The sequence below is a fragment of the Zalophus californianus genome, chromosome 11 (assembly GCF_009762305.2).
Source record: "Zalophus californianus isolate mZalCal1 chromosome 11, mZalCal1.pri.v2, whole genome shotgun sequence".
NCBI classification, from domain to species: Eukaryota; Metazoa; Chordata; class Mammalia; order Carnivora; family Otariidae; genus Zalophus; species Zalophus californianus.
The window spans coordinates 14,543,954-14,660,248 of record NC_045605.1 but is presented as its reverse complement, the minus strand read 5'-3'; the positions used below and the strand labels follow the sequence as shown (position 1 = coordinate 14,660,248).

The 116,295-nt window shown below is 50.5% G+C and overlaps 3 protein-coding genes across 4 annotated transcripts; 1 reads left to right on the top strand and 2 right to left on the bottom strand.

Moving 5' to 3' along the window:
- Nucleotides 1–794: 794 nt before the first annotated feature.
- On the bottom strand, nucleotides 795–34,802 carry TMPRSS4 (transmembrane serine protease 4). The gene is made up of 13 exons (XM_027580223.2): nucleotides 34,527–34,802; nucleotides 18,805–18,838; nucleotides 15,279–15,392; nucleotides 12,418–12,570; nucleotides 11,244–11,373; nucleotides 9,128–9,229; nucleotides 8,131–8,171; nucleotides 5,770–5,929; nucleotides 4,495–4,661; nucleotides 3,596–3,694; nucleotides 3,266–3,408; nucleotides 1,839–1,988; nucleotides 795–1,431 (listed from the first exon to the last, which is right to left on the bottom strand). The coding sequence occupies exons 1-13, from the start codon at nucleotides 34,527–34,529 to the stop codon at nucleotides 1,420–1,422; spliced, it is 1,308 nt and encodes a 435-aa protein (XP_027436024.1). The 5' UTR covers nucleotides 34,530–34,802; the 3' UTR covers nucleotides 795–1,419.
- A 19,539-nt stretch (nucleotides 34,803–54,341) lies between these two features.
- Nucleotides 54,342–101,876, top strand: SMIM35 (small integral membrane protein 35). Its single transcript, XM_027579074.2, has 7 exons — nucleotides 54,342–54,398; nucleotides 54,639–54,739; nucleotides 85,218–85,334; nucleotides 86,302–86,335; nucleotides 86,998–87,130; nucleotides 87,788–87,903; nucleotides 101,791–101,876. The coding sequence occupies exons 2-5, from the start codon at nucleotides 54,646–54,648 to the stop codon at nucleotides 87,095–87,097; spliced, it is 345 nt and encodes a 114-aa protein (XP_027434875.1). The 5' UTR covers nucleotides 54,342–54,398; nucleotides 54,639–54,645; the 3' UTR covers nucleotides 87,098–87,130; nucleotides 87,788–87,903; nucleotides 101,791–101,876.
- On the bottom strand, nucleotides 91,982–111,915 carry IL10RA (interleukin 10 receptor subunit alpha). 2 transcript variants are annotated; one of them, XM_027579069.2, is made up of 7 exons: nucleotides 111,760–111,915; nucleotides 109,598–109,718; nucleotides 108,820–109,004; nucleotides 107,751–107,920; nucleotides 106,754–106,904; nucleotides 105,274–105,395; nucleotides 91,982–101,961 (listed from the first exon to the last, which is right to left on the bottom strand). In XM_027579069.2, the coding sequence occupies exons 1-7, from the start codon at nucleotides 111,824–111,826 to the stop codon at nucleotides 101,044–101,046; spliced, it is 1,734 nt and encodes a 577-aa protein (XP_027434870.2). In that variant the 5' UTR covers nucleotides 111,827–111,915; the 3' UTR covers nucleotides 91,982–101,043. The 2 variants fall into 2 exon arrangements, with proteins under 2 accessions (XP_027434870.2, XP_027434871.2); XM_027579070.2 differs by having other exon boundaries at nucleotides 109,598–109,712.
- Nucleotides 111,916–116,295: the final 4,380 nt, after the last annotated feature.

Sequence of the window (116,295 nt, the reverse complement as noted above, 5' to 3'; positions counted from 1 at the left end):
GGACTTATGCTTATGTCTCCAGAACCCCATTTAGGGACCAACTCAGACTTTGCAGGTGATAAATGTCTTTTTGTTTGTTTGTTTTTTAAAGAATGAAAGCAACTGAATCGGGCTCTCTAGGTAGAAGTAAGGACTCAGAGGTGCAGTATCTCTTTCCAGCCACCGGGGGAGCCATGATTTACTGTCAGCCTTGAGTATCTAAATCCTCTCCCTCCCCAGTCATAGGTGTTGTCTTTGGGTCTCCTTTTCCCTTGTTTGAGAATCAGTGGTCTCCCCAAGACCTTTTCATACCCAGGCTCAAGAATGATGCGGTAGAGCAATGTCCACAATAGCCAAACTATGGAAAGAGCCTAGATGTCCATCAACAGACGAATGGATAAAGAAGATGTGGAATATATATACAATGGAATATTATACAGCCATCAAAAAATGAAATCTTGCCATTTGTAATGACGTGGATGGAACTAGAGGGTATTATGCTAAGCGGAATAAGTCAGTCAGAGAAAGACAATTATCATATGATCTCACTGGTATGTGGAATTTGAGAAACAAGACAGAGGATCATAGGGGAAGGGAGGGAAAAGTGAAACAAGACAAAACCAGAGAGGGAGGCAAACCATAAGAGACTCTTAATCTCAGGAAACAAAGTGAGGGTTGCAGGAGTGGAGGGGGGGTGCTGGGTGATGGACATTGTGGAGGGTATGTGCTATGGTGAGCGCTGTGAATTGTGCTGTGAATTGTGCAAGACTGATGAATCACAGACCTGTACCCCTGAAACAAATAATACATTATATGTTAATAAAAAGTGCAAAAACAATATGATGCAACAGTCCTAGCTCAGCCCATAGTGCGCAGCCCAGCCCGCCCGGGTTGAAGGCTTCGTGCACCTGTTTAATAGTGGCGGCCATAGAGCTAATGGTCATGACAGTGAGTAATAGTAGTTGTGCCAATAGCAGGACAGTGCATTTTACGTTACGATTAGCTTCTTGCTCCGGTGGGCTTGGGGATGGGTGGAGGAGAGGGCTGGCTCAGACCCCTTCCTCCCTCCACTCCAGCCCTTGGTGATTTGGGTTCTCACCGGAGAGTCTGCTTCCATTCTGCAGAGTAGGAAAGTTCCTTCTTGGCTTGGCAATGCCTTCTGAGACCTTGGCTGGAAGGCTGGCCTGTTCAGTGGACTGTGTCTTTCTCCGTGGGATGCCGGGAGCCCTAGGGGTCGTGGAGCTGGGGCTGCTTGACGTCCTTCTGGGTGCCTGTGGACTCTGAGGTCTTTTACAGGAATGGAGACCCTTTGCTGCGCCAAGAAATGCTGAGGCTGTGGGCAGAAAGGTGTGTCCAGGGGGGATCTTGCTGCGACTTCTGGGATCCCCAGGTGGGCAGGACAGCGGGAGGTGGTTTCAGCAGTATGGAAGGGCGGCAGCATCATGGCTCCGACTATGAGAAGAGACCAACAAAGAGATGATTCGAAACTGGACAAGGTGGTGATGTGTGCAAAATTAGCCTGCCTTTTCTGAAGCTCTTTGCTCCTCCCTCTTTTCTAGGGAAGTATCTTGAGCGTTCCTACCCTCCTCCTCAACAGAGTCTGTTCTCTGGAAACTCTATGCCAGAGAATAGAGAATGATAAAGCTAGGTGTGTTCTATACCCTAAGATATTTGCATTTATTTGGAATCACAGATCTAAGGAATTTCAGCTCTTCCTGCTGGAATCGCAGGTTGTTACTGGTGGGGAAAATTCTTTAGCATGTAAGGGGTCATCATAGAGCCATTTAAGTCAAAGCTAAGGATGGTTTGGTACCTTTAGGGTAGAGGAAGGGAGGGAGGGCACAACAAGTGGGGCTCACCTTCCGGACACTATAGATCCAGTTGAGATAGGCTGTGACCTTGGTGTATACTCCTGGGGTACTGGGGCCCCCACAGCCATGGCCCCAGCTCACGATGCCCACCACTTGCCACTGGTCAGAGTGATACATCAGGGGCCCACCGCTGTCGCCCTGTGAGACACCAGAACAGGGGTTGCTGGGGAGGGCAGGCAGTGGTGGGGTGGAGGAGTGGGCTTCTTTTTCTTCCCCTCCTCGAGTTGGCCCATCCGTTCCTCCGTGCTCCCCATTCCTCCCCACTGCTCTGTGCTGTTCTGCCCTCCCCTCCTCTGCTCATGCTGTTCCTGCAGCCTGGAAGGCCCTTCCATTTGGGGCAAAGGGGTTCTGTTTGTGGTCAAGTAAGTTGTTGGTGTGCTTTCTCTCAGATTCACAGAGCACACTAGCAAACTGAAGGCTCTAAGGGGTTCTGCAGTGAGAAGCCCGATTATCTTTGTTTAACCCGGTATTTCCCAAATTTATTTAGCTGCTCATGGAATGCCTGTTGTATGCCAGGTACCATTCTAGACAACTGGGATTGGGTCGATGAAAAGAACAAAGATCCTTGCCTTTGGGGAGCTTAGAGTTACACGGAGAAGAGAGAGACAATAAGCAAACAACACAATAGACCAGAATGTGTCAGATAGTGAGAAGTGGACCACAGGGCTGAGGGAGCAGCAAAAACCCATTGTGAGAAGTACACTTATTTGGGTGTCTGTCCCAGCTCCTGTAGCCCCTGAGACTTTGTCCCTCAGAACCCAGTAACACCATAGCCTAACTGCCCCCTTGCCCACCACTGTGAGCTCCCCAAGGGAAGAAGACACTGTCCCCCAAACCCAGTATTTACCTGGCATTCAAGAGATGGCCAAGAGCCACCTATTGAGTGGAGGGATTTAATGACTAAGAATGGGGGCAGGAATAAGGTTAGGGCCTTTAGTGAAAATGGCTCGGAAGATCCTCTGGGGGTGGAGGGAGTGAAAATGTGTTCAGGGACTGACTGGTCGGTGGGGTTGCGTGGGGGGAGGCATTGCACCAGGGTTCATCCTGCAGGAGATGGGTTTTCTCTAGTCTAGTTCAGCATCTTGGCAGTTCTAGAGAAAACAGACCTGGCGTTCCTGCCCTCTCGTGACTCCTACTCCTATGCGTGACGGGAAGTAAGAGCAGGCGGGGTGGGTAGCACCATTTTTATAGGTGAAATACACGTTTGAAATCTTTCCGCTTGTCTCTGTCCATCCATTCATCCTTCTATCCTTATCCGACTGTAATCCTTCTTTCCCTCCCTCTCTGCCGCCTTCTCTTCATCACATGTTGAATGCCCACCATATGTAAGACTTCATATGGGGTCATTGGCCTCTGGACTTAACTGTCTCTCCCGGACTAATATCTCTATCCAAGGAACTCGCTCATGATCCCACCTGGCAGGTGTCCACGCCGCCCTCCAGGATGCCTGCGCACAGCATCTGCTCGGTGACGTCCCCCTGGTAGGCATCCTCCGCATTGCACTGAGTGTGGTCAATGACCTGGACTGACGCCTGCAGCAGTGTGTCGGACATCTTTCCTGGGAAGTTGTAACCATACTCATATTCCTGTTCTTGCCTCCTACCCCCAGCGCAGGATAATTCTGCAGGTTACCTGACACCTTGGTGCTTGGACTTCCAGGACGGGTTTTTCTCAAGGATGGTCCTCATTCCCATCACCTCCAAGAGCTGCTCCCTCAGCCCTGTGGTCCTGAGCCCAGGACTTACCTCCATCCTGCTTTGTAAAGCCCCATCCAATAACCCAGAGTGGGGTAGCTGGAGTGAGCTCCTCATCAGAAAAGGGCAGGCAGATGGGCCTGACTGTGTCTGCCAGGAGCAGAGAGAAAGAGGGGAGAGTCCGGTGGCTAAGCACTCTGGAAAGGTTGACACCAGGGTTTCTATGACCTATGTTCCAGGGGATGTTAACAAAAGTGGCATAAGAAAATTCTGTGGTCAAATAAGTTGAAGGGATATAGTTTAAACATCATAAAAACAAATTAAAAATGAAAAGCCTTGTCATATCTTTATATACTAATGTGCCCCAAGAAGAGAGCTCTACTATAAAAATGTTTCCCAAACTTACTTGAGTATAGAACCCCCCCTTTTTTTTTCTCCAAAGGACCAGTGTTTTGTGGAACTGACAGTTGGAAATGCTGATGTAAATACTATCCAAGCATGAGTCCTCTAACAGAGCCGTTCCAAGATTCCATGGGCTGCCTTAAAGGTGATGAGCTCTCTGCCCCTGGAGGAGACCAGGTGGGCACAGTAACCCCTTAGTGAGATATTGTGCAGGCTCTTGGCATTGGTTGAGGGTGGAAGATGGACTAGAGGATCTTTTAGTTCCCTTACAACCCCAAGATTGGATGAGTCTATGATTCTCACTTGAGGTGCTCCACATGGAGAAAATAGACCTCACAAGAATCCAGCAGGGGGTGGGGCGGGCTGTGAGCTGGCAGCTCAAAGGGGCCTCATGGCCCCTCACTGATGTTAGGCTGGTATATTGACAGGAAACGCACAGCTGGGGGCTTGAGAGGAGCAGTGATGTGCCCAGGGCCACTTAGTGAGCTAGTGGCAGAAGGGCAGTAGAACCTGACCTAAGGGGTCTGTTCCCAGATGCCACCTCTCACCGGAGAATGTGAGTGGGAACTGCAACTTCACGAGGGCAATGTCCTTCTCTTTGGGGTATGTGGTGTTGAACTCAATGACGAAGATACTGGCCACAGGCAGGGATGGGAAGTTGCCCAGTTTGTTTGAGCCAGCCCTCACCTTCCAGGTGGAGACATCGTGATGCTTCCTGGGGGGGGGGCAGAGACAGCGGGGTTCAGGCCTGAGCCAAGCATGTGTGGTCTTTGCCAAAAACTGGGTCCCCAGGGCCCTGGGGATTGGGGTGCTGAATGTCCCTGCTGTAGGAGGTAATGGTGGTGAGGCCAGGGGTGGTAGAGAAGGAGCAGGTCTGAGGAGTCCCCTATGAAAGGCCAAATTCTAAAAGGGGATTTGATCCTTTCCCCCAGTGAAACCTGCCCAAGAAAACTTCTAACTAGAGGGCTGGGGAAGGGGCTGTTCCCAGTGCCTGAGCTCTGGGGTCCTGGCGCTCTCTCCCCCCAGCACTTTTTACTGTCTGTGTTACTCATGTGGTACTCATATTGTCAGTTACGTTATGTACTTGTCTGTCTGTCTCCTCCAGACGCTCCTGCCTGCTTAGTGTGCACGGGTGGTTTCCCAGGAAAGGACTTAGAGCTTTGTCAGATCTCAAAAAAGGTTAAGAATCCCTGGCCTACACTGTGAGTTCCTCTAAGGCACTGACAGATCTAATGCATATGGGTACATAATATAGTACTCATTAGATGTTGAACGAACAAACGAATGAATGAATGAATAAAAGAAGGAAAGCGAAGAGGGCCTGGGAGTAGTCCTTCCCCAGAGGTATGGGCAGGCCTCTCTCTGCTGGCCTGTAAGGGAATCTATGCTTTATGCTTTTTTAAGTTTTTTTGCTATAATGGGGGAGTGGCAGTGACTCTCGACCCTGGAATCACTCCGGAGAAGACTGGCAGAGGGAGAGCATTCTCAGGACTCCAGGGAGATGGATGGGAAGAGCTTCTGTGGAGTGGATGCTAAGGGGCCAGACTGAAGACACTGGGTATCTGATTGCTTCCTGACTAGAAGAGGTCAATCTTGGTGATCAAACTTGGTGACCATTGCCCTCTGCTCAGACCCTGGGTGACTCTCATAGGACATCGCGTCCCGTGTCTCACTGGGGCAGCCACGCCCAAGGACGTGGCCTGTGGAGGGAGGGCAAAGAGGGATGAGGGCATTGGAACATAAGCTGGGAGACAGGGGACCCAGACACTCAGGCCCCTCTAAGGCTTTGAGCCCCCAAGGCTTCCTCGTGGTGCAGGCCTTACCTGAAGCAGTGGGCTGCCGTGAGGATCCAGTGGGGGTCCAGAATGCTCCCTCCACAGATGTGTTGTTTGTTGTACTGGATGCTGACCTGCCAAGGCCAAGAATCCACAGAGGCCGTCTCCCCGCCCACCACCCGAGGGGCTTTCAGGCTCTCCCCACAGGCTGGAGTCAGTAGGAAGGAGGGAGAAATCAGGAGTCAGGCTCTTGAGGGATGGTACTGCCTCCCTTTGGAGCCCCGTGTCTGTCCCCTTAGAACAGAGCCCTTATGACTGGAACCTGGAGGGGTGGGGAGGACCAGGCCCGTTTTGAGTTATTCCTAGGGAGCTGGTGTCCCAGACCGTAGGGTTTCCCCCAATCTCCCCCTCCTTTGTTGGGCTTTGGAAGTGTTTATATTGTGAACATGGGCGTGTCCATTGTGCTGGGAATTCATGGCCTTCAAACCAAACAGGTGATGCAGAATTACAAAAGTCCTGCCCAGGTGGCGTGTCCCAGCCACTCCTGTGGCGTATCAGCAAACAGATGCCCACAAACTGCTCTGGGAGCTGGAAGTGGGAAGAAGATTCCAGAAACTGGATCTTCCTGTCCTAAACTCACCTTTCTCCAAGTCCCTTCCCCCGTGATGAGTGAATCTCCCAGTTTGACACCCTATGCTCTCTTTCATACGCCATTGTCCTTGGCTTTTCCATCATGACTCTCAAGCTCTGGTGAAAGCCTCCATTCCCATCTCCCTGCCCTGCCCTCAGCCTCTCCAGTCCTGGCGGTCATGGCCACAGTGGTGGTTCTCCCAGGAAAAGGCTGCCATCCTTTCTGGGCCTCTGCCAGCCGGGGGCTTTTCAGACACCTCTTATTCCAAACTCTGCTTTCTCTGTCCACTGTCGTTCCCCCCCCCCCCCCCCCCCCCCCCCCCCCCCCGCCACCGCTCCCTCGCAGCCCCAGGGCATCTCTCTTTCTAGGGTAGAGTTTAAAGTCCTCCTGGCAGCTACCCACTGTCCTTAGCTAAAGTTTCCGTCTAGCTGAATTGATCTGCTTGTAGCTCCCTAAAAAGTCGTTCTGCTTATGCTGGTGGAAACTCCCATCCCTGAGATGCTATCCTCTTGCTATTTATCTAAACCATTGATCCATTCAGCAAATTTGTACTAAGTGCCTACTGTGTTTAGGGATGCTGGGAAGAGAGCGGAGGACAAGACAGACGGACAGATGTGGTCTCTCCCTTCTGGGAGCCTACAGCTCAGCGTTTAGCCTGGGCACCACCCCCTGGGGGCCACGCAATCCCTGGGGACCTCCCCGTTTTGGAATTTCCATAGCCTGTCCCCTGGTGTAGGCTTGCCTTTCATTTCCTTTGTGCTTTGGTCTTCCCAGTAAGACTGACAGATCCTCAAGGGAAGGTCTGTGACTTCAATCTCTCTGTGATGTCAGTGCCATTTAGTGCAGAGGGCAGATGATGTGACTAACGGTCATTCACTGGCTGGCCACCGTGTGTCTGTCCGCATGCATGAGGGATTGTGGGCGTCACGTGATAATGACAAGAAGTCTTAACATCCGACAGGGAAGCCTATATACTGCCCAACGGCAAAGGCAGTGATGATGGCCTTGTTCCACTCAGCCCATCCAGTGTCTGGCCAGTGTGGCAGGCTCTGGTCAGTTCTTCCACAAGGCTGGGAGGAAAAGCTGGGTCACAGAGCTTGTTTTCTCTTCTGATCTCCTCTGTAAGAGCTACATCCTCTGGGGCAGTTGGACAAAAGGGCTTCTTGGGAAGAGGAATCTCAGAAAGGTCAGGTGAATTGCTCAAGGTCATGCTGGAAGCCAGTGGGACTGGTGCCTGGTCTGTCTGCGGCAGGTCAGCTGTGGGCGCTACTCAGTCCGGCACCTCCCACCTGCGACCTTGCGCCTCTCTCTCGCTGCTCTCTCTCTCTCATGAGCTCCCGAGGAGAGCGGCCAATTCTTCGACTTGTCTGGTGTTTTCTACTTCCCACTAGTGTGCCTGACGGTGCTAGACACAGTCTGTTTTTTTGCTAAACTGAATGCTCTGGTCTTGGATAAATGAGCGCACTTTGACAGAGGAGGCCTTGCGGGCCTGACCGGGGTGGGAGGGCGTGGAGGCCCGGTTCTATGCTTCCCAGTTTTCTGTTCCCTGCCGGCCCTCCGCTTCGGTTGTGGGGCTGTGTGTGGATGGTACTAAAGAGTTCTTAATGTCCCCCACTTGGAGGAGCACTGCCCTACAAACCCAAGGCCCAGGGAGGTTTAGTTTGGGACAAAACAGAGGGAAACTTAGAGGCTGAGAGATTTAAGAATGAGGTTGAAGGTCTTTCTCCCTGCTCATTGCTGGCCTGGGGCCCAAACCCTCAGAGATGGGACATACTCACCAAGGCAGTGCAGGGAGACCAGGGAGCCCGAGAGACAGGGTCTGGAAGGGAGGCACAGGGCCTTGTGGTTTCTGTGGGAGGCAAGGACTCTGGTCCCCTGGCCCTGTTGACCCCAGCCCCCCTCCCAACACCTGGGAAATCTGGAACCCACGTCCTGGGGGACTGAATAGAAACGGTACGACCACTTAGTTCAGTGTGATTCGATTGGTTTGGGTTCAACACCCCTGCTGTTAAGCACCCACTATGTGCTGGGCCCTGCCTGCGTCGGAGCCCAACCCAAGACCTTGGCATCCGGGAGTGGAAGAGAGCTGAGCCTGGAACAGTGTCAGTTACACCGTGGGCTTTCCAGATGGACAAAAAGTGGGATTTCCGTGGAATTACAGGCACACGATCCTTCTGCTACCATCTTGGTCCTTTTTAAGATTTACTCTTTGGTGAATAAGCAGCCCTCAGCAGCATCCCCAAATGCTAGGGAGCCAGAATCTTCTTCGGGGCTCTCTGCTGCAATGTGACCGTTTTTATCTAGCTGCTGAGCTCTCATGCACAGTGGGGAGGCAGAAGAACAGACCGCTGCCAAAGGCCACGCGGCCTTTTCTCTGGAGAGCTGGGAACGTGGAGAGGTCTTACTCTGGCCTGGGTGAGTGGCTGGGAAGGACAAAGCGGCCTTTGGAATCTTGCCTTACTGGGTTTAATTGGGAGCATAAAGCGGTAGGAAAATTTTTGGTTTTACTCTTGGATGAAAAGGCCACCAACAACATGTGGACAGCACACTTTGTCCAGCTGTCTGTTTTATGTAAAAAAGGGAGTCAATCCAGAAAACCTCTCAGAAATCTGATTCTCTAGTTCTTGGTATCTGACAGTCTGCATGGCCTGGAGTTCTTCCTGTGGTCTGGCTTACATTGCCCGTGCTGCACCTGCTCAGGGTAGCTGCCTCCAGCCCTGATGGCAGCCTCCATATGTGAGCCTCTTGTGGGCGAGGAGGCATCCTCTCACTTACCCACTTAGGTTTTGCACCTGAAGCTCCTGGCCGTTCTCTGTGATTCCAACAACATCCAGATCTTGGTCTGGGCCAATCTCCACAGCTCTGAAGGTGGGTTTGCTGCTCACGTTGGGGGAGAGAGATTGAGAGAGATTGAGAGAGAGAGAGAGAGATGTGAGGTAGGGCAGGAGGTTAGAAGAAGATGGGGGGAGTAGTCCCCACTCCCAGGAGCTGCAGTGGGAAAGAACGTGTCCTAGGACTTGGCTCTGGGCACGATGCTGATGTGGTCTTGCTTTCCCAGAGCTCTGGACAAATTTTAGGGACACGTTTTCTTAACTCCCAGTTGTAGCCCTATTTCAAATGTCCCAGCATTCTGGGCCAGGAATCCAGCACACCGGCTGGGCCTAGGTACACCTGGAAGGGCGTGAGTGTGGCTGTGCTGGGTTTCAGAGCCCTGGAGATGGAGGCGCTTGTCCTGACTCTGACACTAGCTTGACGTGTAACCTTGACAGGTCATGCCCTTCTCCGGGTCTCCTTAAGCCTTAGTTTCTCCCTCTGTAAAATGAGAGGTGGATCGGATGATCTCCAGAGCCCCTCCCACCTTGAACCATCTCGGGTTTTATGGTCCTGGGACAAGAAGGGCTTCTTATCTAGGTGGAGGAAGGAAAGTAGAGAAATCTGAGACCCGGAAGGAGGGAGTGGTGGAAACAGACAGTCCCCGGAAAGATAAGCTCTGTTCACCCATCACATCCTAATAATTCTGACTGGCTTTGATTCTGTAGAACTCAAGAAGCCAGCTGGTTTGGTGCATTAGTGCACTCCGGAAGGACAGAAACTCCAGGATCCTATTACCTTAAGAAGCCCCAGAGGCACCTTGGTTATGTAAGGCAGCCGCAGCCCTCGGAGCTGGGAGCTGGGCACCCCTGACGCTGCAGTGGCTGGACTGCAGTGGGGGGGAGGGGCTGGCTGCAGGGGAGGCTGGGCCGGGCTAGGCGGCTGCTGGGGGTGGGGGTGGGGGGAGGAAGAGCAGGGCCAGGGTGTGCCTTACCAGCTCTCCTCAAAAATGAAGGAGGCAGAGATGGCCTGTCCAGGGTTGTGTCCCATGGCAGGTATTGAGCAGCAAAAACCTGATAACCAGAGAGCAGAGGGGGCCAAAAGGTCTGATGGATCAGTAATGCTGCTGGGAGCATTTATTGAAAAAGGACCTGGAGGCTGCTTTTTAGGGGTGGATGGGAGAAAGTTCTGTGATTGATTGACAGCATCTGCCTGTCCAGTTTCTTAGAGTCCTTGGGGGCTTGCCAGGGAGAGTCCTTGGGAACCTACCCCACTCTGCAGCTGAATAAATGGGTTATTTTCCCTCCTCTCTGGTTAGGCTCTCTGAGTGATCGGTGGCCTTACCGCTCCTCCCTTTATAGGGAAAGCCTTGGGGGAGGAGAGAATTACCCAAGCTAGAAACAGAGACGTTGCTAGAACTCCTGATGCCCAGGAATTAAGGGGTCTTGGGCACAGACCCCAAGCCTCTTCCTCCCAGCTCCTACCCAAGCAAATTACTTATCTTCCCTGAACCTATTTCTAAAATAGATACAGTAATAACTACCTTTGTGGTTTTTGCCAAGATCAAATGAATATAAACACAGCATGCAAATCACCCTTATGATAACATAACTCTTGATCCACTGAAGATTTGCAGCTGCTTTAGAAATTTGCTGAGAGAGCTGGGATTGCGGATGGGGCCCCAATGTAAGCAGGTTTGTTTAAGCTGAATTTTAACCAATGGGACATTGAAGAAGTAAACATACTCTGGGACAGGGTGTCTTCTTGCAGAGCCGTGAAAGAGCGAGGGTCTCGAGGAGCCAGCGCTGTGTGTTGGGGGTGTGTGGTGAGGCTTACAGTCTCTCACTGCACCTGATAACTATCCTATGACATTGCCAGTACTTGCCCCAATTAACCCTAGAGGAAACTGGGGCTTAGGAGATTGAACTTCACGTTGCTTGTATGTGAAAGTGCTCAGGTTCAAGGGCAGTTCTGTCTGACTCCAGTATCTATATTTTTAGGAAGGGAGGAAGGAAAAGGGGGAAGAAAGGAGGAGGTCATAGGGGCGAGGGGACAGCCTCTGGAGGCTGGGGCCAGGTACCTGTCATAGCCCATCTGCCTACAGGCTATCTTGGCCAGAGCTTCTGTGAAGTTGTCGAAGCAGGCAGAGGCCCAGCTCTGTGTGGCCGAGTCCAGCACCTGCAGGGTGGATCGGTCCCTGGAGAGGCGGACTGAGACAGGGAGAACCTGGGTCAGTTGCAGGGCAGGGGCCTGTCTGGCCCATCTCCCTTAGAATTCATCACGGGTCCAGCACAACCTCCCTACACCCAGACCCTAGAGCATCACAGAACACCAACCCTTTCAACCTCGGGATAAGTTCTTCCATTTGGCTTTGCCTGACTGAGCTTCATTTTTAGGGTAGCCAGGGTGACCAGATGTCCTGGAAACAACCTCCTTGTGGACCTGTTGTCCTGGCACAATTACCAGCAGCTCTCCATTTTATTCTTAGGGATATCAGTTTTGGTGATCTATGGTGACTCTACGCATGGTCCACACAGCTTGCCTGGCCTGGGGGACTTTTCAGTGAGGAACCTAGCTCCTTTTCCATGTGAGGTCAGAGGGAGGAGGCTGAGAGGAAGGTACTTTTGGCAGTAGGAGGGCAGGTGCCCATAGGCATTTGACTTCTGATTAAAAAAACAACGATATATGCAAGAAGTCACTTAGTCCTGCCCCTCAAAACCCCCCAACACCCATCTCCTGGGCTGTCCTTTCTCTCCAGAGCCCAAGTACTAGGTGGGTGAAACTGGGCCAGCCCCATCCAAGAAAGAACATGAGTTCTTGTTGGAAACATCTCCTATTCCTTTGAAGGACCTAGCTCAGTCTTGTTACATAGCAGGCTACAATAAACACCTAATGAATAGAAAGGTCAATAGCTGGTTAATGGCCTGACACTCACTTTTCTAGTCCCTTGAAAGAACAGATTTCATAGAACGGAGGGAACTCCCCAGGGTCATCCAGTCCCACCCTGGTGTAGCAGAACGGGGCAGGCTATGTTACAATTTCCTGTCCCTTCTGGTCTGCATTTGTTCATCATATTCACTGACTATTTGCTACATGGTAAGTACTGGGGCCCCAGTCCTGTTGTTCTTAAGAACCTTACAATAGGGATGGAAACTGACAAGTCAGTTGGCAGATGCTGTGCAGTGGATCAAGGGGGACCTGAGCTGGTTTCCTGCTGTGCCAACTCCCCCAGTTCCTCCAGCCCCTAGACTCACCTGCCACTGGGGACCCATCAGGGAAGGTCTTGACACAGACCTGCTCATCCTCCCCGGAGGCACAGTCCTGCTGGCCGTCACACACCTGCCTCCTTGGGATGACGTGGAGAGGCTGCCCGCAGAGGAAGTAGTATTTGTCCAGAATCACCTTGACTGGAAGGCAGGGGCAGGGAGGGGGCAGAGAGGGCTGACAGTCAAGCAGGCAGCCCTGGGGGCATGGGAGAGGCTGTGTTTCCCTGAAAACATGCTGGGCCTCAAGACAGGCAGATGAGGGCTCCAGATGCAGTGACACCACTTGGTAGCCTGGGTACTTGGTCCTGAGCCTCAGTTTCCTGATCTGTAAAGTAACACCTGTCCCATACCTACAAGATGGCTGAGGCGTCAAGCGGGAGAATGTGCAGGAGAAATTTAGAAACAGCCCCCACTGGCATCATCCTTCCAGTGCTGACACAGTGCCTCTGGTAATGAATAGACGACACGGGGCCTGGAGCCCAAAGATGAGAGCGCTGGCCCTGTCGCCTCCCAAGTGACTTTAGACCCATCACGTCCCCTCCCAGGGCCTCAGTTTTCTCATCTGTACAGTGGGGTGATGTGGTTTCGAACATTTGGTGAGCTGGTGGCCGTGAGTGTCTTGTAACCACCGAGTGCTGTTCTGGGGCTGAGAGATCCCTGAAGGGCTTGGCGTCGTGTTGTGTTTTGTCTTCGGCCCGCTGCTTTCAAATCCTGTTGCTCCTTTGCTGCCTTGGCCTGACGGGACTGAGTCTAGAGTTTGTGACTCCTCAGCGAATGAATACTTCACATTCCTAAAGGCTCCTGGTGGGAAGAGACCCCCCTGCCTAACTGAATCCTCCCCGGCCTGAAGCCCCCTCCTGCTGTCCAGTGTCGCTCCTGGCTAGCCCTACAAGTGATGGTGGTAAGTCTGACGGTGGCCTTGCTGATCACTGCTGAGAGCTTCCCATGCACTGCCTTGTGTAATCCTGACAACAACCTGAGGAGGCAGGGGTCATGATGAACTCACATTATAAGTGGGGGACACTGAGGTTTACAGAGTTGGGGTTTATTTCCCAAGGCCACACAACACTTATTTGTAGAGCCAGGATTCCAGTGTGGGTCTGTCTAACTCCAAAGCTCTTTGCTGCCTCTCCATGCCTTCCCTGAGGGGCTTCAAGATGGGGTCTGCTGGCCCGGATGCCCCTGGTGTGAGGGAGCACAGGAGAAGGAGCAGGCGGAATCTTCCCTAGACCTTCAGAGTTTGGTTCATGGTCAGGAGCTAGGGTAAGGCAGGGTCACTCTAGCCTCTTGGGACAAAGCAAGGACATAGTATCACCAGTTGAGACCCCAGAAGCCAAAAAGTTGAGGGAGCTTTGCCTGGGGTGGAGGCTCAAATGACCTCCTCTAGTTGCAGAACCTGGAGGCCCATGGCATGGAAGCCACACAGGACCTTGTGGGATGGGGAGACCCCACTTCTAAATCCTGTACCACTGCCTGCCCGGGCATGCCCTGGATGAATCTGGCCCCTTCTCCTCTCTCCAGTATGGCAGGGCATATGCTCAGAGAAAGCAAGCTCTCCTTCATATTAGCCTAAATAGAACAGGCTTGGGACGGCAGCTCTGCTTATGCTGCTGCAAACCCAGGGCCGAGGGCCAGCCAAGGTCAGGAAGAAATCCGCATCTCACAGCTCAGCAGGGCTCTCCAGGATCTGGGTGGTGGTTGTGTTGTGGATCTGCATTTCCATTGCCACAGATGGAAAGGGACTCCTTCAGTCTGGGTCCCAGGGCCCCGTCCCAGCTGTCTCTAACTGCCAGTCCTCTCTGAGCCTAGGTGCTCAAGTGGAAGAGGACGGTTTGGGTCCAGTGATCTGGGAGTGGCAGTGGCTGTTGCTGGGGAAATGCCACCATAGTTCCAAGTGCAGGCTCGTCAAGGGCCCGTGCTACCCCGTTAGCAGGCACATGCTTTTGTGTATGGCCTTGGTCACATCTCTGCCCCCGTCCGGTGACCCACACTTGGGCACGACCTAATTTTCATCCAGGTGTTTTACAGTGTCTCCGATATCCCTCTGGGAGAGACAGGATGTTTTACAGAGGAGGAGACTGAAGTTGAGAGAGGTCAAAGGACTTAAGGTCACACAGCAGCAAGGGGCTGTGCCGGGATCCTCACCCAGCTGTCCTGCCTGCCAGCCTGGTCTGCTGGGCCCTGCTCCCCACCCTGAGGGTGCCGTCAGTAGCCTGCTGTGGCTGTCGGGGAGGGGAAGGCAAGGAGAGTCACAGGAGTGGGAGTGGAGACTGGGACGGTGGGCACGGCAGGTCATTCAGGTCACTCTGTCGCTGAGCGGCCCGCTCACTGGGTCTCAGGCACTGGCGGGGAGGAAGACAGAGCTACAGGCAGTGTGTGCGTGTGCGTGCGTGTGCGTGCGTGTGCGCCTGGGTGGCTTCCCGCATGCCCCCTGTCTGTCCCTGCCTCCCAGGTGGAAAGGCTCCCTGCTCTTGTAGCCGGTAGGGCTGCTCAGGTGTCTGCAGGCACCTGACTAAGGAGGCAGGGGCGCGGCCGCCCTGGTCGGTTGCCTGTGTAGCTTTGTACCGTGCGCAGCTGTGCTTTCCCTGTGGTAGAGATCATCTGGGGTAGGTGGGGGCTGCCTTCACCTCCCCCTTTCACTCTTGGAGGAAGGCTTCCTTCAGAGCACGGGGTAGACGCGTGTCACACGTAGCTTTCTGCAGCTCCCCTGCCTATGGCTGCTGGGTGGAAGGGTGGAGGGTAAGGTTATGCTTGGAGGGGCGGTGGGAGCTGCTGTTTCCTGTGGGGGGTGAGGGGGAGGTGGGGGCAGTAATGAGGGGGTGAGGGTAGGGGTGGGGGCTGCCACTTACTGAGGACAGCCATGATGATGATGGTCGCCAGGCTCAGCAGTGCTGCGATGATGGGGATGCCCACCTTTTTGAAGGTTTCCAGGGGAGTGCGAGGTTTGCGCAGGGGGGTGACGTCTGTGAGGCGGAGGGAGAGAGCCTGCAGTCAGCACTTGGAGCCCACCCCTGCCAAGGCCCACAGCCTCCCTGCCCTCTGGCCCTCGTGCTGAGCCGTAGAATGCTTTGGGTAAAGTTTTGCTTAGCACTGGAGTTTTATTCCTGCAGACTGGGCTTAGCTTCAACAGCGCATGGTCACCCCACCTCCTTCGCTTACCCAGGCTTATCCATCTTTCAGCTGTGCCCCTCAAAGGAGACTCCGGACCATGGTGTCTTCTCCTTGTCTTGACTTAGCCTATTCTGCCATGTTTCCCCCTGTCAGGTCTGCCCTGCATCTGCCCTGGGAGAGGCAAGTACTCGTTTACTTTACTATCGTTTATCCTCTTTGCTGACTTATCTTTTGGTTAAACTGTAAGCTTGAGGGCAGGGACCTCCAACGCATTCCATGCTTAGTAGAGCCCTGATACATGCTTGTGAATGAACACCTCCTAAGGGCCTCCATCTCCAACTCAACAGATGGTGAGTCCCTAGAATGGTCCTCATCTTTAAGGAGATGCCAGTTTGGGGGAAGAAGCACACAAGGACAGAGTTGCCAGGACCACCAGACACCATCAGAACACTTAAATGGGCCTCTGTAGGTGGCGATGGGGTGGGATGGGGGCTGGACCAGCTGGGCAGAGGCCTGGGGGTGTTGACTGTGAGCTCCTCGTGTGTCTGAGATGTAACATGAGCAAGTGCGTATTGTGGAGGCAGGACTGGCAGTGTCAGTCTGTGGAGAGTCTTGAACACCATGCCGGGAATTTGGATTTTATCGGGAAGGCGGCGTGGAGCCATGGGAAGCTTTGAGCAGTAGAGAGACATGATAACCTTCATATTTAGAAAGGTGAATCTTTCATAAGGAAGGAGGTGGATGGGAACAAGAGTTTGGGGGTAGGGAGACCAGGTAGGAGCCTAGAGGTGCCTAAAACAGAGGTAATAATAACTATATTGTCTCTTTCATATGGTTATCCAAGGAGATGGTACCGGGACCAGGATTTGAAAAGTTAAATTCTCAGGAAGTATCCGAGATAGGTCCTCTTGCATCCCCCTTCCTTGCAGGCAATAAGCTGGGGCAGGTGCAAGGAACTTCTCCAGGGCGAGCTAGGGCAGGGAGTCTGGCAGCCTTGAGTCCCTGGAAGGCGATAGGTCAGCTTTCTTCCCCTCACCTCCCCATGGCTTGGTCTGTCACCTTCCTTGTGAGGCCTTCTTGACCTCCCTTTTTAAAAGATAATCTTCCGATATTTCCTGTCCTCCTTCCCCATTTTTAAAAATATCAGCTCTTAGCATACTCTATATTTTATATATTATATGTATTTTCCATCTCCTCCTATCCCTGCCTGAAATGAAGACTCTATGAAGATAAGGAATTTTTCTCTTCTTCTTCTTCTTCCTTTTTTTTTTTTTTTTTTTTGGTCACTGCTGAGTCCCAGGTGCTTCAGCAGGTATTTGTTGAGTGAATACATGCATTGCTCTTTGCTTCATCTCTTAAGCACATCCTTTCCGTCTTTGTTACAGGTCTTGTTTCCTGGCTTGAATGAGGGCTGGTTATATTCTGTCTCGATCGCTTTCCTCAGCTCTTCAAAAGCAGAGAATGGCATCCAGCCATAGACTGGTGCTCAGGAAGTGCTGGTATCATTGTTGAAAGGGAAAGCGTAGGAAATGTTGCGTCTCCTCAAAAGGAGAGTTTAAGCCTCAGACACATAGCACAGGCCCGTGGGGTGTGGGCTGGTGTTGCCCATCAGGGGCAGGAGCAGGCACCAGGGAACTTCTCAGTCTTACCAGGTACGGTTTGAAGGTTCCAGCAGTCAGTGTACAGAGCTGTCCTCTGTCCCGTGGCCATGGACATGGCGACATTTTGTTCATTCCTCCTTCATGCATGATTTATTTATTGAGCAGCTTCTGCTGGGGGCGTGAGGTGGGCTGGTTTTCTCAGAGGTGCATCATTTCTTGGGAGCCCCTCAAGGGGTTCCCCTGTCCAAGTCCCCATGTCTCTGCCTCCCTGATGTTCTCAGGGAGGACAGCATCAGGAAGGGTAGGTTTTTCTTGGTTTATGTTTCATACGTAAAGTTGACGAAGCCACCATGAGCTATGTGAAGAGCCTCCCTGCCTGCCCCTGTTCCTTCCTCCAGCCGGTCCTGCCCACCGCTGCGGGACAGAGCCTCCCAGCGTATTGTTGTCATCCTGTCACATCCCTGCCCGAGAACCCTCCGTGACTTCGGATCTAGACCACACTCTTCTCCAGACTTGCAAAGCCCCTGGGATTTGGGGCCACGTGGACTTCCCACTGCTAATCCTCGCCGGTCCTCAGTGCCACATGGGCAGTTCCTGCCCTGGTCCTTGTGCACCTGCCTTCATTCCTGTCTTTGAACTTTTGCTCCTCCTCGCCCCTTCACCACTGAAACCCTCATCACTTCCTTCTGTTCCGTGATAGTTTACTCCTGTGGGGACTTTGTCAAAGCTTGCCTGACCCCATGACGCTGTTATCTCTGATCGCTTGGCACTGATCGCTCCTCGAGCTCCCTTCATGTTGGCATTGGTAGCAAATCTAACTTGTTTTCTGGTTTGGTGGTTCTCAGGCTTACTCGGGTGGTGGAGCTCTTGGATGTCTGGTGTTCTCTGGGGACACGGGGGTCTACCGGTCTATTGAATTCCAGAGCATAAACTAGGCACCATCTTACTTGCAGAAGATTACATTGTTTGTGATCATTATTAACGTGGGGCCCTGAAATTGTTGAAGTAAGTGGGATTGGTTATTTCCTTGTGGATCTGTCATATTAGTTTGTGCTTTGCTGATCCAGCAGGTTAGCATCAGGAATAGCTCTCAATGGTTTAACAAAATAGAATGGGAGGGGAAAAAACCAAAACCTTAAATTTGGAAACACTTTATCTCTTAAATTATTCTTCTCCCGTAAATGAGGGAAACACTATCATTTTCTAGTCTACCAGGGAAAATACCTTTGTCCAGCATGTTCCATGGAAGTGGGTCAGACTGGCAACTCCATGAGGGCAGGGACTCTGGCTTTCTTACTTCCTGTTTTAGTCCAGTGTCTAACCTGGAACCTGGCACGTGTCAGGCACTCACAGAGTTGTTGAATGAATAAGAAAGTGAGTAACTGAATGAATGATTTGGAGAATCATTGCTCTTGGGGTTTTAGGTTTGTTGGTCCTATTTCCCTGGAGACCATGCTTCCTACTTCTAGAATTATCCTGGACCTTACAGTTGCTTAATACATTTTTATTGAATGATGAATGGGTGGGTGGATGGAGATCTTCCATAGCATTTAGCCCTTAGTGGTGGTGGTAAGGGCCATGCAACAGGGGTATAGTATCTGTTTGGTAACTGGTTGAAACTTGGAGGCTGAGGTGGACAAGGCAAAGCTGGACCTGAGCTTACCAAGGCTGTTCAGGGGTTGATTGCTGTCAGGATCCTGTAATTGAAGGAAAAACAGTCAGTGAGTAGAGTGAGGGAACCTCTCAGGCTGGGGCTAAGGACCCAGGGGAAGCTCTTGGTTCTTATTTGCATCCCCTTCTCTCTGCTGAATCTAAGCTGGGCTCAGTGATATCTCACTGGCTCAAAATATAAAATTCAGGGGCTCCTGGGTGGCTCAGTCATTAAGCGTCTGCCTTTGGCTCAGGTCATGATCCCAGGGTCCTGGGATCGAGCCCTGCATCGGGTTCTCTGCTCAGCAGGAAGCCTGCTTCTCCCTCTCCCACTCCCCCTGCTTGTGTTCCCTCTCTCACTGTCTCTCTCTCTCTGTCAAATAATAAAATACACACACACACACACACACACACACACACACACATATAAAATTCAGTTATGCATCAATATTACCTGGTATTACTAGCTTACTAATTGTAACAACTAGTTAGCAATTGTGGAAATGTTAGGCTGCTGGGTTGTTGTATTGCTGAGTTTCTTAGAATGATTCTGCTCAGCTGTCTGTTTTGGTCAACGATTTGTCTACTTTGATGTCTTAGTTCTGTAAAAACTTAGACACTTTACAAAAGGGGATACTTCAGTGGCCAGTCAGTGCCAAAAGATGCTCAGTGTCATTGCTCATCAGGCAAATGCAAATTGACGACCACAATGAGATATCTCTGCGTAGACACCTGAATGGCTAAAATTTAAAAAACTGACATTACTAAGTGTTGATGAGGATGTGGAATATTGGAACTCTTATACACTGTTGTCAGGAGTATAAATTAGTACAGATATTTTGGGAAACGGCCTGGCTGAATCTGCTAAATCTAACTATGTGGCTATTCTAGGATTCTGTGACCCAGGAATTAGCCAGGAGAAATGAGTGCATGTGTCTAGTGAAATATCTGTACACAAATATCTGTAGTAACTGCATTCATAATAGCTAAAAATTGGAAAAACCCAAATGTCCATCACTGGTGGAGTAGATAAATTGTGGTATATTCATATGATGGAATATATTTTAACAATAGACAAATATAACCTAGTGCTAAAGTGCAATGACCTATGGGGATGACTCTCATAGACATAATAATGAAGGAAAGAAAGTAGACACAAAAGAGTAAACTCTGTCTGATTTCATATATATAGATTTTAAAAGGTAATGTTAATCTATGGCGATACAAGTCAGAATAGTGATTACCACTGGGGAGGTGGGGCAGTTATTGGAAGCAGCACAATGGAAACTTCTGGAATGTTGGAAAACTTATAGGTCTTGATCTAAGTGTTGGTTACATGGGAGTACATATGTTTAATATTCACTGGGGGGTACACTTTAGATTCGAGTACTTTATTGAATGTATGTTATCCTTAACAGAGCAAACAGAGACAAAACACTACCAGAGCACTATGGTACTTCTGCAGGTGTACTCTTAGGTCACCATGGACACACATACACAAACACAAGCCTCTGTTCTTCCAGTGACACCACTGCATGTATGCACTCAGCACACACACAGCCACATAGGGTCACAAACAGGAGCCGTGCACACAAGGCTTACCTACGAAGTCCATTCGCCCCCTTGCCTGCAAAGCAAAGGGTAAGGGGAGGGGACTGCCAAGGCTCATGCCTCACTCTCATGCCTCCCAGAAAGCTCTCTTCTCTTTGCTGCCTTTCCAGCTGCTACAGGAGCTGGAGTCCTGGGGCTGGGTGAACAGCAGGCCTGCCTGGGATCTGGGTCTCCATCCTGGGACTTGGCTGCCTGTGGTGCTGAGGTCACGATGGTGCCACTGGAAGGTGGAGGAGCTGCAGGACTCTGAACGTTTCCGCCTGGGAAGTTTTTGGGTCCCATTTGGGGGTGACAGGGCTTCTTCTAACCCCTGGGTGGGTGTCCCAGATTAGGTCTGGTTGGTGGCAGCGGGGAGGGGGGTATCCCGGGGTGTTTGCTTCCATGGCTGAATGTGGCAGACATAGTCATTGGGAGAAGGAGCTCCTTCCTTTCCTCCCAAACTCTGTAATCCACTGGAGGGACGTGCCTGGCATTGGCCTTCAGTGTCATGAGGCCTTGGGCGGCTTGGGGATGTTCCAGAGACAGCGGGCCCTGGAGTCTCTGGGGGCTGAGTTGGAATATAGGTTCTGTGTCTTATTAACTGTGAGTCTTGGGTGTGAGAGAGTTAACCTGTCTGAGCTTCATGTTCTCCCTCTGTAAAGTGGTACTTACTTCACAGTGCTACTGTGAGGTTTAAGTGAGCTATGTAGCAGGAGGGCCTGGCTCACACAGGCGAGCTCCCTTCCCTCCTGGGCCCCCTAGCATTTGCTGCAGAACTTGCTACTGGGCAGTTGTCCTTGTTTCTTGTGGCCTTTGAGCCCTCAGAGTTTTGCACTGGGCTGGGAAAGACCAGATAGATGCTATTAAACGGAATGGGACTCTGGGCTCTGCCCTGTGGATCATTCCTAGCCACCTGTCCTTTGCCGTCTCCAGGGCCTGGAGGGGGGACTGTTTCCAGGGTAAAGATGAGAACAAGTCCTACAACACTGCGTTGCAATGGCTGCCGAGTTAAGTAATAATAGTATCAACAGTATTTAATCTACACACAGTCATCGTGTAAGAGTTTACAAAATTCTTTTGTCTGACTCCGTCAGATTCAAGGCTGAAAAGGATCCCAATTGTCTGATACCCAGTATGGTTAGCACCACGTAATTAAGTATTCAATGAACTATTTGACAAGGCCCTGCTCTAGGAGCTGTGGATTCAAAGACAAATAAGAAGTAAGTGCAGTAGGATGGGAGAAGTGCGCAGCCAGGCCAGGTCAGGCCCTGCCCTCACCTCTGATGGGTGGGGAGCGGGGGGAGGAGGGGAGGACAGGTGTGAGCAGATAAAGCTGGAGCGATGAGTGCCATGCAGAGTGAAGTGGGTGATGGGAGCCAGTGCCTGGTGGATACTTAGAGCCAGAGGCCTAGGGAAGGGGTTAGGGTGGTTAGGGACAGCTCCTGGGCTGAGATCTGAATGCCAGGGGGGGAAGGAGCAAGCTTGGTGTTGGAGAGAGAATAAAGATCGGCAAGGAGAAGGGGGCTGGTGGTGGGAAAAGATAACCGTGCTTGGAAGGTCAAAGCAGCAGGCCTCATAAGCTGATTGGATGCTCTTAGGTCTTCAGGGAGCGGGTAGGAGGGTATTTGCCAAGATGTGAAGGCTGCAGGAGGGGCAGGTTGGAGGGGTGTCAGGAGCATCCACTGAGTGGCCCCTCCCCATCAATTCATTCTTTCTCACTGAGTCTGCCTGTGGTCACGTGCCTGCATTAGTTGAGGTAGGTAGGGCAAGTCTCTTGTTTATTATTAATTCAGCAAATATTGACTGTATGCCTTTGATGGGCCTGGCATTATGCTGGAGGCCGAGACACAAGAGGGAACAAAAGAGGCTTACAGTCTGCACTTTCTTGATTCCTCATCTGTAAACAGAAGTGACCTCAGTACCCCTTTAGCTAGTATGTTTTCGATTGCGACCCACTGAATAGTGCTTATACAGAAAACATCCCACACCTGAAAACAGAGAAAATAAATCAAAACTATAAGCTAGAATGTCATAGACTGTGACTAATTGGTAATTAGGGCATCCCTCGTGTCTCCTATAGTACCTGGCATAGACCGGGTATTTATTTATTTTAAAAAAGATTTATTTGAAAGAGAGCGTGAGAGAGCATGAGCATGAGTGGGGGGAGGGGCAAAGGGAAAAGGAGAAGCAGATTCCCCACTGAGCATGGAGCCTGACACAGGGCTCGATCCCAGGACCCTGAGATCATGACCTGAGCTGAAGTCAGACGCTTAACTAACTGAGCCACCCAGGGGCCCCTAGAGTGGGTATTTAATATTTGTTTTTCTTTTTAAGATTTTATTTATTTATTCATGAGAGAGAGAGAGGCAGAGGGAGAAGCAGGCTCCCCACTGAGCAGGGAGCCTGATGTGGGACTCGATCCCAGGACCCTGGGATCATGACCTGAGCCGAAGGCAGACGCTTAACCATCTGAGCCACCCAGGCGCCCTTAATATTTGTTGAGTGAAAGAATTAAGGAAAATATCTTGGTTGGTCAGCCTTGAAGAAGCTGACTCTGGTACATTCACACATTGGAATATTATGCTGCAATCAAAACAAATGAACTATGGCACCGTAAAATCACATGGATGGGGCATTAGTAATTTAACATTAAGGTAAAAAGTAAATCCCCAAAAGATTACATGTAACACAGAATCTTTTTCATAAGGAAGCAAGGATATGATAAACATGGGGTTTGGGTTGAGGTTTACTTTCCAGGGGGCTTCTAGCACATTTCTTGGCCTGGCAAAGACGTAGAATCGATATTTGTTGAATTCTTAAACATAAGAGACTTGCCCAGCTACCTCAGCAGGGGGAGGGAATATAGGTGTGAGGGCAGGGGATCTCCTGGTTAGATGCAGCGTTTGTTTGGGGTGGTGAATTATGGGGGCTAGCTGACTCCAGCTAGTCAGCCATCTAACTAGCTGGAGTTACAAGGGGGCCCCGTGTCGGCCAACGGTGGAAAATGTCATGGATCCAGGATTATGATTCATCCGGTGGTGTGCACCTGAGGTTCAGTCTCCCGGCTGTGCTGAGGGGTCCAAGGAGTCAAGCTCCTACCCTCCCATCCTCCTGTGCTCTACTCTTTCACGCTGACAGAGTTTTTCCATTCAGTGGCCTGCTCCTTGGCTTTCTTGAAGCCTTTCTGACAAATATCTCCAACACAGCGAGATCAGAGATGATGGGTTGCCAAACTTCTGGGAAGGGGAGCTGCAGAAGGTCACAAGCCTTCAGGGTAATGGGCAGGGAGGTGGGCACACTGAGGTTTATGAGCAGCGACTGGGGAACATCAATGTCAATTACCTTCCTGAGCAGGGTGGAGAAGGAAATGCATAGCAGCTGTGTTGCCTTTCGGCCCAGAATCCATCCTGAGTCGGGGGTGGGAAGGGGGGGAGAGATGGGGCTGAGAGATGAGGTAAGAATCTTACCAGGTAAGATTCAGGAACCTGGCCATCCCCTATCCCTGGGTGAGTCTATGCCATGATCACAGGATGCAAAGCCGAAATGGTCTCTGGGGACCATTCGAGGCAACTCCCTAGTTTCCTAGACCAGGGAAATGTCTAGCCCTGGAGTTGGTGGAGGGAAGGTGCTTGAGAGGCCATGAAACACTTACTGTGCTGCCTTCTGCTTTGTTGGAGGTGTCTCAGTTTATCCCCAACTTGAACTCAGCCCTTGGCCACGGTTGCCACAGCCCAGGCCCAGCCCAGGCCCAGCAAAGGCACCAGCCTTTCCTGTGTTATTGGTTTGCTGACTGGGTCAGGCCTGTCTGCTGTGTTGATTCAGTCTGCTCTGGGGCTCTGACTCATGGGCCCAGCCCAACCAGTGTCTGACCTAGGGGTTCATCTGGGAAGGAAGCTCCTGGATTACAATGGGAGGGCAGGAATGCCTGGGCCCCCAGAGCCCAGAAGGGCCCAGCTAGAGGAGGTGGGGGTGGGGTGTGGGAGAGGAAGTTAGAAGGTGGGTGTTAGAAGGCTGAAAATCACCTATTGATTGCGTGGTTCGCTCAGAGAATCGTCTTTCCCTGCTTTTCAGTCAAAGTTGCTGGTCACAGAAAGACGTTAATCCAAGACCATGTGTAGAGGCAGAACAAGTAACTACTGCATTTGGGGATTAGTACAGGGCTTACAATATCTTGCATAAATGCTGTCCCATTTAATCTTCAGAACCACCCTGAGAAATTATCCCCATTTTCCAGAAGAGAAGACCAAGCCTCCTGTAGATTAAGTGGCCTCAGAGCAAGTCAGGAGCAGATCCAGCTCTTGGGGGGCCAGGGTTTTGGACTCCGTGGACTATTGTTTTCATCCCCTCCTCGCCTCCTCCCCATTGATATGCAGGGATTATCCCCAGCCCTCCCCAGCTCCCCAGGCAAACCCATCTCTACTTGGTTCCTGACTCTGCCAAGTCTTCCATCAGCAAGGGTAAGTACTCCTCCCTCCCAGAGACTGTCTGGGAGAGGGCCTACAGCAGTGCTGGGCCTAGCAGGGGCTTCATTGTTATTAGCATCCCTTCTTCCTCCCTCTTCAATTAGGTCTGCACGTTTCTCATTTCTTCCTCCTCCTCCATTTACCCTCAGTCTCTGGTGTTTCAGATTTTGGAGAATCCCAGTTGGGTTTAGCACAGCTTCTAGCTCAGAGGTGATGAACCCAGGCACCAGGCAGCTCTTATTTTTAAATGAGGATGAAGATTAAGTGTGCTGCAGAGAAGACACAAAGAATCATCCTGGGGAGTGTAAGTTCTCATATTACCTTGTCTTTTGACTTGCGGGGTGCCTTTGGGCACACGCCTCAACCTCTCTGAACTTCAAGGTCCCTAGGGTAATTAGAAACTCTCAGAGATGGTAAAGCAGATAAGAGAGTTAATAACCCCACACTGAAACAGGCAGGTGCTCCACCAGGCTAGTAATGAGGCAAAGAAGAGGTGGCCTCTCACAGAGGCCAACGGAACAGAAAGCCTGGCCAGCTCTTTTGTCTGCTTTCCTTGCCACGCAGCCTGCCCCTGGGCCTTGTTTTTCTCTTCCTCTCTGCATTGCTGACTCTGAGCTTCCTTGTTCTGGAAAGAAGTCAGTAGAGGCAGAGCTCGGATGATTGGGGTGCAGAGGAAGCGAGAAAAGCAGGGGCTCACAGTAAGGGGACTTTCTGGCTCTGCTCTGGTGTGCGGCAGTTTCAGGCTCCTCTGGGGGCTTCTCGTGGTCCCTCAGGGAAAACCTAGAGGCAGAGATGCTACTGTTGCTAGGTGATGGGATAAACTGGTCCTTTGTGGCTCTGGCAGGTGGCAGCTAGGTTGCCTAGGCCAGGGACACAGCCAGGGGGAAACCCAGGGGAGTGGGTGGGGAAAGTTCTCTGGTGAGCCAGGAGCAAGGCTCGGCCACTGGCTGGCTCAGGTGCTCAGGGGCTGCTCTGAGGGTGCCTCCCACTGCTCTCTGACCCTGAACCTGCATTCCACTCCCCGACCCAACAGCAGGCGGCTGTGAGCTCTCCACCTGCAGCGGGGGATAGGGCAGTCTGATGCCTTTATCAGGCTGGGGCAAGTACCCTCTGTCTTGGGTGCTTCAGCCATGACAGGTAAGGTGAGGAGAGGGGCATGAGGGCTGGGTGGTTGTGAGTCAGCAGAGGGGAAGGTACAAGTTCCCCCAAGATGGGCCTGGCTGTGATGCAGTAGCTCTGAGTGCATGGAAAGTTCTCGGAGATGGCAAATCATGCTGGCTCTCAAGGACGCTCTTGAATGATTAGCCTGTCTCCAGACAGGTCCAGGCCACTCACAGGTGGGTGCCCCAGCTCTCACATGCTGGGGTCTCAGTGAACGTTCTCCCTGCTCCGCCTTGCGTGAGGCGGCCGTACAGCAGCACATTTTCCTTCAGGACTGACCTCCTCCTGGACTGCTGCATTAGAAACCACTGGGCCTTGTTCTGAGCCACGTAGGTGCTGACCTGTTGGCAATTTGAGCTGAGCACCTTGACCCCCATCGCAGCACACAGTGGCTCCAGGGCAGAGCCTGGGGCAGCCGGGAGGTGTCAAGTGGCCTGCCATTGTCCCGCTGCCAGCCTGCTGTTCGGCTGCCCTGCCCTCTGTTAAGGATCAGCCTTTGTGTCTAGGCCCACCTCTCCACTCCAGGCAGGGCCACGGGAGAGGGCGCTGGTGTAACTGTTCCTCTTTCGCAAATGGGGAAACTGAGGCACAGAGTCGCCATGCCCTCTGGCCCCAGGTCACATGGCGAGACCACGTGAAGGGCAGGCGTGAGGTATTAGTACATGGCCGGGGGGTTGAGTTGAACTTGCCTCCGGGTGGCATTGCGGTTAACTGTAGCTCATACAGATCCCGCAGACGTCCTTCTCTCTGTGCTCGGAGGAACCTGCCGGTTTTCTGCAGCCTGAGCTCTCCGCAGTTCTACTTCACTCAGCTTTCTTTCTGCCCTAGGGTGGTGAGACGATGCAACCCCCTCCCTCCTAGGAGGGTCTGTTGGAAAGAAAGATGCTCCGACCTTTGTGCGGCTGAGGGTGGTATGTGGGCAGTGGCTGAAGGGGACACGAGAGAGCCATCGGGAGTCTGGCCACTCGGACCGACGGCGACCTGTAGGGGTTTGCCTGACAGGGACTCTGGGGGGTTTGCCTTTAGGAGGGGCTGATGGATCTTACAGCTTGGGGGTGGGGAGGCGATCTCTAAACACTGCAGTTTACTTGATTGAGCTAAAGAGCTGCCATCCAAGGCGTGGTCTGGTGTTTATAAAAGAATCCCACAGAGTTTGTCCTGCCTCATGCTCTCTTTTGCTTGCTCTGAATTGTCCTTTAAACTTTGAGGAGGGAGGTGGTGCGGAAGGAAGAGGGGCTCTGGTGTTCTGAAGTTGAACTCTACAATTTACCTGCTGAGCAACCATGAGCAAATCACTTAACATCTCTGGGACCCAGTTTCTGCCTTTGGAAGCGGGTGTGACAAGTCCAGGATAAAACCAGAGAGTGCGAAAGGTTCTGGGAGGGGCTCCAGCTGCCAGTGACAACGCACATTTTCAAGGCCACAGGAACCCTGTCTGGTCCTCTCCTGATTTTACAGGCTTGTTCATGGTCCCCTTGGTTGGTCTTTGCCGTTCGAGGGGTCTCAGCTGCTTTGGTCTGATGAGGGTTGCCCTGTCCCTGTTTGTGCTGAGCTCTGTGTCAGGAGCTCTGGCCTGAATCCAGCTCTGCTCCTTACGAGCCGTGTGTTTCTGGTGGCAAGTGACTTAGTTTCCTCATCTGTAAAACGGGTTGAGTGTGATCTGCCTCCTGGGGTTGTGGGTGTGGATGATCTAGATGACGCAGGCGGCGCACCTGACTGGTGCTTGGCATATAGAGGAGTTGAATACTTGAACATTCACGCCTTCAGCTCCAGTTACCCTGCAGGCTTGGGGAGCAGAGCTGCACACGGCGTTCGAGGAGGGTGTGCGTGGCAGTGCCGCTCAAGGGCAGGACTGACTGTTCTCACTTGTTCCGGATGCTCCTGGGGAAGCAGCCTCTGGGGGGCTGGCTTGGCTGCCGCAGCAAAGATCCGCCATCTCCTGGCAAGCATCTGCAGTGACTTCCGGGTCTCCTGTGAACTCCAAACTCGGGGTTCCCGTAGGAGTGCTGCTGCCATGCCCAGTGGCTCTAGCGCTTGCTGGGCACATCACTGAAGCTCCCTTTGCCCGCTTTCCTGCCCACTCAGGAACTCCATGGGGGCTGTGCCAGTTCTTCCCCTCCGGGCTGTGGTTGGCTGGGGGAGGCTGTGGACAGAGCGCAGGCCTCAGACCAGGTGTTCAACCACCGGGAGCCTTGAGTTCCTGTGTGTGTGTGTGTGTGTGTGTGTGTGTGTGTGTGTGTGTGTGTGTGTGTGTGTGTGTGTGTGTGTGTGTGTGTGTGTGTGTGTGTGACAGACAGATTGATTCTGAGGCTTCTTAATGAGACCAGAATATGCATAGCCTCTAGCACATTGCCTGGTATACAGTAAGAATGCACTAAATGCCAATGATAAAAATCACAACAACAACAATAATAAGACTATTGTATCCATTTGGTGAAGCCTGTTCTGGGGGCTGGTTATATAGCCAGTGAATGAAAAAGGCAAAGTCCTTGTGCCCATGAAGCATATATGCTATTATTTTTTAGTAGTAATTAGTAACTATGACTATAGAATCTAGTAAGTGCTTGGCTTAGCACACATTCAAGAATCCTCTGTTATCCGTGGGAAGAGCCTGGCAGAGGTCCTCGCACACCCCCACCAGGCATGCACAAATGGCCATTGCTGTGATTTCCCGGGGCCTGCGGGCCTGCCCACAGGAGGGAATTGGGCCCTGGAGTGCACTGGGCAGAGAGGGGTTCTGAGATGATATCACGTGACCTCTGCAACCTCTCTACGAACACGGAGAAGGCTGCAGGCCAGAGAAGCAAAGACCTTTGGTAGCACAAATGTGGTCCTTTAAAATGGGTAGGGCCGTCTCAAGGAAGCGGCAAAGGGGATGTTCAGGATCAGTGGGGGACATTACAGAAAGACCTCTCTCTCTCTCTCTCAGCGAAGTGAAAAGGTCATCTAAGCAACAGAAGGTGTGTGAGTAGAAGCTGGATGGTGTAGATGTCCACAGTAGACCAGGGCAAGGCCATAGAAGGACTCTCTGGCACGCTGGGGGACTCTGTGGAGACCCTTGAGGTTGTTGCAAGAGCAGGGAGGCAGGGCAGGAGTGGGTAGGGGGTCCCAGGATGTTTTCCACGTGAGGGTTCTATGTTAGATTTTGGTGGGCATTGGGCTCTGAGGCTAAAACAGATTTGGGGAAAACACTGACCTCTACTTTGAGGAGACCTCTAAGGTCCTTTCCTGAGGGCCTGTGACTTGGAAGAGCTTGTTAGCCTGGAGCTTCTGTTGCCCCCTCCCACAGAGGTCTTAGTCTTCTTGAGAAAAGTCTAAGTTAATTCTGCCCACTAGTTTCCCTTGTCTGTGTGTTCACTTCCTCCTCGTGACCTTTGGTAGAGTAGTGAGGGATGAAGTCTCCTGGCAGAAAGGACATCATCTTTCCTCCACTTGGGCCATGTCAGCTGATACATTCTTCACTCAACACACACTTTATATTATAAAGTAGACCAGCTTCTAGGTAGGGAGGTGATTCTGCAGTTACTAGTGCAAGTTCAAGTTCAGGGTCTAGTCTCCAGTCCAGGTCTATGGAGTCACGTCTTGGAGGAGGAGGAGGGCATAGTGGAAACTCTGGGCACTTGATATTGAAGTCCCAGAGCTTAGAGATCCTGCCGTGACTCTTCTTGGCAGAGTGACCCTTTCAAGTCCTCAACTACTTGAGCCTTGGGATTTCTTCGTCTGTAGAGTGAGATCACGATGTCTCCGAGAGTTGATGTAAGATTCAGGGAGATTCGTGCTTCTCAGGCTGCAAAATGCTGCACTTGCTGCTTTCAGGTAGGGACGAGATGCTTCTGTTGTCCTTCTCTTTAGACCACCAGGGAGTCCTACTCACCAAGAGAGGTGCTCCCGACAGTCTGGCTGTGCCCTCCTCCCTGGCGATCAGAGATGTGATAATGAACGAAGCCCCCAGTGTCAGGGTGGGAATGGGACAGAAGTGAGGAGGGGTGACCTCAGCTGCATTACCCTCTTCATGTCGACATCCGTGGGTGATCACGTGGCCTGCTCTGGCCAGGGCGGGGGAAGCACTTTACCCTGCCTCTCTTCCGTCTGTGGAGTATACGGAACTGAGACCTTTGATTGTGCGTATTCTTCTCTGAATCTTAAGGCGTCTTGCCAATGCCTGGCATGTAGTTTATGCTTAGGGAACACATGCTGAACGAATGAGTGAATGCCTATTATAAAAAAGAAATTGAGACCACAGGAAATGCCCGAAGCTATGGTGGGCTCGGTCAGACCCATGTGCAGGACATGTCATGATAGGAGACTGCTGCCACACCGGACAGGTGCCTCCTGTCTCTCACCCTCTCCCTCAAGCATTCCATTCGCCTGCTACCCTATGAGAGTTTCTGCTTGCATGTGGATTATGCCGGGGAACTGGAAGCTGCTTTGGGAGGGAGTGGTAGGGGAAGGGTGTTGTGGTTTTGAGCCTTGTTTACAAATTTCTTTGCTGCAGTTGTGATAGAGCTGCAGGCTGGGAGGTGGAGGGAAGCACGTCGCAGGGGGATTGCCACATTGGTTCTGCTCAGACTTTCTCTCTCTCCACTCCCTGGGGTTTCCAGGCAGGCTGGGGCCTGTCCCTCCCTCACCCCACCTTGGTAACACCTCTGCTAGAATCTGGCATCTTTAGCAGTCAGACTTAGCTAACTTTTTTATCAGTGTCCGATAAATCGGCTGGTTATGGGAATTCAGTCTTTCGTCATTTAGTTGTCATTCACTCACAAACATTTATCCTCTGCTTGCTGTGTGCCAGGCCCTGTGTTAGGTTTGGGGCCAACAGGTGGAAAAGACCCGGCCCTCAAGGAGCTCACCATCTGTCGGCAACAGGTTTGAACAGATGAACGCATTTTAGGTTGTTGGGGGGTTCACTGTCCTGGGAAATCACTGCATGGGAATTTGAGGGGCTTTACTGAGTAGATGTTTTCATCTGAGCAAGAGGGAAGGCTGGCAGAAGCTGCTGGGAACTCTGAAATGCAGATTCTCAGGCCTGAGAGTGTCTGTCTCCTGCCTCCCCAGGTTCGAAAGTTTGTTCAGAGTTCCTGAGTCCTATTTTTCGTCTCTTTCCCCGTCTTCCCCCTTCCTACAGCCCTTCCCCTCCCACCCCCCTTGGAATCAGCTCCTCTTAGGCTGTGTCAAAGAACCAGGCTAGGGAGTGCAGGGTGGTCGTTGCCCGTGACTGCTGGCCTTCGCAGCCACGCACAAGGAAGGCTGGAGGGAGAGAGGCCGGGGGCGTGGAGGAGACCTGAGTTCTAGACACTTCCCCCTGTCAGGAGCCAGGCCAGAACTCTACCCAAAGGCTGCGGGCGAAGAGCCCTGGGAGGTGGAAGGGGGCTGGGAGATGTGTTTCCACATTTGCGCCTGCTGTTGGCTCTGCCTCAACGGCCCCTTCTCCCCACCCGCCAAGCTCCTGTGCGGCCCAGGCTCCCCTGCCCCTGACCCACGTCCCTGCCCGAGCTCTTTCAGCTCCCAGCGCATCAGCACACCACGTGTGTCTGTCGTTAGCTAACTGTGAGTTTGTGTGACTGTTCCTTCCCTCCCTCCACCCCCGCTGCACTCTTGAGCTCTGGGACGGCAGGACCCACGTCTGCTTTCTCTTTCCAGCAAGGCTAGAGCCAGCACAGAGGAGGCCCGCCGCCCATTTTGTGGAATGAATGAATGCAGCTGGATGCCTGCTGTCCTGTCTGGTGGGGAAGGGTGGCCTGTACAACTTTCGGATGTGGCTTGGCTGGGAGTGTGAGCCTCCCCGGCAGCCGCTGGGGCACCTTCCCTGTCCCGGCCCCCTGAGCTCCATGGCTCAGCCGGGACCCTGAACCCAAGCTCCATGTCGGGGCCTGGATGACTGCCCTGGGGGATCCAGCCCTCAGCTGTGTTCTCCTCTGCCACCTGTGCCTGTTGCTCCAGCCACAGCGCCTCCTGCCCCCCTCCCCCCCCCCCCCCCCCCGCCCCGTGTCACTCTTACTGTTCACATGCTGGTCCCTCTGCCTGGAATACCCTTCCCGCCGTCTCTGTCCAGAGAGCGCCTGCTCATCCTTCAAGGTCCAGTGCAAATACTCTTCTGAAACAGCTTCCTGACTACTCTCGAGAGAATTCCCTGCCTTCTCTGCTCTAGGGGTACCTTGTAGTCACCCTGGTATTGGACTTAACACATTCTCTCACTCTCCTACATTGTACCCTTTAGCCCCCCTTCCTGCCATCTGGAGGCTGGCCAATTATAGGGGCTGATTCAGTGGTTAGGTGGATGGGGCCACTTTGCGGGTCACAGCATCAGGCCCCTCACCCAGGTAGTGAGGGGACTGTGGGAGCAGGCAGGGGCCTAGCCCTTCCTTGCCCATCTTGCCCTCTAGGGTCTTTCCAGAGCCCAGTGGGCTGCCGACTCAGCCTCTCTGAGGTGGGCCTGTCTGTGCTCCCAGACCCAGGCGGGCCTGCTGACCTGCCACGTTCCTGAGCCCCAGCCAAGCCTAGCAAACCCTGTGGGCTGAAGCAGTTGGCAAGGAGAGGCGGAGAGGGTAAGGAGGGCCTGCTTCCTCTGGAGCAGCTGGGTCGGAACCGACCTCAGGTGTTTAACACGCTGCTCTGGTGGCTGGGGCTGCTGGGTCGGAACCGACCTCAGGTGTTTAACACGCTGCTCTGGTATGTTTGGGGCCTCGTGCACAGTAAGGAGTCAAGACCAGGATGGGGAGGCTTCCCTCCAGGGCTCAGCTGCAGCTGAGATAACCAGGGACACATTCCCCTTGGGGACAGAGCTCGGGCTCAGACCCCTGCCCAGGGCCTTCCTCAGCTCCTGCTCTCATTGGGCCCACCCAGTCCTGCCCAGTTCTCAAGGGAGAACCACTGCTGTGAGGTAGCAACCCCGCAGAACCGGAATCTGTCCAGGGTGGGGGCTGGCAGGGGTGAGAGGAGGCAGGGAGGGGCAGGGGAAGGGAGGGCCGGGCCTGGGCCTGAGTTGTTTCACTGCTCCCCAGGGCTGGGAGCTGTGGTTGTCCCAGCCTCATTAGAGGAAATGACTGGGTTATTAGGCACAGGTGGTTTAATGGCTAGCTCAGGGGCCAGAAGCTCCCTGGTCCTACCCAGGATCCTGGCCATGCTGCTGCCTTGCCTTTGGGGCCTCAGGCCTGGCCCCCCAGCACAGTGTGCCCACCTGCCCTGCCTCCTTCCCTGGCTGGTGAAGCTCCGTGTTGGCCTTGCCACCCACATGTTATTTCCTGGACTGGATTCCTCTTGAGTCCCATGTCTTTAATTCTGTATGGGGCTTCACTGTTCACACAGCTATTCATGTTCTTAGTCCATTCTTTCTGCCAACTGTGTGCGTGCACAGGGGTGCAAAGTCCCGGGAATAATAAGCTCCTGAGGGAGCTGGCCATTTGATTTTCTGATTCTATAGTTTGTGCTCCCGTTAACTGCCTTAGAAACTACCTCGTCCTACATCACCCCCTCAAGAGACACCCAGGCCTCCTCAGTGCCACTAACAAGCAGCTCACAGCGGGGCAGGCAGGCACTGCTTTCTCTTCTCTCGTGAGAGTGCAGCAGGATGGAGCTTCTCTGCACACGGGCTCAGCTTCTAGGTGCTTCCTTGGATGGGGCTGGGGGAAGCTGGCGCTTTGGTCCTGGCTGAATTATAGAGTAGAGCAGGCAAGCCCTTCCCCTTCCTGACCCTCAGCTGCCCCAGCACTGGGGCTAGAGTTTTGCCATACTTTTCAGAGGAGCGTCATGGGAAGAGCTCGGGCTGGGAGTCAGGAGACTGCCACGTGTGGGGCCTCAGCCCGTCACCTCTGTTCCCCTTGGATGGAAGCTTCCCCTACCTTCCCCTTCCCTCCCCTTCATTGTTGTGTTGGGTTTCTGGCAGCTGCAGCACCTTCACCAGGAATCAGAAAAGGAGGATTCCCCGAGTTCCACCTCAGACCCCGCTCTTATTTCTTCCCCTCCCTGGCCTCAGTTGTCCTCGAAAGATGGGATTGAGTCTCTTTGTCCCAAGACAGTGAAGAAGCTCTAGGTGTTCAGAGGAGGAGGAGAGAGGGCAGGGCCCAGAAAGAGACCAGCCGGTCCCCACAGACACCTTGGATTGTTTTGAGGCAGCTGTCCATTGTTTGCTTTAAGAAGAAAAGGAGTCGGTTTCCCAGGGAGGTGGCAGAGGGCCGTCATAACAGCCCCTCGCCCTTGGCAAAATAGTGCCAGCCTCCAGCCGGCAGACTAGGAGACTGTGGACAAAAGAACAGGCAAGATTTAGGAGGGGGATAGTCAGAGAGGGGAGGCCTGGCCTCTGTGTCCCCAGCTTCCTTGGCACTGGTGCAGGGGCTGTTGGCCAAGGGGGGTAGAGGAGGGCAGGGGAGTACTGAGACTTGTAAGAGCCGGAATGTGAGGGTGATGCATTGTGACCTCTTCTTTAATTGGGAAGGTGTCACAAAATTCTCAGGCTATTGGAAGGGCCCTTTATGGGGAGACCTGCCATCCCCCAGAATTCAGAGCAGAAGGCGCCCACACTCACCATGCTGGATCTGTGATCTTCCAGATTTTTCTACGGGCTGGAGCTGAGGGCGGCGGCCCGTCAGAAGGTGGGCCTCCTTGGATCAGGCCCTGGCTGGCCAGCAGGTCAGAGGCCCCTGGGCAACACGGACCGGCAGAGACCTAAGTGCAGGGCAGGCCTTGGTCCTGCATGTCCGGCATCCCTCTCTCCTTAGCACCCTGGTCGCCTCCACTGCTGTTTTCCAGGAGTGATTTGGGGACTGTGGGGCCAGTTGATTAAAACAACCGCACGAGTGAAGTTGCCAAACTGGAATGATTATGTGTCTTGTAATCTGACACCTGTCCGAGGGGCTGGCACACAACCTGGAGTCATTCATGGCCCTTTGGCCTCAGAACAGGGGACACGCCTAAGGTGTTGCAAAAGCGGCCTTCCCACCTGAATGACTTCTACCCAGCCAGAGATGTCAGGAGGCTCTCTCTTTCTCTCCTTGCTGCGGGACTTTGCAGTGTGTGGGTGCTTCTGATTGGGGTTGTGGGAAGGTGCTCCGTAGAACCGGTTTGTTGCTATGTGGGGGGCCACAGGATGGGAAAGCTCACAGAGCGGTTTCTGCCCTTGAGAAAATGAGCTACATGCCCTTACCTGGCCCCCAGGTGTAGAGCTGGCCTGTGAGGGGCTCATGCACAGCGCACCTGCCAGCATCCCTTCCGAGTGTTTCTTGCCTGTCCTTCTTGGTGCTTACAGATTTGAATACCTTGGCCTGAGTTGCCCCCTGGTCAGGGGATGGACAGGGTGACATCTTGAACCACAGAACCGGAGAGCTGGAAGGAACCCGTGTAGCTGTCTTCTCCCATTCCTTCATGTTGTGGGCGAGGAAACGAAATTTCAGGGAGGCAAAGTCACGTACCCAAGATCACACAGTACGTTCGTGTCAGATTCCGAACAAATCCAGATCTTCAGTTCCTTGGCTTTGAAGCCCTTCTGGAGACCAGCCTGGGGTAGACGTGTGCCTTGGCCCCTTTGTGCCTGCCATCTCTTTAATTCCCGCGCAACTGTGTGAGGAAACATTTTGTTCCCATTGGACAGTTGAGGAAATCAGAGCTCATGGACATGAAGTGACCGGCCCCTAAATCTTTAATACCGAGTTTTTGGCAGAGTTGGGACTTGACTCTGGTTCTCCATGTGCACGGGTGAATGCAGTACAGGTGTCTAAAGCCCCAGGTCTATGGTCTGGGGAAACATGGCCCATGGAAGACTGTAGTGGTGTCTGAGCAGAAGGGGTACAGATTTAACTGATGGTTGCCCCTGTCTCAGCTACTCAGTATAGTGTGGTCTTGGACTTGTCTCTGAGCAGCAGAGACCCGAGGTGGGTCTGGAGGCTCTCTTGAGCCAACATGGCAGTGGTTTTTAGAACTGGAAGTCTGGGACAGAGCAGGTGAGTTCGGGGGACAGGCTGCAAAGACCTGGGCAGGTGCCTCCCTTTTAAGGAGGACTCTCCCAGTCAGACAGTGAGAGGCCAGTGGGCCACCCTGCACCGGCCTTTCCCTAGCCTGGGTTCCTCTCTGTGCCCCAGGTTTGAATTTCCTTGCTGGGCGCTCAGGCGATGAACCAGGAAAGAGAGGTAGCTGTGTCCACAAGAGCGCTGCTGGGCGTGCCATGTTGGAGGGGTGATTCCTCGACCCTTCTGGCTCCGCTCTGGACCCCGCTCCTAGGTGGGTCTGGGAGCTCGGGGAGAGGCAGGGGTTGCTGCGGTGCCTGTGGCAGAGGCTGCAGAATCTACAGGTGGAGGCACAGAGGACCCACACCCCCCAGGGGCCGGGTGCAAACTACTGCTGGGCCCCCCCATTCACCCAGAGGCAGCCTTAGCTCCCCACCCCACCTCCTCCTGTCCCCCCTCTGGCCACTCTCGCTCTCTTCCACCCATCTCTTTAGAGTCCCATCCTGGTTCCCCTGCCCACTTCCTTTTGCTTTCCTCTGATCTCTTCCTCTCTCTTTCTCTTCCTTTCCCTCTCATTTCCAGCATATGGGTCAAGGCCAGAGGCGGTTTTGCCATGAAGCTAATGCAGCCTGAGCTGTAGACGTCCCCCCGGCACCCCCAGCTGCCGTCTCCCTTGCATAGCCTGTCCAAGGCCAGGAAGGGTCCTAGCGATTTGTCCGCGTGGACTTATGTTATTGGAAATTGTGCAGCAGTTTTTTGGTATGCTTTTTCTGAAAAGAGGCCCATCAAAAAGCATCAGGCCTCACAAAAACTGGCTCTCCCTCGGTCAAGAGCACAGGCTCCAGGAGCCTGGATTCCTGTGTCCTCATCCCAACCACTGATTGGGTGACTGGCCATTTTAGTCAATCCTCCTGAGCTTTGTGTTCCTCCTCTGTGAAATGCAGATGATGATAGTACTGACCTCACAAGGTTGTTATGAGGTTTGAATGAGATAATCTCCATCTGGCACCTAAAAAAACACAAAAGCTTCGCGAATGGAGCCGTTATCCTTATTTGTTTCACAGAATATGTATTTGTGGAGCTCCTGCGAGAGCCGGCTCTTATGCTAGGTGCCAGGGATTCAGAGATGAGAGGCACGGGCCGAGCACACACCTCTGGGAGGGGGTACGACATATCCATCAATCACATCGAGTTCCACAATGTCCTAGTGGAGGTAGAGAGAAGACTCTTGGGGGGTTCAGAGATCCTTTTTCATCATTTATTGCCCTCCCCTTAATTTCCTTCTTTCCTCTTCTTCCCTCTGCCTTCATTTTCCCCCAGGACATTTTACTTAGGTCATTTTTAGGACAGTGTATTAATTTCCAGTTGTTTTGATCGTACACGTGACGTTGGTATCAGCACCCATCTGCTCCTCCACCCAACAATTAATTTTCTGTGGTGTTAAAGGCACGGTGGTGGGACGCCTGGGTGGCTCAGTTGGTTAAGCACCTGCCTTTGGCTCAGGTCATGATCTTAGGGTCCTGGCATCGAGCCCTGCCTAGGGCTCCCTGCTCCGCGGGGAGTTTGCTTCTCCCTCTCCCTCAGGCCTCCCCTCCCCCCGTTCGCTCTTTCTCTTTCTCTCTTGCTCTCAAATAAATAAATAAATAAAATCTTAGAAAAAAATAAAGGCACTGTGGTTGGAAAAAATAAATAGCTTGTATCTTAGGGAGCCCAGTCTGCCCACATACGGCATTTCTCCTATGAAAGCAGGAGCTTCTGAGGGCAGCAAGCCTTCTAGATCCTTCCTGCTCCACGTGTGTCTTTGGAGCTCCCAGCATTCCTGTGTCACCTTGAGCTTGTTAGAAATGCAAGATCTCAGCACCACCTTTGCCCCGACAGACCTACCGAATCAGAATCTGTATTACAAGATCCCTGGGTGATTCGTATATACCTCAGAGTTTCAGAAATGCGGTTCTAGATCTCTTCCCACACTCAGGAGTGGGTGGAGGCTGTTATTTCTGGAGTGAGCTGAATTTAGAGACTGGAGCTTGCCATAGATGAACCTTTAGGGTTCCTTCCAGCCAGCAGAGTCTATGGTTCTTTCCTCCGAGCCCAAGTAATTTGAGCTCAGTTTCAGTGATAGACCCTTCTGTTGGGGCCCCTCCCGGGAAGTTCCAAGGAGAAGGACCCAGACGGTGGGCATGTGCCAGCAACAGCCTGTACCATCCAAGCCAAAGGCTCTGAAATGCAGCGTGTAGGGAATGCAGTGTGCATCTGTCGGCACAGAAGGGGCGCCTTAGCTCACTGTGAGGTGTGCAAGCGTAGCTCTCTGTTGATTCGCTAACTTTCTGGAGAGGATTTTCACTGCTAACCAACCCTTCTCCCAAGACATGGTTTCGGCCCAGAAGCTGTGGAATTAAGCCTCACCTATCTGCACCAGGGGGGACCTGGGGATGTTGAGAAAGCCTGATCCTGGCGATCTCTGTCAGGTGGGAGCTGACCTTCCTTTAGTGGCCTTCGCTGGGGCGAATTCCACTCAGGCTGGGAGTGTGGGGGTGGGGGCAGTTAGGCATATCTGACAGAAGGACAGGGCACTTTTGCTTCAATAGGCCACAGAAGTGAAACCTTGCTGACACATCTAATGGGTTCCTGTGTGCCAGGCTTTTGTATCTCTGCAAGGAAATGCGTTACCTCAGTTAGAACTCAGGGCCACCCTAGGATGTGAGTGCTGCTATTACCTCCATTTACAGAGGGGGAAACTGAGGCTCAGAGCGTGCTGGGCCCCAGGTTTGTGTAACCTAAGACTCCCGGGCCTTTTCCACTTCATGGGGTGTGGGTGCATCGTGCAGGGAGAGGGTCCACAGTGGCCTCTGAGTCCTCCAGAGACCTTGAAAAGCCACGCAGGCCCCCATAGCACCAGAGCTCTGTGTGGGCCTGCCTGGGCCCTGGGGGCAGTTTCCACATTGCCCATGTAATTTGAAATTGGTCTCAGAAAAACACCTCGTCATTCGGCCTTCTGCCCGCAACTTAGGCAAAGAATGAATTTCAGATTATTGCTGAGTCCAGCCTTTCTTTCCATCTGTCTCCAGAAGATGTTCTTCACTCCACCCTGGAGCAGCGGGTGATTGAAAGAAATAGGGAGGGCAGTGGGGTTGGGAGACATTGCCTTTCATTCTAACTGTGCTGTAGATCTGAGACTATGAGCATATAGAACTTCGATGATTTTTTTTTTTAAGAACCTGGCTAGAAATTAAATTGTATAGATGAACACTTTGTTACATTTATATTCTCAGGATCTATAGCGTGTCCGTGGCATAATCACTGTGCACAGCTTTAAATCTGGACTATAAGGGCTCTGTCACTTACTGGCTGTTTCACCTTGGGCACATTCATTAACCTCTCTCTGCCTCACTTACCTCATCTGTAAAATGGGCAACAATAAAAAGACCCACCTTCTAGGGCCGTTGTGAGAGTCAAGTGACTTAACGTTTGGGGAGTGCTTACTGGTACGTGGTGCGTGGTAAGTGCCACAGAAATACTGCCAGAAAGGTGAACATGAGGATTATTTCAGTCACAGGTTAAATGAGTCATTACCTTCAGAATGTGTTTCTGGATTACCGTGTGCCGTGTATTCACGCATGTCATTCATTCTTTAATGCTTTGTCAGCACGGCGTGTTTGTAATTCCGGTTCCAGCGCCACCCTTTGCCAGTTGTGTGTGGGGAGGGCAGGACCCTTACCCTTCTGGGCCTCAGTTACCTGCAGGGTACAAAGAGCTGCACAGTCTGCCTCATAGGGTGGCGGGGAGCGTGGGGGAGGAACGTGGCGGGGGAGGCTCTGCCCTCCCCCACAGCGCTGTCAAGGTAAGGGGCTAGCTGCTGCCTGCAGATCAGGACTTGCCTGAGAATTTCCAGGGCCCGGATGTCATCCCTCCACCAGTTCTGAGAAGGGCTGGACTGTCCTGCACCTGTGCTCCCTCTAGGTCGGTTCTTAGAGCTGCACTGAGTTTTGTTCACCATGTGCTGGGCTCATTCTGTTGGCTCGTTCTGCATCTCACGACCCTTGCAGGAGGTGTCCAGCCCCCACATCTCATTTCCGGCACGCTACTTTTACCCCTCTCCAGGGATGGGATTACAGACTGATCCCTGGAGAGATGCAAAAGCAGAGTGCCTGGTGCAAGCAGGGGCCGAACCAGCGGAAAAGGTGAGCTAGTCAGAGGCTTAACAGGACAACTCTCCTCCCCCCCTTTTGGCCCAGCTACTTAAGGGTGCCATCTAGGAGTCGTAAATCCCCAAATGACCCAGCTTTGACTTTCTGCAAAGGTACGTTGGTGAATGCTGGTTGATGTGATCAGGGCAGCTCCTGGTTCACCCAGGGAGCCGACAGGTGCAGAGTGTGATAGGCCTCACAGGTGCAGAGGGCATTGTAGCAGAATCTGTGCATCCAGCAAGGAGGCAGTGAGAGTATCAGTGTTTCATCTAGCGTTGTTGAGGGAGAATGTGCATGAATTGGTGAGGAAATATCGCACATGTCTACGTACAGAGCTTTACAGTGACAAAGCACTTTTTCTTCTGTGACCTTCAAGATGACCTTGGGCACTTCACCGAAGAACGGAGGCTCAGAGAGGCTGACTGACTTGTCCAGGGTCCCACAGCTACTGAGATGTCCATCTCGAAGTGACCAGTCCCCAACCCCTTCACATGGTACTTTCTTCTACCTTCTTTTGACAACTGGGCAGGACAGCTTTCTGCTGGGTGCTAGGTGTCTACACTGGGTTGGATAGCATCCTCTAAGAATTCATATTCACCTGAATGCTCAGGCTGTGACCTTACTTGGAAACAGGGTTGGCGTAGCTGTAGTTAGTTAAGATTAGGTCATGTTGGAGTAGGTTGGGCCCTTCATCCGACAGGACTGGTGAGAAGAGGCAGGGACGGACACGCACAGAGGAGGGACGATGTGAAGACGCAGAGGGAGGGACCGTGCGAAGATGGGGGGCAGAGATGGTGAGGGGCAGCCGCAAAGCCAAGGGACCCCTGGGGTGACCAGAAGCTGGATGAGGCAAGGCAGGATCCTCCCCTGGAGGCTTCAGAGCGAGCCTGGCCCTGCCAGCACCCTGATTTCAGACCTCCAGCCTCCGGAACTGTGGGATGATAGGTCTCTGCTGTCTGAGCCACCTAGTTTGTGGGCCTTCGTCACTGTAGCCCCAGGACACGAATGTAGTGGCAATTGTCCGAGTTCTGTCTTCTTCTCTGTGTTCTTCCTCTTTCCTCTAGAGTTGCCCTGTCCTTCCTCCTCCTTGATGGTTATACACAGAAAGCAGCTAAATCCTGGTAGCTTGTGACCGACGTAGATGGGAGTTTTGATCCTTGACCTCGATCATATTAATTGTGGCAAATTCCCTTGTGTATTCCTGTTTGGCTCTGGCTTTTTTTCAGAGTCCCTTCTACTACCTCAGCTACACCAAGGGTGCCCCTTTCTGCATTGTAGTGTGAGGGTGTCTGGGAGGGGAGGTAGGAGGTGACGTGGCCATCCCCAGGCTTTTTTCTTGCAGCCTGGGACCGGTGGTCTTAGGCTGGAAGCATGGGGTCATGCTGGATCTTGCTCTTGGCCTTCCAGGTCAGGCCGGACCAACACTGCCCAAGGATGGAAGGATGGGTGGAAGCCTGGTGCCGTGGGCTTGTGTCTCGTGGGGGTGGAGGTGCTGGGTTTTCTGCTTTTGTGAGTGACCCCACCAGCCGCAAGGCATTTCCTCCACCAGAGCCATGAGCCAGATGGTTGGAGATGTTTGAGACGTGATGTTTGCCTGGTCACTGTTTCTGTCACTGCCCCTGGACAGTCTCTTTATGCTGGGACTTCCTGCTACCAGTCGTTGTGCCGAGGGTGGGCTGGGAGGGAAGGGGGTCGATGGAGATGGGATGGTGAACTGGAAAGACCAGTGGTTCCATTCGAGTCCTAGCTTAGTGACCTGCTAACTAAAGCAGCCTGAAGTACTTACGGACCCTGCGCCGGGCTTCCTGGGAGGGACCACGGTTTTCTACCTGCAGTCCCAGTGCAGTGCCTGCCACACAAAAGGTGCTTCAGCATTGCTTTTGGGTAAATGTAGCTGAAAACACAGGTCCTGCCACAGAGCACAGTGGTTCTGGCAGGGGTGCAGGGGAGAGGACAGAGACAGGGAAGAGGCAGTAGTTCAGGGGAAGGATGGAGGAAGCCTTCATCAATGCGTGGTCCACAGGGCTGGGGAGGAGGAAGAAAGGGAAGAGGCATGTTCTGACTTTCCACTCTGTTTTGCCCTGTGCTGCCTGCTGTGCGCACCATAACTGCTTCTGTCCTGATAGGCTTGTAGACTCCGTCTTTCTGTTCCTGTGATGGCTGTGGAACAGAGGTAACTGGCCCAGCACCCCACAGCCTGTACTGGGCAGGCTGACCTGGAACACAAGCAGGTGGGCAGCTGGAGTGTAGACACTACAGACACAGAACCAAAAGGACCCACTGAGGGAGGGATTGGGGGTGGCTGAGACTTCTCTGTGGGTGGTGGTGTTGGTGGCGGGCCATTAACAAATGAGTTCATTGGGTTGACCCCGTTGGAAGAGGGAATGCTTTTAGATTGTCAATGTCCAGGCCTTGCCAGATCATAGATGATCATTTATTGGTAACGCTGGTGCCTCTCGCTTGACTGAGTGCTTTCGGGCACGGAGCGATGCTTGAGGGGGGAGGCGGCTTGGCTCCTTGAGGCTACTTGGCCTCCCTGGGGTTGCCAGGATGCCAACACAGTGCTGTCGTGTGCTAGGAGCTCATTCCCTCACCTGGGGCCCTGTTCCTCCTCCAAGTAGATTTCACGTCTGGCTTGAAAGGCCATCAGTGAGCAGCACTTCATGAATTTCAACGTGCAGACATGATCCTGGATGCCCCTCACACCCCATGGTGTTCATCCTCTCCCATGGCCTTTATCCTCTCCTTGCCCGTTACCCTGAACCAAAGTTCTTGAGCCTGATAGTCTCTGGCCCAGGCCATCCCTTGACCTCATTCTTGCCTCTGTGAATCTCTGATTCATCAGACGTTTACTGAACAGCTACAGGGTCCTGGGGACACGCAGATGAATGAAGTGTCTTTCTTGCCTCCTCAGTTCTTTGGTGGGGGATAGCAGGGTGGATGGGGGTGGCCTGGCCCAGACATAGCACTCTGATCTCCTGGTGCGTGCTGTACTGAAAGAGCAAACAGAGCCAGAGGTCAGGGCAGCCTCCCCAGAGAAATTAACATTTGAACTGAGCTTATGAAGATGAACAGGACTTGCTCACGTGGAGAAGTAGGGACCCTAAGGGGGAAAAGCAGACTCACAGCACAGAGAGGAGGCTGAGTGTGTTTGGGGAGCCAGCTATTAATTCCACAAATATTTACTGAGCACCTGCTCCCGGCCAGCCTTGTACTGGGCCTGGGAGCATAAGTAATACATGGCCTCCAATATGAGAAATTTACAAGACATCTTCTTTTGTGGGACCTGTACACAGAATGAGGAATTTGGACACAGACCCTGTGTATGCACTAGAAATTCCCAAGGTAGGGTTCTTGAGCCCTGGGATTATGCAAGAGGATCCATTGGGATAAGAAAAAATATTGAAACCTCTATGTATATTTTTTAAACTTAAAACAAGAATTTGAGCTTCTCTAATATTTACTGTATCGGTAGACCCTGGTGCCTGCACTCAGCCCCCGTGTCACGCATGTTGCCTGCAACAGAGAGGGCCTGAGGGGTTCCATGAAACCGGCAGGGGCTCGTCACATCATCATTCAGTTTTAGCATATTGCAACATATTTGCACCTGCTCCTGCAGTGGATTTATGGGTGATCTTATCTGGCTTTAACTAGATTGACCCTCACACAATGGATAAAGGCTCAGCAAGTGGAAAGACATTTGGGGGCTAGAGAGAAGGTGGTAATGCAAGCACAAGTGGACAGCAAGAACATGGCAAGGTGGTTGCTCCCCCACTCTTAAAGGGCTCCTTGTTATCTTTCCACCTCCAGTTAAAAATGGTAACAATCTGATTGTAGTCAGTGGAAGCTGACCAGAAATATTCCAAGTTACCAAGGTAAACTTTGCAGCATAGATTCAAATCTCCTGATGTCAGTAATATTATTTCTCTAAAGGCTTATTGTCTTTTAGATATATCATATACCAGGTATTTCCCTATACCACCATATAATGATGGTGGTACATGGAAATGCAATATACACATACATACATAAAAATACGTATTTAGGGATGGGTACCAACACTTTTTGGTTACTGACAGTGATCAAAGAGGTTTGGACATCCTAGTTCTAGACAGTCAGGAGCCAGTGGAAGTTTTTAAGCAGGAGGTGACTTGTTAATTTCAGAAGCCCCTCCCTGGCAGTCGTGGAGTGAGACTGGGGTACAGAGAATAATAGGGCTTTTGCAGGAGTCCAGGTGAGTGAGGATGAGGTCCTGAACCCAGGTTAGGGGGACAGGAGAAGAGAGAGCAATTTTACATATGAATTAGACTCCCACGACTGGTAAGTTTGGAAAACAAGGCAGGGGGAGGATCCAGGGTGAGTCCCGGTTCTCTGAGTGAGCAGATAGTGGTAGCATTTACCGCGGTGGCGGATAGAAGCGATGGGTGGGTTTGGGGAGGGAGATGAAGAGTCTGAATTTGATCAGGTTGAGTCAGAGATGCCAGGGAGAGCCTTGGATGGAGCTCTCCTGCTTGGTGAGGCTTCTTGAGGTCTCGGGCTACAGGTGCCCCTTCCCCAGGCAGGGCCTTGGTGCATGAGTGCTTGAAGGAAACAAAATGAGTTAATAAGGCGGCAGTGCTGTCTTCTCTCCAGTCTTGTTGCCTTCCCAGGGATCAGATCCAGACTATTCCCCATATTGCACTTCTGGGAACCACCCAGAATGTGGGTACCCCTTGTTTTCTTCCTCCTTGGAGCCATCTTGGGTTGTGGTCAGACTCCTTACTCATGGGACTTCAGGTCAAAGTAATTGAGAAAGTCTGATGAGGCTGGGTGTGTCCTTGCTCTCATCTTGTGGTGCTAAGATAAGCAAGTGGAGGTCAGGGAAGGTGCTGGGTGGGGCAGGATGGGGTGTGGGTGCCGTGTAGACGCCAAGGCAGGGACAGGTGTTGGATCACTAAGGCTCCACGGGGGGCCATGCTCTAGCACAGAAACATTTCATTCTGTCCTGGTCTGGTCATTTCTGAGTTCAAATTTCCACACTGCCCCAGTTCAGGATGTGCTTGTCTGAGAGTCCACCTGGGGTTTGACGTGGAGAAGGCGAGCAGTTGTATTAGTGATGCCTCTGAAGATGGCACCCAGAACCACCAGCGTGCCCTTCTGGTGGGATCCTGGGCTCTGTGTGTGTGTGTGGGGGGGGGCGGGGGGACGGGCAGGGCGTGTGATGCTGATGGGAGGCTGGTGGCTATCTCCTCCCATTTTATTTTTTTTAATTAAGTGTTTTTTTTTTTAAGATTTTATTTATTTATTTGACAGAGACACACAGTGAGAGAGGGAACACAAGCAAGGGGAGCGGGAGAGGGAGAAGCAGGCTTCCCATGGAGCAGGGGGCCTGATGCGGGGCTCGATCCCAGGACCCTGGGATCATGACCTGAGCCGAAGGCAGATGCTTAATGACTGAGCCACCCAGGCGCCCCAGGCTTCTCCCATTTTACTATTTTTCTTTGGAAGAGAAAAGAAGAGAGGTAGAGATAGACCAAAAAAGGGGGGAGGGGCTTAAGAGAATGGAGTAGATTTAGAAATAAAGACAGAAAAATGATGCTGAGAGGAGAGAAGAGACAGAGAATAGGAGAGAAGCAAGGTTATCTAGAGAATCACCTGCTGGCAGAAACAGAAGAGTGGAATTGAGACTGGGGAAAGGAACACAGAAGGCATGAGGAGGCAGAGGCCGGGGGGGGGTCAGAGCCATGAGACCTGCTTGGATGAAGCGCTCGCCCCACCTTTCTTCTTTCCCCACCCATCTGCCCCGTTTCCCGGATTGCAAAGTCGGAAGGGGTCGGAGCTGAGCTGCGCGCAGAGTCCCACCACCTGCCTGCCTTCGTTCCTGACACCCAGCTGGGCTGCAGGAAGAGGTGAGAGCCATCGTCACCTTTGCTGCTGCTGGGGGCAGGGGGCCCTCAAGCAGGGTCTGGTGAGGAGCCAGGCTGACCTGTGGTCCTGGCCCCCCTGAGCTGAGGGGGTGCCTGCCTTGATGTCGTAGCTCTGGCTGTTTCTCCTGATTGCTTTTTGTTGCGATGGAAGAGAATTGAAAGCCCACGTGATGGGTGGTCACATGGGACCTTACAGTTCAGGAGGGAGGGCTGGGACCGACCGAGGCCGTGCGTGGGGTGGAAGCACCTTGTAACTGTCATGCTGTGTGCATAGTGAGCGGCAAGCTTGCCCACCAGCAACCCGGCTGTGGGCTGCAAAAGCGGGGATCCTCAGCATAGTGAGGGTTGGTTTTTTGAAGTGAACCCATAATAGGAAGAGAAATGGCATCTTAGAGGCCCAGAGAACAGGGGCCTGACTCTGGCTTTGTCAGTGGCACTAACATGTCTAGGCAGAGAAAGTGTCCTCAAAAGGGGATCCCGGGCATAGAGGAAGCAAGCTGCATAGATGCAGACAAGCCCAGGTCAGAGGCCGGGGCCTGGGGTTGGGGAGGGGGAGGGGTACCCTAGTGGAGGCCTAGTGGAGTTTATGGGGCCTTTTCAGAGCTCAGGTGACATTGTCCCTCCCACCCTGCCACTTCCCTTGATCTGATTGTGTGTTCATTTGGTACCTAGTCACTGATTTGGCTTCCGTGGGACATTGATGCCTGGAAGAAGACAACCTGGGGTGGGCACTCATTACGCTGGTCCCTGGAATAATTTACTATTAAAAAAATCAATACGTTGGCATAATAGTAGCAAGAAATGCCACTGACAGAGTGAGCACTTACCATACTCTGCTAAATGCTCTATGTGAATGTGTCATCTGATGCTGCCAACAATCTTGGGAGGTGGGCATTCTTTCCTCTGCTTCGTAGATGGGAAGACAGGCCCAGATCTGGGGTTTGCAGCAAGCTCTCAGAGGCCAAAAGCCTGGTCTCATCACCCTTCTCTTCTTGGAGGAGCTGGGGGTGGGGATGATGCTGGGCTCCGAGCCCAGGCCCAGTGCAGCCTGAGTCATCCCCACCGAATGTGGGCAGTGTGTGTCTGCCACTGACAAGGTGGTACAGAGAGTCCCATCTCTGGACACACAGGGCTGGGGCCAGATGCTGGAACCAGTGACTCAGCAGGAGTGGCCTCTCTGGGAGGCTTTGCTGGCCCGGGGGCCTCCCCACGGGAGTCCCCCAAACCTGCCGCCAGGACCACTGTGACAGCAGGACACAGGGCTGGATTTGCAGCACCAGGTGCTTACTCTGTCCCTTAATCTTGGATCAGTAAGGGAAAATTAAGGACCAGCATGAATGTCTGCCTAGGGATCCAAAGGATGAGGGCAGCTAAGCAGAAGAGGAGGTAATGTGAGGGCCAGTGTCTGCCATCAAGGCTGGCTGAAAAAAAATTTTGAAGCCAGATTGGAGCCAGCATTCCAGGGGGCCTGGGGCTGGCAGGGAACCAGAGGAAGAGAGGGGAGAAGGGGATTGCTAGAGGTAAAGAAGAGGGGCCCCTGTAGACTATGGCTGTGTAGACAGGGGCTCTAGCCAACCAGTGGCGGCTGCTTTCACCCCACCTGGGAGGCAGGGGCACACAGGATCCTAAGCTGGGAAGGGAAGCGAGGCAGCCCGCTCTGGGTTTCCACCAGGAATCCTTCCCAGCCCACTTGCTCCCTGTCTAGCCTCCACTGGCGGCCGGGGAAGGGAAGTTGGTGATGGCATTAGCTGCCACAGAACCCTGACTCATGCCTTCCAGAACCAACAGATCTTATTTTCCTATTTTCCAGGGCTGTCGTTGGCACCCAGGGTTCATTGCAAGAGGGCTATGGGGGAGGTGGGAGAGGGCGTTCACACTCAGAGCACAGAAAGGGGCTGGGACTCCTGTTGCTGAAGGAACACACCTGGGCTTCCCTCTGCACCCCTGCTCACCAGGGCGGTCGTGAGATGAGTTGTTGTCTAAGCTCCGGGTGGAGACTCCAGGCAGGCTCCCCGGGGAGAGGCACTGGAGTGGGGGTGGCCCTGGCGGCCTGTGAGGGCCCCCGCTGCCCCTCCTCCTTGTCCCACACAGGTGGGTGTACAGGTGTGTCTGCCGGGGCGGGGCAGCCTCCTCCGCTCCCCAGGCTTCCAGGCTCTGGGACGCAGAGATAAAATGCTAATCAAATTCTTCTGGGCCTGCAGGTTCTTAGCTTGCTGCACACAGCAAGTATTCTCCTTCCAAGCTCCCTGCCTTACAGGGAGTGGGGGGCGGGGTACTGATCCTCTTACCTAGCAGGGTTGAGTACCTTACCCCATGCCCCCAAACCTGGGGGCTCTCAATGGCACTCCAAGGTTTTATCTGTGCCCAGAGTGAGTAGGGGAATCCAGATTGTTTTTCCAGGCAAAGCAGCAAAAGAATGGAGATAGAGCTACATCTAGAAGGCCTGCTGAGACTGGGGGATCCTGATGGGACCCAGTGCATCCAAAGGCCCATCATATTCCTTGTCTTGGTGTTGGAGCTCCCATGACTTATTTTTTTGTATTTTTATCAATGGCAGCAAACATTTGTGCAGTGCTTTGCAGTGGGCAAAATTCTTCCACGGGTGTTCTGCTGGAATCCTTAAAGCAATCCATGAGGTAGGTCATATAAGACTGGTCGTTGCCCCACATGAGAGAGGTGACCCCTCGGTAAGTGCCCGAGCCAGGACCCAAACAGGTCTGAGGGTCCCACACTGGGAGGACCCCGCCTCTGCAGCTAAGGGCTGGGCCTGGTGGGAGGAGCCGGTGGGGGCCCCCCCTCCTTCCCCAGCCTCACCCCAGCTATGCCAGGGGCTTTGGTACATGTCTGTTCAATTTGAAACTTGCCCTATTTTGACCTCTGCTGCTTCCCTAGAGTTACCAGCGAACCCTCAGAAGCACAGTGCTCGGCTTGAGGGACAGGGAAGTGGGGGAGATCCTCTGAAACCACAGCCCATCCCCTCTGCAGAAGGCTGCCTCCCACCCCATTTCTGCCCCCAGGCCCCAAGGCTGGGCTCTTGGTCAGATCCCAGAGCCATCTCACCGGAGGGTTGTACTCAGAACTCCTGTCCTTGAGTCTGAGGGAGACCCAGCCCCACCCGCTCTCAGCTCCCCAACTCACGTTAGTAGACACGCCTATACCTGAGTTCCTCAGGGTCTAAGTTTTCTCACATTCTTGCAAGTGGGTCTCTGGTTTGGTCCCTATTCTAAGCCCTGCTTCTAGGACCCTGCACTCAGGCCACCCTGATCCCTGACACGTGCCTCTCACCCGCCTGCTGGGCACCCCATCCTGAGGTCCATTATTTCTCCTTCTGCCCGCAGCTGCCCAGGCCTGCATTGCCCCATCCCTGGGTCCCTTTCCAGCTCTGGCCCCTTCCCGGCAAGCCTGGCTCTGGGGCGAACTCTGAACCCGAGATTGGGCTAGGAGGAGAGAGAGCTGAGTGGACGGAAGGATGGACTCAGGAAAGGGGGACAGTGCACCACCTGGGGGGATGCAGGGAAGCCCTAAAAGGGACCCAGCAGCCGAAGCGAGCCAGGGATGGCGGCCCCTCTGCTTCCGGGGCCCTCGTCTCCTGGCCTCCAGCGTCACAGTCCCCGGAGCAGGGTGCCTGGCCCCGGGCCGTCAGCTCCTGACATATTTTTAAAAACAATTACAAAAGTTCTAATTAGGGAGAACCAGCTCCCAGCTAGGTCCTAGGGCCCTGGTGTTGAATTCCCGGCCTGTGATGACTCTACGCTTGTGGCCAGCTATCAGATCATAGGCTTGGATCAACCGAAGATGGAATCAGAATTATTTATTTTTAAAGCATTCATGTTTAATTCACAAAGATTGTACCATGGAGCAGACCTTATGGGGGATGACTGGACAAAGGGAAATCAGAGTGACTTTGGGCCTGATTCACATTTGACTCCCGTCCAACAGGTTGGCCCCTTCCGATGGACTGTTGGAGTCCGCCCCCTTGGATGGACAAGCCAGCTGGGCAACAGCTGTTTTTCCTGGAGAGGCCTGGGCGGCCCTAGGCACTTCATCTGCTGCTCTTCTGTGGCTCTAGGCATGGGGGGCCTGCCACCTGGCTGGTCCCGTGACCTGGGACTGGGGTTTCTTGGGGAGGTGGGTGCTCTAATATCTCACCCACATTCAGTTTAAAAGCCCATGGGAAGGGTGTGCTGTCCGGCCGGCATTCCTAGGCCTCTTTTCCCAGGGGCCTCAGTCTGTTCTGAAGTTAGAGTGCTGGGTAGTTCACCTCTGGCCTCCTGATCCTGCCACCTGTGTGGACGTGCTAGATGCAGGCCGACTCCGGCTCTCTCCTCTCCATTCTGCTCTGAGCTTCTCATCCCCTTCCTCCTCCTCTCCAGAGCTCCCATTCTGGGAGAAAGACTCCTCTGTGATGTCAACATGAGTCTGAAAGGCCCCTTTCCTTTCCTAAATCCACACGCGAGGACCCTTGGTACCTTTCCATTCGCGGCAGCGGGAGTTAGTCCTCCACGGCCCGTGTGCGAGGAGGTAGGAGGAAAGAGGAAGGGGCAGCGTTATTCCAGCTCACCATTGTCACTGCCTAGACACTCCACCTCCAAGTTCACATGAAAGAAAGCCCTCTCACCTCTGGGAGTCGAGCCTTTGGGTAGTACCCTCTGTGACCCCTCCTGTTGTGTTTCTCACTGCTGGCCCCGTCACTTTTCCAAGGAAGAGTCTGGCATCTCCTCTAAGTCCAGGCCCCTCCCTGGATGACAGGAACAGATGCTTCCTTGACCAACATCTTAACTTTCTATCTCTTGACCAACCTTCACCCAGACCGCAGCCCAGCCTCCCACCCTGTTGCCCTTGGCTTGGTGTCCTCTTGGCCCTTATAAAACTCTGGCTCCAGTTGCTCTCCCTCCAGCTATGCTCTCCTGTCTCCCACCTTCCACTCCCTTGCCTTCATCACGCCTGCTCTCAGTGTCCTAAAGATCCGGCTCCCGGACCAGCCGGTGTATCTCCATCCAGCAGCCCCCTCTTGGCTTTGCCCTCTGTCTTCTCCCACCCAGCCTCCAAGGCCAGTGCCCTCAGCACACCTTGCTCTCGCCAACACCCTCGTCTTTGTCCTTCTGCCGCACCTGGCCAGCCAAACGCCAACCCTCCAGCTACCCACGCCTGCCCCTGGGACGCTGGAAAACTCCTTCAGCCTCATGGCTGCGATCCCAGCAACAGCATTGTCTCCGACCCCCAGCTGACCTTTGCCCACTCCCCACGGATCCATGGTCCGAGCTCTCCCTGTATTCCCTGCCACCCACATGGTCCGGCACAGCTCCCTTCCTTCCACGGGGACTGCTTCTGCCGAGGCCTGGTGTCCTTGGTGTTGTGACCCACTGCCAAGTGTGCGATGGCCTCATGGGACTTCTCTGCAGAGTTCACCTGTCCCCCTGGAGCCTTTCTGCCACCGTGATTACCGCCGCCTCCTGGTTGCATCTTCTCTGTCTCCTCCATCACATGGTCGGCATTCCTTGGAGCTCCCGCTGTGGCCCTCTCTTTTTCTTATATTTTCTCCTTGGGGACTTTGTCCACGTCCAAGGTTGCGCCTGTCACCTGGGGGCTGCAGTCTCCCAAATGAAGTTGTCTAGTCCAGAGAACTCTCCAGGTGATAAATCTGTATTTCCGTTGCCTGGGAGATATCTCCTCTTGAGGGTCCAAAGGTACCTGGAATCCAACAGGGCAAAATGAAATTGCCTTCTCCTGTGACCTCCTTTAGCTCAGTGGCACCACCGTCCACCCTGTTGCCCATGTCTGCATCCCAGGAGTAAGCAGGGTCCCCCCTTCCTAACTCAGTGCATATAGCTGATCCCCAGACTGTGCTGCCTCCCCAGCACGTTGCCCCACACCAGGCTCCCCACATCCGTCTTCAGGATGGCACCTCTGGCTCCTGAGGGTCTCCTTAGCTGGCCTTGCTCCTTACCAGTGTGTCCCCACACTGTGGGCGCAGGGGCCCTTGTGAGCAGCCAGTGTGATCAGGGTCTCCTTGATAGGCAGAAAGGCCCCTGCCCCTGGTGACCTGCCCGTGGCCACCACTTGACACTCCCAGCCTCTGACCACACAGAACCTTCAGTGCCGTCTCTCCTGCCTTCAGCCCAGAGTGCTTTCTTCCTTGAGCACCTCCTCTGCACAGCACCTGACTACCTAGTCATCCTTTGCAACTCAGTGCACATGTCCCCTCATCCAGGAACACTTCTGTGACACCCCCCTCAAATCTGGGGTCTCTGCAGCCCCCGGTGCTCTCAGAGCCCCCATACTCACCTCTTAAAGCACCCGTTGCACTGTAATAACCACTGTAATAATATATCCGCTCCTCTGTCTCCCCCAGCAGAGATCTGGGGCTTGTATGCATGGCCTGTTCATCAAAACAATGCTTAGTGATTATTGAATAAATAATCAAGGTGGACTTCTAGGAGAGGCAGTTATTAAGTGGCATTTTGTAGGCAGCTGTGAAATGGTGTGAAAAGGAGGATATGAATGAATGGGTAGAGTGGGGGGTGGGGGTGGTCTTTGACTTCTTCAGGAGTTAGGGGGGACAGGGAAATGACTATTTGGTAAGGGGAAGGGGACAGCAGTGGAAGGCATGCCTCACTGACAGATATCACAGCACAGGCGGAACAAAGCACAATGGTTTGCTCTCCCGGATTCCAGGTGGCAGGGCTGGGGCTCTGTGCGCTACGGAGTGAGAAAGGCAGTTGGAGTAGAGTAGCAGGTGCGCTCTTTTAGAGACCCGGAGGGAGGGCGCGCCTTTGCCATGCTCACGGCCCCCAGAGCTCATCCTGGCCCTGGCGCCAATCCCAGGCATCTCGGAAGGCCCCAGGATTTGAGGTGCTCACTCACAGGCTGCCAGGCCGGCGTTGGAAGCCACAGGTGGGAATGTCGGGCCAGGGACACGGGAAGCGGGGACAGCTTTCTCTTTTCTCTGAGATCTGAACAGATGTGGAGACTACCAACCATCCCTGTCAGGGGAACCGGGTCTGGAGTGGGATGTTTGAAACCATGGGTGAGATGAGCCCTCCTAGTCCCTTCGAGGCCAGGGAATTACAGACTTGAGCCTCCACGTGAATAAGACCCTGGTTAAACACATTGCTGTGGGTGGGCGTCAGACATCTTTGTAGGATGTCCAGGGACTGTTGCCTCTGGTTCCTGGGGGTGGGGAGGTGCTGGTGGCCGCTTCAGCCACACGAGGGCGCACAGGCTCCAGGAATGGTTTCTCAGGGCTGGGCTTCCCGGCAGGGGCTGAGGAAGGTATCCCAGGAGGGGTGGCCAGAATGTGAGAGCAATGACTGCCGACGGGACACCAGGACTGCACTCTGACCTTTCAAAATCACTCTGTCATTGTCCCCAGCACTAGGGCTATTCACTGATTCATTCATTGATTTATTTATTTTTACATAGGCTCCATGCCCAGCATGGAGCCCCATGGGGGGCTTGAACTCAGGACCCTGAGATCAAGACCTGAGCTGAGATCAAGAGTCGGACACTTAACTGACTGAGCCACCCAGGCGCGCCTCATCAGTTTATTTATTTAAGAAACATTTGCCCAACAACAACAACAAAAAAGAAACATTTGCCCAGCACCTGGGAGGGGCCGGCTCTGAGCTGGCAGGCTCTGTGGATACAGAATCAGATAAGCCCACCGGGATGTTGGGGGAACACACAGCGTGGCATGGAGGCTGACCCTCCAAACTGAAGTTTCCAGGTGACATATATGTGCTGTGAGGGGGCACCCTTGAGGAATGTTGATTCTGCTTGGGACTTGGGAAAAGGCTTCCTACTGTCAGGAGTATTTGCTATGGGTTTTGCAGAGTGAGTAGGAATTCAGTAGGCCAAAAAGTTAGAGAAGAGGCCGTCCCAGCAGGGGAAAGTCTTGAGCTCAGGCCTGGAGGCAGGAACCCACTGGCCTGTCCAAGCTGGCTGGACAGGTGAATGTCCGGTGGGAGGAGGCTGGCTGGCAGAGGGTGTTGGCTATCAGATTGAGGGGAGAGATGGGGAGAGAGGAGTCAGGGCAGATCCAGGTTTTACGAGGCCGGAAGCTTCTAAGGTTTTGGAGGCTTCTTAGAACAAGAATACAAAACTAGGTAGAGAGGCTTGGAAGGGTCCATGTAAGGGGGAGGCCTGAAGCTTCAGCTTATTAGCTGCCTGGAAACCCCCCTGTGCGTGGGAGGCATCTTTCACATCTTCTCTCCTTCCTTTAAGATTTCCTGCTGGCCCTTTAACAGCTAGCTTCCCACGGGCAGCAGAGAGCTTCTGCTTTCTCCCTCCCTTCCTGGGTGCCCTGGAGCCTCAAGCAGTGGTACAGGCTGGATTCAGGGAACCGGAGTCCGGGTCTTTTCTGGAGGTAGGGAGGCAGCGCTGCTCGGCTGGGGTTGGGGGTTGGGAGGTGGGTGGGGATGACTTTTCACACTGAGTCTATGCAAATAGTGGCCTGCCATTTTTCCACGGGGCGCCTGTGTATCTGTCCAGCAAACTGCTGTGAACACCTGAAATAATTCACAGGTGCGGAGGATTTTCTGTTTGTCAAGCACTTTTCACACCTCACCACATCCCAGTGAGGCAGGTAAACTGTTTCTCTCCACAGAAGGCTCATGATTGGCCCCCGGGTACCTGGCACACTGAACCATGGCAGGTGGAGTGCAGACTTCGTGCTTTCCTTGGTTCACCCTGATGCCTCTTTTCGCTGTAAGCTCGCCAGTATTTCAACCCGAGACGGCCTTCCTTGGGCCCCTGCACGGGGCCGTGATTCACCATAGAAGTGAAACCACAAATGATGTGGCTGGCTTTGATACCCCCCTGTGCTGCGGGGTGTTCTGATGGTAAAGGCATGCACAGGTAGGGTGGGGCTGATGGCCTTTCTGATCCTGTATCTGCAGTGTGGTGAGAGTTCTCACCTTTACCCCCTTCCTGGGCTGATGGGAGAGCTCACACCTGGATAAAATCTCCATCTCAGACTGTCACCTGTACAACGGATCTCTGAGACCCAGCACTAGATTTGCAAGATCTTCTAGGTTGTCTGAAGCCTGTGTTTAATTTGAAGGTCTCAGCGAGGGGAGGGAGAAGAGAGGGGAGGGGCCGCTAATTCCAGCAGCTTTAATCAAATAAGCAGTACTGAGCATCTGCTGTGTTAGACACTGTGCTAGCCCTGTAAGGATGGAGCTGAATCAGCCATGCCCCTTGTGCTTGTGGCTTACTTCAGCATCTACCTGTGCCGGGCATGGAGCTGGATGGCGACATGTGGAGATGGATGAGCATCCGTGTGCCTGTGTGTGAGAAGCTCAGAGTCTCTTTCAGGATGTCAGCAGAGAACAGGAAAAGGCATAACACAGTCTGTACAAAATTGGGAGGGACAATTTTTCTGCTTCTCATGCCACCAGCTTTAGTGAAAACAATGGCTTTGACCTCCCTTGAATCTTTCTTGGCCCCAGACACGGGCAAGGATGAGCCTCCTGCCATCCTCACAGAAGTGTGCAGTAGACCCCTCCTCTCTCTCTCTCCTGTTTCCCCTTTATGGCAAAAGCATATTTCTGCTCCTGGAGAGGTTCTTTTGCAGGGACTTGGAGGAAATACATGGGATGGAAATGGATCGGGGAGGTCAGTGGAGACATTTCCTCTGAAGGGTACACAAAGCTTTGGGAGCCTCTGGTCTGGGGTTCAGTACACATCAGGGTGATTAAGGCAACAAGGGAGAGAAAAGGGGGGAATCACCCAAAGATTCAGGTGTTTCTAGATTCATCAAGGCCATATCCAGAAAACCCCAAAGCCTCTGAACCTCAATCATACAAACAGCCCTGGTTTATTGTGTTTTTTGTAATTTGCGTGAATCAGCCTGTGCTGTGGCTTGGGTGAAAAGGATGCTGTGGGGCAGGAGGACCCCAGGGGTGCTCAGAACAAGTACCTGCCACTGGGTGGGTGTGTGTGTGTGTGTGTGTGTGTGTGTGTGTGTGTGTGTCTGTCTGTCTCCTTCTCCCCCTAAAGGTCTGGCAGACACCAACAAGAAGAGTCAAAGAGTGAAAGCCTCCTTGCCCCTGAACTTCCCCAGCAGCTGCAGGAGCCTGGAGACAGCAGGGGTGACTGATGGTTGGTGTGGGTGGCTGGCTCCACACTGGCTCCCAGTGCCCCAGCTTGCCTGAGCTGTGCATGACTTCTGGTCCACTTGAGCTGAGGCCTGGCTTTGTCTGGGGGGGGCGGTGGTGCTCAGCACAGGTACTCCTGGTTGGCCCTGGGGCATCTGTTCCTTGCAAGCTTTGGAGTCTCTGGGGCCACCCCATGCCTTGGGACATTAGCTGGGAGAAGGAAGATGCTCTGTGATTCCCCAAAGCCCTTTTGTCTTACCTCGCGTGAGTCTTGCAACAATGCCATAAGGTATATATCATTCATTAGCTCTTCATTTGACAGAAGATGAGCTTGAAGTTCAGAATGGCTCGCTGGTGTGAGCTAGGGCTGGGGCTCCATGGCACGTCCCTCTGAAGGCAAGCCCTGAGCTCCTTCCGGGACTCTGAATAGACTTTACAAAGCCTCCCTGTAACCTTCTCCTCCTGAGAAGCCTGGGCCCTCCAGCCCCTGATGCAGCATGGGGTGGGATGAACCCCATGGCACAGGTTCTCCTCAAACCCTCCTCCCTCAGCATCCAGCGGGGGCAGTACAGTTTACACAGAGTGAGTGTGGACAGCCATCCGGGCAGGTATAGTTAGTGACTAACGTAGACCTGGAGTTGCCCAGCTTTCTTTTCTTTTTTTTTTTATAAGGAAACTTTTTTTTAAAGATTTTGTTTATTTATTTGACAGAGAGAGACACAGCGAGAGAGGGAACACAAGCAGGGGGAGTGGGAGAGGGAGAAGCAGGCTTCCTGCCGAGCAGGGAGCCCGATGCGGGGCTCGATCCCAGGACCCTGGGATCATGACCTGAGCTGAAGGCAGACGCTTAACGACTGAGCCACCCAGGCGCCCCATGGAGTTGCCCAACTTTCTTGATCCTGCCTCCCATCTGTAAACAACTTTGAGGGTACAATTTTGAGTGATGTCTGTGTATTTGTAAATTATATTTGTATTGTGCTCTAGTACATATGACCATTAATAAAGCACACATCAGTTAAAGAGAAGGAGGGAACAAACATGCAAGAATACGGGAATACCGCTTCTTTTGAAACACTCCCAGATGGCGTCTTAGCTTCTCTCTCTGCACCAGCTTTCTTGGCCACCCCTTGAGCCGTCCCCCGCCTCTGGCTCACTGTGGCATTGTCCCCCATTGCTGCTAGTGTCAGAGCTGTGGTCACGCTGCTGCCCTTGGGGGAGGGCCCTCGTGCCTGCAGACCTCTCATGTCCTCTGTGTCAAGGGACCACTGTCTCCTGTTGCTACGACAGTTCATGCTTGCCATGCCCCATGGAAGGTTTTGTGAAATAGCCCCCCCCTTTTTTTAGCTAAGATATATTTGTTACAAAAGTAGCATGTTAGGATTATTGACAAAGCTGTTGTGGTTTTTACTTGCTCTTTTTTGCAGCTCTTCAGTTTGGCGGTAGGCATGAGGTTGTGGGCGGAAGGAAATATGAGGGGTGGTTTCCCCTGCCCCCCTTCCCCCCCCCCGCCCCGGCTCAGGCGACCCTGGCATTTTGTTCCTTTAGGACATTTTCCTTTCTAGAAGGCATCTCCGTCTCTTCTGGGATGGCCTGGTGTTTGGCTGTTACTCATATGCTTAACCCAGACCTGTGTCTCACCCTCAAACCACATGTACTATTATTTAATATTTTTCCTAAACCCGAGTTAATTCTTGAAATTAAATTTCTTATTTCTTTAAACTTGTCCTAAGCAACGAAGTCCACAAAATCCAGATGCAATGTGCTAATTGCTCTTCTTAAATGCGTTGAAATAAATGCCTGACTATTGAACAGAAACATGACTCTCCACTATAATCACCTCTGATTACCAGTGGGTGCACCCACGCTCTGGGGAGCACTGATGTGGAGGGCTCGAGGGAGAGTCCTTGGCCAGGTTCCATCTGAGCCCGAGGGCCACCTCCTAAAAGACCTCTGACAAGACTTGAAACACTCAGGGATGCTTTCTCCGTTCCATACCTGCTGAGACACAGACCCTGTCCAGCAAAACTTAGGCACTCAGACTGGTGCCCTGGGGTGGGGGCGGTGGGTTACAGTGATTCCCTCCAGCCCTCAGCAGCCATTTGCTTAAGTGAATGTAAAGGAAATGTGGCTTGACTCCCCCCAAGGTGAGTGACCACAGCTTACACTCCAAACTGGTGGCCGCTGAAGTGTTTTTATTTGCTTCCGCTGTTCATGGGGACTGGGCTCTGCAGGCAGAGACAGGATCTTCCCCATCTCTCCCAGCCCTTGGTGTCTGAGTAGGACAGTCCAAGGTTGGGGGGAGGGGTGGATTTCTGAGATGACTGGGACTGGCTGGGGGATATATTATATATGCCTCCCCCTGGATGATGGGACACCACCAAGACTCTGTTCAGGGAACTAGACCTTCCGGGTGTTATTTGTCAGGAAGGCTCTAGAATGCTAGCCTCTGCACCCTGACTCAGGGCCAGGGCTCCGTCTTTGTAGCTTTTCTCTGTCTCTGTCGTCAGACACCCATTGATTGGATCACTTCCCTCAAGATCACCACAGCAAGGGGGTCGCTAACACTCAGCAGTCAATTTACCCCTAAGGCTCACTTATTAGAAATGAGGATTGCTTCTAATTTTCTCATTGACCTTATCTTGTTCAGAGGAGTATTAAAACGAAGTGTTCTTAGGACTGGAATCTACCAAGAAATCTAAAATGTTTATTTATCTTCAGGTCTTACTCAAAACAATACATTTCCAAACCTAAACATCTTTGTGTTTAACCTTAAGTATACTCACTATGACTCTTACCTTCTTCCTCTTTAGTGTAGATACCTGGAACTATTTCTTTGGGAAACTCCCTATACTGATTCTCCTAGAAGAGACTTTGGTGGACCCGTTGCCCTGTCCTGCAGACCCAAATGGTGGCAGAGAGTCCCCTTGGGGGCTTATTGAAAATTACAGATTCCTGGGCTCCCATTCTGCAGAGTTGGAGGAGACAGATCTGGAATGGCTTCCAGGTAGCTCTCTTCTTGGAAAGATCCTTAGGGGACTCTGAAGTATTTGGGACCACCTGGTCTACAATGTTCCAACTTGCCTAAATTGCAGGGAAAACTTGACTCAAGCTGGGGCCTGTGATACACAGGGGTGTGTTGAGGTACAGGGCTGAGTAGGCAGGGAAGCAGCTGATGTCAAGATTGCATTTCTTCCTGGGCAGTTGGTTGCCAGGACCAAGAGGTTCTTGAGGTCTCCTACTCCATAAACCCTACCATGAGCGTCAAGTGTGATGCTTATCTTCCTGTGAAAGGAGACTGTATTTGTCTAATCTAAAAGTGGCATCAGATCATGTGGCATTACTTAAAGAGCAAGGGGCCCGACAGCCTTGTTTTATGTCATGTGTGATCGTGATCTATGTGGAGACCATTTCTGCCCACCGTCATTCTTACATTAGGAACAGAGGCAGACTAGTGAACAGTGTGGGCAGATGGCGATCACTGTATGGGCTCACATGGCTTGGTGCCTAGCTGATTTAACCTTTATTCCATTCTTTCCATCCAGTGTCATGGGTAGTGAGCAAATCAATGTGTCTAGGTTTAAAAAAAATTTTTTTTTAAAGATTTTGTTTATTTGTTTGATGGAGAGAGAGCACAAGCAGGGGGAACAGCAGCAGAGGGAGAGGGAGAAGCAGGCTCCCTGCTGAGCAGGGAGCCCGACGCGGGGCCTGATCCCAGGACTCTGGGATCATGTCCCGAGCTGTCAGACACCCAACCAACTGAGCCACCCAGGCACCCCTAAAAAAATAATTTTTAAATTCACAGCAAAATTAAGAGGAAGATACAGAGATTGCTCATGAACTCCTGCCCCCCCACGCACAGTCTCCCACATCAGTGCCCCCACCAGAATGCCACATTCGTTAACAACCAATGAAGCTACACTGATACATCATTGTCACACAAAGTCCATAGTTTATATTACATAAACGTTTATGTTGCAAAAAATTAAAATGGTATGAAATTGCTGATATCTGTTTTGACTTAGAAAAATGGCAATTTTATAGGGTTCAATTAATACAAGGTAAAATTTGAAAATCCTTCTTTACTCCTACCCTACTCCCACACAATTACAGTGTCTTTTATGTGTGTGGGCTCGCCTGTGTATGCATACATATATATACACACACACACACACACACACACACACACACACACACACGGCATCTCTTTTGCAATTTGGATTGATCTTTTAAAAATGGAATTGACTATGTTTTAATTTGGCTTATAACTGAGGAGTTAATTGAAGTAAAAAAAAATACAGTTGACCCTTGAATAACATAGGTTTGAACTGTCTGGATCCACTTATATGCAGATTTTTTTTTTTTTCCTGCAAAGAGCTATACTGTTTCCACTTGCTTTCCGGTTTGGTCGAGGTTTAAAAAGCTGCCTAGCGGCTGCAGGGAAAAGCTCAGGCAGAAGCCCCAACAGCAGGGGGTGCAGAGGGACCCCCTCGAAGGCCCGGGCCCCTGGGGGTTGCCCGTCTGCCGGAGGTTGAGCCCCTGGAAGCGAGGCTGCGCAGCGCAGCCCGCCGAGCTCAGGCAGGTGCGCCCCATCTTCCTAACTGAGCTTCACCTGCTTCTCTAGGATGCCGTTCTCCAGCAGGTTCCAGCATCTGCGTGGGCACCGCCCGGGGCTTGCAGATCCAGAAGGGCCTGCTTCAGGTTCTTCTCTGGGGCGGGGCGGCTTCCACGGAGTTCAGGGGTTTGCCTGGTCAGTCCTGGGAGGCTTCTGTTTGTTCTGGAGGAGGGCGCGGCCAGGGTCTCGGTTTTGCACCCAAGGATCCCAGTGCCTTGGTGCTGGTCCCCGGCCCAGCCCCGGGGGGAAGTGCCCTCGTGGTCCAGAAACAGCATCGCAGTGGAATTAGAAGTCCAGAGAGAGGGAGGGTTGGAGGCCCGAAGGTGCAGGCTGACCAGGCGGCTGGCCACGGCCTCCACGTGGGTGGAATCATTCTGGCAAATCTGGCAGCTCATAGTTGGTGGGCGGTGGGGGCTAAGCTGGAAAGCTGGTGTTGGCTGGTCCCTGAGGCAGGGGGTGGTCGCTGCTACAGAGGAGGTTGGAGGGTGGTCGGAGGCTGGAAGAAGGGGCTCCCTGGGTCTGTTCCTCCAAACTGTTGCAGTGAGAGAGGGACCTCGGGGCACACTGTCTATATGGGGATTTTTTTTCTTTAAATTTTTTATTGTTATGTTAATCACCATACATTCCATCATGAGTTTTTGATGTAGTGTTCCACGATTCATTGTTTGTGCATAACACCCAGTGCTCCACGCAGAATGTGCCCTCTTTAATACCCATCACCACGCTAACCCATCCCCCCACACCCCTCCCCTCTAGAACCCTCAGTTTTTCAGAGTCCATCGTCTCTATATGGGGATTTTTTTGCAGTGTAGTACTGCAAATGTATTTTTCTCTTTCTATGGTTTTCTTAACATTTTCTTTTCCCTAGCTGACTTTGTTGTCAGAATACAGTACAGAATAAATAGAACATACAAGATATGTGTATATCGACTGCTTATGTTATCGGTGAGGGTTCTGGTAAACAGGCTTTTAAGTTTTTGGGGAGTCAAAAATTATACTTGGTGCCCCTAACCCTGTGGTTGTTCATGGGTCAAGTGTAAATTTTAGGGTTCACAATTCAGAATGAGTTTAAACAGTTTGAGAAAAAAAGAACTGAATTTTGCATCAGCGTCATTTGATGAAATGAACAATAAAAAAAGGGGACTCTGGGTTCCAGCTGCAGAGAAGTGTGGGCTCCATAAAACTCGATGGATTGGGGAACCAAGGGAACCAGATTTACCAGAAGTTCACGGAGGTCAAAACATCTCCTTTTTTATTGCCAGAGCTGGCCCCCGGGCCCTGTGGTCTCCAAGTCAGCCTTCACCAGTATTAATCCTAACACTTAAACCTCCCGCTTTCCACTGGGGTTGATTATACTGAAATTTTGAATTTTAACACTTTCTTCTGATTTTATTTGATGTATTTGCTAATTTTATTGTTTGTTTTTAAGCCCCCTGGCAGTATGGAGCTAAAAAGTTAGAGAGATCCAACCACTTGTTAGAGGTTCCCTCTAAGTGAGAGGGGGTCAGACTGGTTTTTGGTTTTGTTTTTGTCAAAATAAACTGGTAAATGGGAGTTGGAGGGGCATCTGGAGGGAGGTCATGGTGTAGGTGGATGGGCTGACCATTTGGAAACTTTCCTGGTGTTAGGTCAGCTCATCCACATGGTTTAGGAAACATTGTGTTGCATGAAGGGTAATACCTGCATTTTCCCAAACCTGGCAGATTTGCTGGTGACTAAGACTTCTTTTCTGGAATGTGAGCAGATGGGACCCTAACTGTAAGGATTTTCGTACCTCAGCTTTTTGCATGGGTTTTAAACATTATATCTGCACGGTACTTGGATCATACAAAATACATTTCAGTGCGTTTCTTTGACTTTAAGGATTTAGGGACCTCTTCTTTCCAGCTGCAAGTGGGGATAGAGATAAAAATAGGCTGGCATTTTATTTTTTTAAAAACAGCTTTATTTAGGTATAATTCACATAATACATAATTCACCCATTTGAAGTATATAATTCAGTGATTTTTAGTGTATTCACATATATCTGCAACCATCATCACAGTCAATTTTAGAAGATACTCATCACCTCGAAAAAAATCCCCACCTAATCCCATGCCCTTTATCTATAAACCCCCTTACCTTCCCATCCCTCCCACCTCTTACCCTGTAAGCAGCCAATAACCGCTTTCTATCCCTGTAGATTTTCCTATTCAGGACTTTTGTGTGAATGGAAGCATATAATATGCAGACTTTTGTGACTGACTTCTTTCACTTAGCATAATGTTTTCAAGGTTTATCTGAGTAGTAGCATGTATCAGAACTTCATTTGTTTTTGGGCCAAATAGTATTCTGTCATCTGGATATATATACCACCTTTTGTTTATCTGTTTGTTTGTTGATGGACATTTGGGTTGTTTCTGTCTTTCAGCTATTATAAACGATGCTGCTATAAACATTCGCATACATATTTTTCTGTGGGCATGTTTTTATTTTTTTGTGTGCGCATACTTAGGAGTGGAATTGCTGGGTCATATGGTAACTCTGAGGAACTGACAGATTATTTTCCAAAGCGGCTGCACCATTCTATTCCCACCAGCATTGTATGAGATTTTTAATCTCTCTACATGCTCACCAACACTTATCTCACTTTTTAAGTCTAGCTCTCCTAGTGGATGTGAAGTGGTATTTCACTGTGGTTTTGATTTGTATCTCCCTAATGACTAATGATGTCAGAAGCATCTTTTCATGTACTTATTGGCCATGCGTATATCTTCATTATAGAAATATTTATTCGGATCATTCACTCATTTTAAAACTGGTTTGTCTTTTTTTTTTAAAGATTTATTTATTTTGAGAGAGTGAGAAAGAGAGAGAGAGAGTACATGAGAAGGGGGAGGGTTAGAGGGAGAAGCAGGCTCCTCGCTGAGCAGGGAGCCCGGTGGGGGACTCGATCCTGGGACTCCAGGATCATGTCCTGAGCCGAAGGCAGTCGCTTAACCAACTGAGCCACCCAGGTTTGTCTTTTTGAATTTGAGTGTAAGAATTCTTTATATTTTGGATACAAGTCCCTTATCAGATACATGATTTGTAAATAATTTCTCCCTTTCTGTGGGGAGTCTCACTTTAGCGATGGTGTCCTTTGAATCCCAAAAGGTTTACATTTTGATGAAGTCCGATTTTTCTCTTTCACTGCTCATGCTTTGGGTGTCTTATCTAAGAATCTTTAGCCAAATCCAGGGTCATATTTACCCCTTCATTTTGTTTGAAAAGTTTTATAGTTTTAGCTCTTACAGTTAGGTCTTTGACCTATTTTGAGTTAATTTTTATATATGGTGTGAGGTAAGGGTCCAACTGCATTATTTTGCATGTGGCTATCCAGTTGTCCCAGCACAATTTGTTGAAAAGACAGTTCTTTTCCCATTAAATAGTCTTGGCCTTGCTGTAAAAAAAATCAGTTGATTATAGTTGCATGGATTTATTTCTGGATGCTTAGTTATATTCCACTGATCTATGTGTTTATCCTTGTGTAAGACCACAGTCTTGATTACTATTGCTTTGCAGTAAGTTTTAAAATTGGGAAGTAAGGATTCTATGTTTTTCTTTTTCAGGACTGTTTTAGCTATTCGGGGTCCCTTGCAATCCTGTGTGAGTATTAAAATCCACTTGTCAGTTTCTACAAAGAGGTCATCTGGAATTCTGATAGGGTTGTGTTGAATCTGTAGATCAGTTTGGGGAGTATTGCCATCTTAACAATGTTAATTAAGTCTTCTGATCCTTGAACATGAGATGTTTCCCCATCTATTTAGATCTTTATTTTTTTCAACAATGATTTGTAATATTCAGAGTGTAAGTTTTACACTACTTTTATTAAGTTTCTCCCTGTGTTATTCTTTTTGATGCCATTGTGAATGACTTTTGTAACTTCATTTTTGGATTGTTTGTTGCAAAAGTACAACAGAGTTTTATATATTGATCTTGGATCCTGGAACCTTGCTGTGGGTTTCTCATAAAGGCTTTTTATCAAGTTGAGGAAGTTCCCTTCTATTCGTAGTTTGTTGAGTGCTTTTATCATGAGAGGGTGTTGGATTTTTCAAATGCTTTTTTAATTAACATATAATGTATTGTTTGTTTCAGGGGTACAGGTCTGTGATTCATCAGTCTTACACGATTCACAGCGCTCACCATAGCACATACCCTCCCCAATATCCATCACCCAGCTACCCCATCCTTCCCACCCCCCATCGCTCCAGCAACCCTCAGTTTGTTTCCTGAGATTAAGAGTCTCTTATGGTTTGCCTCCCTCTCTGGTTTCATCTTGTTTCATTTTTCCCTCCCTTCCCCTTGATCCTCTGCCTTGTTTCTCAAATTCCACGTATCAGTGAGATCATATGATAATTATCTTTCTCTGATTTACTTATTTCCCTTAGCATAATACCCTCTAGTTCCATCCGTGTTGTTGCAAATGGCAAGATTTCATTTTTTCGATGACTGCATAATATTCCATTGTATATATATACCACATCTTTATCTGTTCATCTGTTGGACATCTAGGTTTTTTCCATAGTTTGGCTATTGTGGACATTGCTGCTATAAACATTGGGGTGCACGTGCCCCTTCGGATCACTACATTTGTATCTTTGGGGTAAGTACCCAGTAGTGCAATTGCTGGGTCATAGGGTAGCTCTATTTTCAACTTTTTGAGGAACCTCCATACTGTTTTCCAGAGTGGCTGCACCAGCTTGCATTCCCAACAGTATAGGGAGGTTCCCCTTTCTTCGCATCCTCGCCAACATCTGTCATTTCCTGACTTATTAATTTTAGCCATTCTGACTGGTGTGAGGTGGTATCTCATTGAGGTTTTGATTTGGATTTCCCTGATGCAGAATGATATTGAGCACTTTTTCATGTGTCTGTTGGACATTTGGATGTCTTCTTTGCAGAAATGTCTGTTCATGTCTTCTGCCCATTTCTTGACTGGATTATTTGTTCTTTGGGTGTTGAGTATGATAAGTTCTTTACAAATTTCGGATACTAGACCTTTATCTGATATGTCATTTGCAAATATCTTCTCCCATTCTGTTGGTTGTCTTTTGGTTTTGTTGACTGTTTCCTTTGCTGTGCAAAAGCTTTTTATCTTGATGAAGTCCCAATAGTTCATTTTTGCCCTTGCTTCCCTTGCCTTTGGTGATGTTTCTAGGAAGAAGTTGCTGCAGCTGAGGTTGAAGAGGTTGCTGCCTGTGTTCTCCTCAAGGAATTTGAGGGATTCCTGTCCTACATTTAGGTCTTTCATCCATTTTGAGTCTGTTTTTGTGTGTGGTGTAAGAAAATGGTCCAGTTTCATTCTTCTGCATGTGGCTGTCCAATTTTCCCAACCCCATTTGTTGAAGAGACTGTCTTTTTTCCATTAGACATTCTTTCCTGCTTTGTCAAAGATTAGTTGACCATAGAGTTGAGGGTCCATTTCTGGGCTCTCTATTCTGTTCCATTGATCTATGTCAAATACTTTTTCTGCATCTATTGGGTAATCATGTAACTTTAAAAATTCTATTGATATGATGTATTATATTAATTGATTTTCAGATGTTGAGCCAACTTTGCATTTCTGGGATAATTCTCACTTGGATATGGCATATAATCCTTTTTATATGTTGCTGGATCCAGTTTACTAGTATTTTGTTGAGGATTTTTGTCTCCCAAGTTCATAAGTAATATTTGTCTGTAATTTTCTTAGGATATCTTTGTCTGGTTTTGCTATTAAGGTAATACTGGCCTTAAAAAAGTTGGGAGTATTTCCCTCCTCTTCTGTTTTTTGGAAGAGTTGGTGAAGAACTGGTATTAACTCAGTAGTGAAAATATTTGGACTTGGGCTTTTCTTTGTGGGTAGGTTTTTGATTACTAATTTAATCTCTTCACTTCTTATGTCTACTTGGATAGTCTATTTCTTTTTGAGCCCGTTTTAGAAGTTTGCATCTTTGGGAATTTGTCCATTTCATCAACGTTATCTAATATGTTGGTGTACAGTTGTTCATAGGACTCCTTTTTATTTCTGTAAGGTCAGTAATAATGTCCCTTTGTTCATTTCTGATTTTAGTAATTTTAGTTTTCTTTTTGTTTCTTGGTTAATCTAGCTAAAGATTTGTCAGTTTCGTTGAACTTTTCGGAAAACAAACTTCTGGTTTCCTTTATAATCTCTATTATTTTTCTATTTTCTATTTCACTAAGTTCCTTCCTTCTGTGCGCCCTAGGTTTGGTTTGTCCTTCATTTTCCAGTGTCTTAAAGTGGAAGTTAAGCTATTGAGATCCTTTTTCTGTCTTAAAATATGCATTTACAACTACAAAATTCCCTCTAATCACTGACTCAGGTGCACCCCATAAGTTTTGGTATGTTGTGTCTTTATTTTCATGCATCTGAAAGTGTTTTCTGATTTCTCTTTTGATTTCTTATTTGACTCATTGGTTATGGGTCATATTTAGGAGTTTGTTTAATATTCACGTATTTGTGAGCTTCTTAAATTTTTTCCTGCTGTTGGTTTCTAATTTCATTCCATTGTGGTCAGAGAAAATACTTGGTGTTATTCTATCCTTTTAAATTTATTGAAGTTTGTTTTATGCCTGGCATATATGGTTTATCCTGGAGAATGTTCAGTGTGCACTTGAGAAGAATATATATTTTATTGTTGTTGACTAGAGATGTCTTTTAGGTTGAGTTGATTTATAGTGTTGTTCAAGTCTTCTGTTTTCCTTGTTAATCTTTTGTTTAATTGTTCTAGCCAATCCTGGAAGTAGGACATTGAAATTTTCAACTGTTGTTGAGTTTTCTGTTTCTCCCTTCATTTCTGCCAGTTTTTACTTCACGTATCTTGGTGCTCTTTTATAATTATTATACCTCCCTGATGGAGTGACCCTTTTATCATTATGAAATGTCCCTCTTTATCTCTAGGAACATTTTTTTTTAAGAAAGGGAGGGGGAGGAGGAGGAAGAGAGGGAGAGAAAGAATCTTAAGCAGGCTCCACATTCAGCGTGAGTCTGATGCAGGGCTCGATCTCACAACCCTGAGATCATGAACTGAGCCAGAATCAAGAGTCGGACACTTAACCGACTTAGCCACCCAGGTGCCTCTCTAGTAATATTTTTTTAAAAGTCTATTTTATCTGATATAAGTGAAGCCACTCCAGCTTTCTTTTAGTTGCTGTTTGCACGATGTATCTACTTCTGTCCTTTTATAGTCAACCATTTGTTTTTTTGAATCTAAATTGTGTCTCCTGCAGACAGCATATAGTTGATCCATGGTTTTTTTTTTTTTTTAAGATTTTATTTATTTGACAGAGAGAGACACAGCGAGAGAGAGACCACAAGCGGAGGGAGTGAGAGAGGGAGAAGCAGGCTTCCCGTGGAGCAGGGAGCCCAGTGCAAGGCTCGATCCCAGGACCCTGAGATCGTGACCTGGGCCAAAGGCAGATGATTAATGACTGAGCCACCCAGGTGCCCCGATCCATGTTGTTTTTTAACCCAGTCTGACAATTTCTGCCTTTTTATCTGATTGTTTAATCCATTCATATTTAATGCTGTTATTGATATAGTTGAATTTATATCTGTCATTTTATTTTCTGTTTTCTGTATGGCTTGTGTCTTTTGTTTATCTAGTCCTCCTTTACTGCTTTCTTTTGCATCAAGTGGATATTTTTCTAATGTAGCACTTTAGTTTCTTTAATATTTTTTTCAGTTTTTTAAAGTGGTTGCTCTAGGGTTTACCATATATATTTTAGTTTACCAGAATCAGCTTTAGATTTTTACTAGCTTAATTCCAGTGATGTATGGAAACATTATTTCTCTATAGCTCTATTCAGTTTTCCCCACTTTTGTGTATTATTGTTATACACATCGCATCTATTAATGTTACAAACCCAGCTGTGCATTATATTACTCTACTAACTGCAGTCATTTCCTTAGCCCAGTCTAGCTTTGTTCCCACCCACCTCCTTTGTGTTGTTATTGACCAATATTACATTTTTCTATGTTATAGGTCCAACATTACATTATATATATATATTATTTATACATTTGCTTTTTAATTATAAGAAGGAAGGAGAGAAATATGCATTTATACTTTAAAATAATTACATAATTACCTTTATTGGTACATAACTACCTTTGTTTTCTTTGTGTGGATTCAAATAATCATCTAGGATCATTTGTCTGTAGCCTGAAGAACAACCTTTAGTAGTCTTATAAGGTGGGTTTGGTAGCAACAAATTGTCCTAGTTTTTGGTCATCTAGGAAAATCCTTATTTCACCTTCATTTTTGAAAGAGATTTGCTGAATATGGGATTCTTGGTTGATTTTTTTTTTTTTTTTTGCTTTGAACAATTTGAATTTTGTTATTCCACTGCTTCTGGGTTTCATTGCCTCTGCTGGGAAGCTAGCTGCTAATCTTATTGGGGGTCCTTTGTATGTGACCAGTCCTTTTTTCTCCCAATGCTTTCAAGATTTTCTCCTTGTCTTTGACTTCTGGCCTTTTTTTTTTACCATGACATATTTGTTTGTGGATCTCTTCATGTTTATCATATTGGGGTTTATTGAATTTCCTGGATGTGTAGGTTATTTTTCAATAAATTTGGGAAGTTTTCTGCCATTATTTAAAAAATTATTTTCTCTGCTATTTCTCTCCTCTCATTCTGGTACTTCCATTATATGTATGTTGGCACACTTTTTTGGTGTGAAATGGTGCACCATGTCTCTGGGCTTAGTTCACTTTTCTTCATTCTTTTTTTCTCTGTTTTTCATCTTGCATAATCTCTTCCAATCTAGTGATTCAAGTTCTTTAATTTCTTCTGCTGGTTTAAATCTGATGAGCCCTTCTAATGAAATTTTTATTTTGGTTATTGTACTTTTCAACTCCAGAATTTCAATTTGACTCTTTTTTATAATTTCTATTGCCTTATTGATATTCTTTGTATTATGTGACGTTGTTATATCTTCCTTTACGTCTTTAACCACGCTTTCCTTTAGTTCTCTGAATGGACTTGTAATGGGTATTTTGAAGTTTTTTTTTCTGTTAAATCCAACATCTTGTTACTCTCCCAGACAATTCATGTTACCTCCTTTTCTTTCTGGAGTATATTTTATACTTTCGATTTCTTTGCATGTGTCATAGATTTACTTTTGTTGGCAACTGGTCCCAGGCGTGTTGTTATTTCTTGTTTATTTTTTAGTGATTGGCTGGATTATTTTAGTGAAGTCTGCTTTTCCCCACTAGTGTTTGACCTCTGATGCTGTTTGCTCCTGAGGAAGATGCAGCTTTGAATATGCCCACAGTTGCCCTGAGATGACCTTGGTATTTGTAGTGCTCTCTTCCTTGCTTTTCTTGACCACACCCAGCTGTTAAACTCCACTAATTGCTGGTTGATTGCTCTGTTGTTTTCAGCAAGCTTTAGGGTATTAATTGCTCTACAAATGAATCCACTCAAATTGTGGCTCCTTCGAAGGAATCGTTTCTGAGATCTCTGTTTGACATGTGTTTTGGCCCCCAAAGGTTTCTCCCAGCTGTCTTATTCCCTGGTTCTCTCCTACAAGTTAGCTAGCCTACAATTGAGCTGTGTGTTCATTAAATCCCTGATTCTCACTTCAGTTGCTTTTCTCTACAGCCTCCACTCTGCTGAGAGCAAAGCTTAGGTTTGAACTTCTCCGTGTTCTGTTGCAAAGGAAGTCAGTTCCTGTGGGAAGATACTACGAGCTGTTTTATGGCCTGCTTGCCCGCACCCCCCAGAAAAAAATCTGAGCCAGGGCTGTGGAGCTGGGGGTGGGGACAATGGCAGATCCCTCTCTGAGAGCCTCCTCTAGGACCTGAGCACTCAGTGGGTGGGGAGCAGCAGCCTGAGGTCCTCTTGGTTTGCCTCTCCTGGTGTGGAAGCTCACCCTCATAAACTGAGGCAAGGGTAATCAGGGCCCCAGTATTCTCAGCATGCCTTGCCCAAGGGAGTTGCCCCTATCCAATGAAAGGGGGCTGGGAGGAAGAGAAAGCCCCCACTTCTCAACTGCACTCTCCTGGAGCTTAGCCTTAGCAACAGTAGCTCCGGGTGGGATGAGAACTGCTGAGGCCCCGGTCCCCCTGGGAAGAAAGCTCTCTAACTGGGCGGGATGGGAGTGGGAGCATTGTGTTCCTGGATGCAGCAGTCTGGAGCCGAGTCCCCGCTGGGCTGAGCGAGGGGAGGAGCACAGTGGTCTTGGTTCAGATAGCACATATTCTTGCCTTTCTTACCAGATTTTCGTAGATTTTGTTGCATAGACATTTCTTTAGTTGCTGTTCGCCCTTAGAACGATTTCCAGAGCTTTAAATGTTGTTGTTGTTGTTGTTTTAATTTTTCACCAGTTTCGTTGGAGAGGGATCTTCTCATGCTGCCATGCTAGCATTTTTTCTCTCTCTCTCTTTTTTAAAGATTTTATTTATTTGTCAGGGAGAAAGAGCGCCAGCACAAGCAGAGGGAGAAGCAGGCTTCCTGCCGAGCAGGGAGCCAGATGTGGGACTCGATCCCAGGATCCTGGGATCATGACCTGAGTTGAAGGCAGTCGCTTAACCGGCTGAGCCACCCAGGCATTCGGCATTTTATCTGACTCCTTTATTCTTGAACAACCTTAAAAAGTCTGTTACAGAGCTCATGGACCAAGGCAGTAAAATCCTGTTTTGGCCTGAGCTGGTTTCCTAATTAACTGAATATAAGCCTTAATACTATAATACTCTATCCCTTCCACCAAAGCTATCTGTTCAGCTGCTGGGGGTTCGGATTACTGATTCCATGTATTCCATAGCCAAGATGATAATTACCCAAGTTCAGGTCACTCTCTCCTGCCTCCCAGGTGGTCTCCCTGCTTCTCTATTGGCTCTCCCCTAATTTATTCTACACACATGTCAGAGTGGTGCTCAGAACACATTTGGTCACAACATCACACTGCTTAAATGTTTGATTGGTTTCCCATTGCTCTTACAATGAAGTTCAGAATCCCTAACATGTACTCTAAGGTGCCATTTATCTCTTCCATTTCCTCCAGTGCCCCTTTCTCTCTGTGCCCCACTTCCTGCTCCTTCTCCCCCCATCCCACAGCAGCACATACTCTGGTCTCACACTCGTCTTTGCACTTTTTACTGTGCATGTCCCATGCTCTGTCCTATTTCAGGCCCTTTGCACACGTAGTTCTGTTTGCCTTCAGTGCTGCTCTTAACTTCTGATTCAGGTCTTACTTAAATGTTTCCTCGGAGGAGGCTTCCCCAACCTCCCAGAATGGCTCAGGTTCCCTGTTCTAAAGGCACTCTGACACACCACACTTCCTAGAATGTGTGTTTTTGATCAACTGATTACTAGGATGATTATTTAACATGCCTCTTCCCCATAGAGCATGAGTTCATGAAAGCGGGGAGCCTGTCTGCCTTGACCACTCTATGCCCAGTTCTAGTGCAGGACCTGGCACGGAGTAAGGACCCCATAAATACAGTCCGGTGTACGGGAATGTGGTAATGAATGCTATGTGGAGCATAGAATGCCAAGGATAGGAGGCTGGTCCTGGGGCTCTACTTAGAGCTGATAGGGAACCAAAGGAAAAGTTCAGAAGAAAACTCCTCACTACCTAATATTCATAACTACAACCTGGTACCAACCAGCAGCCTAATGGACACATATTCCAATTCTTGTGAAGAATATCTTGATGCATATAGAAAGTAGTCATTTCCCTCTTCCTTCTACCCTTGACATGTGGTCCCTGAGCCTGTTTTAACCCATATGTGAAATTGTGAGGTTGGGAATGTAGATTGAGACAGTGATGATTTTTTTAAAAAGTGATCAGCAGGGGCACCTGGGTGGCTCAGTTGTTAAGCGTCCGCCTTTGGCTCAGGTCATGATCCCAGGGTCCTGGGATCGAGCTCCGCATCGGGCTCCCTGCTTGGTGGGCAGCCTGCTTCTCCCTCTCCCACTCCCCCTGCTTGTGTTCCCTCTCTTGCTGTGTCTCTCGCTGTCAAATAAATAAATAAAATCTTAAAAAAAAAAAAGTGATCAACAACAACCACAATTGCTACTTTTAATATTTGTTAAGGGCTTTCTTTGCGATAGAAATACATTATTTCAAAGAAATCATTAATTTGAAGCAGTGGGTACTTTTATTTCCATTACATAGATGAATAAACTAAGCTTGGGAGAGATTAATTATCTTGCTCAAAGTAAAGTTGATTCAAATTTGTGTCTGTTTGGCACCAGCACTCAAATTCTTAACCTCTGTTCTGTATTGCCCAAGGATTCTAGAATTCTGTAAGTGATTTCTTGCTGTCTGATGGTTTCTGAAACTTCATGTAAATTTTCATTTGAAGTGCTTTTTGAAACTTCTATACCTGAGAGAGGGAGGCTTCTCTTTCATCTCTTATCAAGAGATACATTGAAAACTAAAATCTGTTCTAAGCATTCCACGTTTGAGTAGACTCTCTTGCTGTAGACTTTCTTGATTTTACAAGGACATTATCAGGAAGCCAAACACAACAAAAATAATAGGAAAAGCCCCTTGATTGTACTAATAAGGCAGCACATAAACAAATATGGAAGAGAACACACAGGGTTTTATAAAATCTAAACCCTATTTAAACTTCTACTACATCTAAAATCTTTTTTAAGTTTGGAAAATGCTTGTCAGAGGTCTTAGAACTGAACAGGAGGGTAGATTTGAAGACCTATCTACAGGATGAGGTTTTGATGAGAGTAGTGGAAGCACACATCTACATTAATAGGTGAGAGGCTTCTTTTCTCAGCAACACGTTCCTGAGATCTTGAGATACTTCAAGGAAGTCCGTACATTCCAGAATCCTTGCTAATTGGTCACCTAGAGAAATTCCTCAGATCTTTAAATTAGAAAGCCAAAATTAAATAAAACATCAGGTAAAGTCTTCCTGCTACCAAAATTGTTCAAAACTTGATTGAAGATATCTGACACTTGTTAAACTTTTACCCTAATTACAGACATTTTAAAATGTGTACGTGTGCAAATGCTTAACATACTCATTTATTTGAATGCATAAAAATAAAAACAAAAATGGTACAGAATCTCACTTTCCAGAAAACTCTTTTTTTTTTTTTTAGTTAGACTAACAAATGTACCTGGTAATAAAATTGAAACCATGAGGGAAGATATAAAATAAAAGCACCTTCCCACCACCACCCAGATCTGGCTCTGCCAGATCACTGCATTATTTCTCTTCTGTATCTGTCCAGAAAAATTACATATACACATGTAACAAAATGCATAGTCTTTTGAAAAACAGACATAAAATACTTAAATGTATTTGTACAAATATATGTACAAAGTATATGCATGTAACAAAATATTCTTTTGGAAAATATACATAAAATATATAAATATGTTTGTACAAATATATATATATATATACCATTCATACCATATTCTTTTAAACTTTGCTTTTTCATTTATAAAATGGAGATTTTATAAACCGTTAGATCGAGACCAACTGCGTTTTAAAAATTATTTTATTTTGAAATGATTACAAGCTTATAGAAAAGTTGAAACTATATATATAAAAATGTAAATCAAAATTTTTCCACGAGTGATTTGAGAGTAAGTTATTAACCTGATGCCCCCATCACAACTGAATAAAGTGTGTTTCCTTGCAAAGATACTTCCCTACATAACCAGGATATAATGATCGAAATCAGAAAATTAATATCAATACATTACTCCATCAGATTATTCAGGTCCTGTCAATTGTTCAACATTGGCTTTTATAGCAGAAGGACCCAGTTCAGAATCACAGGTCGTAATTAGTTATCATGTCTTTTTAGTCTGCTTTGGTCTGGAACATGTCCTCAATCTTCTCTTGATTTTAGTAACCTTTACCCTTTTGAAGATTGCAGGCCAGCTATTTGGTAAAATGCCCTCCATTTGGGTTTGCGTGATGTTTCCCCATGATTAGATTTAGGTTCCGCCTCTTTGGCAGGAATGGCACAGAATGATACTGCATTCTTCTCCCTGGCCTCCTATCAGGAGGCACACCTTTTGTGTGTGGGTCACTGCAGCTGATGTTCACTTTATCACTTGATTAGAGTGGTGTTTGCCGGGCTTCCCTTCTGTAAAGTGAGTTTTCTTTCTCAAAATAAGTTTTTGTGAGAAGAGATTTGAAACCATGTATATATCCCATTATGCACTAAACTTTTCATTAGTTAATTAATTAATATCTGTATGGATTTAGGTTTCTGTGTTATCCAGTGACTGTTATACTTTATCTTGATGTTGAAACTATCATGATTTGGCCAATAGAAGCTGGTTTATATGTCTTTTTTTTTTTTTTTTAACATAAGCTCTACACTGAAGGTGGGGCTTGAATTCAAGACCCTGAGATCAAGAGTCTCACACTCCACCAACTGAACCAGCCAGGTGCCCCTCTGTGTTCTTTTGACATGCCCCCATTATTCTTTAGACCCTTCTCTTTTGAGGTAGGGGCAGGGGACAAGAAGATTTACAAGTTCATCCTGTACTTTTCCTGCCAGTCCTGGAATAAATCTTTTATCCAAGGAACCCTAGTTTCCTAGAGTGGAAAATGGTAATTAGAAGCCAAGATTTTGGTGGTAGATGTGTTCATTGATATGGGAGCCCAAGCAGGGTAAAAGAGGGTATTCCTGAAGGCGTAATCTGGCACTGGAATTAGGGCCTGAGTGGGATGAGGAAGGCATCCATGGTGGGGTTGAAGGCGATGGCCCAGCAAGGGGAGTCAAGCCCAAGCAGGGTGCAGAGGATATCCCCTGGAAGAGTGGCCTGGCACAGGGTCAGGGCCCACACAGGGTGAGTTGAAAAGCCATGACAGGGCAGCCCAGTATGAGGTGTCAGATCCCAAGCAGGGTGATAAGAGCATGGCGGCGGTGGGGAGGGTGGGCAGCAGAGATAGGAAGTGAATACATACAGAGGATTAATCAAATAAATAAATTATTTAATAGTAGAAGCCAGATATCTCACTCTTGGATGATGGAGTTACAGACACAAAAAGGAAGAAATGTAAAATAAACCCTTTGGTGTTATATTGGAGTTATTGATGTGCATTCAGATTTTCTACATGCATAACGTATGGAAATAAATGGAGATGGGTATGTATGTAGCTCTGTCCTCTTTGAGGGCTTGAGAACAGCAATGTCCCAACATCAATGAGATCATGACCTGAGCCAGAACCAAGAGTTGGATGCTTAACTGACTGTGCCGCCCAGGCTCCCCTCTTGTGTCCTAGTTTTGGGAATTTTTGTGTCCTATTATTTGGGAAAATATTTTTTGAGAATATTTTCTATTTAATGTATTGGGTTTTCAACCTCAGAGTTACCAATTTTCCTTCAATTGGGTTATCTTTGTCTTCCATAACTATTAGCTTTTTCGCTAATTGCTTTAATTTCTGAGTTTTTCTTCCCCATCCTTCATGCTATTCTTAAGCTTTGTCTCTATGTCAATAATTTCATTTTTAATGATACCTATGCTGTTTCTATTGAATGTAATATCTCCATAATGATATTATGTGGTCCTTGATTTGTTTCCTTAATCTTCCTTTCCCTGTAAACGTCCTTTATTTTATTGCATGCTTTTAGTGAGTGCTTCTAAAGAGTGAACTGATTTTGAGGAGTTTACTCCTATTTTTTGAGTCATGTTCTGTTCTAGGTTAGGATCTCGGTCCTTCTTTGCATTTGGTTTTATGTATATACTTAGGCTACACTTTGCATGTGTGGTTGCTATGCCATTTATTTGGGTGGCTAAGTTCAGACATGCTATTTGTTTGACGTAATGACAACTGACTATATTCTCCTGCATCCTGATTCTGTTTTCAAAAAGGGAAATTGAAATTTCACCCCAAACCACATATTCACTCATTTCTTCTCTCATTCTTCCCTTTCCTCCCCTGCCTCCTAACCTTTCACCCTCCTTTATTCTCAGATTCTTCTTTTCCTCTTCCACTTTTTCCTCTTTCTTCTTTGTCTTTCCAAGTATACTTTATGCCAATTTTCTTCTTTACTAAAAACCTGAGTTTCCTAGATCAATACTTTATATAAGGACAAGTATAGGCTTGCTTGTGAAGTCAGTGTGTACAGGCTTTTAAAAAGGGGTTTTAATGGAGTTGATGATTTTTTGGCCATATCCAGGAATACCGAAGGCCTACCATAGATTACACAAAATCTCTGGGGGAGATGTTTATAAAAAAACAGGAGACAGATGTTAAAGTAAGATAAAGTAACATTATATTAGAGGTTTTGTGTCTCAAGTCCCCACAGATCTGTTTTGTAAACTTGGCTGGAACAGTGACCATACCTGAAGATGCTTGGAGCATTTTTTCCCTGTCCTCCTTACCCAAATCCAAATCCTGAATCTTACCATGCTCTGGCTTGCAAGGACAGGGAACTGTCATAAGGAGAGTGCCTGAGCATAAATGAGGGGGTTATGATGGCTAGACTGGTTGCTTACTGTTCCAGACACATGGAAGGAGGAAGTGGAATAGAACAGCCATGGCCATGACCTTTTGACATTCACTGACCCAGCGCACTAGTGAACTTGGGCCAATCAGCATGACTCAGGGGAGTAGTAAAGCAGGTTGGGAAAGGAGATGTAGGGGGTAGTCTTGAATGCATCTCTTCCCCTAGAGCCCCGTGGTCCTTTATGGGATCAGGACTAATAAAAGGTGACAGTAATTTTTTTAAAAAGATTTATCAGTTCATTTATTTGAGAGAAAGAGAAACAGCATGAGAGGGGAGAGGGTCAGAGGGGAAGCAGGCATAAAAGGTCACAGTAATACCGATTCCTTATTAGTCATATGGCAGTCTGCATACAGAGCCATACACAAATCTGCATCTTAATGATAGTAGTGGGGGGTTGAGAGAAGTGCTCCCCCCAATCAAGTAACAGCCATGAGTGGTACAAAATATGACTCCCAATTTTTTTTTTAAGATTTATTTATTTGAGAGAGAGAAAGAGAGTGTGAGAGGGAGAGAGGGAGAGAGAATCCTCAAGCAGGCTCCCCACTGAGCACAGAGCCCTACTTAGGGCTTCATCCCAAGACTCTGAGATCATGACCTGAGCCAAAATCAAGAGTCAGATGTTCAACTGACTGAGCCACCCAGGTGCCTCAGGACTCCGTTTTTAAATAACATCATTTTAAACAAACATCTTAGTGATTTGAAGCTGTTTCTGGGTCCTGTGGATATATGCCTCCCTGGTGTACATAATGAAAGGATGATTCCTTTTCGAGGTTTGGTATGGTAGTGGGTGTATTGAATTGGATGTATTGAATTAGGGATGACATAAAGAAGCTTCATATAAACTATTCCAAAAAGTGTTACCATAGTTTTGGAGATGTCATCTAAAATTTTTAAAATTTCTGTCTAATAGCCTTACAGAGCAAGTCATTTTAAACAATAAGGGATAATGAAAGGGATATGGACTTTGGAACCAGAAATAACTGGGTTCTTGCTGTGGCTCTGGCACACAGAGCTCCTCAGATTTGGGTAAATATTTAGCTTCTATGAGCTCTTATTTTGTTTCCTGAAAATATAGAATGTCAATAATATCGCAGCCCCAAAAAGCGAAAACAAAAAAGTAATGGTAGATTTTTTTTTGGACTTGCATATCTGACAGCCTTTTTGAAAAATTGGAGAAAATTCTCACCTATAGCACCATCTTTGGGACCAACATTGTTTTATTGATCCTTCCCGAAACTTAGAGTTAGTGGAGAAGAAAGAGTTTTTATTCAGTTGATTACTTTAACATAATGTCACAGTTATTGAGACTTACACGAAACCTGCATTTCATTGCAATGTATCAGAGTTCGAAGAAATACTGTTTCTCTATATAAGATCCTAGGGTTTTCCCTGTTCATCTCGAATCATTCCTCCAATAGAGCTATCCTAAATAATTTCTGAGGAAATCTCTGGTTGTGCCTGAAGATCATTCCACCTCAGCATAGGCATCTGACAGGAGAGAAGAAGGGTTATGCTTCTTTATTTCTACAGAGAAAATACAACCCCAACATGTTCATCTGCTTTGTTTGATTCTAAATATTTGGTTTTGCCCTTTATAAGCAACACAGACAACACACTCCCTGGCCAGGGTCTTACCAGAGAGACCATGTCCTTGTCTGGCGTGCTTTCCATCTTACACCGATACTCTAGTTGAAAATAGTGATTCTTATGGAGGTTTGGTAGAAAGGAAATGTAATCCTTGTCTTCCTACAGATAGTCCAGGGTTTCTTTGATGTAATGAAAAGGAAAATAGGTTTTGATGTCAACCATGGGTGCCAGAATTCCTCATAGGGAAGGAAAGATATTATTTGAGTAGATAATTGGTGGATTCTTGAAGTTTAGAAAATGTTTGGCCAAAGCCCTTCAGATATTTCTTCCGCCCTTTTCTCCTTTGAGGACTCCAGTTACACACATACTAGTTTGCTTGGAGTTGTCCCACACCCCGCTGGGGTCCTTTCCATTCATTTTTTTTCCTCTCTGTATTTTATTTTGGGTAAGTTGCTGTTGGCTGTGTCTTCAGGTGCACAGCTTTGATTCTTCTATAATGTCTAATCTGCTGTTACTCCCATCCAATATATTTTTCTCTTGGATGTTGTGGTTTTCATTTCTGAAGCTATGATTTGGATCCTAAGAATAAACCTAGCAAGAAGGTATGGAAAACCTTTAGAGGGGGAAATTGCAAAACATATGATAGCTTATAAAAGATGATACAGGGATGCCTGGGTGGCTCATTTGGTTAAGTGTCTGCCTTCAGCTCAGGTCATGATCTCAGGGTAACTGACCCCTTCCTTGTGCTCTCTCTCTCTGACAAATAAATAAAATCTTAAAAGATGATACAGATAAATGAAAATATATGCCATATTTATAAATTTGAAGACTAGACATCAGTTTTACCCAAATGAAACTATAAGCCCATGGCAATCCCCAAGTTCTAATAGAGGATTTCAGTGATCTTGAAAAGCTGATTCTAAAATTCACAGGGAAAGGCAAAGTATCCATAATAACTTATTTATATGTTTTTGAGGGAGAATTAGGAGGAGTGTTTATTTTACTGGTGATCAAGATTCAATTTTTATTATGAAACTGTAGTAATTAAGATAAGGTAGGAGTGTTATAGTGATGAACATTCAGACCAACAGAAGACAATACAGAGCCCAAGAAAAGAAACAAACATATATGGAAAACTTGTTACGTGAAAGTGACAACAATGAAAATCATTAGGGGCAAAGTATGGAAAAATAACTTTCCATATAAAAATTAGATCCTTACCTTAGAACACATCCAAAAAGTGAATTCTAGGTAGATGAGTGTTCTAACTGTGAAAAACAGAACTTTAAAACTTTTAGAAGAAAACTAAGGGGTATATCTTGGAATAGGGATGGATTTTTTTTTCAAGATTTTATTTATTTATTTGGCAGAGAGAGACACAGTGAGAGAGGGAACACAAGCAGGGGGAGTGGGAGAGGGAGAAGCAGGCTTCCTGCGGAGCAGGGAGCCCGATGCGTGGCTTGATCCCAGGACCCTGGGATCATGACCTGAGCTGAAGACATACGCTTAACGACTGAGCCACCCAGGCGCCCCTGGATTTTTTGGGGTGGGGAGGAGGCAGAGGGAGAGGGAGAATGCCAAGCAGGCTCCATACCCAGGATGGAGCCCGATGTGGGACTGGATCTCATGACCCTGAGATCATGACCTGAGCTGAAATCAAGAGTCAGACACTTAACTGACTGAGCCACCCAGGCGCCCCAGGATGGATTTCTTAAATAAGAGTTTTAAAATCACAACTATAGATGAATTTAACTGAAGTACACATTTAAATTTTGCTCAAAAAAGATGCCATAAGCAAATTTAAAGGACAAACCACAACCAGAGACATCAGGGGACTCTTCTGCAGATTTCTGGAAACCGCTCTGTGCAGCCTTCCCCTCCAGTGTTCTTGTCCTATAAACTTGAGCTGTGTTGATCTCCCAGGTGCCAGACTCTTTCTCCTCAACCTGGTCCGCTGGACTCTCTTTGGATCCCATCTCCCTGTACTTGGGATTTGGGAACCTACCCCAGGCAGTAAGCTGGGCAGTCACAGACCACCCCGTGTTTCATTTCTGCTTCTCGAGAATCATCATCTTGCAGACCTTTCTCCATTATTTTACCTATTCTGTCTGGTTTTCTAGATGTTTAACAGGGGAGAGTAAATCTGGTCTGTTATTACTCTGCCATGGACAGAAATGGAAGTAATCCTACCATCGTTTTAATAAAGTTTGAAAATAAACAAAACAATTACATATATAAACACACACACATAATGGGAAAAAATGAAATAGTATAAAAAACACGCCTAGGGAAGCTAAACATTAAATTTGAGAGGACAGTTACTTGGAGAGGTAGGAGAAGGCTACTCTGAAGTTAATAAGCAGTAATGGAATTTTTGAATTCTTTGAAGCTTAATGGTAGGCACATGGATGTTTATCATGTTATTCTGTGTACTTCTTGTGTGCATGAAATATAAGAAGAATGGAAAGGTGTGCAAAAGGGAGAATTAAGTAAAGAAAATATTAAAGATGGGGCACCTGGGTGGCTCAGTCGGTTGAGTGGTTAAGTGTCTCTGACTCTTAGTTTCAGCTGAGGTCATAATCTTGGGGTTGTGGCATCAAGTCCCATGTTGGGCTCCCCACTAAGTGCTGAGTCTGCTTGAGATTCTCTCCTTCTCCCTCTGCCCCTCCCCCTGCTCTCAGTCTCTCTCTCTCTCTTTCTCAAATTAATAAAGTGTTGGGACGCCTGGGTGGCTTAGTCGGTTAAGTGTCTGCCTTCAGCTCTGGTCATGATCTCAGGGTCCTGGGATCGAGCCCTAATCAGGGCTCAACGGGCAGTCTGCTCCCTCTGCCTCTGCCCCTCCCCCGCTTGCTCCCTCTCTCTCTCTTTCCCAAGGAAATAAATAAAATCTTTAAAAAAACAAATAAGGGCGCCTGAGTGGCTCAGATGGTTGGGCGTCTGCCTTAGGCTCAGGTCATGATCCCCGGGGTCCTGGGATCAAGTCCCGCATCGGGCTCCCTGCTCCTTGGGAGCCTGCTTCTCCCTCTGCCCCTCTCTCCCTCTCTCTGTCTCTCATGAATAAATAAATAAAAAAATCTTTAAAAAAATAAAAAAACAAGTAAAATCTTTTTGAAGAAAAAGAATATTGGTTAAAGAGCATCCTAGGAAGATAAAGAGGTGAAATAGAGGAATTCATGTATCTGAAAGCCACCTAAGCCAGAAGGCACCGTTTTGGGGGTGGGGACAAAATGGTAGCCAACACAGCTGTTACACCTCTTTCCCTCATCAGCTGGATCTCCGGAAGGCCTGTGATTTCCCTACTGGTGCTTTCCTCCCGGTACTTTTCTTTGATGAAACCCTTCAAAACCTCGGCTTCCACAAACACCGCGAATAACTCCTCCCATGCCTTGTTGAATCATCTGTCCACCACTCCTGGGTCACCCCCCTCGTTGGTGAAGACTTGAGCTCTTGGGTTCTTGTCACGCTCTCGGTGACCCACACAGATGGTCTCTTGGACTTTGGCCTCTCCGTTTCTTGCACTGCTTTCCTCAGTGACTGTCTCTTCCTTGGGGCTTCACCAGCTTCTGACTGGTTTCCCTTCATCATCATCACCCTCCTACCACATCTGTTCTTAACACAGTAGCCATCGGAGTGTCCTCTTAATACATGGCATCATGTCATTTCTCTGCTCAGAGTCCTCTCGTGACTCTCCATCTTGCTCAGAGGAAAACCCAAACTCCCCTTATGGCCTTTGAGGTACTACAGTATCCGTCTCCTGCTACTGTCCCTCGTCCTTTCTGCCCCTGCCGGTCACTCGGGGCTCCGTGATGCTCCTGGAACATGCTGGGCATGCTCCTGCCTCCTCTGTACCCGCCACCCACTCTGCCCAGCACGTTTCTGCTGTAACCACCCCACCTGCATGGCGTTTACTCAGCTCCTGTGGGGCCTTCTCCTCAACTGTCACCTTCTTCGCGAGTCCATCCCTGACTGCTTTATTTAAAACTGTACTCTCGTCCCCACAGAGCTTTTCTTCTTTCTTTTCTTTCTTTTCCTTCTCTTTTCTTTCTTTCTTTTCCTTATTCTTTACTTTATTGTCTGTCTCCCTCCACTGAAGTACAATTTCCATGAGAACATGTTTTATTTATTGCTATAAGACAAGTGTCTCGAACAAGTGCCTGGTGCAGAGAAGATGCCATTAGTGGCTTTGGGGATCCCTGTGCCCCCCATTTCTTGGGGATTAAGGAGCAGGAGAAGGGTGCATAGTCCCTGATGCCATGTGCTCACATGGGCACCCATGGCAGTGGCTGTCATCTGGACTGGGCTTTGAGCCGCAGCCAGGCAGGGGGCTGTGGAGGTGTCCCGAGATCTCAGCTGTGTGACTCTGTCTGGTCTAGAGGGTCTCTCTGTGACTTCCCTGCTTCTCTTGGGGATAGAAATCATTTGGTTGCTCCCATGCCATGAGAGGGCACAGCAACTCTCCAAGGCTGTCTGAGGCTCCATCCGCCAAGGTGCTCCATGCAACTGTCATTCCTGGGCTCTTGTCTTTCTGGGGCTCCACCCAGCTCTCAGATCCCACAATTCTGCCTGGAAGTTCTGTTGCCTCCCCAGGGCTCAGCTTCGGATCAGGGAACAAGGGCTTTCTCTCTGGGACCCACTGACATCTTTTCAATGTTTTCCAGTGTTTTTTCCCCTGCTTCTCTTATTCTTGCTTTTTCCTTTTCCTCCCCCATGCTGGAGATCTTTCTCCTGGTATGACGAGGAGGGCAGTCTTGCTTTGGCTCATCTCTTGTCTAAGTTGTGAATCCTTTCTATTTTGCTAAGGGCCTTTTGAAATAGAAAACTAGGAGGATAGACCCTTTCTTTCTGCCTTTGGCCCTCACCTTCTCTTTGCTGGAATGCTTTCAGGGGGAAGAAGGGCCAAGGGGCATGGGGGAGGGAAAGGTTTGGGCAGGGGAGATTGTGAAATATTTTACCAAGACAGTCACACCATGTGATGCTGATAATGACCACAACAATGTAGTTCACATTTTTTGTGCACTTAGTGTATGCTGGGCCTTCTAGCTGCTCTCTGTAATGCGCCTTCATTAATCAACACAGCAACTCTATGTGTGTTTATTATCATGCTTGTTTTCCATAAAAGCAAACTGAAGTCTACTGGGGGAAAGGGGGTCGCTCAGGTCCCACATTTTGCAAATGATGGACCTGGGCTTTGGAAGCAAGCCTGCTGTGCACTATGCCTCCTGGCCCCCTGGGAACACCCCCAGAGCCTCAGGACCCAGGGCCATGGACATGGGATCAGTTGATTCTTCCATATACCTGGTGCTCATCCAGCAGGAGTGGAGCTGGCCTTCCTCTTCTTTCCCTGGCCCGCCAGGTGGGCCTCTCTCTGGTGCCCCCATTGTCAGCCTCTTTCTGCAAAGCTGGCTTCCCTCTCTGCTTCTGCTTTAGGCCCATCTCATCTCCCTGGAGGAGTCCAATCTCCCTCCCTCCTCTCTCCTTGCCCCCCTCCTCCCTCCCTCGTCCCTCCTCCCTCCATCTTCCCTCCCCCTTCCTTCTCCCCTCCCTCCCAACTCCCTCCTCCCCTCTCCTCCCCCCTTCCCTCTCCCTTCTCTCCCAACTCCCTCCTCCCCTCTCCTCCCTCCCCCTTCCCTCTCCCTTCTCTCCCAACTCCCTCCTCCCCTCTCCTCCCTCCCCCTTCCTTTTCCCTCCTCCCCTCTCCTCCTTCCCCCTTCCTTCTCCCCTCTCCTCCCTCCCCCTTCCTTCTCCCCTCTCTCCCGACTTCCTCCTGCCCTCTCCTCCCTCCCCCTTCCTTCTCCCCTCTCTCCCGACTTCCTCCTGCCCTCTCCTCCCTCCTTTCCTTCGCTCTTCCCCTACCCCCCACCGTCCCTCCTTTTTCCCTTTCTCCCTTGGTTTGGCTTTACAAATAAAATATAAATTTAGCTAAGAGCTCATACCACAAAAAGGAAGAAACGATAAGTATAAGCAGCAAACAGAGTTTGAAAGTAAACACCTCGCCATGCGGTCCAGGGGCTTTGTGGGGAGGGTACTGAGGATCTTCTGGTCTCTGCTCTTGGGGCCTCCAGGCTGCCCTTCTTGACCACCGAGCGAGGCTGAGGCGAGACCTCCTGGGCTCTTCCCCCAAACTGCAGTGCCTTTTCCAATAAGTAGAAGGCCTGTGGCTTTAGGAGGCCCTCCCATTTCCATACTATCTCTGTGGTCAAGAACTATTACTTTGGATAAACAAACTGACTCTAAAAACTCGGGTATCAGACTGCTCTCTCAGTGTGACTTGGCTCGACTAGCTAGCTCAGATCACGATTCCTAGGGGAGCCCTCATGTTGATGGCAGTGAGGAGGGAGGGGGGAGACTTGGAACAAGGTGGAGAGCTCTGAGAGGGCCACAGGCAGCTGACGGAGGGGGCCGTGTGTCTCTGCAGGTGAGGACTCCTTCCGCACCCTGGGCCTGATCCTCGGCGTGGGGCTCTCACTGCTGCTCATGTCCGTCCTGGGCTACAGCCTGGCCAAGTGGTACCAGCGCGGGTACTGCTGGGAGGGTGAGTGAGCGCCAAAGCCCGGCAGCCCAGCCCTGGCCTGTTCCTCCTCTCCTGTAGCGGTCGGCGAGGCCGGGTGGGGCTGCACACTCTTCAGCATGGCATCATGCAAAAATACTTCCTGTGGCAGCTGCAGTGGTTGAAGACTTGGGTGGGGGTGGGGTACCGGGCCTTCACTGAAGGCGTGAGGGCTCCTCCTACCCAGCCAGAGGCTGTCTCTCTCTTCCCTGAGAGCCCACCAGTGTCTATCCCCAAGGCCTGTGTGGGCCTCGAGGCCAGGGGCGCCAGGCTAGACTGGGGCCCCCCACTCTGGCTCCTTGTGCATCTCTCCCCCTGCCTGTGGGTTCAGCTTCTGCTTCCCTGGGAGTCTCCCAGCCCTGAGCCGTATCTGCGCTTCCCACGGGACCCCGGGGAGCTGGGCGGGCATGCTGGCATCCCCGGAGGCAGAGAGCATGTCTCAGACCTGCACTTGGCTTCCACAGCTTCCACGAATGTTTGCTGAGCACCTACTATGTGCCAGTGGACTTTTGCCTAATAGGATTTTCTTTAAAATTCCATGTAAGGTTGGAATTCTTAGTTTCTGTTTTTTATAGATGAAGCCGGAAGGCTGAGGTCACAGGGTTAGAGAGTGGTATAGTCTGGATTCAAGGCCAGGTCTGCTGCTTTTGGGCTCTAAGCTAGGACTGCCTCTTTCCCAGGGTAATCAGTACCCTTAAAGGGGGGATGCCTAGCTGCAGGAGTTGCCCCCAAAAAGCTGGTGGTTCTATCTGGGAAGATGGGGTACACCCCTGGGTGTGGGGCAGACAGCAGACAGTGCAGGAACTTGGGGCCCTCCGACAGCATCCTGAGGTCCAGCGCAGCCACCCTGCTCCTCCCAGATGGGGTGAAGGAGCACCAGATGTTCCTAGAAGCATGATGGGCAGGTCTTCCCTGGAGGTACTAACCCTCTGTTTTCTGATTATCTTTTTAGGGCCTAATTTTGTCTTCAACTTGTACCAGATCCGGTGAGTAGATTCAGAGCAGATCTGGGTGTGGTTAGGTATGGAGCCCAAACACGCTGTTTCTCTTCCTTGTCTCCTCCCCATGCCCCTAACCAAATAAGAGAAAAGGAAGGAGCTGGGGTCTATTTAGAAATTAGCATGAAAAAAAACTTGAACATGGACAGGATTATGTGAGACCCTGCTGATGGCGATCCTCTTATATTTGTCCCCCGGCAGGGACCAACCATTCATTCGTCATCTACTCATCATTTATTCAGGAAGGATCTATTGTTGCAGGTGTTGTGGTGCTAGTTTCTAGGAGGTACAATGAGCACTGTCTCTGTCTTCAAGCATTTCACTGTCTGTGGTGGACACGGGCCTGACTACAAATAACATAATCTTGGGCACAATGTGGTGTCAAAAGAGAGGAGCAAGTGGAGACCGCCAGGGATTTACAGAGTGGGGGTCAGGAAGGGCTCCTGCGGTAAGCCGTCTTGTCCACTCGCTGCCCTGGGGCAGGTCCGCTCTTCATCTGGCCCCGAGACATGGGCCAGCTCCTGTTCTGGAAGATGAGTCAGTTGAGGACTCATCGCCAGGTGTTCTTCCCATGCTCTGGTCTAGGGAGTTGGGCTCCCAAGGAGAGGCCAGGTTCTCAGCCACCCAGATGATTGGATCATCTTTCTCAGGAACCTGAAGGAGCTGGAGGTGGGTCCACCCTTCACCATCAGTGGCCATGTCAGCAGTTCTGATGGCGGCTATGGGAAGTTCTCCGACAAGCTAGTCTGATGGGGGAGTGTTAGGCTCTGGAGCTCCGGAGAGGTGAGTGGAAAGTTGGTGAGCTGCTGAGTAAATCTGATGTCCTAGTCAGGTCCTCGGATGGTGCAGGCACCTAAGCCTAGCACCAAGGACTGTTCGGAACCCAAGAGATGGTTCGGTTCAAACCCCCCTTCCCCTCACTGCTGGGGGGGTGGGTCCGTGGGAGATGATCTCAGGTGTCAAGACTGAGGGTCATGCTTTCCTCACCACCTGCTGGCTGCTCCTTTCCATCTGGGCACCCAATCCACATCCTGCCTTTCTTTCCTGGGGACGTTCTATTTCTAGTCAGGTAGCAGCTTCTAGAGTCGAGCTTTCTATCTCAACTCTTTGCTCTGAGTTGAAGGTTCTAGATGGCCAGTCTGTCCAAGAAGCATCACTCTAGAGTGTCACTTCTGCACTGAAGGCCCGGGAGCCATCCCTGCTTTGTGGCCGGCTGACCCTTGGGTCACACGTTCCTTCCCCCTGCCTTCAAGCCTACGCCCTTCCCCATGGCAGTTGCTTTTTCCCATCCACTTTCTCCCTCCAGCAATCCCTCATGGACCCCCAGTTTCTCTCTGAGCTTCTCCTCTGGCCTGGGAGAAGCCTTGCCAGATGCAGTGGTTTAGAGGAATCCTTTTCAGGCCTCATTTCTTTGCTGTTCTCCCTTTGCTTTTTCTGCAGGAGGAGGCTCCTGGTGCAGCACCTGCCCCTCCCAGACTCCCTGGGCTTCGTTCACCCTCCGGGGTCTTCAAGGCCAGGCCTGGTCCCTTGTTGTGGACGATGAGGAATCACACTGGGTGAGCCACAGGCCTGCAGCAGGAGAACCCCCAGGAGGGGTCTGGGCTCTGGACAGAGTCTGGTAGAGTAGCAGTGGCTTTCTCCTACAAACAAAAAGGCGGGCATTGCCCAGGAGTAGAGACTGGTTCCCAGGGGGCCCCTGAGCCTGTGGAGGGGTTCCGGGTATCTTGGAGAGCAAAGGCCTCCCAGCTCAGCCCAGTGTGGGCAAGGCCTGCATACCCACAGGGGAGCTCTCCACGGGGCATCCCCAGACACTTCCCCTCAAAGGGCGGACTCCAGGGACCGGAAAACCAGTCATATTTTCAATAGGCAAAGTCAAGTGGGAGCAGACGTGATTCCAGATGCTGTTTTTAACCTTCCTACCAGAAGCCAACTTCCCCTAAGAGCTGAAGACTAAGCTCTGCCCTGCCCCACTCTGTGCTTCTTTCTGGTTCTTTCAATCTCCCCACACCCCTGTTTACCACCTGGCTCTGTTTTCCCTGCTGCTGATCAGCCTCCGTGCCTCCCAGGCCATTTGGAGGTCAGTGCTTAAAACAGTCTAGAAACACGGATCTTATTTTCTGGGCTTCTGCAATGCGTGGGTAGGGGCTGGGGGCACAGAGCTCAGTCTCCCTGTGTTCTGCATTTCCTGTGCCAGGCTTGCCCTGCGGTGGGGAGTGCAGACCAGAAATGGTGTGAGTTGGGGAGGGACCCAGGCTAGGCTAAAAAAAAAACAACTAGCTAATGCGCAAATGTAGCATCATGAACCAAATGTCGGTTGGGGGACAGCAGGACCATTTGCCTTGTGAGTCATAGCTCTTTCCTCTGGTCTGCCCTGCTGGACCAGAGGTGGCGTCCACACCCGGATGTTGTCTTAGTAGCCCCTTAATGCAGAGTCGTGCCAGCCAGCGAGACTGTGTTCCCGGGCAGCTGTGGATGGAGGAGGGCCTGGTGGGGACCCAGCCCCGGCTGAAAACCTGCAGTTAGAACTGCGTGTCCCAGCAACTAGGCCAATAAGACTCAGGAGCCCAGGACAGTGAGAGGCGAGGAGGAGAGAAGTCATATTATTTGTCTTCCTATCCTTGCTTCCCTGGGGCCTAGTTTCTTTCTTGCTTTGGGTTCTAGCCAGTTACAAAGGAAGGAAGGAAGGGAGAGGAGAGGAGAGGAGCTGAGCCTTACCAGCCCCTATCCCCTCACTTCCTGCCAGGAACTGGGGGGCCATTCTTCCAGCGGAGCCAAGCTCTGACTTAATAAACCAAACGTCTAAATTTGGAGGTCTTCGTCTGGGCCCCAGTGTTTCTATCTCTGAGTTGGTGAGGGTGGGGCAGAGCCCCCTGTAGTTCGGATCACTCCCTTTCTTGAAGGCTTTATTGGGAGAGCAGTGAGGAGGGGGGATGGGCTGACTTTGACGTCCTTCTTTGGATTTCAGGGCTGAGGGCTGGGCCCCATTCCTTAACCCATGGGGTGTCTAGCTTCAGCAAAACTCTCCACGATGCTCTGCCCAGTGTGGATCCTGGGGCTGCAGTCCATAGGAGGCTGCCCCAGGTCCCTGAATGTGCTCAGGACTCCGAGACCTTGGGCAGACTTGAAAGGATGGGGCCCAGGGCCCAGGTGGTCCCACCTCAGGTTTGGTGGCTTCAGGTAGGGACACAGGGACAGCTGCTGAGGGCTGGGAGAACGGGGGGTATTTCCCATCCTCGGGAGCGGAACCGAGACTGGGCTACTTCCTCTTTTAGGGTCCTCTGACGTATTCCCTGTCCCCTGTGCCTCCTTCTTGTTTTCCTGACTTCCGCACTTGGTCCTGCTGGCTAACACAGCGTTGCCCTTCACCCCAGACCTCCTCCGAGGATGCAACAGGTTTTCGTTGAGAGCCCAAAAGTGGCAGCTTCCAGCTTGTTCAGAAATGATTAGGGAGCAGGTGCCTGGAGATCTGGCCGCGGGTCTGGTTGGGCTGGGCGCTGACACCCACGGCCATGCCAGCGCCTTGCCTGGAACCTCCCTCCCCTCTTAGCTGTTCTTCTTTCCCCCTGGCCCCAAGAGCCAGGGGGCAGTCCAGAGAGCCAGCACTTCTCTCGGCTGGCCACTCCCAGTCCCTCTGCCACCCTGTTCCTCTTTAGTGTCTTTGCCGGGGCTTCCCAGAATGCCTTTGCCCTCCCCGCCAACCCCTCCGAGCCACAGCTAGTCTCCGGGGTTGGCTCCCGTGTCCCCTTCCCTGTGCTTTCCTCAGGACTCCAGACCCGCTGCCACTCATCTGAACCTGATGGCAAATGGCCATGATTCTCCCGTTTGTGCCCCTCCACCCCCCGCTCCCCTGTGAGCCCTTTGTGGGCAGGGTATGTCCCGTAGGTCCTCGGTAACTGCTAAACATAGAGCATGTAGGAGGTACTCAATAGACGCCTGCTGAGTGCAGTAGAAACACCCACTGTGGCTCTGGAAGGCTGCCTTGTCCTGGAGAAAGAGCCCCGGCGACCTAAGAAGGAGCAGGCACTGCTTGCACAACACACAGTTTACGGAGAACACATTATTTTCATGCACGTTACTGTGGCTTGAACCTTGGGGCATCCTTGTGACGTGGGGCATCGTACTGGCTGCATATTGTGTCTGGCGAGAGGGAGGCTCAGAGAAGTAGCATGCTTTGCCTAAGGCTGCATAGCCACTGACTGCACTGGAGCCTGAGTAGAGTGTGAGGCCTCACAGATGCAGCCTGACCACAGGCTTAGTGGGATGAGGGTGGAACGCTGGAGAATACGGTGTGGTCTTGACCTGCCCTGCCATGCTGTGTGGCCATGGGCTAGTCATTCACCACCATGGGCATATATTTTAGCCCGAGGGATCGGACTACTTCTCCAAGGCTCCTCTCTTTTACCTGAAGGAGAAAAAGGATCTTCTCTGTTTGTTTGTATTTTTTTTTTTTAAGATTTTATTTATTTGAGAGAGAAAGAAAGAAACACAAGCAGGGTGAGGGGCAGAGGGAGAAGCAGAAGCCCCACTGAACAGGGAGCCCAACAAAGGGCTGGATTCCAGGACCCTGAGATCATGACCCGAGCCGAAGGCAGACGCTTAACTGACTGAGCCACCCAGGCGTCCCTGTACTTTTTTTAAATCTCTGTATTCTCAGTGTCTAACAGAGGACCTGGAACATAGTAGGTGTTCACTAAACAAAAGATACAAGTACAAAGTATAGTGATAACTTTCTGACTTAGGAGGTGACAGGTGACCACTGCAGTTCCTTTAAACTCTGATGGTCTAGGATCTGAAATATTCCTCAGCCTTTCTTTGACTTTAGATAAATCTAACCAGCATCTAAGACCGGACCATTCCCAACCAAACCCTTCTTTACCAGCAAACCAATGTTTGCTGAGCACGTATTAGAGTGCAGGGCAGGGGCTCCGTATGCAGTCTCTCTTCATCCTCACAGTGAAGGAACAGAGGATCAGGGTCCAGTGAAATGATTTGCTGAAGGCCAGGCAAAGGCAAGAATGTATTTTCTTTGTAATGGTTTGTCAGCCACTTATAGCCTCTGTCCAAGTTCACAGCTTCCCTGAGCTCCCTGGCCCCCAAGGAAGCAGGCCCCTCCCGCTGACCTCTAATCTCTTTTCCGTGTCCCCTGGTCTGGTGAGAACAGCTCTATCCTCAGCTCTGAGCTTCTTGCTGGTCCATTTCATATTCTTTTATTTTTTTTTATACCTCCTTTGGCCTCCAAATTGTCAAATTCTGCCTCTTCTTTATGCCAGCTCAATTTTCACTTCCCCAGGGAGACTTCCTTAAGACTGATGGATCTTGGGCACCTGGGTGGCTCAGTTGGTTAAGCAGCTGCCTTCGGCTCAGGTCATGATCTCAGGGTCCTGGGATCGAGCCCTGCATCGGGCTCCCTGCTCGGCGGGAAGCCTGCTTCTCCCTTTCCCACTCCCCCTGCTTGTGTTCCCTCTCTCACTGTCTCTCTCTCTGTCAAATAAATAAATAAAATCTTGAAAAGAAAAAAAAGACTGATGATCTTGTTGTCTTCTCACTTTTTTTTTAAGATTTTATTGGTTTATTTGAGAGAGGGAGAGAGGAGAGCACAAGCAGGGGGAGGGGCAGGGCAGAGAGAGAGGGAGAAGCAGGGTCCCCACTGAGCAAGGACCCCCCCCCCCAATGTGGGGCTCGATCCCAGGACCCTGGGATCATGACCCAAGCCGAAGGCAGACGCCTCACTGAACCACTCAGTTGCCCTGTTGTCTTCTCACTTTTAATTACAAATACTCTCTGGCTCCCATAGCTGAATTATTGATTATTCCCTTGTATCCATTCAATCATTCATTCATGCAGCTTCTGTAATATGCCAGGAACTGCTAGGCACTGTGGGGGCATCCAGTCTCTCTTGAGATTAACCATGCTCCCTCCTGTTTGATGGGTACTTTCTTCAGGCAAAATTCAGGTCTTCTGCCTTTTCCCAGTTCTCTGCGGTAGTGTATATGGCTCTGGCCATAGCCAGGAGTCTCAGGAAATTATGTTGACTATTTCTCAGTCTCTTCAGGGAACTTGGGCTTTGCTTTATCTCTGGTCCAGTCTTGGTTGCTCTGAAAACCGAGGCTTTTGATTTTCTCTGCCCATCCTCAATCGTGTGCATCCCTGTGGCCATCATCAGATACAGATCTGGACACAGAGCAAGCACACAGAGACAGTGACTTTCTGTTTAAAGTCTACCTTAAGGAATGGTCAGACCCAGGAAGAGGCTGGGCGGTGAGTGGGGGGCTGTGCTCCCATGTAGTAATCTTGCCTCATGCTGGTGACCGTGCAGGGGCCAGCGCGTCTGTGGTGCCCTCTCTCTGCCCCAGGGGTCCAAGAACCTCAAAGTGGGAGCACATAGGCATATCATTACTGTGTTTAAAAAACTGCTTAGTGATCAAAAGCTGTCTAGAAGCAGATTTAGGCAGATCTGGTACAAAACAGGAAGCCAGTGGCCTGGTGAATTCTCACATTTGGGGACCAGAAGTGAAAATGTTCTGTCTGCCCAGAGTAGCAACAGGCCAACAAAACAACAGGTGGGGCGGCGCTGGAGGCCACGGCCTTGGTGGGGTCCCTGTTGCCTGGATTTTTACCTACAGAGCCATGGGGGTTGTCTTCCCCTCCCCCAACACCTTAGGATAAGGTTTTTCATATATAAGCAGGGAGCCATTAGGAAGGAGATGGGTGGAAAAATGTTTGGAGCCCCACGTTCCGTGGTAGCCCCAGTAGCTGGTGGGGCCCAGGTGCCTTGTTGGGTAAGGCTGCCATTGGACTTGAGGACACCGAGTTCCCTTCCAGCTGTGAGGCTGATGCAGAGCGTGGGTGACTTCAGTTCCCACAGGGCTGGGGGAGGGGCGCGGTGGAGGAGGTAGCGGAGACACCTGTGCCTGTGTGCGTGCGCGCGCATGCTGCAGGCTTGTAACCCACGGAGAAGGATCTCTTATTGCCTGCTATATTCCCAGAGGGCCTGCCCATGGCAGATGCTCAATGAATGTCTGCTAAAGGAGTGAATGACTGCTGAATATTTTCACGGTCCTTTGCCTTGCTTCCTGACCACATCCCCTTGCTCTAGGCTTCGTTTGGTCTATAGCCCCGAGTCCCTACAATACCTAAGAGCTATAGGGTAAATACCACAGGGAAAGAAATAATCGTGGTATAATACAACTAAGCTAAGATGGCAGGCCTGAAGATAAAATTTAAGTCAAATTTATGGTCAGCCTGCTTTCTTTTGAGCTCAGTCTAATGTCTCCCAAGGAACCACCCAGCTTCAAGCTACCATTGCCAAGCCTTGCCATGGTCATGTTTGGATAACCTTCTTCTTCAACCCCTTTCATATGCTTTTCCTTGTGAGAAAATCCATTCGTTCATGCATTCATTCTCCATTGCATTTACCGAGCACCTCTACTGTTAGGCATCGGTTGGGTGTGAAGGATACAGGGATACGGAAGTGAGTCAGGGAATTTTCCCCTCTCTAGAGCTCACAGTGGAATAAGCATACATTCAGCGACCACAGGATCTCCAGGGCGTTCAAGAGACAATCAGACTGAAGAGTACTTTCTGCATTTGGCTGGGAAGACTGAGGCCCAGAGTTGATAGGACATGACTGAGCTGAGAACCCACCTCTCCCAAGTTCCGGGCCACCCCAGTGCTGTTTCCACTCCGTGGGTCTGTTGCCTCTTCCTCTTTGCCAGTGGGGCATCTCCAGACCAACAGCTTTGAGGGGGGAGCCTATCTCTGGACTTGTCCATTAGTCTGAGCGCCTGGTGGACACTCTGTCACTTGAGGGGATGTGCCTTCAGTGCGTCCTGCCACTCAGGCCTGCTAGACTACCTGGGTCTTCTTGTTGCCCCAGGTTTGAATGGCAGGCTCAGATCTTATCATCTCTCAAGTTTGGGGAGAGTCTCCCAACCTCACTTAGCATAATTTAATAAGTCTCACTTCACTCCTTTAAGTTCAGTCCAAAAAAAATGTGCATTGAACCCCCTAGGTGGGTCACATGCCCCTGTGGCCCCTGGGAACATCTCCCTCACAGCACGAACAACAGCAGGTGTCTCAGTGCCCCACCTCGCACTCTCAGCTCCAACCCTGATTCCAGACAGTTCTGAATGGGCTCCCACTTTGTGCTGACAAATCTTGTCTCCAGTGCTCACTGCACATCACTTGCTAACCACCCCGGCTCATTGTGTTCTTGGTGGGCGGGGCCCACGCAGCCCTGTGCACCAGCAGTCTGAGAGTGTCTAACACCTCTGGGGGAAGCCTCAGCCAGCTCAGAAGCTGCTGGATCAGGGCTTCTCCTGTCAGTGTTCAGGGGACCATTGGAAGAGGCCTCTACCTGCTCCAGGGATCAAGGCCCAGTTGCTCCCAGCATGACCAGCTTGATAACATATCCTTGTTTTGGCTTTTTCTTCTCCTGGTTTCTCACTCTTGTTCCCTGGGATCACCTTCCAAATAAGCCACCTACCCACAACTCCTTGAATCAGGTTCTTGCTTCTGGGGGGACAGTCTAGGCTAAGACCGCACTTACCACCTAACATTGTAAGCTTATCTTTATTCATTTATTTACTTGCTCATTCATGCAGCAAATACAAACCATCTACTATGTGCTCCTGGTTGTGGGACTGTAGGAGTGAGCAAAAGAGAGAGAGTATTCATAGATCTTCCACTTTATTTGGAGAGCGAGGCAAGAGCAAAAAAACAAATATGTCCTATAACTTCAGATAATAAGTGCTCTGATGGAAAAAAGCTAGGGGTAGGGAGGGAATGGAGATGGGGAGGATACTTAAATAGGATGGCCAGCAAAGACCTCCCCCAGGAGGCTGCGTTTGAGGAGACACTTGAATAAATGACCTGAGGTGGAAATGAGCTTGAAGCAGGGTGGGCAAGGGGGAGAGTGCAGGAGGTGGTGTGTGCTGGGGGGTGGGCAGGTACTAAGTCGATGGGACTCTGCCTCTCATTTGGACCAGGAGCAAAGGGGAGGGCTTTCAGCTGGGGAATAACATGACCTGAATTGTATTTTATAAAGATCACGCTGGCTGCTATAGTGGACTAAGCATACTATACGAATCACATGCTATTAGACCATGGCAGCAGGTGTGGAAGCAGAGGGTCAGTAAGGGGACGGTCAGCAGCATCCTGGTGGCATTTAAAGGCGTGGACTGGGTGAGACCATCTAGGGGCAGTGGGGAGAAGGGTAGAGTTTAACAGACATCAGATCATCAAGTTCTTCTCTAAAGGAGTGACCTTCACACGTCAGTGTGCATGGGGGTCACTTGTACCTGATCACCTGTAACCAGTTTACTGAAGCAGGACCCTGGGAATTAGCATTCATAGCTTCCTGGCCTTGAGGAGACGCTCAGGAAGAGAAGCACCCCTCAGATGATTCTGATGCAGGTGGTCCTTTGCGAACTGCCCTTGGGGACAGGTAGGTGGGAGTGTCGGGCAGTGGAGGGCAGGGAATACTGGCAGGGTCACGGTGACCAGGCCGCAGGATCCTCAGGAATGTTTCTCTTCTCTCCAAGGCCATCATGAGGCCCTGACCTCTGTCGACTCCGCCTTCCCTGTGTTGGTAGATCTATATGGGTGTGGCACCCTATACCCAGACCTTCGCCAATCATGTACCAGTCTGCTCCGGAGCTTACCAGCTCTACAGCTCAGCCGCACCTTTGGGATGGGCTGCAGCACTAATGAGGCTGCTGGCTGGGGTCTGCAGGATGGGTGCCGAGCACAGGCACGGCCCCTGTCGCTCTACAGGGAGGGTAGCCTGCTTTTCCTCGAGGCCGGGGGGGGGGGGGGGGGGCAACAGGTGAGTATTGTCACTGCAGGTGGGCGGCAGGGGGCGTGGCCGTCGCCAGATCCGTGTGCTCATTTCCACACGCAGGTGTGAGCTCTCCCATCTGGTGGGTCAGCGTGAGCACATCTGAACCCCCCCAGCTCTGAGCCCTCCCCTGTTGCCAGGCCTGCCTGACCAATTGCCAGAGGACTTTTTCCTTAGGTGACTTGTCATAGGGAGCCAGAACTCACCAACACGACGTCTCCCTTCCATGTGCGTGTTTCACTTTCCTCCAGCTCCACGTTCGAGTGGGATCAGTGCCTCTTTCACTGAAGCCCGCTATGGAGTCTTCCCAGCGCTCTCTGCAGAATGCCTTTTGATTCTGTCACCTGCTCTCCATTCCCGCTGTCCCTGCTCAGTATTGTCATTGGATCGGATTACCGATTAAGCCTGTTGTGGACTGAATGTTTGTGTCCCTTCCAAATTCGTATGTTGAAGCCTGGACTCCTAATGCGATGGTATCAGGAGGTGGGGCCTCTGGGAGGCTGTTAGGGGTTAGATGAGGTCATGAGGGCAGGGTCCCCATGATGTGATGAGAGTCCCTATAGGAAGAGGAAGACGGGTGCCTGCGTGGCTCAGCTGGTTGGGTGGCCAGCTCTTGGTCTCAGCTCAGGTCATGATCTTGGGGTCCTGGGATCGAGCCTTGCATCGGGGCTCCTTGCTTGGTGGGGAGCCTGTTTAGGGATTCTCTCTCCCTCTCCCCCTTCCCCCTGCTCAAGGGCGTGCTGTCTCTCTCAAATAAATAATCATAAAAAAAAAAGGGAAGAGAGACCAGGGTGCTTGCCTAGCTGGAGCTCTCTCTCTTTACTCCTCCTCCTCTCTTCTCCCCCTCTCCCCCTCCCCTCTTCCTCCCATGAGGACAAAGGAGAAGGGGGCCTCTGCAAGCCAGAAAGAGGGCCCTCACCAAGAACCAAATTGGCTGACACCTTGATCTTGGACTTGCAGCCTCCAGAACGATGAGAAATGTGTCTTGTCAATGGTATTTTGTTATGGCAGCCCGGGCAAACTAAGACAGCTTTCTCTTCACAGTTTCTCTGCGTCTTGTCTCCGTTCCTTGTTTTCCCATCTTAGTTCCTTTCATGGCACTCACCGCTGATTGTAAAGATGTATCTGCTAGTCTGTTAGCTTCATAGCCAGATAGCCCCCTCCATGGAGCTGCATCTCTTTTGTTCCCTCTGGACCCAGGCGTGGGCACTTAAAAATGTTTCTTGAAGAAATGAAGAAATGCTGACTACATGCACCTCCAACCAGGTCTCCCTACATCCTGCCTCGTCCCGTCTGACTCACGCCTTATGCTTTGGCCAGGGTTATCTTTGTAAAACACTAAATCCAATGACCCAGCCTTTCCTTGTCAGAGTGTTTATTGGGTCCAAACCCACCCCCCTCCCCGGCCCAGTCGAATGTTTACGGGAGCTAGGTGAACTTAAGATCAAGCTGATAGGAAAGGTGCTGTGAATCATTAATAAAGATGCATTTAATTTCAAATTGTGGATGTGCTTTAAAAGTAACCCTGAAACCCGTGAGCACTACAGGAAATGGATGAGTCATGCCTCCCACTACCTGGTGTCCTCTAGGTTGGGGCTACATAAAGTCAGCCCTCGCCGCCTGAACCTGCCTCTCATGACCACCAGCATGCTGTCCCCGGCGGACATGGCCTGCGGCGCCCCTGTCTCCACCGTCCCCACGCGGGGCTCCGAGAGCTCCTACTCAGCAGGGCAGTGAGCCCCCTCCGTGACTGTGTGTATTCTGGGATAGTGTGTTGTGTGCCTTGCAGGGGGTAGAGATCTTCAGGGAAGACAAGGCAGACTCTTTGATACAGCTATTTAGAAAGCTGGGAAAACACAGTTCAATAGAAATTTCCTCTTCAGTCCACGTTGGTCCATTTCCCCTCTCCCCTTACTAAGAGGAAGTTCCGTTAGCTCATAGAAACCCAGAATCACACATTCCTCAGCCTGGAAAAGCCCTCGAGGGAGATTACTCAGTTTAAGAACAAACGGCCTTCTGTGGGGCACTTGAATCCAATTCCCAAGAAGCCGGTGAGCGGTGAGCGTCTCAGCACCACCTGCAGGAAGGACTCTGTTTCCCCCACAAGCCCGGACTGGGCCGGGCAGGAGACCCAGCACAAACTCCTGTTCATGCTTCCTGAGGGAAGCAGGCGAGGCCTGCAGCAGAGCCCACATCCTCGGACTCCGTTCTCCCAGCTGCTCTGTGTTTGCTTTCTTGCTGGCCCCAGTTGCTGATTCCTCTTATTCTTTCCATCTTCGTATTCACCTCTCTGCTGCTGTCCATCCAACGTGCCTCGAGGGCCTTTTCCTGGGGGTGGAGGCCACCTCCGACACTCATTTCCAGGAGACCCCACACCTCTTAACCAATAGGACAGGGAGGCTTCCAGGGCAAATCAGTTTGATCGGTTCCAAATGGTGTGATATTAGTCAAGTTCTCTGAAGGTGATAGGATCGGTGCTTCCCAGAACTGGTTATTTCCTCAGAGTGAAATGGGGAGAAGCATCGTTGGAGATGACACAGAGGAACGGGGATGAGGTGTCCCCATTCACCTCCTCGGGGATCCAGAATGGGACAAAGCGCAAAGTGCATTGGAGACTCTGGCCAGGGCCCTGAGTTTGCTCCATCCGCAGGGCTGAGCTTGGGGAGAGACTCAAACCCACGTGTGGCTTTTCGTGGAAAGAGCAGGCTGCTCTCAGAATCAAATGCAGATGACTTCCGCCCTTATGAGAAGCACCCCTGGGACGCACCTCCATGTCGAGAGGGGCAGGTGACAGAGCTCCAGGGAGGTCTGGTCTCTTTTCCAGCTGTCCGGACGCCACATTCAAAACACTGTTATCCATACCCATTACATACTTCATGTTAGCGTGAGGACTCCTGTGTCTGTCTGACTTGAGCCCGAGTCTTCGTTCCTGCTAAAGCGACATCACACATCTTACTTGTTATCAACCTCAATTATCAACAACTTGACGCTTCCACCAGTCACCGTTTCTGATCAGAAATTTGACTGGTTTCACATGATTCCTGAGGTCCTGACAATTTATTGAAATAAAAAAACATGCGTCTCTGATTTACAGAGCCTTGCGTGCAAGGTACATTCAGATCCACCGCCTTGGTGGAGCCTCACACCCCTGTCCATTGAACATGTCAGGCGTGGCTTTCTAGATTTACAGACGAAGAAACCGAGACCCTTCAGTTTACAGATGAGGAGATGCAAGAAACAATGGAGTCAGAACTAGAACCTCCAGGTTCTTGAAATACTCAGAATCCTTGCACTGTACCATGCTGTTTCTTCAATAAATAAGTGAACAAAATAAATAAACTTTCAAGGGAACCCTGAGGAATCTTCCTGCAAACTCAAGTTTCGAGAGGGAGTTCAGTTATCAGACTGGCACATCAGAGCTTCTTGGTAGGATGTGGTGGGGGAGTCAGGGGTTGTTCTGGGTGGATTTCCTGAGCTGGAGTGTCTCTTCTCAGAATGCCACAGAGAAATGCAGGGCCGAGTGGTGACCCGGAAGGGGGCGGGGCGGGCAGACCCCAGGCCTGTCATTCCCCCCAGCTTCCTTGCCCATGGACTGTAAACTTGCTTTGAAGATAGAATCCAAACGGACTATGGGGAGGCAGGGCCCATACCTGTCCCCTTCTGGGCCCAGGATTGGGTAGTCCTCTTAGCATGATACCACAGACTTCTGCTAAATCTGTTCATTCCCAGCATGCAAAAGAAGCTGGCTCTGTGCAGATATAGGTTCTGCAGACAACTTCCTCCCAGCCTAGGGTCACACCAGGCTGGGGACGTCACCCCTGATGCCAGCTTGGTTACCATCCAGCATGGAAGGCCCACTGGAGACTGAGTCACTATTCCACATATGCTATCAGAGGATAACAGGGTCTCTGAGAAGTGGCTTGGCCCAAGCTCTCACAGCTGGACACTGAGAGAGCATGGGTTGGAGCCCAGTGCCATGTCCTGTGGGTCTGTAGCTGGACACTAGCAGTAAACACTAGCGTGGGTCCCAACCCTGACCCTCTGGGGAGGGTGAGCTGGTGCCTGAGCCCAGAGACCACCTGAAGTGTTGAGTTTTGCCCAATACAAAGAACCGTGGCTCCTCTGGTAGCGTCAGCAAGGTGGTGGGGGCAACAGGATGGAGGTAGTGAGTGGCTCGGCCACAGGGGCGTCATCCCCTGGTGGCTCTATAGAGCCGTGGCATCTGACTGATGGTGGCAGACTGGCTGACAGGGACAGATACATCTTAAGATCTTCCGTGACAAGCTCCCTGCCTGGGAGGACTGCCAGCCGGGAAGCTTCTTCCTATGACCATCCCAGGCTGACCAGCTCTGACCATCCCAGAGATCAAACTTGGCCTCTGCTCCCTCCTTTGTCCTCCCAGAAATGACCCCTTCAGGGAAATCCGCGCCCCGCACCCCCTGCCAGTTCTCCATCCGGCTGGAGGCCCTGGCACTTGGCTGGTCTAGGGGGGAGGGCTGGGTCCTTACTGACTGCAGCTTGGGCCTCCCCACAATTCCAGAAAACCAGTGATTCCCCAGAGCAAATAATCTGTTACAGCACAGGAAGAGCCCGGAGGAGGGAGATCTCCGCCCGGCCCTTCCTGGCTCTGCCGAGTCTTTGGAGCCCTCCAGCAGCCCAGGCCGACGCCACCCATACAGCCTGCAGTAGTTTAGCAGGATAGTCTCTCTCTGCCCTGGGCCCCTTAGCCAGCCCTGCTGGGCCTGGCAAGGGCTGGCCCCACTGGGCTTGCCAATGAGGGCTCACACTGGCCTCATGCGTCACTTCTGATCCCGGGGGGCCCTCGTGGCTGAAATCAAAAGCAGCCCCTTAGCCTGAGTCACTCATTGGAGTGGAGGCTGGAGATCAGTGGCAGGGTGACCAGGTTTGAGTCAAAACTGCCCAGGAGACCACCTGGGGCTGCCACACGGTCCATAGGGGCAAGATCATGGGCCAAGCTCCAGTCAGATGCTCCTAGGTCAGCACAGCTGGTCAAGCCCAGGAGAGACCATTCCTCCGTTGGCTGGTCCCACTGTACAGTTGAGGTCCCCGAGGGAGTGACAGTCATTCCTGGGTCCTGTTTCAAATAGCCCTTGGCCAGCACTGGTAGAGGCCAGCCTGCCTCGGCATCCAGGCACATCCTGAACCTGGGGCCAAGGCTATCTGTCGAGGAGGGCTCTTCCTCCAGGCAGCCTGTCTTGGCTGCTTTCTCCTCTGTGCATCTGGTCTGCTTCAGGTAGCCCCGGAATGCCACTGAGGCTGGGTCTTCTTCCTCAGGCTCCTCAGGCCCGGCGGCATTGACAGGGCCCAAGGCGGAGCCACCCTGCCCGTCCCCAGGCTGCCCCTCAGAGTTTTGGACTAGGCCGATGCCACTGTCATCCTGGCCGGGGCTGCTGTCCCCCACCTGCCGCTCCCAGCTGGGGCCAGTGCTGGGACTCAGGCCGGGCTCCTGCAGGCAGATCCCGCTGTCCGTGCTGCTGCTGCTGCCGCTGCTGCCCTCCAGCTCCAGGGGCGCCCCCTTGCCCGCGGTGCCCCCAGCCTGGGGGTGGGGGGCAGGGAGGAGGAACTGGAGCTCTTCATTTTGCAGGGATGGCTTGGCACTGCCAAAGCCACTGTCTGTGCTGCCGTGCAGTTCCGAGTTCTTCAGCTCTGGGGACACTTGGGGGAAGGCCTCCTCGTCCAGGGGATGGATGGCGTCCTGGGGCTCGGGACAGGGAAGCTGGCTGACAAAGCTGGAGGCCTGGGGCTTCTCGAAGACCTGGAGAGAAGAGGGCAGAGTGAGAGAAGCGAGGGTTACCTGCGGGAACCCTCTCCAGCGTTGCAGGTTTGGCCCTGGGGCCAGGGGGCGGGCTCGAGAAGGTTCTGCTCTAACCGAGGAGCCCACAGAGCCACTTGCCCTTTTTGTTTCATTTCAGAATCGACCTTTCCTCTTAGTGCGATTCTGAGTTTGGCTCAGGCCTGCACGCTCGCAGCCCAGATGGAACGGCAGGCAGAACGGGAGCTGGCCGGGAACGGTATATGTTCTCAGCCCCAGCACAGTCCTTTCCAAACCTGAGAGCAAGCTGGACTCATCTAGATAGATCTAGAGGTGTGTTTCAAACTTCTTTAGACTATGATCCCAAATAAGAAATGTGTTCCATGATTGCCTGTATATGGATATCCCATAAACTGAAAGCAGTTTCACGAGAGAATACTTTTTACTAGCTGGGTCCCGTGATCTACACTCCTCCTCTCTCCTGTTCTAGTCTGTCCTACCCTGTCCCATCCTGTCCCCTCCATTATCCTCGCTTGTCCATTTCATTTTTTAAAATGCTGGATGTGAGACACCAAATTAACTTCTCCAAAGTTCACCAAATTAAGTGACTTGCGCAAATACAGGGTGGCTGCCACGTGGGGCAATGGAACGAGCACAGAACTAGCAGCAGGGGAGGAGCTGCTCCCCACAACCTGCCTGGAGTCCCAGGGAAAGTCACTTAATCCCTCTCCCACTAGCTGTTCCGTCTCAGCCACACTGGGGTTCTTCCTGCTCATGCATCAGCTCAGTGCTCTCAGGGCCTTTGCACATGCTATGCCCTGTGGTTAGGAACACTTCTCTCAGCGCCTTCTCTGGCTGTGTCGTTTTAACATTCGGGTCTCAGCTCAGATGTTTCTCCAGAGAGGCCTTCCCGATCATCCTGGCTAAGGCAGTGCTGCGACACTCTCTACATTCACCTCCTTTACTTCTTCCTGGCACTTGGTTCCTGAAATTTTTAAATTTATTTTCTGCCTCCCACCACAACCTGCTCTCTAGCCACACTTACTCCCCACACCCAGCAGAATATAAGCTTCTTGAGGACAGGAGCTGTCTAGTTTTTTGTCTGCCACTCTGTTCCAACTGAGCTGGCACATAGGAGGCTCTCTTAAAGTTCGTTGACCGACTTACTGACTCACTGAGCACACCTGCCCTCATTCCCTTTGTAAGTTTGGACTTGAATGCAACTCTAAATTAGTTGAGTTCCTATGAATATCACACAGGTTGGTGATTAAGGATAATCTGTTTCTAGAGCCAGACTGCATGGTTCAAATCCCAGCTCTGCCTTGTATCAGCCGTGTCGCCTTGGCTGAATTATTTGCCCTCTTTGTGCTTTAGTTCCTCGCCTATAAAACAGAAATAGTGACAGTACCAGCCTCCTCATGTTGTAGTTAATGCATGGCAAGTGCTTAGAACAGTGCCTGGTACAAAGAAAGCACTCGGTAAATATTGGGCAAATTGAATTTTACTCTCCAATCTAAGGAGAGAATCGAACTTCAGAGAAGTGAAATGACTTGCACAAAGTCACAGCGGCAGAGAACAAACCTGCGATTTGTACTCCACTGTCCTGATCTGAAATCCCCATTTGTCCAAAGAGCAGATCAGAACAGCGCATGAGTGGGAATAAGCATATGAATGTGAAAGTGCTCTGTGCACTCGAAGTTATTCATGAAGTTAGTAATGACCACCATCATTAGGTGAAGGCAACTGGGCTGCATTTATCTTGAGAAGGAAAACATTCTCAAGGAGAGCTCACTTCTGTGATCCAAATGGCACAGAGGAATGAAAACCCAGAGGCTGTGTTGTCTCCTTTGGCATTTTGCACCTGGGCCTATTTCCCTGGCTTGCACTAGAAGTAATAGATTCTACGCTGGCTGCCCTACCGGGCTGTAATCAAGCCCCTTGGGACCAAGGGCCGCATGAATCAGCTTCTTCCCGGACCACATGTGGCCTGTCGTTGGTGCTCAATAACTGTAGCTCAACGGCCACTTCACTGATCTCTTCCTAGATGCTCTGACGCCCACCGAGGAATCCCCGCTACAGACAGTTACCAGGACCAGCCTCCCCCACCCCTTTGCTTTGTCGTCATCCGTCCCTGAGGGCAGGCCCCATCCTGGTTCCAGGCCCTGCATATAGAACATGCTCAGAGCACTTGTTAAACAGGCCGATGCATACATGTTTGTGGAACGGAATCTCCCCAGAGCACAGAGAAGGGACAATGAGTTACACACTTCAGTTAGACACAGGAAGAACTTTTTAATCCTGTAAGGCTCTTCATCATACCACTCTAATCAGGGCACTGGAGCTAGGAACATAGTCCTTTGCTGCCAGACAAAGACCCTAATTAGGCCAGGTGGTCCCTTCTCTCCCCACATCCCCACTCCCTAGAGTTCTTACTCAACATAATTCCGGAGGGTGTCTCTCTCCTTATTTTCCTAGAAATCCTGGGATCCCTCTTGGGGGGGTAGCCCTCCCAACTGAAGGTCCTCCCCGATGGAGCCGGTCCTTCCCAGCAGAGCCCGTGGCCCTCACAGTGATGGCCACTGTGGGGGTGTGGCGGCAACCTCTGGAGCAGCCTGAATCCTAGGTGGGCCAGGCAGAGGTTTGGACATGCTGCTCAGTGCTGCGAGCTGCATTCTGGAGGCTGGCTTAGCACAAGTGCAGCAGTTGCCCGCACTGTGTGGCAAGAGGAAATGCCCTGGGAGGGAGGCAGAGACCCTGGCCGCCTCCACAACCCCTCCTCCCGGGCAGCACCCCTCATTCTGCTCCCTGCCACTCTGGCAGTAGCCCTAGGCCTGGGCTTCCAGCCCCGTGTTCTTCCTCTTCTGGAGCACTCATCATCACCAGCTGGCAGGGGTGGGAAAGACTGGGCTCTTCCTGACTTCTCCTGGCTCCCTGGCCCCCGTGCATGGGCAAAAAAAAAATCGCTCTCTGCCTCAGTTTCCTCCCTTGTAAAATGAGGATAATAACCCCACCTACTTCAGAGGTTACTGATGCACAGGGGCTGGCCCATGGCCAATTGTTAGTAAAGTGTAACAAAATGGCACGTGGGGGGTTGGGACTACTCAGTATGTGTCTTATCGGGGGCCCTTAGAAGGCAATGTTCTCAGCACTGGGCTTTGCATTTAAGCCCTCCCTCTGTCCCCACGATCCTTGATGAAGGGGCTTCCTGATAATGTCAGGGCTGAGGGAAGGGACTGTCTGGGAGGGAGCCCCGGTCTCCTGGAGTCCTGCTATGGTGAGGAAGGATGGGCCAGTGGCCTCCCCCCCGAGACTCACCAGGACGGTGGGCAGCTTCCTCCGGCGCCACACGTACAGATGGAGGGCCAGGCAGTAGGCCAGGGCTCCGCACAGAAGCAGGACGAAGGTGAAGAAGATGCTGAGGTTGGTTGTGGTGAAATCTGCAGGCCCAGAGAGATGTGTCTGTGACCTGGATCCCGGGAATCCACGGCCACTCTCAGGAGCCACTCAGTCAGTGGCCCCCGGTGACCCCCTCCAGGCCACAACCACATGCTTCTGGATCCTTGGAAATCCCTGCCTGGCCTTCCAGCCTCTGTCCTGAAGGGATTCTCTCACTAGACCCACCAACTCTGCCTCTAGCTCTGCACACAACTCACACCACAGCACGTGGAACGGGGGGCAGGATGGGACAGCAGGTAAGAATGGAGGCCTGGTGCCAGTCCCAGCTCCACCACTGACTCAGCCGCTCTGAGCCTCAGTTTCTCCATCTATAAAATGGGAAAAATAATAGTGCCTACCACATGATTGTGAAGTACACAGCACTGATCATCCACCACCTCCCTTAACTTATGTTACCTGATCCTTATAACAACCTTAGGAGGTGAGTACTGTGATCATCCCTATACAGAATAGGATCCCGGGGCCTAGAGAGTTTACGTAACTTACCCAAGATCATATACCTCGTAAGTGGTAAAGCTGAGATTTGAAGCCACACCTGTCCACAAAACTTAGTTCTTCTACCAGTGAGTGAATGTTAAAAAAGCTCTTAAGGCTGCCTGACACAGGGATAGTGCCTTAATGAGAGTGCCTAAAATGAGAGTGAGGCTAAATGACAATGAACTTGTGAGTGTCCTTCATGAACTGAAATGTAGAAATATAGGGAGTCACTCTTGTCTTTGCTGGGCCTTGCTGGCCTGGCATGACTGGTTGGGGCATATGCTGCCCTGAATTGCTATTTACAGCTTCCTCTGGGCATGCCCTGTCTCCCCAGCCAGACGGTAAGATCCTCATGGACAAGACCATGGCCTTCACATCCCAGGGCCTCTCCCCTCCCTCCCCTCCCTCCCCTCCCCAGCACCGGCGGAGAGCCTGGCTTTAGCAGCTCTGGCAGGGGTCAGCTCAGTTCCAATGGGGAGGGGAGACAAGGAGAAGGCGCTCTGTGCCCAGCCTCAAGAAAAGACAGAGGGATGTAACAACCAGGAACTACCACAGCTGACAGAGTGGGCCTGGGGCAGGGAGGGGTGGGGTAGCGGTTCTTGGGAAGCACAACTGTGCTCAAGCAGAACACCAGCACCGGCAGAATCAAGAGACCCGCTCTGCCACCATGCCCTAGAAAGCTGTTCAGACCCACAGAGCCTCAGGTCCCGCATCTCTAAAATGGGGACAATAGGAGCTTTCTCATAGGGCCCTATGGGGGAGTGCCCCTGGCCTCAGTGGTCCTCAACTGATGCTTTTTGGATTGTGTGAGGCCCTTCCTGCCTCCTGCCCCCCCAGACAGCAGCCCCAACCGCAGACTCACACTGCCGGGTGAGCACGACGCACTCCTCCTTGGACCATACCCCCTTGTTCAGTCGGGAGCTCAGAGATGGCTTCACCTTCACACAGAACTCTCCCAGATCTCCAGGGGGTGAGAGGCTGAAGTCTTCATGCTTCACCTTCTCCTTTGTGAACTGAAACAAAAACAGCAATAAACAAAATCTACCCTTGATTCATGGACCATGGAAGCTGAGAGTGGGCGAGCCATCAGAGATGCTCCAGGCCACCCCCTTCAGTGTCCTTTCCCTGACATGACAAACCCAGTATTATCAACGCAGCCCAAGATCTCTGTGATTAACATGACTTATTTTGTACAAAAAGAGAAAAGGAACATTTTATAGACACTGTGGGCCTTCCTAGAAGGGGCTGGCATCAAATGGTGGGAAGAGGATGGATCTGGCAGATTCCAGATCTCCCACTTGGGGTGTCCGTGGGCAATTACATAGCCTCTTGGAGCCACATTTTCCCATTTATAAAATGGAATAAAATATCCACCTGCCAGGGGATCAGGAATAATAGCTATTAAATGTCTTGCGTGGTGCCTGACACTAGTGGACCATGTCTTCCCTGCCACCTGGCAGGAGCATAGATTTTTTTTTTTAAATTTTTTACTGTTATGTTAATCACCATACATTACATCATTAGCTTTTGATGTAGTGTTCCATGATTCATTGTTTGTGCATAACACCCAGTGCTCCATGCAGAACGTGCCCTCTTTGATACCCATCACCAGGCTAACCCATCCCCCCACCCCTCTCCCCTCTAGAACCCTCAGTTTGTTTTTCAGAGTGGCAGGAGCATAGATTTGAGGGCTGAGGTCATCTCAGCTCCCTCCCCTGCCCCACGCCCTCCCTCTTTACTCTGCCAGCAAAGTTCCCCAGGGGTGCACAGAAGGTACCGCCAGCCCCGCTGACAGGGAGGCCCAGGGAGCCCACTGCGTTACAAATACAGATGTCCTGTGGCCCTGGGGAGGCCCATACCGTGTAGTTCCCCGGCACCTTGCGAATCTGAATCTCATACTCGCGGAAGTGTTGGAAGATGCTTTCGTAAGTGTCGCCCGCAGGGGCTATCTTGGGCCTAGGGGGCTGGATCTTCCCGAGGATGATGCCATTGTGCACCTCTAGCTTCACGCTGCCAATCGTGAGAGTCACTGGTGGGGAGGCAAAATGATGAGGCCTGCAGGCTGGGGAGGGCCTGGGTGCCCTGCCCATGCCTGGCCTCTAGGGTCAAGCTTTACCCACCCTAAAACCTGGGCCACTGCTTTCTCAACCTGGCAGCACGTAAAGACTTCCTGGGAAGTACCTTACAAATACAGATGCCCCGGGTCCACTCAAGACACAGTGAACTTGAATTTTTGAAGCTGGGCCCTGGACACATTGGTTTTTAAACACATTCCTCAGGTAATGTTTCTGTAGCCAGCTAAGCACTGGCCTGCAGGTAGGCATTTGGGAGCCAAATATCTTGAAGACCATTCGTTCTGACTCTGAATTTTGCAGAGCAGGCTCACCACACTCATATAGAGAGAGCATGGTCAATTCCAATTCATAGAATGGCAAAATCCCATCAAGTCTGGGGCTTACCCTTTTCTCTTATGTCTGCTGAGAGAGACCCCCAACCCTTCTTCAGTAGCATCTCCCTGCTTCAAAGCCTTACACCCTGATCACTGCGAGTTGGGCCCTAAGGACTGAGGACTGGATCCAATTCTGCCTACTGTTTCTTGCCCTGTGCTGAGTGCTTTTGGATTTACTTCCTCTTCCAGAACCCTACAAGAACACAGGTCTGGCCCTTGTGACTCAGCTGCTCCAAACCACCCCAAGACTTCTCTTTTGTAGGATAAACAACTCCAGTTCCCTTTTAAATCTTGAACAACTTGGCTATTTTCATCTAAATCTTCCCAAAAGTCCTGATTAGTTGTTTGGGCAACTAGGTCCTTACCCGGGAAGCCAGGCTGAATGGTGAGCTATGGGAACAGAGTCACATTCTAGACTAGAGTTTCTGGCAGGAAGGAACCCCCAAAGCCATCTTCTAGGCCCAGGGGAGGAAAAGCACCTTCATCCACGGAGAAGCGGGTGTTGGTGAAGGTCCAGTTGGAGTACTGGTTTCCATCCACCGTGCGGACCTTGGCTCGGTAGCCATTGTTGTGGTACAGGTCCAGGGTCACCATAGTGAGATCACAGAACGACACCTGGGTCTGGCTGCAGCTGGGGATGGACTTCCAGGGTTCTAGCCCATACCTGGGGAGATATCAGGTAAGGCACTGGTAGAAGAACTTGCGCTCAAACCTACCTCCTTTAAGAGGAAAGCAAGGGGCCCAGGGAGAGAGCTCCCATGAGGTACAGCCTGCAGCGTATTTTCTCTGGTCCTGGGCATCTAACTGCAAGAGGATCTCTCTTGGTTCTGGGACTGCATACCAATTTCTCTTAGACTGGAATATCTAACAGATTTCCAACTCCTCCAGGAAGGCTTGCTACCCACCACAATACAACCTGATTTCTCAGGCTTTCTCCCAATTACATTTGCAGTCCGTTAGGGTTTCCTTGTTTTCCAATTATATTATGGATGCCTTTCTTGTTTCTCCAATAAGATGGAAAAAACTTGAGGGAAAAGGAAATACCTTGGCTTTCTCATCCCAGAGTTCCCTTTACACTGCTCAACACATATGGGGATCAATCAGTACTTGTCAACCAATTGATATATACCAGCATCCTTCCTGGTGTTACTTCAATAACAAGACAGCTATGTCTTCCTGTGCCAGGGAAGTGAAGGGGATGCGTGTGCCCCCTCCTGCACCCACCTCCCTCCTTTCTCCGTCCTCCCCTTTCCATACCTCAGAAGCTCTACTTCATAGTAGGTGCTGTTTGACGGTTTTGGGATGGGAGTCCAGTGGAGGACGTGGGAGAAAAATTCTGCTTCAAACCACGCAGATAGAGGGCTGGGCAGATCTGTCCCTGGCGAGAAGAGTGTCAACATCAGAGCTCTCAGAGCCCTCCCCCAGCGATGAAGATGTCGATGGTGATGGTGGCCAGAATCCTACCAGCTTCCATTTACTGACTACTTTACTGTGAGCTGGACTCTCTGCTAAGTACTTTACATATGTTCTTTCAGTTAATTCTCACAACCAGCCCTACAAGATAGACATTTATGGCCCTAATTTTACCGGAGAAGAAATAGGGGCTCAGAAAGGTTGAGTGACTTGCCCAAGGCCAAAGGAGCTAATAAGGGGCAGAGTGAATCCACATGTGTCTGATTCCAGAGCTAGTGTTGTATCCTTAGATCACTGTCTGTGATCAGAAACAGAAGTGGTGGCTAAGAAGAGCCAAGGGGAGTCTGATGTATCTCCGGAGAGAAGGTATGGGCTGAGAGCTAAGGTATGTCTGTCAGCAATGAGCTCTCGTCTCAGATGAGCTAGTCCCTGTCCTTGCTCCAGTGTCATCCCAGGGCTGGCCCCCATCCCATCCCTGGTCCCTACCCTGGCCCCAGCCTTGGCTCCAGCCCAAGGCCTCCTCTCTGGAGTTCTTGGGGGTACACAGATACCCTGCTTGTTGGCATCTGCCTGTTTCTCTTCACAGGTCTCCTGGGCAACCCCAAGCTGAATGCTTGCCCCATTCCCCCACGTCTAGAAGGGATGTAGGCTGGGTGAGGACAGACAGAACAAAGCAGGTCTGGTTCTAGATTGTGCTGACATTTCCACACAGAGCCAGCACCCTTGGCTCTGCGGTGAGATATTATATACCACTGTCTAACTCCCTCTCCTGCCCCCGCCCCCCATTCAACATGGAGCACTCCAACTTCAAGAGCCTCAAACTAACACTTGCCAGGGTGACTTGGGCAAATTACTTAACCTCACCAAACCTCTCATTTGTAAGAATGTAGTAAATACACGTACTCTAAGAGTCTTGCCAATCAAGTACAATGAGGTAGGTTAAGGCCAATAGCCAGTCTGTTCTCTCCTCCTCGATCCCTTCACCTCTCTCCATATGCCAGCCACGCAGGCTTCCTTTGTTCTCTAACTTCTTGCCATCTTTCTAGTAATGCTTCTTCTAGAATTGTCATTTGCACTTAGAAAGTACATCTCTCCTGTTTCTTGCTTGCTTTTTACACTATCTTTGATCCTCAAGGCTGTTTCAATTTCAAAACGTTAGACGGAAAGTGAGAAACGCAGCGGGTCTTTGCGGTGTTGGGGCTGCATATCCCCAACTCAGTTCTCGATCATGTGAATGGCTGACTGCAGGTTTTACTTTGTGTTTTGGTGTAGACGCAGTTTCAGTCCCTGCTCTCCCTGGCTCCACTCTCCGTGCCTCCACCTCCCTGCCCTGGCATTCTCTCTCCAGGCTTTATTCTTCTCTCTTGCAGAAACTTTCCAGGATAGCTGACTGGGTTAGAAGACTGAGCTAAGGGGTAGGAGGAGGGAGAGGGAGGCAGATGGCAGTCGGAGCACATTAGGGGCTAAAGAAGGAGCAGGAATGATCAGATGGAGCAACAGGTGATAGTAGGGGACAAGACCTGGGATGGGGGCGGGAATGGCATGGGGAAGAAGTAGGTTAAGGGGAGGGCTAAGGGGAAGGTGGAGTCAGATGGGGGATCAAAGTCATTCCCCAGAGGGGAAAGCATTCTTACCAGTTGAACTAGAACAACAAAAAAAGGCCAGGACTAAGTTTCTGATTCGCTTGGAGGTGGATAGAAGATAAAGTGGGGGTGCGTGGGTGGGTGTCACTGAACTTCTCTATCCACCCCCCCCATCAATTTCATGCTCTTCCAACTTCCACAATGGGGAGCCTGAGATCCAGGCTTGCCGGAATGAGGGAGCTTCTGGGATGGGGTAGACAATGGACGCCCCCCTCCCCAGAGGGACAGCCAAGACGGGGTTCTCCGTGGAACGCACAACTTTAACGTAGGGGCGACGAAGAGCGCGAGTCGGGTGTGGACGCGCATCCAGCCCCGCCGGGCGGGCGCGGAGAGGGCAGGGCAGGGCCGGGCTGCGATCCTTACCGCGCGCGCAGGAGCCGAGGCGCAGGCTGAGGAGCACCTCCAGCAGCACTACCAGGCGCGGCAGCATCCTAGGCACGCCGCATCCTCCGGGGCGGGAGCCGGAGCGGGAGCCGAAGCCGGAGCAGGAGCGAGCTTGCGCGCCTCCAGCCGCGGCTCGGCGGGTCTGCCTCTGAAAGCCGGGGATGGCGGGCAGTCCCGCCCACGCCCCGCAAGGGCTGACGTCAAGGGGGCGGGGCCCTGAGAAGCCCCGCCCCCGAGGCCGAGCGTCCGCTTACGGGTGCGGGGCCGAGCGCCCACTGCCGAGCGCTGGCCACCCCACCCCGCGAATGGGGAGGATGCAGGGGCCCGGCGGGTGCCGGGCCGTCACGGGCCGGGGGCGGGGTTCTGACCAACCCCTCCCGGCTTCCAAGGCACCCACGCTGTGATCGCGTCAAAGAGGCCTGGGCAGGTGGGTGGCGGTGGTGCAGAAGGTGGGGTGCGGGTGTCAGAGCTGGTTTTGCCCGAGGAATAGGGTTGGGATTGGAGCTGTGGCCAAGGCCCGCCGCTAGCTCGGAGTTGGGGAAGGAGATTGTCCCAGGCGCTCAGGGAACAATGCTAGGACACGTGTGTGACTCTTGGTGTTGCCCTAGTACCTCGGTGTGGGGCTCTGAGCCAAACCAACGGTAGAATAGGCAGTCCCATCTCTGACTTAATAGTTTTGGAAGGGTGCCCACAACCTCCCTCAGCTCCTTTTGGCTTCCCTCGCTTGCCTGAAATCTCACGTTTAGAGCTATTCCCCACCGTCCCTGCCCCCGCTGGGTTAATAGCATTCTTAGAGAACTGGGTAGCGTATCATCGGTTACTCACGCTTCAATATCACTTGACTCATCCGAGATTTCACTACAGGTGCACCGAAGATGTGGGAGCATGGGAGACACGCTGTGTCCACTTCATCTGGTTGCACCGTGACACCTGCTTCAGAGTATGTGCGAGTATTGAGGAGGGGGTCCTATTGGGGGTCGGAGGGTCTACTTTAGGACTAGGAAGACCACACTTTTTGATGATGATGAGTGAAGGTCAGGGATGCCCCAGCTCCGTGGATAGTGGAGAGTGGTATACGCAGGCCCAACAGGACACAGGGTCAGTCGGAGCCCCCCTTAAGGGGACAGCTCTTGTTGCCACACCCTCCGATCAGCTGGGAGAAAGAGTTCCAGGGTTTGTAATGTGTGAGAATGTTTTCTGCACTCTCTGTTGCTCAACTGAAAGATTATAAGAGTGTGGCCAATTGCTCAGAGGTATCCAGGCATGACCCAAGGGGTGGGGCCACCTTTTGAGATGACTTCTCAGTTCCTACTGACCTTTTGAAGGAGGAGGACACTGTGCAGTTTCTTGCTGAACTTGCCTTTACGCTTTACTTTCTTTTTTTTGTTGTTGGGCTATAAGAGTTTAAAAGTCTTACCTCATTGCCGTTTTGAAGGAGGGTCAGATTTCTTTCTTTCTTTTTTAAGATTTTATTTATTTATTTGACAGAGAGAGAGAGAGTGAGAGCAGGAACACAAGCAGAGGGAGTGGGAGAGGGAGAAGCTGGCTTCCCACAGAGCAGGGAGGCCGATGCGGGGCTCGATCCCAGGACCCTGGGATCATGACCTGAGCCGAAGGCAGATGCTTAACGACTGAGCCACCCAAGTGCCCCGAGGGTCAGATTTCTTAATTCACTCATGTGACAAACATTGTCTGTACACTCTGTTTGGGCCAGATACTGTGTTAAAGCTGAGGATAAAATGGTGTCCAGAACAAGGTCCCTTCCCCCAAGAAATTTGCTATTTAGCTAGAGACAGAAAGTAAAGAGAGATTTTAATAAGCTGTGAGAAGTGTGCTGGGAAGGGAAGTACACACTAGCGTGGGGACACAGGAAACAGGCACTCGACCCCAACGGGGGTAGACGATAGAGAAGACTTCTTGGAGGAGGTGACATCCAAGCTGATAGGGATGAGTGGGAGGTAGTGGGGTGATGAGTGGAGAGGAAGGGGGTTCCAGACAGAAGTATATACTTAGAGATTGGGGAACATGGCACTTTTGAAAAACCTTGTTAAGTGCATAAATCAGCCTTCCTGGTTTAAGATAAGAACATCACAATGGCTAACATAGATTAACGTTTTTTTCAGGCAGAGCCTGAGTTTGAATATAGGCTGTCCTCATGTAGCTTGCTGCTTCATAGAAAGCACTCAGAACTGGAATTATGTCCAACATATGATTATGATACCTTTTTTAAAAGAGAAATTCGTATGTTTACTTTGGTTTGTATTCAGTAATGTATTCTCCGTGTTCTAAAAAGTCCACACTATGGTTCTATGATTTCTGGTATTCGTAACAGCTATATTTCCTGCTTCCCTTGCAGTTAGGTGGAATGTGTGACTGGGTTTTAACCGATGTAAAGTTGAATTGATGGGTGCTACTTTCTGGCCTGGCCTCTAACTCTGTCTTTGTTATGCTGTGAGCCAGGTGGCGGGGGTCCAGGGGAGGACTCCAAGGGGATGGAAGGAGCCTGGGTCCCCGAATCATCTCTTGGAGGGCAGCTATTCAGTAAAGACACCCAATCTGTGTGAGCCTGTGACTTGAGAGAGGAGTGAACTCTTGTTGTATCTAGTTACTGAGATTTGGGAAGTTTTGTTATACCAGCTAATGTTAGGTATCCCGATGAAGGTGCCAACATTGTCTCTCTCTCTCCCTCACTCTTTTTTTTAAGATTCTATGTATTTATTTATTTGTCAGAGAGAGAGAGAGAGAGACAGTACAAGCAGGGGGAGCAGCAGAGGGAGAGGGAGAAGCAGGCCCCCCGCTGAGCAGGGAGCCCAATGTGGGGCTCCATCCCAGGACCCTGAGATCATGACCTGAGCCGAAGGCAGGCACTCAACTGACTGAGCCACCCAGGTGTCCCAACATTGTCTCATTTAATCCTTATTACTACCCCATGAGATTGGCTTTGTTACCAGTGTTTTACAGATGGAGCGGTGAGGTCAGAGATTAAGTAAGTCACTTGTCGGCGTCACTCACTGGGTGAGTGGCAGAGCTAAGATTACAGTCCAGATCCCTGACTCCAGAACCCATGCTTTCACTACCATATAAACAATGCCCTTTCCCATCTTGGAAGAGCTCTTGGAAAAGACAAATGTGTAGTGAACTGGGTGGGGGGCGGCGGGGGGGGGGGAGAAACAGCTCAGGGCTGAGTGTTGTGGGTGGAGGGAATGTGGTGAACCCCAGGGAACCTGTGGGCGGAGCTGGGTAGACAGCTTTGTCCCCATGGCCATACTGGGAAATTTTTAGGGCAAATTTTGAACTCCGGATGGTTGCATTGTCTCATTTTCACTTTACTTCATCTTGGTCCTCAGGATGATGCTTCTAAACAGGCACCGCCCCCCCCCCCCCCCCGGGCGGGTAGGGTGGATTTCTGGGAGGGTAGGAAGTCCATGCTCAATTGTGGTAACAGGCACACTTGTAGTTTCTGTCCCCGAACTGGTGATTGGGGAAGTTCCAGGCCTTGTGATCACTGTGTCAGAGCTACACATAACAGGGAAAGAGCCCTAGACAGAACTGACCCCAAGAAGGAGACAGAGAGAAGGAGACTGCCTGAGGACACTTGGCAGTCATTGGATCAAGGAGAACCATAGGTGGAAGGTGAGGGGGCCACCAGAGGCCAGCCCCAGCTCCAGGAGGAGCCTTCTGGCTGTTGTCTACAGAACCTAATTAATGTCCATCTCCCTTCATTGTTGGCCTGACTCCCTCTTGGCTGAACATAAAAGAGCTCAGAAGGGACAGAACCCCCTTCTCTGAATGCCTCTCTCTCATAGGTTTAGATGGTGATGCAGTCGGGAAGAGGGAGTTGTTTGAATTTCAACTGGGTGGGCAATAGGCATCCCTGAAGGGTTTGGGACAGGAGAGTAAAATGGCAAGTTTGCGTTTTATTTTTTTATTTTTTTAAGATTTTATTTATTTATTTGACAGAGAGACACAGCGAGAGAGGGAACACAAGCAGGGGGAATGGGAGAGGGAGAAGCAGGCCCCCTGTCGGGCAGGGAGCCCGATTATGCGGTGCTCGATCCCAGGACCCTGGGATCATGACCTGAGCTGAAGGCAGACGCCCAACGACTGAGCCACCCAGGCGCCCCCAGGTTTGCATTTTAAATAGAAGAGGAAACTCAGGGCATGGAGGTGACTAGCTGAGGCGACATTTCCTAGTTAATGGCAGAATCCAAACCCTGGCCTCTAGATTGAAGTTCAACTTTCTTTGCTGGACCTTCCACAGCAGCGAAGCTTGTGGAACTATGAAGACTATGGGAGGGTGTCTTGCCTATCAGCCTAGAGGAAAGGGGAAGAAATTTTGAGTTCCCAGGTGAAGAACCTCCCCAGCTAATTCCCTTGAATCAGCAAAGTTGGAGCAGCGTGGATGTCCAGGGCTTGGTCCAAGATGAAGGACACACACTTATTTTATTTTGACATGACTAAGGGGGTCCACCCAGGACAGAGGGAGGCTCCCACCTAAAGACAAATCTTAATTAT

Bases quoted from the DNA above. Each gene is read 5' to 3' on its own strand.
- TMPRSS4 (XM_027580223.2), bottom strand. The intron at 11,374-12,417 runs GTGAGTCTAGGG...TCCCTGTCTCAG, and splicing joins TGATGGGTCCCCAGTGGCAG to TCCGCCTCTCCAGGGACCGA. The intron at 5,930-8,130 runs GTGAGTATGTCC...TACTGACTCCAG, and splicing joins GGTCTCCCTGCACTGCCTTG to CCTGTGGGGAGAGCCTGAAA.
- SMIM35 (XM_027579074.2), top strand. From the start codon at position 54,646: ATGATTGGCCCCCGGGTACCTGGCACACTGAACCATGGCAGGTGGAGT. The intron at 85,335-86,301 runs GTGAGTGAGCGC...TTATCTTTTTAG, and splicing joins GCGCGGGTACTGCTGGGAGG to GGCCTAATTTTGTCTTCAAC. The intron at 86,336-86,997 runs GTGAGTAGATTC...CATCTTTCTCAG, and splicing joins TTCAACTTGTACCAGATCCG to GAACCTGAAGGAGCTGGAGG.
- IL10RA (XM_027579069.2), bottom strand. From the start codon at position 111,826: ATGCTGCCGCGCCTGGTAGTGCTGCTGGAGGTGCTCCTCAGCCTGCGC. The intron at 109,005-109,597 runs GTATGGAAAGGG...ATATCTCCCCAG, and splicing joins TATGAAGTAGAGCTTCTGAG to GTATGGGCTAGAACCCTGGA. The intron at 101,962-105,273 runs GTGAGTCTCGGG...TCTTCTCTCCAG, and splicing joins GGAAGCTGCCCACCGTCCTG to GTCTTCGAGAAGCCCCAGGC.